This window comes from Natrix helvetica (genome assembly GCF_964273705.1).
Source record: "Natrix helvetica genome assembly, chromosome: 3".
In the NCBI taxonomy this organism is placed as follows: Eukaryota; Metazoa; Chordata; class Lepidosauria; order Squamata; family Natricidae; genus Natrix; species Natrix helvetica.
The window spans coordinates 154,746,167-154,890,345 of NC_138549.1; positions in this window are offsets into that span (position 1 = coordinate 154,746,167).

A 144,179-nucleotide genomic window follows, 5' to 3' on the forward strand; every position below is an offset into this window, starting at 1 on the left:
GAAATAGGTATGTATTTGTGTTACAACCCCTGGTATGACTAAATATGGGAGGAAGGTCACTACTCCCTCTTTCTGTCCTTCGGCTTATCACAGAAGACCATGCAGGCAGAAAACCATATTTTTATTTTTAATGTTGCCTTTTTATATTTGTGTTGTATTTGTACTGATAAATAAATAAAGGGAGACTAGTATAGATCTATTTCGAGCTAATTAGCTCTCATCAGCTAGCCATACCCTTACTGGGATTAGAACCCGGGCTGTATATATCTTAGGCAGGAGTCTTAGCCACTAAGCCACGGGCTCTTTTCCTTATCAGTTGAGCCAGGGAAATAGGTATGTATTTGTGTTACAACCCTTAGTCATACCAGGGGTTCTCTGCTGGGTGGGCGTGGCAATAGTGAGTGTGGCAATGGTGGGCATGGCCTAGTCAGCCTCCTGCAGCATGGTGCGGGGGAGGGGCTTTTTGCCCTCCCTGGACTCTGGAGGGTTTCCACATACCTCCGGAAGGGCAAAAACAACTTCCCCAGGCTCTGGGGGGGCTGAAACGGACCTGTTTCTAGCCTTCCCGAACTTCTGGTAGGTCCATTTTTTGCCCTCCCCACACTGCATCCGAAACAGGTCATGTGGGGATTCCTGGGAGGGGAGGGGAGGATGGGTGGGAACAGCCAGGAGTGGGATTTGGGGGTTCTCTGAACTGCACAGAATCTTAGGTAGAGGTTCTCCCAAACCCCTGTGAACCCCCAGTAGCCCACCTCTGGTTGTCTGTACATATATATGCGCACAAAGTTAAATCTTCAAACAGCCATGCTGATCCTTCCACGCTTCAGAGTTTATACCAATGCTCTTCACAAAGCACCCCTTCAAAGGCTCTCCTTTGAAAACTTTTGAAATGACATCAGAAGATCCCTCCAATCAAAATGAAAGCCACAAATCTAATTTAAAAACAAACATACAGGATAGCGGAGGACAGGAGACCTCATGAATCACCAGATCTCGAGACAGATTCATGCGGAACTTGCTTGCAAAGTCTCCCAAGAGAACGTACAAGATTTTAAACAACAAATTTTCCATTCCTGCGTGACGATTGTGTAAAATCTCAAGGATGAGAGTGCTGAACTCTCAAGAGATGTAATAATAACGTAATTAGATTTACAGGCAAGTTTTGCAGACTTTATTTGGCAGAGTGCCCCCTGTAAGTTATATTTTGCAGTATTATATGCTTTCATGATGCACTGGAAAAGTTCACTGACTTCTGGGTGTAATTAGGTAATACAGTTTAATTATGCTTCAGGTATGAACCCAGAGTTTCTGTTTTGGAAATCATGATTTCTGCATTACAGTTCCATATGAATCAGACCTTGCTAGATTCAATGCTTAGAATAAAATTGCGGCTTTGCACGTGTGGGAAGCTCCCCACCCCACCCCATCCCACCCCAGTAGAATGAAATATTTTGGAAATTATTTTTAAAAAGGCATAATATTATATTTCCCTAAATGAGAAATGGAGAAACATGTTTTTTTAGAGGCAGGAAGCAGCCCCCAAGTCTTTCTTAATAGGCCACAGCAGATGCCAGCACTTAAGAGCTAAAGAGCTTATTGAAAGAGGAAGATGGGTATCTAGATAGCATTATTCATACGCAAAGCAAATACTGCAGGCAGAAATCCATTCAAGACAGGATGTTTCTAAACTCCTTGGCAGAAGGATAGGATTAGAATGCAGACCCTCACCCAAGATCCAACAGAGGACAAAAGCCATTAGGCCCAAGAGGAATTGCCCAGCACCCTTTCAGAACACAAGCCTCTTCATTGCACACACACACACACACACACACACACACACACACACACACACACATCCCTCTGCAGCAGTCCAAACGTCAAAGTCACAGAAACCTCGCAGCTCAGATAAACAATAAGCCAAAGGTTGACAATATTAGCTCAGACAAAAACCTCGGATTTGCATTTCCTCTTTTGCCTATAGAGCCAGCTATGACCCCTACATAACCTCTACATGATGACCCCATAGGAATCTGACAACAGTCAATAGAATATTAAAGGACCTCTTCTTGCACAGGAACAGGAAGCTCAAATACAAAGCCCAAAGAAGATATAAAAACCACCCACTCTGATCTCCATTTTGTCAGCTGACCCAGGACTGCTGTTGGTTCTGTTCATCATTAAACTTTCTTTCCTTTTCTTATGTATTAAACTATATACGTATATATTCAAGAGCGAGATATAAAGGGGGAGGGAAACATAACTAGGGTAGACTAGTGAAGGTAAGGGAATAAGAAATGATACTAAATTATATTTGGGTTGACGGAAATACCATCCCAAGGAAACATAGGAAACCATACCAAGGAAACTGAGACCTGAAAGACACACCTACAATAATAAAAAAAGAAAGAGAGAGAGGAGAAGAGAATGAAAGGGGGAAAGAAGAAAGAGGTATGGAGAGGAGGATGGTAGGGAGAGGAAGGGAAGGAGAGAGGGTAGAAAGAGGAAGAGAAAGAGCAGGAGAGGAGAAAGCTAAGGAAAAAAGGAAGGGGAAGGAGAGGAGGAAGGAAGGAAGGAAGAAGGGAAGGGAGAGAGGGAGAAAGGAAAGGGAAAACAAGGAGGTGTTACAAAAGGAGGAAGGGATGGTAAATAAAACAACCCAAACTGTACATTATAACTTATTAAATGAAATAATAAATGTATAAGAATGATAAATGTAAAGAAGATTAACAATTATGTGAATGGTATGCAAGAGAATAAAAAAATAAAAAATTCTTTGAAAAAAGAAACTTTCTTTCCATTCAGCCTCTATGTTGTTTCCAGTGTTCCCCCCCCCCCCCCCAGCTTGGAACTGAACCAGATGGGTATTTCTTCCAACATCTGATATGTGCAGTACAATCAGTTCTGCTTTAGGGTGCCCATACCTTCTTATGGTAAATGTGGGGTAACTCCATGTTTGTTGCCAAAAATAAATTAGTCTTCATATACTAACTAATATAGTTAGGTGCCTACTTAGAAAATGATTCCTGTAATTTAATTGCAAATGCAATAGAGATCTCCATGATGCTGGTACCCCCTGTGTTCTAGCTACTTGGGAATTGCAGGAGTGCAGAATGGCTCTGAGCCAAATCTTGCTTCAAAATAAAGATAAAGAACCAGTGGGGAGATTTAAAAAAAACAGCAGGATTTGGCTCGCAACCATTCAAACCAAGAGTACTGTTAAATAAAGGACAGGCCTTTTAAAACCTTTTAAGTCAGGATCCGTAGGACTTGTGGCCCCCTTATCAAGGGAAGTCTTTTTCGGATGTTGTGTTCCCTCTGTAGACTTTGGAGTGGTTTGGAGCACTCTTATTCAGGGGTGAGATTGAAAAATGTTAGCAACCAGTTCTCTGCCCGGTTGCTGGCTGGGTGTGGCCATGGTCGCGTTGGTGGATGATCTCTGGAGGGCCAGGGATGGGGGTTGTTTCTCCATCCTGGTCCTATTAGACCTCTCAGCAGCTTTCGATACCATCGACCATGGTATCCTATTGCGCCGGCTGGATGGGCTGGGGGTGAGGGGCACCGTTTTGCGGTGGTTCTGCTCCTATCTCTCCGACCAGACGCAATGCGTGTTGGCAGGGGAGCAGAGGTCGACCCTGAGGCCGCTCACTTGTGGGGTGCCGCAGGGATCGGTCCTCTCGCCTCTCCTGTTCAACACATATATGAAGCCGCTGGGTGAGATCATTCGTGGTTTTGGGGTCGGATACCATCTGTATGCTGATGATACGCAGCTGTACATATCCACCCCGAACCACCCCAACGAGGCCGTCGAAGTGATGTCCCGGTGCTTGGAAGCCGTACGGGTCTGGATGGGAGGCAACAGACTCAAGCTCAACCCCTCCAAGACGGAGTGGCTGTGGCTACCGGCGCCCCGGTTCAACCAGTGGACTCCATCGCTGGCCATTGGGGGCGAGCAACTGGCACCCGTGGAGCGGGCGTGCAATTTGGGCGTCCTCCTAGATGCCCGGCTGTCGATGGATGACCATGTGGCAGCCGTGGCGAGGGGGGCATTCCACCAGGTTTGCCTGGTGCGCCAATTGCGTCCCCTATTGGACCGGGACGCCCTTCGCACAGTCACTCATGCGCTGGTGACGTCCCGTCTGGACTACTGCAATGCTCTCTACATGGGGCTCCCCTTGAGATGCACCCGAAGACTACAGCTGGTCCAGAATGCAGCCGCACGGGCAATCACAGGGAGTACTAGGTACTCCCATATAACACCTCTCCTGCGCGAGCTGCACTGGCTGCCTGTGGTTTTCCGGGCGCGTTTCAAGGTGTTGATTACCATCTTTAAAGCGCTCCATGGCACAGGACCTAGTTACCTGCGGGATCGCATCCTACCTCATACATCCCTGCGACCAATTCGCTCTCACAGAGAGGGACTCCTCCGGGTGCCGTCCACTAAGCAATGCCAGCGGGCGGCGCCCAGGAGTAGGGCCTTCTCTGTAATGGGCCCAACCCTCTGGAATGACCTCCCCGCTGATATTAGAACCACCACTGATCTCCGCTCCTTCCGCAAGAAACTCAAGACCCACCTGTTCCAATTAGCCGGCCTGGCCCAATTATAGTTTATTCTTTAATCCTCCTGGCAGTTATTTTAAATTTCTGGGGTAGCTTTTAATGTCATTTTAATTTCATCATTACTGTACAGTTTTTATGTAATTGGTTTTTATGTGCCTCCTCTATGTATATGTCTATGTCTATGTATATGTATATGGTGTTTTAACTTTTGATTGTACACTGCCCCGAGTCCCTTCGGGGAGAGGGAGCGGTTTATAAATTTAATAAAATCAAATCAAATCAATGGTGGGCGTGGCCTACTCGGCCTGCTGCACCACGAGGGGGGGGGCACGTCTTCACCCTCCCCAGGCTCCGGAGGCTTTCCTCAAGCCTCTGGAAGGGTGAAAATGGGCTCCCCCGGGATCCAGAGGCCCTCTGGAGGTCAGAAACAGGCCCATTTCCGGACTTCCAGAACTTCTAGGACGACTGTTTTTTGCCCTTCCCGAGCCTCCACACAGGCCCTGCACTTACCTTGGCATAATGAACGCGCTGCGTGGAGACTCCTGGGAGGGGGAGGGGCAGCCAATCCTTGCAACTACCGGTTTGGTGAACCAGATGTGAAACTAGCATCCGGCTCGCTTGACCCGGTCCAAACTGGCTGAATCTTACCCCTGCTCTTATTGCGGTTCGCCCTGTGTGATTGTAGCCATTTACTTAACCGTATACTTATAGGTAGACTATAAACGTTTACCTATAGCTGTTTTTATTTCCAAGAAATGGAATTTGAGAAATTATAGGCAGGGTTTGCCCAACAAATTAAAATGAAATGAATACGTTTAATGCACAGTTCAAACCCACCCCACATGTTCATTTAGAGTTGCAGCATTAAGCAAACAATTGCTTAACAGGGATTGTAGAATCAGAGCTTTAGGAACAGTTTTCAAAACATATTAAACCAGGTTTCTCATTAAGCTTGCTTAAAGAAAATACCAGCAAATGCTTCATAAGCTGTGATGCAGGTCACAGCCAGCCAATTTTGACAGTCCCCTGCCTCTTCAGCATTCAGCAATAGCCCAGCAATATTTATGATGGCTGATAATGGGTCCTTAGTTCCTTTCCATCCATGATGACCTAATGGAGTAAAGATTGCTACATATTAGAGGAAGGGGAAAAAAACGAACAGAAGTTTTCTCAACATCTTCATTTAAAGAAAAATACAACCTTCCATACTAGAGTGGGGATGAGAAGTTAAACACACTTTTTTTTTTGCAAAAGCCCTCCTGCTTTCTAATCAGCTGTCTCCATACTGGAAGAGTAGTAATCAGTGGTGGTATTCAGCCAGTTTGGATCAGTTTGGGCAAACCGGTAGTGGCGCCCTGCGGGTAGACCGCCCACACTGTCCACCTGCCCCATCACTATGCTTTCCTATTTAGCCACGTTTTCTAAGCCGCACGTGAGAGCAAAGCTCATACCTGACATGTGCTCACATTTTCGGTGTGTGGCGAACCGGTGGTAAAATTACCGTATTTTTCGGAGTATAAGATGCACCGGAGTATAAGACACACCAAGGTTTTGAAGAGGCAATTTTTTTAAAAAAGTAGGTAGGTAGATAGAGGGATAGAGAAGGAGAGAAAGAGAGAGAAATACAGTAGGTAGGTAGGTAGGGAGAGAGAGAGAGAGAGAGAGAGAGAGAGAGAGAGAGAGAGAGAGAGAGAGAGAGAGAGAGAGAGTAGTTAGGGAGGTAGGTAGCTAAAGGGAGGGAGGGAGAGAGAGAGAGAGAGAGAGAGAGAAATATAGTAGGTAGGTAGGGAGAGAGAGAGTGTGTAGGTAGGTAGGAAGAGGGATAGAGAGAGAGAAATAGAGAGAAAGAGAGAAATACAGTAAATAGGTAGGTGTTTCTGCTGGCACAGCACTTGATCAATGTAATTCTCATCAATCAGTTAAAGAGATTTCCGAAAGGGAAAAAAAAAGTTTTTACACTCTGCAACCTCCCAAAAACTGCCCATTTTTCGCGAAAATGGGCCCATTTTTTTTCAAACAAAAGGCATGAATAGCCTTGGGGAGGGAGGCTTGCAGAATGCTCCTGGGGGGGGGGGGTGGCAAAACCAAGCAAAAAATGGCCCATTTTTTGTGAAAACGGCCCCATTGTTTGTCAAAGAAATTGCATGCATAGCCTTATGGAGGCTTATAGAGTGCTGCTGGGGGTGGGGGGGTGGCTCATTTGTTTGCTCATTTCTGCCCTCCCCAGCCCCCAGCAGATCTCTGAAAGCCTCCATAAGAGTATGCACAGCCATTTTGGTGAAGGGGCTTCGGGAGGCAAAAATGCTGTATTCGGTGTATAAGACGCACCCAGTTTTTCAGCCTCTTTTTTGAGGGAAAAAGGTGTGTCTTATACTCTGAAAAATGCGGTATGTGAAACTCACCTCTGGTAGTAATGGTTTAACCAAGAGTTAGCCCCCAATTTGGCTTGGGTGACATGCTACTCTGTATTCATGTTAAGCCAACCTTAAAGTCTGGATCTCAGTATCACTATATCTCAAAATATTTAGTGTGTTCTATAAATATGCTTTTTAATTTGAAGAAAGACACTATCTCTGGCAAAAAAAAGGTAGAATTCTCATGCAGTGTTCTGCTTCCTTTACAGAAAAAGAAATTAACCCTGGCCTTGAAATTGCCAACATTTTATTGGCCTAACTGCAATCTGGCGTATAAAGATTAAACAAGTGCAGTATTGCCCACATTTCATTTCCCTGCTAGGAAAATCTTTGGGTAACGTCAGGTGCTTTTAATAGGGCCGGAGCCAATAAAAATATACCACCCTTCAGCTCCCAGCCTTCTAAATTTAAAGTCTGAATAAAGTGTCTTTAATTAAGGCTAGCAAAACTGGCGGCAAAGATCTTTGATGACTCGGCGGCAGGACAAGGTTATAGGTTTCTATATCTCATTGCTGACAGGAAGGCTTATCTGATCGAAGGCGAGAAGGAGAAACTGCGGAGGATGAGATGGTTAGATTGTGTCATCGACGCAATGAACATGAATTTGGGCAAACTCTGTGAGACAGTGGAGGACGTGTGTGTGTGTGTGTGTGGGGCATACAATGGTCCAGGACTGGAGGATTCTTGGAGTTGAAGTCCACAAGTCTTAAAGTTGCCACGTTAGAAGACCTCTGGTCCAGGGGATTGCGAAGAGTCGGACATGACTTAGTGATTGAGCAACAACATTTTATTTATTTATTTATTTATTTTAGGAAATTTCAAACATGGCAACTCAAGGCAGCTTGCAAGAATATAAAAACCTCATCTATAAAACTAATAAAAGAGAATAATCATATAATAAATAAATAAAACAATATAATAAAATAACACCCCCCAGCCCCTACCAGAGGTGAGTTCCTATCAGTTCGGATCAGTTGGGCCGAATAGGTAGTAACTTGGCGGCCTGGGTCACTGGAACCAGCAGCGACCCAGGCCTGCCACGCCTCCGAACCAGTTCTCTCGGTGGTGCCATAGGCGCCACCATCTTGTTTCTGGCTTCTGTGCATGCACAGAAGCATTTTTAAAGTACTGTGCATGTCCGCGTAGCATCCCTGAGTGAACCGGCAGTAGCAGCAGCTACCCCACCCCCGCCCCCTTACCCTGGCGACAACCCTTCACACGAGCCATTTAATGGGCTCCATCCCACTCTGAGTTCCCCATGCCTGCTGGCAGAACCAGGTCTTCATTGCCTTCTGGAAGTGTGTTAGAGTGGGGGGTCATTCTAATCTCTGGGGGAAATGATGTTCCAGAGAGAGGGAGCCACCATGGAGAAGGCCCTTCTTCTGGCTCCCACCAGGTGTATCTCCCTCGGGGATGGGACCCGCAACATTCCTTGCCTCCCTGCTCTTGTGGGTCAGGTAGATGTGACCGGCCGACCGACCCTCCGATAACCTGGTCCACAGAGCTTATCTGAATGTTTGCTGCTCAAATCCAGCAACCTGATTTTAACCACTCTTTGAAGGTATATAGCAAACATTTAATTGGAACACTTAGGAATAAAGGCCTAAAGGCAGAATAAATTGATCAGACATAGAACATAAGGCTTAGCAGACACAAGTGTCCTTCTATTCAAAAGGAATCTCCCTTTTTGAACTCCAGAAACAGAGAGCCAGTTTGATAGGTGGACTATAGACCGCAACAGGGGTGAAATCCAGCAAGTTCTGACAGGTTCTGAAGAACCGGTAGCAGAAATTCTCTGAGTAGATCAGAGAACCAGCAAATGCCATCTCTGGCTGGCCCCAGAGTGGGGTGGGAATGGAGATTTTGCAGTATCCTTCCCCTGCCATGCCACCAAGCCACGTCCACCAAGCCACACCATGCCCACCAGCCATGCCCACAGTAGTAAAAAAAATTGCATTGGTACAGACCTTGAGACAATTGGCCAGGGCCACCAACCTGAGATGTTGCCTTTACTGGACAATCAGTTGGTGGATAGAGGAGAGATAAGATGAATGGGTCAGCTTGCAACATTCACAATTTTGACAGGCAGCACAACTTTTGTAGATTGCTCCTTGCCTATGGTACACCTTGTGTTTGTATGCATTGGTAGCAAAGATGGATTGTTTCAGTTGTCCAGTATTGGGGCAGCAGAATAAAGTTACACAGAAGCGTTTTAATCCAGTTAATTTGCCCTCTGGGCCTGATTTGCTGGCATGACATAAGCACCGATGATGCTAAATACACTTTTGCAATGGATAAAAGTCCCTTACCCTCAACCCTCTTCTTACTGCAGCAAAGCAAACAGTTTAATCCCCACAGCTTGTTGAGCAGCAAAAGGCCAATTTGTCTTCTTCAATGCCCCCATTTGTCTCTCAGAGAACTGAATGAAAACGTTCCTGGGCAACAGGTGGGCATGTTTCCACTGCACTTAACCCAGACTTCTGCCTCTGTTGTTTTTAAAAATGAAATTTCATTTTGGCACAGGCAAGCTATTGACTTTGAGACGTGAGCCAACTGCAAATAGGATGGCTTCCTTCTGCAACAAGTTTTCTTTGCAAGGCAATTTGACTGGAGTCCAGCACCCTGCTTTGATGGAAATTGGGTCTCCACTTTTCCCTTTCGCACTGTCCTCTTCATCCTCAGATGACTTGGAAAAGCTCAGAGGATGAAAAAGGAGAAGAAATGATCAAACTTGATGTTGTCTTCCTTGTGCAAACCCGGGCTAGAAATTTGTCCTATGAGATACATTCAAAGTTGACTTCAAATAAACCCTGGCCTTCCTTGGGCTTTGATAGCATCCCAAACTTAACTATATGAAATATTTTAAATATATGAAAGTACGTATAGTTGGGTTTGTATGTCATACTCTTTTCAGAAACTTAGGTATGAGAACTTTTAAGGTTTTCTGGACATGTTACAAGGTTTTTTTTTTTAACAACAGCAAAAACTTTCCCTCAAATCAATGGTGGGATTCATTTTTTTTTACTACCGATTCTGTGGGCGGGGCAGGGCTTGGTGGGTGTGACATGGTGGGCATGGTAGGGGAAGGATACTGTAACATCTTCATTCCCACCCCACTCCAGGGGAAGGATAACTGCAAAATCCCCATTTCCTTCCAATCAGCTGGGACTCGGGAGGCAGAGAATAGATGGGGGCGGGGCCAGTCAGAGGTGGTATTTGCCAGTTCTCCGAACTACTCAAAATTTCTGCTACCGGTTTGCCAGAACCGGTGAGAACTGGCTGAATAGCACCTCTGCCTCAAATGCATTTGAGCACTGAGTGCGATGAAAAACTATGCTGAACCTGGAAACAGAAAAGGGAGGGCCAAAGAAATAGAGTAGGATAGACACATGAATCTGTAAATCTGTGGTGCTTCTAGAAATTCTGAGAGTTCTAGTCCCAACACATCTGGATGTGGCCAGCTTGGGGAGATTGAGCTCTGGCATTTCCTCTTCCCACGTGAAGCTTGGCATGTTAAATCTGATTCTCTATAGGCACGCATATCTAAACTTTCTCATGAAAAATTTCTTTTGAAAGAGACAACTGAACTCCTACAATTCCACGGTTACTTACAGCCATGGGTGAAATCCAGCAGGTTCTGACAGGTCCTCGAGAAATTTCCTGTAGTGGAAATTTTGAGTAGTTTGGAGAACCGGCAAATGCCACTGCTGGCTGGTCCCAGAGTGGGGTGGGAATGGGGATTTTGCAGTATACTTCCCCTGCCACGCTCACCAATCCATACTCACCGAGCCACACCCACAGAACCAGTAGTAAAAAAAATTGAATTTCAACACTGCTTACCCACTGCTTACACCACTGCCCAATAGTTTATTGTTTTATAAGGGCAAATTTAAAAGATGATTGGTCTACAATTAAGCATGTCTTGGTTGTGACAAAGTAAGATGACAACAATATGACTGAAGGTTCACCTCTTTTTAATCATGCACAGATAAAAAGGACAAGGGGGTTGGACTAGAAGACCTCCAAGGTCCCTTCCAACTCTGCTATTGTATTGTATTGTACATGGCAGATGATTATGTAGTGTATGCTAGCAGTGTTCTGGTATTTGTGGGCTGCCGCAAAGTAGAGAGGGTCAAGTTATTCTCCAAAGCTCCTGAAGGCAGGACAAGAAGCAATGGAAAAAGGACAACCTTGTCAACCAAGAACCTCCATAAGATCAAGCAGTCCACCATATATGTAAGAAATACTTTGGAGATTGGCATCAGATTTTGGGGTGCAAACGCATGTCCTAAATGCTTCCCTCAATGCTTCTTTTTTCATTTGCTCTTCAATTGATTTGTTTTCCATTGGCCCAAAAGATGTCAAACAAATTAAAGGCTTTTCTTGACTTTTCAAGTGACCTACAGCCTCACATATTTTGAAGAAGTAAACCAGGGGTGTCCAAACTGGGGAACTTTAAGACTTGTGGACTTCAACTCCCAGAACTTTAAGACTTGTGGACTTCAGCTCCCAGAACTTTAAGACTTGTGGACTTCAACTCCCAGAATTCCCCAGCCAGCCATGCTGGCTGGGGAATTCTGGGAGTTGAAGTCCACAAGTCTTAAAGTTCCCAAGTTTGGACACCCCTGAAGTAAACGAAGCCCCAGAAAACTCCACGTTGCTCTGGAAATATCCACCCAGACCAACATGGATGGCTCTGGAATATCTGCTCACTGAGTAACAATTTTGGCTGTTTCATAACAGGCTAGACTGTTTCCCTTTTTCTGTATATATAATATGAACCAAAAGCCACTGATACTCGCCACAGATGCTGGAAACATATACAGATAAAGTTTCAGGGACCTCTGCTGTCTTAGCAGAAGAAAAGCAAGTGATGTCTAGATAATTTAGCAAAGGGCTCCTTTTCTTTGCATGGCAATTAATCTTCGGAAAAAAGCTACGTTTGGAAATTCAAAGAAATAAGCCAGAGCCTTAACCAGGCTTTCTATGTACTTTCAAAACAGTTCTGAACGAATACACTGTCTTTTCACTCCTTTGCCTGCATCCAATTACATTTAGATTTTTTTAAAGGAAATTCTGAGCATTTACTTTTAACCTTTATGAATGTCATCCCCTTATATAGTTTTTTCTTTATGCCATTTCTTTTCCTCCTGACCAAAAATAGTAAAATAAAATATGGCAGTCCATGACCTAATTATGAGAGGGAATTCAGTAACCATCATTTATATTTGTCATTTTTCATTCTAGTCAATTGTTAAATTTTATCATCTGTTTACGCTGGTCTATGACCTCAATATGGATGTGATTTGATACAATCCGTCATTCTGTATGGTTGCACTAAGATTCAATTGTATTTTGAAGTACAGTACGTATGTTTTAAAAGAAGTGTGGCGTAATAAAAGAATAATTGAGTTAGAAGGGATCTAGTCCAAGCCCCTGCTCTAGTAGGAGACCCTATACCCATGATGGCAAACCCATGGAACGCGTGCCACAGCTGGCACGAGGAGCCCTTTCTGCGGGCATGTGAGTCGTTGACCCAGCTCGGCTCTACCGCGCATATGCACGCTTGATTTTTGGGTCTCTGCCGTGTGCCACCCCGTGCCCCGTTTTTGGTCCCAGGAGGCTTTAGGGAAGCCTGCTAGGCCCAAAATGGGGCGCAGTGGGGTCGCACACAAATACGCAGTTGGAGCGGGGTGCGCAGGGGGGTGTCACACACACATTCCATTACGGGTGGGGCATGTGCGCATGTGCTATCACGCACATGCGCTTTCGGCACGCAAGGACAAAAAGGTTAGCCATCACTGCCCTATACTATTCTAGATAAGTGGCTATCTAGTCTCTTTTTAAAAGCCTCCAATGATGGAGCAATCACAACTTCTGAAGGCAAACTGTTCCATTGGTTAATTATTCTCACTGTTAGGCAATTTCTCCTTGCTTCTCTCCTTCATTAGTTTCCCTCCATTGTTTCTTGTTCTGACTTCTGGTGCTTTGGAAAATAGGTTAACTCCCTCTTCTTTGTGGCAGCCCCTCAAATATTGGAACACTGCTATCATGTCTCCCCTAGTCCTTCTTTTCATTAGACCAGCCATACCCAATTCCTGCAACTATTCTTCATATGCTTTAGCCTCCAGCCCCCTAATCATCTTTGTTGCTCTTTTCTGCACTTTTTCCAGAGTCTCTACATCTTTTTAATAATAGGATAACCAAAACTGGATGCAGCATTCTAAGCGTGGTCTTACTAAGGCTTTCTAAAGCAGTAGTAGAACTTGTTGTGATCTTGATTCTATCCCTCTGTTAATGCAACCTGGGATTGTATTGGCTTTTTTGGCTGCTGCAGCACTCTGCTTATCAGAAGGAACAAATATGTCTATTCTTCTTGTTTACTCTGTAACATGTCTTCCCCCATTTATAGATTGAATCAGCATTTCTACATAAAAACACTGGTGCAAAAATTCAAGCATTTCTGTTGCTCTCTTTCTCATACTTAAGGGGGAAATCATGTTCCATTGTCCAGTGCCACTGACGAACAAAGAGCCAGAATATGTATCAAAAATAAGTGATTAAACCATCTTATCTCCCATGAAATCTGACTCTTTCCTCTTGTGCATAGTAATCTTACCCAATGTTTTATGAATCACTATAAAATATAAAATAATCAATATTAAAACCACTGTGGGATGCAGTGGCTCAGTGGTTAAGGTGCTGAGCTTATCGATCAGAAAGGTGGTTCGAATCCCTAGCACTGCATAACAGTGTGACCTCCCGGTACTTGTCCCAGCTTCTGCCAACCTAGCAGTTCGAAAGCATGTAAAAATGCAAGTAGAAAAATAGGAATCACCTTTGGTGGGAAGGTAACAGCATTCTGTGTGCCTTCGGCATTGAGTCATGCTGACCACATGACCACGTAGATGTCTTCAGACAGCACTGGCTCTTTGGCTTTGAAACAAAGATGAGCACCGCCCCCTAGAGTTGGGAACAACTAGCACATATGTGCAAGGGGAACCTTTACCTTTATAAAATGACCCATATAACTGCCCTATAATTTCCTAAGGAATGAGCAAGGCTAGATTCTCTTACTTCTACCCTGCCTTCATTCCCTGGTTATGTTAGGGGGAAAAACAGCTCACTCACAGATTAAATCAACCATGGAAATCTGTTGTGAACTGCAAGTCGCCCAACTGGTTTTTGTTGTAGAGTATAGTCCTAAAAAGGAATAGCTTCAGGGATCACCTGGATGTTGGCAACCTTCCCCAATTGCAATCACATGGGCTATACTCTACACCTGGAAGCAAAGCATGAAGCAACTAGAAGGACCAGATTAATTCCTGATGTTACCCATGAGGAATCCTTGATGTTATCTAGTTAAGCAGAGCTACACAGTGGAACCTCAATAGATCCCCAGGTTATATTTATGTGATGCACTTAGCCACAATTTATTGAATACACCACCACATCTAATTAGACTCACATAAAACACTAAGCCATAAATTGCTATTCAAACCATAATAGTGTGTTCACACAATATGGTTGACCTATGAAAAGCACACTAAATTTTGATTTAGCATGCACTATGAATATAAACTTACATTGGATGACTGTTGGTACATCAGAACAAGGATCTTGTACCAATTCAAAAGCAGCTCTGAACCTCTGTGATCAGTAGTAATAGAATTCTGTGGTGGAAGATTCATTTTTGCAAGTATACTTGCTGCTTCCACCTGTTGACTCCTGGACTTCAATCCTTAATATACCTGAAAGCAGAAACATTCTATCATCTGCCTGCCTTCCTGCTTGCCTGCCTGCCTCCCTGCCTCCCTATGGAGATTCTCAGTCATCCAGGTCATGGTTGTCCCAAAGGAGCTTTTTCAAGAGGCAACTGGACTTTTTGTTTTTTCTTTGAAGATGTTTCGCTTGTCATCCAAGAAGCTTCTTCAGCTTTGAAAAAGCTTCTTGGATGAGAAGAGCTGAAGAAGCTTCCTGGATGAGAAGCAAAATGTCTTCAAAGAAAAACTAGAAAGTCCAGTTGCCTCTTGAAAAAACACCTTTGAGATATCTTATCTATCTATCTATCTGTCTGTCTGTCTGTCTTATTTCTCCATCCATCCATCATCCAACTATCCATCCATCCATCCATCCATCCATCATCCATCATCCATCATCCATCCATCCATCCATCCATCCATCCATCCATCCATCCATCCATCCATCCATCTATCTATCTATCTATCTATCTATCTATCTATCTCCAGAACAACAACTACAGAACCCAGATTAAAAATACAAAAAAGTCAAATAACACTCCAAACACCCCAAATGAAGCAAAGATTACCACATTGGGACACAAGAAAACCAACAGAGCTTGAGCATCTCCATGTCTTCTCTCAATGCCTCGGTTAAGGTTCTCCTAAAAGAGAGCAAGGTTGGGGCTTTTTTGGATCTCAGGAGAGATGCTGGTCTAGAGAAAGTGCTGAAACTAGAGAAGATTTTCCCCCTGGCTCTTATTAGGTGACATTGCTTGATGGATGGGACCTGAAGCAATGCTGATTCTGTTAGATCTTATAGCATGGACAGACACTACGAGAGAAAGATGATTCCTCAAATAATGAGACTGTGCATCATAAAGGGCTTTATAGTCTTCTATGGGTGACCACCAGTACCTTGAATGGTAATGAGGAGCCTACCTGTAATCCACACATAGCTGCCTTGTCATCATGTGCTGGATAAGATGAAGCTTTAAGAACAGTCTTCTTCAGAATACATTTGCAGTAATCTGAATGAGATTTAACTAAGGCATGAGTCACCTAGTAGAGGCCCAGATCCAGGAACAGATGCAAATGGGGCACAGAAATGGATTTGTGCAAGGCCTTCCTGGGTTCAGCTCAGGGGTGGGCTCCTGCCAGTTCTAACCTCTTCTATAGAAGAGGTTCCACAAATCTACAGTGCCGTTTAGAACCGGTTCCAGCTCCCTTTCCCCCCCCATCTGCACATCATCAAGATGAAGAGCGAGAGGAGGAATTCTGGGAGTTGAAGTCCATAAGTCTAAAAGCTGTCAAGTTTGAACACCCCTGAAGTTTTTCTTCTAAAGGGTTAGGGGTGCAAGGGTCTTGTAACTTGACAGCTTTAAGACTTGCGTGCTTCAAATGCCAGAGTTTCTGAGCCAACATTTTGGTTGCTAAGCAAGAGCATTGTTAAGTGAGTTTCACCACATTTTACAAGTTGGCCACAGCCACCCAGTCACATGACTGCCAAGCCACCCCCACTCAGTCACATGGCTGGCAAGCCACTCCCACCTGGTCACCTGGCTGGCAAGCCATTCCCACCCAGTCACATGGCTGGCAAGCCACTCCTACAAAGCAGGCCACACCTACAGAAGAGGTTCTAAAAAAATTTGAAACCCACTACTGGTTCAGCTGCTCCCCAAGGTGCCTTGATACATTTAGAACTTCACCTGATAGAACCACTTGGAGTTTTCCCCACTCATATATCTGACAAAGACATGCAAAACAAATTAAAAACATGGAACAAGAGTTGCAAGGAATTAAAGAGCTCTGGTGAGGGACATCCACTACAGGTTGTCCACAAGGGGATATGGGGGTCAACATGTTAAGATGGTGCCTCCAATTAAGGATCAGAGTCAGGTTAATGAATTTTGTTCTTGGTTGTCAACTTGAAAAGTTAGCAAGTTTGAAAATGATTACAGATCCTTTACAGCTTACTTGCAGATAATTGATAGATCATTTATGATGATAGTTTGGAAATGTTTTTCGTTTGCAAAAGTCACAAAAGGAGGAAACTTGTTTTAGTCCCCAAACTGCTAGTTTTGCTGGGTATAAGTTACTGAGAGAGCACTACCAATTCACTGTTGAACATGGTACTTTAATGGTCTTAGCATTGCTTTCTTGGCATGGCAATAGGTATAACTTGGCAATAACAGTCATACTGTAGGAAAAAATAAATGATGGCAGGAGCAGCATTAACAGCATGCAAAAAATAACGTGAGTTGATCCTAAGCAGGATCATTTCAAATTCACTGTAATGAATGTTATCATCCTGGCAACTGGGACTCCCTGAATAGCAATTTAAGAGGTCCCTAAACAATCACTATAAACCTCACAGCTGCAAAGCCAAGAGTTTGGTCCAGGCACTTAGCTACCCCAAAAAGAAATTTAGAGTTTTGTGGGAATTTAAAAAAAAAATCACTGCAGAGGAGTTTGATTTAATTTTGCAAACAATTAAATTAATTCCACCCACATAATCATGGTGCAGGAACCACAAACGCCAATCAATAGTTCTGGTTTAACTGGTAGCCTTCCAAGAAAAAGAAGTGGAGGAAAGAAATGAAGGAACGCCAGTTGCCTTTTTGATTTCATTCTGTAATCTTAGCAAGCACTAAATATGCCTCCTAAATGCTTGTGGGCTTCAGGAATGAGCCAAACCATGTGCTTCTGGTTGCTTGAAGTCATTCTTCTTGCAAGCAACCAGTGATAATAATGAAGGGGGGTGGGGGCTTTGCCTCTTGCACCTGTGCTCCATAAATATTCCTCAATGAGCTCATGTTCTTCAAAAGTACATTGACAATACCCTCTAAACCAAAGAATCTAGTTTATGAGCCACAGTGGTGCAGTAGTTAGAGGGCAGTACTGCAGGCTTCTTCTGCTGACTGTCAGCTACCTGCAATTTGGCAGTTCAAATCTCACCAGGCTCAAGGTTGACTCAGCCTTCCATCCTTCCAAGGTGGGTAAAATGAGGACCCAAATTGTTGGGGGCAAATGTTGACTCTGTGAAGTGCTGTGAAGTGGTACATAAGTCTAAGTGCTGTTGCTATTCCAGGTTGGGTAGACCAGACTTCTCATCAATGACCATGCCGGTTGCAGAAATTAAAGTCACTTATCTGAAGATGCTTTCTGAGGTTGGGAAATACTGACCTAACAATGCCAGCTAGGAATCTTTTCAATGTAAATGATAGGCAGGGAACAATGTCTGCTTTCCTTGTTTTCCAAGGCCTTGGCATCCTGGATGCTCAGGTACCCTGAGATTATCTATAGGGGTTCTTCTCATGCTCTCATATTTCTCTCATCTTGAGTTGCTCTATGTCTCATGTAGGTCTGGCTAAGAACGTCTGTCTTTGAAGATGCTTTTCTTCCAGGTCATTCGTTTTCCCTGCAAGGTTGATGGAGATCATTATCCTTCTCGCGGGGCCATATATATCAGGTTCAACAATAAGACCTCAGCAGAAATGATAGGCTGTATAAACTTAGCTCAAGATATTCAGACATCGATTAAGCATGGTTGGTCAGGAAACATTACATGGTAGCAGGAAGTCCTACTTGCTTGCCTAATTAGCACTTAGCAATAGCACTTAGACTTATATACCGCTTTGTAGTGCTTTTACAGCCCTCTCTAAGCAGTTTACGGAGTCAGCATATTGCCCCCAATCTGGTCCTCATTGTACTCACCTTGGAAGGATGGAAGGCTGAGTCAACCTTGAGCCTGTTGAGATTTGAACTGGCAAATTGCAGCTAGCAGTCCGCAATAGTAGCCTGCAGTACTACACTCTAAACACTGTACCACCTTGGCTCTTAAGTCCTAATTAATTGCCCACTATCAGAGTGGAGTTCAAATACTCTCTTATTCCATCTTAAACCTGTTGCCTTTTCTTTCTGCCATGTGCTTTGCTCTTTCACAGCTTTGAAAACAAACAGTTGTGGGTTATTTATGAAATACTTTTGAATGCCTGCCTTGGCATCTTCTAATTTTGAGTGGAACCCTCATAATCTATGGGGAGGACTGACTTGAGAGTGGAAGAATGATGGGAGAAGCCTTTTGGAGGTGCCTCTGAGTTTGCAATCTGTCCTCTAAGACTGCGAGCAAGGGGGGTTTGTACAGGTAGATTGGATGGGGTGGGGGATGCTTTGGGGAGGGGCTTGTTGGGAAAGAGAGGGACAGCAGAGACTGACACTGAAAATGAATGGAATTATAGAATGGAAACTAATCAAGGAGAGAAGGAATCTAGAACTAAGAAGAAATTTCCTAAGAACAAGAACAATCAACAAGTGGAATTGCTTGCCTTCAGAGGTTGTGGGCATTCCATCTTTGGAGGCGTTTAAGAAGAGACTGGACAACCACTGGAATGGAGTAGGGCCATGATGGCAAACCTATGGCATGCATGCCACAGGTGGCATGCAGAGCCCTCTCTGTGGGCAAGCGAGCCATCGCCCCAGCTCAGCTCTACCACGCATGCACGCATACTTCTTGACGGCCAGCGATTTTTGGGTCTCTGTCACACATGTGTGGGGGCCAGGGCAGATGTGTGGTGGTTGTGCATGGATGTGCGGGGGTTGGGGGAGGCATGGGCCCCTGTGACCCATTTTTGCTCGCAGGAGGCTGCAGGGAGACCTACTAGGCCCAAAGTGGGGCATGGGGGGTGTTGCATGTGCATGCATGGGGGGAGGGGAGTCACTGGGGGTCATGTGTGCATGTGCGTGTGGGGCAGGGGGAGTATGAGGGGGTCACGTGCACATGCGCAGGGGAGCGGGGCGCACAGGGGGGTTATGGGTGTGGGCCAGAGTTGGGTTGCTCCTGGTTCAGCCTGGATCGGGCGAACCAGTAGTAGCCTGCATGGACAGAATTGCCGCATGCGCACGGGCAAGCATGCCCGAAAAAGTAGTAAAAAAATTGGCAAGCCAACATTGGTGTGGTGTCATGCATGCATACATATGATTTCGGAATGCAATGACAAAAAGGTTAGACATCATTGGTATAGGTTCTCCTGCTGATGGACTGGAAGACCTCCAAGGTCCCTTCCAACTCTGTTATTCTGCATAAGTTGTACACACTGGTGTCTGGATCCATCATCACCAATATAGTTGTTTCTTCTCCACATTTTTAATTTCTTTCAGGATATCGAAAGATGTCAGAAATCTGCTTTCTTCCTGCAAGGGATCAAGGGATAGTGGGCAGTTTTTGCAGAAAGCTGGCAAGGACTCTTTTGTGCCAGAATTATAATTTTTAAATCATTGGGTCTTCCAGTGCCTGTCAAAATCACTGACGAGGAGAACGGAGGTATGAAGCACATTTTGGGAAAAGGGGTAATGGTTTAAACCAGCTGTTAGGGATGTACTAATTAGCTTTGACCTAACCTGAATTTGAAAGTAGAATTAAAACACTGAATAGAATCAATGCAGAGTTTGAATCAGTTTGAAAACCGATCCAATCCAGTTCGAACCTTGGCTCCATCGGGACGTCTATATTAATTCAGTTCAGACATTTGAATCATATCTGGGGAAAAAAATGGGTTTGCTGGCATTTGCACAGATCTCGGTGTGAAATTTACTTACCGTCGCTACTGGTTTGCAAATGTGAGCGCATGTGTGATTGCTTCGCTCACATGTGCCACCTCTGTGCATGCGCAGGACCTCCCATGCGTGCGCGGAGCGTCAAAAACGAGATGTGATGACATCCGGGCAGGTGGTGGGAGCCCGAACTGGATAGAAGTGACTGAATTGCACCACTGGTGCAAAGTTCTAAAGAACTTTGGGGACCACCTTTTTGTTTGAAGATTCAAATCAGAAATGTGATTGAATCATCGAATTGCTTTTGAATCACATTTCCTAATAAAACTTTTGCACAAGCCCTCAAGTAAAATCATCTCTGGGAACACGTCAATTCCAAGCTGGATCAAAGACTTCTACGTTTTTGGATTTGTGCTGGATCCCATTCTCAGGGTTGAGGATGGGCTCCAGCATGAGTCTGAAAGCTTGGAAGCCTTCTGGTCCCAGTGACTGACTCAGATTGGATCCTTCAACATTATCCTGGGATATGTGTACAGGTAGTCCTCCACTTACAACAGTTAATTTAGTGACCAATGTTACAGTGGCACTGAAAAGAGGGACGTGATTATTTTTCATGCTTATGGTGGCGTGAAAGAGAGCCGAGGTGGCGCAGTGGTTAGAATGCAGTACTGCAGGGCTACTTCTGCTGACTGCTAGCTGCAGTTTGGCAATTCAAATCTCACTGGCTCAAGGTTGACTCAGCCTTCCATCCTTCAGAGGTGGGTAAAATGAGGATCCAGATTGTTGGGGGCAATATATTGACTCTGTAAACCGCTTAGGGAGGGCTGTAAAAGCACTATGAAGCGGTTTATAAGTCTATTGCTATTATGACTGTTGCAGCTTCCCCATAGTCATGTGATCAAAACTCAGATGTTTGGTAATTGATTCATATTTATGACGGCTGCAGTGTCCCATCATGTGATCAGCTTTTGCAACCTTCTGAATGGGGAAGAGCCACATTCACTTAACAACTGTGTTACTAACAACTGCAGTAATTCACTTAACAACCAGAGAGGTCATAAAAATGGGGCAAAACTCACTTAAGAGCAGAAATTTGGGGCTCCATTGTGATCATAAGTCAAGGTGCCTATATTCATTCATGAGACCAATGATTGGGGTATTTTTTTGGAAGCATTCTGCCTCCAGATGAAGACCCACAGGTTTGTTGTAAATGCAAATGCTTACATTTACAGCTAATTGAGGTCATTAGTTTGAATTCAGGACCGATGTTGTAATTGTAATGTGATCCGTGTCTTCCGTGTTTGTAAGATCTTTCAGCTTTGATTGACCTTTAGCAGGCAAGAGCAGCCAAGACAATGGAAAAACAAACACGGGAAGATACACCTCCCTCCTCTTCCATGGAGGTCAGACTCAAGGAGCTTCTGGAAAAGAAATGAGCCCTTTGTTACTGACTGATTATATAAAGTAGGAATCTCCTACCCGAAATACAGCAGAAGGTTTTTTTCTTCTCTGTTTTGATATTTTCATAGTGGTTAGAATGAAAAAGCTGCTGTGCAGTATTTAAATTTACAGCTAATGAAAAGCTCAGTATAAGCTATATGATAAATGTCTACAGAAGCTCACCTCTTGTGTCGTAATTATGAAACTTATTAGACCATCTCAAGGGCATTATGATATATAAAGGTAAAATGTAAAGGTTCCCCTCGCACATATGTGCTAGTCGTTCCTGACTCTAGGGGGCAGTGCTCATCTCCGTTTCTAAGTTGAAGAGCCAGCGCTGTCTGAAGACGTTTCCATAGTCATGAGGCGGGCATAACTAAATGCAGAAGGTCCATGGAACACTGTTATCTTCCCACCAAAGTGATCCCCATTTTTTTACTTGCATTTTTACATGCTTTCGAACTGCTAGGTTGGCAGAAGCTGGGACAAGTAACGGGAGCTCACTCCATTATGCGGCACTAGGGATTTGAACCGCTGAACTGCCAACCTTATACCACACCACAATTCTTGGTGTCAGAGAAATACCCAACTTTATTTTTAAAAAAATCAATGAGATACTTTCCTACATGAAATATTCCAAGGTATCTCTACTTGCATCTTTAGATTTGAGTGTCGTATCTACAAATCTGCATTTTGGGACAGACAGTATTTAGGAAAGTTTTATTAGTTTAACAGAGGTCTTACATTCAACTCCTGGCATCTTTGGTAAAACCTTTATAGATAATCAGAGGTGGGGAAAATCTCTCCCTGATATCAGGACTCTGCTTCTTATGAAGAACAGATTAAACTTAGTCTAAAGTTCTCAGAACAAGAAAACTTCATATTGTCATCAATGTTCCCTCTAAGCTGCGCAGCTGCACGGCTCATTGGCTGCGTGGCTGCGTAGCTGCGCGGCTGCACACGAAACAAAAAAACGCCGTGCAGCAGTTTCTAACTGCCGTGCAGTGTTTTTTAATGTTTTAAAATACGACTTAAAAGATTCCCCCTCCCTCCCTCCTCTCTCTGCACCGAACTCTCTCCTCCAGCGGGTGAAGTCAAGGAAGACTCTGCCCAGAGACCGATGACGCTGCAAAAGGGAGAATTCCCATTGGTCCTCTGGGGCTTCGACGGTTCCTGGGAAAACCGATTTGCTGGTTGTAGCCTGCATTTCTCTGTACATCCCTCATTTCTTAAGCATTGCGTTGTCTGAAGGCCTGTTCTGGGCTCAACAGCCTTTCTGTGGTCCCTTCGCTTTGCGGAGAGAGGGAAGCAGCATGGAGTTGGACTGCCTAAGCCAAAGGGGTCCACGGGATCTTGAGACTTGATTTTTGAGCAGTACCAATCCATTCCACTCTTTCTTTTCCCTTTGTGTCCTTCTCCTATCTTCTCCTTTTCCTTTTCCTTTTCCTTTTCCTTTTCTTTTTCTTTTCCTTTCTCCTTTCCTTTCCTTTCCTTATTTCCTTTTTCCTTCTTTTTCCTTTTCCCTTCCCTTCCCCTCCATTCTTCATCCTTTCCTTTCTTCTTTCCCAGTTTCCTTTCCTTCTTTTCCATTTCTTTCCTTTTTCCTTTCTTTCTCTTTTCCTTTCCTTTCCTTATTTCCTTTTCACTTCTTTTTTTTGTTTTCCCTTCCCTTCCCTTTTCCTCCCTTCTTCATCCTTTCCTTTTCTTCTTTCCCATTTCCTTTCCTTTCCATCCCCCTCCCTTCCCTTCCTTCCTTACTGGGGGTCTGTTGGAGAGGGAGGGGACCCTTTTCCTCCTTGCCCCCCTCCCCAACATCTGCTCTGATGGCAATTATTGCTAAAAAATATTCAGGTGCTCAGGCATGAAAATGTGCTGCTCAAACACTATACTTTTCCGCACACACTGAAAAAAAATTAGAGGGAACATTGATTGTTATCCCAATCCTTAAACTCGGGATATCCTCAACATTCACAACCAGTATGGCTCTTTTCTTTGGGAAACCCTGTTGGAAGAATCCAACAAATGAAGTGATTTTTATAGAATATTTTAATGGAAAGCAAAATGCAGGTAGTTCTCGACTTACAACAGTTCATTTAGTGACCCTTGAAAGTTACAACAGCACTAAAAAAAGTACCGATAACCATTTTTCACACTTGACTGTTGCAGCATCCCATGGTCACAAGATCAAAATGCAGACTCTTAGCAACTGGCTCATATTTATGATGGTTGCAGTGTCCCGGGGTCATGTGATAATCTTTTGCGACCTTCTGATGAGCTAATTGGACAGCCAGATTCACTTAACAACTATGTTGACACGATGTAAAAAAGATGTGGAGACTCCAGAAAGAGTTCAGAGAAGAGCAACAAAGATGATTAGGGGACTGGAGGCTAAAACATATGAAGAACGGTTGCAGGAACTGGGTATGTCTACTTTAATGAAAAGAAGGACTAGGGGAGACATGATAGCAGTGTTCCGATATCTCAGAGGTTGCCACAAAGAAGAGGGAGTCAAGCTATTCTCTAAAGCACCTGAGGGCAGGACAAGAAACAATGGGTGGAAACTGATCAAGGAGAGAAGCAACTTAGAACTGAGGAGAAACTTCCTGACAGTTAGAAAAAATAATCAGTGGAACAACGTGCCTCCAGAGGTTGTGAATGCTCCAACACTGAAAGTCTTTAAGAAGAGATTGGATAACCATTTGTCTGAAGTGGTGTAGGGTTTCCTGCCTAAGCAAGGGGTTGGACTAGAAGACCTCCAAGGTCCCTTCCAGCTCTGTTATTCTATTCTATTCAGTGTCACTAACTTAACAACTGCAGTGATTTTCATCAACTGTAGCAAGAAAGGTTGTAAAATGGGGCAAAATTCACTTAACAAATGTCTCACTTCACAACAGAAATGTTAGGCTCAATTGTGGTCATAAGTTGGAAAGGGCTATATTCAAAAATTAGCAATGAAACATTTTAGCCTCTCATTGTGGGATAGTCCTTTTTGAACAAAGCAACTTCCAAGATGCATTTTTACACAAAACCAGCAGTAAATGAAGAAACATCACGATATGCTTAATGGCTGGAAGTAATTTTTGAATGGTCATAATTCACCCATGGAAGCTTTGCAATATGAGATAGGCAGTCTTCAGAAGGTGTGGTTTTCTCCTAGAAAATTCCATTTTCTTTCCCAACACAGATCAGCCTGCATATTCACAGTTCATTGTGTATTTCCAGAAATGTCTCTTCCAAAACATAAAGTGGTTCTTGATATTCTGGATGTGATTATTCATCCAATTGATCCAGGAAGACAATAGGGTGGTTGGAGTTGATGATAAATTAGGTGGAGGTGACACTTAAGATTGTTGAATGCATATTATAAATCTATCTATAAAATGGCTACTATTGTAGATCTGGCCACTCCCAAAACATTCATTTATGAAAACATATGCTGATATACCGACTTGTCTGGCTCCCTAAAAGATGATCATATCACCCATTCCAACTTATTTTTATATACCATTTTTGTTTTCCCCAGGATATGCAGGAAAACATGGATTTTGCCTTATGGCATTCCAACTTCAACTGTATCAATTACAATAATATTTTTTAAAAATCACGAGGTGAAGAAAGTCAGTCACTCTCTCTCAATCCAATTCACCTCACAGAATTGCTGATGTAGGGGAAATAGGAGGAGAGGGGAGTATGAGATACGTTAGCTGGCTTGAGTTATTTATCAAATAAGAAAGGTGGAGAAAGAAAAGGAAGGAGAGTTCCTTTATGAAGAACGGTTGCAGGAACCGGGTATGTCTAGTTTGATGAAAAGAAGGACTGGGGGTGACCTGATAGCAGTCTTCCAATATCTTAGGGGTTGCCACAATGAAGAGGGAGTCAAACTATTCCCCAAAGCACCTGAGGGTGGGACAAGAAGCAATGGGTGGAAACTAATCAAGGAGAGAAGCAACTTAGAATTAAGGAGAAATTTCCTGACAGAACAATTAATCAGTGGAACAACTTGCCTCCAGAAGTTGTGAATGCTCCAACACTGGAAGTCTTTAAGTAGAGATTGGATAACCATTTGTCTGAAGTGGTGTAGGGTTTCCTGTCTAAGCAGGGGGTTGACTAGAAGACCTCCAAAGTCCCTTCCAACTCTGTTGTTCTATGAGAGGAGAGGATGCTGAATTCCTAGAATTTCTTTCACTAAAACCTCCCTGTTGACATCTCCATCTTTGATTCAAAGCAACAGGTGTCCTAATGCCAGTGGCATGCTGCTGCAAAACCAATCTGGCAGGAAATAAGTCCAGGAGATGAAGTTTTATTTCTGATACATTGCATCAGATGTGTCTGTTTTAATGGTTATGCTGAAGCCATTTGTAAGGTATTCATCTATCACTCCAGCTATTACAATGAAAGGCATGTCTGGGCCCGAGTGATAGATGTGATGCTATCATTAACAGTAAGGTACACTTACTGCAAAGAAGTTGTTGAGAAACAAAGAGATTTGTCAATGTTGCCACTGAAGGGAGACAGTAAACTTTGAAACTTTCTTGTACCACACAGAAAAATAACCAGGAAAGGTCTGATGGTATTGCAGGAGAAAGTGTACTGTGAATGCCATGCCATGTGTCCGCTGTTTTGCACCACGCCCTTTATGGTGGAGATTTACAAAATTAAAATAAAATTTATATCTCTCTGCATTGAATCCTCACTTCTGATTACCCCGAACATTCAGATCAGGGGTGGGTTCCTGCCAGTTCTAACGTCTTCTATAGAAGAGGTTCCACAAATCTACAGTGCCGTTTAGAACCGGTTCCAGCTCTCTCCCCCCGGCCCGTCCGCACATCATCAAAATGAACAGCGAGATGAGGAATTCTGGGAGTTGAAGTCCATAAGTCTTAAAGCTGTCAAGTTTGAACACCCCTGGGTTTTTTTTTCTAAAGGGTTAGGGGTGCAAGGGTTTTGTAACTTGACAGCTTTAAGACTTGCGTGCTTCAAATGCCAGAGTTTCTGAGCCAACATTTTGGTTGCTAAATGCCAAGCCACTCCCATTCGATCACATGGCCGGCAAGCCACTCCCACCTGGTCACATGGCTGGCAAGCCACTCGCACAAAGCAGGCCACACCTACAGAAGAGGTTGTAAAAAAATTTGAAACCCACCACTGGTTCAGATGCTCTAAAACTGAACCAGGATGAACTTCAAAGGACAATCCCGTTTTGGAAAAGCATCAGGCCTTGAAGTTGACACAAAGTGATAGAATGGGAGAGATGGATTTGGAATCTAACTTATCAAGGCAAAAAGGTGAGATCAAGAAGGTATCTCTTCATGTCACCTTTCGTCATTGAAGCAGAAAACTCCAAATGTCACTGCTTTTTTCCTTCTATAAATAGGACCGCATAGAACTTCTACTCATAGTTGCTGCCTATTAGAATAGAATAACAGAGTTGGAAGGAACCTTGGAGATCTTCTAGTCCAACCCTCTGCTTAGGCAGGAAACCCTACACCACTTCAGACAAATGGTTATCTAATCTTTTATATTATACTAGCTGAAAACCTGGCGCTGCCCGGGTATTCATTCATCCCAACCCTCCTTTCATGAATGCTGCAACCATTTCTAATGTTGGATTTTCCCCTTTACCAGAGGGAGCCCCCTGGTGGAGTACTGTGAAACTGTTACCATGGCAACTCCACAGCACTGTACAGTAGAAGCAGGGGTAAAATGCTACCTGTTTGGACCGGTTCGCCCGAACCGGTAGTAAAAAATGGTGAACTGGTATTTCTGACGATCAGCTGTGACACATGATTTATATTAGCTAGAATCATTGGATTTCCTGCTTTCTAGCTAATCTAAATCGTGTGGCACAGCGGATTCCCCCCCCCTCGCTGTTCTACTTACCTTTGCAGACTCGGAAGGCTTCAAAATGTTCCTTTTTTTAGCACTGCATGGGCACGTGCTCGGTAGCAGACTCACCGAACCAGTAGCAGACTTCAGAGGATTTCACTGCTGAGTACAAGCCATTTAAAGGCAGTACGGTAGAAGCCATTTTAAGGCACAACAGGCTCTTAACAGAACATGCACCACAAAGGGATGTTAGGGGTGTCTAACCCCCACAGTATTTGTTTTCAGAGAGTAAGTCATCTGTGTACCAAGTTTGGTTGAAATTGCTCGAGGCATTCCAGAGTTATACTGGAACACATACACAAACACACACACACACACACACAGTGCTATTTTTATATATAGATACTAGCTGTACCTGGCCACGCATTGCTGTGGCCCAGTCTGGTTAAATGGAAAAGAAAGAAAAGAGAAAGCGCAAGTCCCCCGGCAGAGGTGGCCCCCGCATGGAAGTGAGCCACGGTGGCCCCTGCAAAAGCTGCCACGCAGGACGCTCCCACAGGCTCCGGTCTGGCCGAGCTGAGGAGGAGAGGAGGAGGAGGAGGCGGCCGCTGCCCCCAACCCGGCTTTCCTCAGCGGTGGCGGCAAGAGGAGGAGGCTGACGTCCCCTGCGGAGCAGGAGGAGCAGGAGGAGGAAGGAGCCATCCCTGGTGACGCGGACATGAGGCAGCCCCCACTGGCCATGGCCCCATCCAGAAATGCCATTGCCGCTGCAGTCACCACCTCACGGGGCACCCAGTGGCTGCCCCAACCCCGCTGCGCCTCAGGCTGACACCGCCGCCGCCCCGTTGGAGCTGCCTTGGCGAGGCCATAGCTGTCTCCCTGTGAGGGGGGTAGAGAGAGTGCTCAGCCAGCCAGGCTGAGGAGACACTCCGCCTCCACCTCCTCTGGAGCTCTACTGGGCTGGGCGGGGGGAGGCCGGCTTAAGGGTGGGAGGAGGAGGCCGAGGGATGGTGCACGCACCGCCCTGCCGCAGACAGCAAAGGCCTGGCGGGAGGGGAGGAGAGAGAGGGGAGGGGGAGGCTGAAAGGCTTCGGTTCCCCTTGTGGAAATGGCGAAGCTCATCGGAGGAGGGGCGGAAAGGGCAAAGGGTGCAGCCGCAGCCCAGCCACACATATAAAGGGATCGTTGGGATGAAGCTGGAGAGAGGCTGAACTGTTCCGAGTATACTATACACAAGAAATGAACGCTATGGTATAGCATGTGTTGCTTTTACGTCCAGCAGATGGCGCTGGTTTTCAAAAAAGCATGTTTTTACAAAAAAGCATGTTTTTATCTGTCACAGGTGTGACATCCATATAATCTACGTATATAAAAACATGCACGTAGTCGAATGCAACGTTGTGTCCAAATTCCAAAGCAATCGGTGAAGAACGTTCAGAGATTTGAGATTTTGAACAAACAAACATTTTTCTTTATATAGATAAGAGATTAGATTAGATTTTATATTATATATTATAGTATATTATACTGTATTCGCACACATCGCATGCCAAGCATGGAATTTGAAGGAAAGTTCCTGCTGGATTCCACGGAGTTTTGCTTAAAGCACAACAGCCAAAGCTAATTATGGAATCAGGCTGATGTCGTGGTTAAGAGTGCCAGACAAGGATAGAGATCACAATGAGGCGCATGAGGTATTCGTCGGCCTTCCAATATCCTGCCTTTTTTTTAAAGCTAATCTTGATTTTCTTTACAAAATAAATAACCAATGGGAAACGTCATGCTTCAAAGCGTACTGCTAGCCTTTGGCACTATGATTAGTTTTATTCTGAACCCTGTATGAACACGATAGGCATTTTTGCAAAAGAGCTTTGTGTGGGAATGTGCTCATCTGCCCGAGAACAAGTCATGTTGCAAAAATGCCCACAGTCTTTTGAATCTTCCAACCTACCACAAAAGCTTAGACACTTCTAGGATAGGATTGTCGAGACCACTTACCCACGAAACTCACCTGATGTCGGTCACTGCATTGACGTTGATATCCCAGGATGGCTGTGATGATCAAAATGAGGAGGGGGGGGGCTATGTACACTTCAAAGGGATGCTTGGATGGGAGCAGACCAGGTTTGACCACACAGTGCATTGTTTTCTTGAATGAGCACCATGCCCAGGAGCCCATGATACAAAAAAATGCCAAGGACCATAATGTAAATGTAAAAAGTGGAGGGAACATTTTAAACAAAGGAGGAAATAATTACAAATCATAACACTCAACATTCTTTTAAGTGGCAAGATGATCAAAGGCCTGGAGATTAAAACACATGAAGAACGGTTGCAAGATTTGGGTTTGACTAGAGTCTAGGGAAAAGAAGAATTAGGGGGTGATATGATAGCAGTAGTCCACTATTTGAGGGGCTGACACAAAGAAGAGGGGGTCAAATTATTCTCCAGGGCAGGCCAAGAAACAATGGATGCAAACTAATCAAGAAGAGAAACCACCTGGAATTAAGGAGAAACTTCCTAACAATGAGGGCAATTAATCAGTGGAGCAGCTTGCCTTCAAAAATCCTGCTTCATCACTGGAGGTTTTTAAGAAGAGACTGGACAGCCACTTATCTGAAATGGTACAGGGCCTCCTGACAGAGCAGGGGGCTGGACTAGAAGACCTCAAACATCCCTTCCAGCTCTAGTCTATTCTATCTCAGCTTCAGATGTGCACTTACAGTAGGATACAATTGGATGACGTACAGTATGTAAAATTTCAAAGCATTTTGTATAACCCGATTTAATAAACTTGCTCTGGGTTTGTCAAGATTCTGGGAGGAGAGGAATACAGGGGGATCCTTGACTTACAACCAAAACCGAGGCCAAGATTTCTGTTGCTAAGTGGGACAGTTAAGGGACGTTTGCCCCATTTTATGACTTTCCTTGCCACAGTTGTTAAGTGATTCACTGCAGTTGTTAAGTTAGTAACACAGCTGTAAAGTGAATCTGGCTCCCCCATTGACTCTGCTTGTCAGAAGGTAGCAAAAGGGGATCACATCAGTATTGGGTTCCAGGCGGTATGGCCCAGTACGGGCGTACCGGTGGTAGCTGGGAGCAGTGGCTACCATACAGGAACCCGCTCACCTGCGTTCCTTACCACTTTTTGAGACAAATGGGCCAATTGTGCTCGCACGCATAGCGTGCGGGGCCTACACAACTTCTGCCGAGCAGCTGAGTGTCGCTGGGCCGGGCCGTGCGCATGCCTGCGGAGGACATCCGGCCCCGTCACAGCGTACTGGTTGCGACAGGATCCGGAACCCACTACTGGATCACATGACCCCGAGACACTGCAACTGCCATAAGTATGGGTTAGTGGCCAAGAGTCTGAATTTTGATCACGTGACCATGGGGATGTTGCAATGGTCGTAAGTGTGAAAACGGTCATAAATCTCTTTATTCAGGGCCATGCTCACACTTATGACCATTACAGCATCCTCATGGTGCTGTGATCAAAATTCAGGGCCGCTGTGACTTTGAATGGTTTCTAGATGAACTATTGAGGGCTACTGATAGCGACATGTTTATTACCTATTCAGTTGCCTTTTGCTGAATCAATTGCCAGTGCTGTGCTTCCAACTCCTAACATTTTTTCAAGGGCTTTCTTAGGCAAGATCATTGTACCAATCTCTGTCCCGTTATCCATGTGGAAAGCCTCAATGTTGCTCCCAGTAACTCTTAAGCAAGAGGGTTTTGATATAGGAACTTCTCACCCAGTGGTGAAACCTAATTTTTTTTACTACTGGTTCTGTAGACGTGGCTTAATGAGCATGGCTTGGTAGGGTCATGTGACTGGGTGGGTATGGCTATGTAGTCATGTACCTGGGGGATCGAAGGACAGAAACTCACTTTAACAATGTCCTACTGGAACAGGGTTGGACTAGATGACCTCTAGGTCCCTTCCAGCCCTGGATTATCCTCTGAAGCTGCATATAGTGCCAGGTTTGTAGTCCTTCCTTCCTCTCCTTTTTCCCTCCCTCCCCCCCCCCTCTCTCTCTCTTTCTTTCTTTCTTTCTTTCTCAGCACCTCCACCCTCTGTTTTTGGCCTAGCAGGCTTCCCTTTTACTCTCTGGGAGCAAAAACGCCCCCCCCCCACCTAACCCCCACATTTCAGGAGAACCTGTAGTAGAAAAAATGCTTTAAAAGTATTTTTTAAAAAATTTCCTCCCAAAGATCAGCTGTGCGACATGCAATCCTTGGAACTTTTTTTAAAACTTTTTAAAGTATTTTTTTACTATCAGTTCAGGTGAACTGGCCCGAACCAGTAGCACAGTGATGGCGAACCTTTTTTGGCTCGCGTGCCACAAGTGGGGGGAGCGCAGGGGGGTCGAGTGCGGGCGTGCCGCACCCATAATGCAACGCGCGACCACCCCAGTGCGCATGCGTGCAAAACGCGCGACACCCCCCCATTTTTACATGTTTTTTTTGCCCTCTCCAGGCTCCAGGGGCTTTATAGGAGCCTGGGGAGGGCGAAAAGAGCCTCCCCCGACCCCCCGGAGGCCCTCCGGAGGCTTCAGGGACTGTCCAGAGGCTTCCCTGAAGCCTTCGGAGCGCTTAAAACCACCCTCCGAGCAAATCGGAGTGACTTCCGGGTTGCTCGGAGGGTGGTTTTAAGCGTTCCGAAGGCTTCAGGGACGGTCCCTGAAGCCTCCGAGGGGGGCGGGGGAGGCTCTTTTCGCCCTCCCCAGGCTCCTATAAAGCCTCTGGAGCCTGGGGAAGGCGAAAAATAGCTTTTAAAAAGGTGAACTCGCCTCGCGTGCCCTGACAAATGGCTCCGCGTGCCACTTGTGGCACGCGTGCCATAGGTTCGCCATCACGGCAGTAGCATTTCACCCCCTGTTCTCACCCCTTTGTTTTCTTAGGACGACCCTGCTTCAAAGATGCTGTAGAGTCATCAGGATTGAGATGGGGAACTGAGGCCTTTCAAATGTTGTGGAATTATTTGTGCCACCATCATCGTTAGCCCAGATGGCAGAAGCTCCAATAACTCTTGGAGAGCCACAAGATTCTCACCCCTGCATTTGACTGCTGGATTAGAAAAGGGAACACCTTGGTATCTGATCTTTTGGGACAGTGACTGATTGGACCATGTGAGTGTTGGGCAGGAACTTGAACTTTCTGTTGGGTGGGGAAAACCTGGAAACTTTCAGATTCCGGTTTTCCCAGATGTGCCAACATGGCTCTTTTAATAAATTGGAGCTTTGAGGAATCTCTAGCCTTGGACTCTTATTTTATTGAGGATGCTATTTGGAACCCTGACAGATATAATATTGGAGGGAAAGTAGAATTAAACCATCACGAATTAATGTTAAAGGCCATTAGTGGATCTCTTGTTCATGCTTTATTACTGAATCAAGTTTAGCAATCACCAATTGGAGGAATATGACCATCCCTTGTGTTGTTTTCACTGTTGCCACCATTTCTTTCTTCCCCTTAGCAGCAGTTGGATTTTACATGCAATATCTCAAGACCCTTATAATGAAAATACAGTGGTAACTTACCATTCAGAATGTATATTATATAGCTGATAGACTGGACTCTGTGAAAAAGCAACCCCTAAACATCTTTGCTTTCTACTACTCAGTTGAAAAATTGAACTGGAGCAGTTAAATATTTCTATTGATATCCCAAATTAATGTTTTGGAAATAAACTTATATGTATAGGTATTTCACTCTAAAATCTGACATTCTAGTCTGTGAAGCAGGCAATAATAGCTTTTGCAGTCTCTGGGCCGCAGTTTTTTTTTATTGGGGTGTATATGTGTTTAAAAAGCACATGGCCACGTGTGTATCTTTTAAGCATGAAGATACTAGGTGCAGCATATGAAAAAATGGAGTTGGCTCCAACGTTTTTGAGTTTCTGCTGCTTACAATCTTTCTAAAATGAATGAAAACTTGGAGGAAAATCAGTGATAAATTAAAATATTTGTATTTAATACTAAAGGGTCTAGGGGATGACAGAAAGAAGCCTTTGTTCACTGACAGACCTTAGTTTTCCATGGAAATGATCCTGTCTTTAGTTCCCAGTACAGTAAGTTTTATTAAGATGTCTCAATTAAAACCTATTGGAATTGACAGCAACTGTGCAAGTCAGTATTTCCCAACATTTGCCATTTGAAGATGCGTGAACTTCAACTCCCAGAATTTTCCAGCCAACAAGAATTCTGTGCATCTTCAAGTTGCCAAGGCTGACAAACACAGGTTCAAGTGGAAAACTGTTTTGACCTTGTAAAAGGTAAGTTTGAGGAGAGAGAATTTTAATTCTGGTGTGACATGGAGGCATGAAATAAACCATTCACAAGACCAGTCAATGCACTTTCTTTCTCTTGTATATCCAACACTTTCTGGAATGTTTTTTGTCCTCAGTTTTAAACACTGTCTGCTGTGGATTTATAGCATGCAAATATCCCATATAAATGTAATAAATGTAATTCAAATATACAGAATATGCATATACTGTATATTCTACGCATCTTGGAACACATAATATCCTCCAACAACTAGGAAGACAGGATAATGTGGGAAGAAGGCATTCATTCTTCAATCAGACTGTTATTATTAATGCCACATTATTGAACCCAATTCTTTCTATACATTCATGCAAAAAAACACCCTATTTTATTCAAACAACAACCTTGCAAAGTAGTCTAGCCTGAGTATTGCAACAATCTAAGGAAACATTTTTTTTTACCCAGCTCCATCCTCTCATCAACACAGAACATAAACTTCAACTGATTAATTGGTGGTGGAGATCAATTTCAAGAGAGGTAGGGAAGTGGTAATCACCAGGTCAGATTAGAAGTACACAAGTTTTAAGTGGTTTACTAATGTTCTAATGAAAAAAGAGTGAGAGAATGAACAAAAATGTAATATTTAAGATTGCTTCTCCTTTCAAGCAAAAATGGGGAAACTTTTTATTTATGAAAATTGCAAGTTATTTTGCATTCTTTGCAACACCCCAATAGAGACATAATAAAGTTTGGTGATATGCAAATGTAATGAAATTTCATCCGTGCCATGAATTGATTGATGAGTTAGAAAGCAGAGGGTTAAGTGGCTGAAGGCTCCTTGAAAATACATGCATAATGCAGTTCTGGGAGCCTCCAGTATCACAGATAAAACCATTCCAGCAGCAAATGTTGCTTCCTGTTACACAGAAGAGGTCAGAGACAACGATGAACGGATGCTTCTCTGCCTGCTTCTTAAGAAACACCTTACTTGTACCTCGCAAATAAGGTGTCCACTTTAAGAAGGATTTAGAGAAATGGGACCAAGTGCAAAGAAGAGCAACAAGAATGATCAGGAGACTAGAAACAAGATTCTGTGAAATGACATTGAAAAATACTGCAGCTGTTTAGCCTCAAGTAAAAGTTGAGAAGGGATGAAGCAGATCCATTGTTACATCCTCAAACCCCCACAGCTTCAGCCTTAAACTGTCTACCGTGGACCTCACCCCATTCCTAAGTGGTCTTTAAGGGGTGTGCATAACGAAAGCTAGGATTTTTTTGGCACCATATAAGAAAGTATTTGGAAGAGATGCTATATCAAAAGATGGAGTTGAGGCCAGAATTATTTCTACGAGGGATCACAAAAGAAAACCATGGCAAAGGTGGCAAATATTTAATGCTGCATATTTTAACAGCAGCAAGACTGGTTTTTGCACAAAAATGGAAAAATAAGGAGACTCCCTTGGAACAAGAAATAATAAATAAGATACTGATGTGCTCAGAAATGGACAGACTGACTCTAGAGCTCAAAGATAAGGGTGAGACAGAATATCACGAAATCTAGAACAAATAGTACTGATGATTAGAAATGAAAGAAAAAGGCCGGGACAGAAAAACAAAGACAAGTTATGAATTGGAAAATATGATATTAAGAATGTGTGATAGGTAGGAATTGGATATGTATTTGTATGATTAGTAATTATATATAATAAAGGATCAACGCACAGGTAATCTGACTGACTACACACACCTATGTAATGGATATAAAATATAATTGTTGTAAAATCTGATCACTATATGGAAAGGTTTATGCCAGAAATGTCGCATTATGTCCAATGTTTTTAGTGTTTATCTAATAAAAAACTTTAAAAGGGGGGGGGGCATGCATAAGCGCACCAGCGTGCCTACCATCCCTGTCCTAGTATCCCCATTTATTCGTACCCATTTCCTTTGTTCATGTCTTATACCTGTTTGTTTATACATACTTATACCTGTTATCTTGTATGTGTTTGACAAACTAAATAAATAAATAGTTCTCTTCAAACACTGGAAACCTGCAGTGTGCCTCAACCTGGGTAGCTTGAAGATGTGTGGACTTCAAGCCCCAGAATTCCATCAAATTCTCACACTGGCTGGGGAAGTCTGGGGGCTGAAGTCCACACCTCTTCCAGTGACCAAGGTTGAGAAGCACTATTTGAAAGGATGTGGCACAGAGAGCAAAAAGTCAAAGTCTGGTGCTCCCTTGCGAGAATAATGGGTTTGCATTGCAGAAGAGATTTCAAGGGAGCCTTAAGAAAAAGAAGAAGAAAAAGTCAAGTCCTGGCAATAGGAGAACCAATGGCAGCGATGGACTCCTCTTAGGATGTGTTTGTCAGGGGTGTTTTAATTTGGGTTTCTGCACTTAATGGGTCCTTCCAACTCGAAGATCTTGTGTTCCTTCCAGCGGTGGCGTGAGCCACGCTTTAGCTTTAACAGCACTCCTCCACCTGCAGTTCCCCCCCCCAACGTGGCTCAAGCTTGTCTTGGATTGCCTATCCCATCGTCCTCAGCCTAGGTACCCATCGGCCAGTCCTGTCTGGAGGTCCCCGAGAGAGCTGGAGGTAAGATGCACGCGAGAACCCCAGGTTAGTAAAAGCTTCAGCCACCCTGGTCTCCTTATCCAGCCAACGATTTACATACAGACTCACATTTCCCCCCTACGAAGAACGAGAAAAAGCCTAAGGATCTCAAGAATAGATTTCTCCACTAGATTCTTCCAGATGAAGGGAAGACAGCAGCTTTGGCACAGCTTCTTCTTCTTTTTTTTCCCCTTCTGCCGCGTCTTTCCCAAAGATACACCTCCGAAATCATTGCGTCAGAATTGAGCTGAGTGAGCGGCCGCGTTTGCGTCGCTTGGGGAAGAAGCAGAAAACAACACAAGAGTGCAAACACCCACACAGGCACACGCACACACGCGCGCAGAGACAAAACAAACACAAACTCGGCTCTGGTGCTCCCCCAAATACATCTCCGTCCGGGGGGGGAGAGTCCGTGCACACCGGCTTACACACTTCGCCCCCACCCGCCGTTTCGGCGAAGAGAACTCCGCCAGGCGCCGCTCCTTCCGAAGAGGGAGGGACGTGCTTGGTACACCGTCCGCGCTCTCGGCACTTCGGGTTCTTCTTTCATCCTTATCTCCGACTTTCAGATCCTGCGTTCTTAGCCTTTGGGGAAGCGTCCTTTTCTCCGACGCTTCGAGCTCTTAGTAGAGCTACTGTGGCTATTCTCGCGGTTGCTGGGTTCTTGGATTAACTTTCCTCAAGAATTGCGTTCACACGACGCGGTCACTAGGCTACATGAGCGCAAGGTCAGTTGGAGAAGCAGCGTTGCTCTTTGGGTAGGATTTGGGCGGTTGGCCTGCCTTGCGCGAACTCAGCCTGTTGGGTGAGTCCATCTGGAGTTCGGTTTGACTGAGGAAACTCAGAAAATGGACTAACTTGGTAACCAAAGGAAGCGTTTTGGGTGAAGCCTGTCCTTATAAGCTGAGGACTTGAAAACGTGGGCACAAAAACCTGACCATAGAGACAACACACTGTTTAAGTAATTGAATTTTTTATGTTTAATAAAAAAATTAAAACTTGAAAACAACAACCACCTGTCCATAGACTCTGGTGTGCATTTTGGACATGAAGTTCAAATCCAAATGGCATTTTCATTCTCTCTCTCTCTCTCTCTCTCTCTCTCTCTCTCTCTCTCTCTCTCTCTCTCTCTCTCTCTCTCTCTCTCTCTCTCTCTCTTTCTCTCTCTCTCTCTCTCTCACACACACACACACACACTCACTCACTCACTCACTCACCCACCTGCTTTGGGGAGGGGATGTTGTTGGGAGATATGAGGCAACATGCACATCCTTTGGTCTTTTGGAGAAAAAGTGGAGTACAAATGTAATAAATCATGCTACCTCTTCAATTTCTAAATTCCCTAGCTAACCTGGTACAGTGGGGGGCATCCTATTGTTCAACACAAGGACATATGTGGAGGGTAAATGGGAAGGGTAACACAATTATTTCAAGAGTTCTTTTTTATCCATGCACAGACCTGCTATATCTTATTTACAAAGATCCAGATGGCCACTAGATGGTAGCAAAGTGTTGGTGCTATCTGTGTCTCTTTGCTGCCCTCTAGTGATTACTTTAGGTCTTTGCAGACTAGATATAGTAGTCTGCAATATTCACATTCCATTCCTTGAGACAAGAGGCTGTTCCCCATAGATATACCCATTTCTGACTGGTGAACCACATAGGTTCATCTCATGCTGCATAAAATATGCAACCCTCAGTGTGGACATTTCAGCAATTGTAGATTCATCTGCCTTTTGTGGGAGATTATACCTCCCAAGCACCCCACAACTCCTATTTAAGAGACTAGGGCTTTTGTAATAAGCAACCAAGTTTACCATTTCCTGACCTGAGTTGGTCTGTTAATGCAAAGGAAAGGATCCTAAACCAATACACACTTACACATTCCTCTTCTCTGGCTATTTTTTGAAGAAGTTTTGGAAAAACTAGAATTACTCTGAAGGATTTCCCATAGACTTTAGGATGGGAGAAAGTCTGTCCGTGGTTCTTGTTATTGAGGAGAAGAAAGTACATACTTGTTCCGTGTGGTCTCCTCAATTCCCCAGCTTCAAGCCTAATGAAGATATTTGAAGTCCACCACCCCAAGAATTTTATACAATTCTTTCAAGACCAAAAATATTTACAAATCAAAACAAACAATCCAGACACTTATTATATACAGTGTGTATGGCTCTATTAACTGTAAAAAATTCATTTCAGCATTTAGCTTCTGCTTCAAAGATGCTGAGATGTAGATTAAAAGCAGCTGGCATATTAGTCCTGTTGGCTTATGTTACTATCCATGCATACAGCATCCCTGTGAGGTAGGAGAGGTAGAGAGATAGTAAGTATCTCAAGGTCACCCAGTCATCTCCATGGCTGTGCAGGTATTTGAACAGGGCCTTGTGCATCCTCCTCCAATGATTTAACCATTACGCCATCCTGAATTTCATTATGCTGTCTTTTGTATGAGAGGGGAAAGCTAAGGATTTCTAACAGTGGAGCAAATCCAACTAGATGTGTTCAAGACCCCTTGGGCTGTCATTCTCACAATCTACAGGTATCTCTTAGGTTACAAATTCAGAAAACATCAAATTAGGCAAGGCTGCTTAAAGGCCTCGTCCTACCTGATCCAGTCACTTCTACAGTTATATAACTGCAGAGTGTCCCAGCTGATAAAACTGATGTGGCATTAAAGGACTATTTGTTCTCCAGAATTCAATCCTCTTTCTACAAATACACAACATACAACTTATTTTACACCTTTTATTGTTACATGCACATAAAACTCCCAGCTCCTGCAACAATAGCTTTTTCCTCTTGTGGATTGCTAACCTTCTGGTAAGAGTAAATGATTGCGTCTCATGAGCTTTTGGTGAGTGAGGTTATGATGGTGAAATAACTATAGCCAATCTCTGCTCTACAGGGTTTTTTTATTCCCATCCTCTCCCTTTCCCCTTTGCTTAGCAATGTTCTCTCTCCAAACGTCTCCAAAGTTATCATGCGTTGGAAAGCTGGAACGTTATTCAATAGCTTCCTGCCTTGCTTTATCATCTTTCTTAACTTAATGTACCGCAACTCACGCCATCCCAGCTGTGACCTGGAAGGGTAGCAGATTGGGGTAGGCTGTTCTGCATTAATAGTTCCTCATTGATACTTCCATCTGGTTGGCCATGCATGAGGATCGCACCCCTTCTCCTCCTCCTCCTTCTCTTAATATGCACTGCAACCTAGGTAAGAAATCCATTCCGACTGCCTGCTCTCCTCCGGTGGAGTACAGCCAGCAGCCAGCCAGATAAAGTGGGTAAGCAACTCGGGGTAAGCTTTTTGGAGTATTCAGGTGCCTGCCTGGGAGACCCTCGTTTCCCTTGTTTCGACAGGTTTAGAGGTCGCCGCCCCCCTCCAGAGAGAGTTGGTGCGCCTTATTGCTCCTTCTAGACTTTCCCTCCCTTCTCCTCCACCAAACGACTCTCTCCTTCCTCCTTACCTTCTCCGAGCGGAGAGGCCGGGGACTTCTACGCGCTTGCTCCTTCAGCTGGGCTCTGTCCTGTGCACCGGGAAACTTTGGGGTCCGGCAGCGGCACCCATGGCAGCACCTGCCCGGCTCCCCCTCCCTTGCCCGGGACTAGCGGAGTGGCGGGCGCTCCTGAGGGCGGATCAGCACCACGAGGGAACGGACAGCGCTCCTCGGCAGCTGGCGGGCAAGAGTAGCCTTTCCGCAGCCTGGTGCTGTCGCCGCCACTGCGGCGCCGGACTGCGCGCTGCTGAGCGAGGGAACCGAATGGCGTGAGGTCTCCCTCTGCTCGCCACCCACGGAGAGCGGCGGGTGAGTGCCGGGACCACGAGAGGAGGGACGAGGCGCCGAGGGGTGGAGAGAGAGAGAGAAAGAGAGGGAGAGAGAGGAGAGGGGGCGGAGGGGAAGGGGAGGGTCGCGGGGGAGGGGGAGAGAAGCGGAGAAGAGGGGAGGACAGGCGAGAACCGGCGCGTTCTCCCCCTCCCCTCCTTCGCCTTCTGTTTACTCCCCCGCTATCTCTTGATTAAAAGGGTTTCCTCGTGCGCCTTTGGAATAGATGTTGAATCCAGAAAAATCGGTTTGTTTATTGGTGTTTTTTTAAAAAAGGCGAGTTCTGAAGGCGGGAAGAGAGCGACTTTCTTCCCTTTTAGGTAAAGCCCGGGCAACGCAGTCTGCTTGAGAAGGGGGACATGGGAATGCCTCTGCAAAGGGGGGAAACTGGCCAGGCCTGCCTAGATTTTCGGAAGGGGTGCTCTTTGAAATAACGGCTGTGGAAGTCTCCGTCTCAAGAAGAACGAGCTTTTGAGTTTGTGGCAAGGTTTGCATTGGGACTGATGATCGTCTCTCCGTAGAGACACCGCTTCCTTTTTCATGCTTTCTGGGTTCACGAAGTCATCAAGAGTTGAGCTAGTCTTGAAAGAGACTTTAGTCCATCCATGGGTCCATTCTATACTTTGGTCCAGATGAACCCCAGATTAGCCTCTGATCCTAGGATATGTTATTGTAACAGATGGACCAAGTCTTTCATTTCAATGCTGGGTCAGCCTAACACGTAGCATTGCCTGAGAGGAAGGAGAAAATTGGCACACTTTGTCCCCTCTGCCCAAGTTCACAAGCTGACCATAAGGTAGTAATAACTTAATCTTTTTTTAAAAAAAAACAAAGGGAGTCTTTCAGCATACCTCTGAGTGGAGAAAATGAATAGGGTGATTGGCAAGCAGGATAGCCCATGCACTTGTCTCCCAACATCTGGCCTTAACACTTCCCCATCTAATTGAATTACCCCCTTTCTGAGGTTAGGGCTGGCTTACATTAAATCCAAAATTCTTTCTATACCCAAATTGTTATAGAAACAGTATTAAATTTCAACTGCCAGCTATCACACTGGGAACTCTAACTAGGAAAAAAGATGCTGAGACTCTAGAAAAAGTGCAGAAAAGAGCAACAAAGATGATTTGGGGTCTGGAGACTAAAACATATCAAGAATGGTTGCTGGAATTGGGTATATATAGTTTGATAAAAAGAAGGACTAGGGGTGATATGATAGCTCCAGTATCTCAGGGGCTGCCACAAAGAAGAGGGAGTCAAACTATTCTCCAAGGCACCTGAGGGCAGGACAAGAAGCAATAGGTGGAAACTAATCAAGGAGAGAAGCAACTTAGAACTGAGAAGAAATTTCCTGGCAATTAGAAAAATTAATCAGTGGAACAACTTGGCTCCAGAAGTTGTAAATGCTCCAACACTGGAAGTTTTTAAGAAGAGATTGGATAACCATTTGTCTGAAGTGGTGTAGGGTTTCCTGCTTGAGCAGGGAGTTGGACTAGGAGACCTCCAAGGTCCCTTCCAACTCTGTTATTCTTAAACAAGAATAATTGGGGCTGCATTCCAATGTGGGATGTCCAGTTAGAAAAGAAAATGGGAATCCATCAACATACCTTCAGTTCTATTACTGTTTTATGTCAATACAGTTCTCCAGGTTGTGCCATAGTTACTTATTATTGCATGCATCTAGATTGCAGTCATTTTCCAGAATGCTTTTTTAAAACCTTTTTTTTTTTTAAAAAAAAAGCCAAACTAAATTCCACTTCGGAATTCACTATCCCAAGGTATAGTATTACCACCAGCTTTTTAAAAAATGGTTGAACCAATTCATGGAAGTCATGAGACTTGCTGTTTATTCACTAGATGCTTCTGCTGGAAGACTAGTGGGCTTGTTGTGTAGTTGTGTAGCAGCCACTAGACTGCTAGACTAGATGAGCAGGTATCCAAAGCAGCATGGCATTTCTTATGTTCTTAAAAGATTCTATCAGCATTCAGGCATCTGAATAGACCAAAGGCCTGCTAATTGCTCATATTGATAATTAAAAGAAAGTGGCATAAATGTGGAAATAGAACTCCTGACCAAAACAGTCTATCCCTATTTGTATAATGCTTAGATAAGAAGGGGAACACGGTGGCTTGTTGATCAGAAAAGTTGGCAGTTCGAATCCCTAGCTCCCGTTACTTGTCCCAGCTTTTGCCAACCTAGCAGTTCGAAAGCATGTAAAAAAATGCAAGTAGAAAAATAGGGACCACCTTTGGTGGGAAGGTAACAGCGTTCCGTGTGCCTTCGGCATTTAGTCATGCTGGCCACATGACCATGGAGATGCCTTTGGACAGCGCTGGCTCTTTGGCTTTAAAACGGAGATGAGCCCCTTGGAGTCAGGAATGACTAGGGCATATGTGCGAGGGGACCTTTACCTTTACCTATTTAGATTAAGATTGTACTTTTCAGAGAAATGTGCTTTCTGCTTTTTTGGCAAAGTCCTGTGAGCATAAACAGAGTTATCACAGAATAAATACAGCTAAATCCCATAATCTGAAATTGGAAATAGTGGGTTCAGAGCAAAAGATGTGGGAAGCTTTGAGCTCCAAAAACTGCCCAAGTGTGAAAGAAATCTTTCCCAATTCTTTTATTTTGTAATCTGAAGGAACAAAGTAATTTATCTCCCACCACTGCAGTATGTCAAACATTCTTCCAATATCAGTCTAAAATCTGTGCCTTGGAGCTCTACACTTACCTTTACCATGGTAATTTTCTACAGCTGCAAGCCCAATTATTTGATTTTTTTTATTCTGCACCTGCAATAACTTCAGTACAATCATTCCTCTTTCACTTTGATCTACCTCAGTGAACATGTTGTGTTTGTGCAAGTGCTAGTGGATCAGAGCAGCATTTAGGTGAGTTCCAAATGTGAGGAATACCAAAAGAAAGTTAGTGAAGAAGATGAACTTTGGAGTTCATCTTGCTCTCTTCCCTGCAGCTTTTCTGATCCTTCAGAGCAGCATGAAAGAGAAATGAGATTGGCAAACTACACTCTTGCTCCACTTCACTCCACTTGCTGGACCTGCCTCTGGATCTGATTACTTGTATGTACAAAAAGTACACACCCTGGGAAGGTTATAATGGAATGGAATGGAATAGAATAGAATGGAATGGAATAGAATAAGAGTTGGAAGGGACCTTGGAGGTCTTCTAGTCCAACCCCCTGCTTAAGCAGGAAACACTATACCATTTCAGATAAATGGTTATCCAATCTCTTCTTAAAAGCTTCCAGAGTTGGAGCATTCACCACCTCTGGAGGAAAGTTGTTCCACTGATTAATTGTTCTGTCAGGAAATGTCCCCTTAATTCTAGGTTGCTTCTCTCCTTTATTAGTTTTCACCCATTGCTTCTTATCCTACCCTCAGATGCTTTGGAGAATAGCTTGACTCCCTCTTCTTTGTGGCAGTCCCTGTGATATTGGAACACTGCTATCATGTCACCCCTAGTCCTTCTTTTCATCATACTAGACGTACCCAGGTCCAGCAACCATTATAGAAAGTCCACCACAGATTTTTGCAAGACTAAATTGCCAGGACCTGCCAAGTTCAGACTAGCATGAATGAATGAGTCCAGAAGCATCTATCTCTGATCAAAAATGCACAGTAAAAATGTATGGGCTTCGAGAGTTGCTTTGCAACAACGTTGAATCTGAATGTTGCTAATAAGTGTGCATCAAAAGCTGAAATTACACTTTGGAAGAATAATTTATATTGGAGACATTATGCAAAAGGATTTCTATCAGGGAAAGTACCTAGTTAGATCTATCTGAAAATTATTTTCTATGTAAATATCTGCCCCTTTTATATATGAATATAATGCTACAATATATATACAAAAGAGGTAGAACTACTGATTTGTCCTTTGCTCCTCTTCAGCCCCCCCACATTGCTGCGTGTGCGTGCGTGTGTGTGTGTGTGTGTGTGTGTCTTTAACTCAGTCTTGTCTCCCTGTCACTGCCTGGGCAAGTCCCTGCAGTTTTCTTGATAAGACTTCAGAAGTGATTTGTCCTTGCCTCCTTTGGAGAAACATGACCACATCCTGACAGTATTATTAGCCCGCTCTTAACTCTTCCTTAGGTTGATTTGATTTAACATCAATTGGTAATTTTGGTTCCCTGCATTAGGATTAGTAATTTTAGAACTCTAGAATGAAGATTAGTCTGTATTTTTGAAGTCTGGAATCCCAACAGCTTCTGTTATCTGTAGATGACGCAAGGTAGAAATGACCACAGGACAGGAATGAAAAAGAATCCGAAGGGGAAAATGAAAGAGAAGAATTCAGGCTGAGAAGCCAGGAAGAGAAAATTCTAACCGTTCCGAACTCTTTAAGGCTGCAGGAACCTCCTATTTGGGAAGGAGGTAATTTCTCTTGCTTTGTTGATGGGGTTTCTGTAGGAGATAGATAGATAGATGATAGATAGATAGATAGATAGATAGATAGATAGATAGATAGATAGATGATAGATAGATAGATAGATAGATAGATAGATAGATAGATAGATGATAGATAGATACATAGATAGACAGACAGACAGACAGACAGACATGATAGGCAGATAGATAGATGAATGATAAGAGATAGATGGATGGATAGATAGATAGATGATAGATAGATAGATAGATAGATAGATAGATAGATAGATAGATGATAGATAGATAGATAGATAGATAGATAGATAGATATGGTAGACAGACAGACAGACAGACAGACAGACATAGAGGGGAACCAGAAGGCATTTAAATGTGGATGTCAACTTGGTTTCTAAGAATTGCCTTTTAACTCTTAAAATGGTCATTTCAATCAGTTGCTTCAATCAGAAAATAGAGAAGCATATAACTAAACCTGTTTTGGTGTCAGCCACTAACTCAATTGCTCCAGAATGTATTCTAAATCCATATGCTGCAGAGGATTCCATCCATGTATGGAAATGACCAGAGATGAACTATCTTGCAGCAATGCAGAATTTTGCTCCAGATTGCAATTAATCCTCTTAACGAGGGCAGGTGGTCCAGTAGACAAGCAGTACTACATCCCCTCTCCCAACGTCTTCTCCATAAGGGCAGTAATTCTCAGTCTCTGCAACTTTAAAACGTGTGGACCTCAACTCCCAGAATTTCCCAGCCATCATGCCAGCTGGGGAATTCTGGGAGTTGAAGTCCACACATCTTACAGTTGCCCAGTTGAGAAAGAATTGTCACAGAGCATATTCCAGTCAGTTTACAGAGACTTCTTGGCTTTCTATATGGCATGGGCTTGAAATAATAATATTGACTTTTAGGCACGTCACATTCCTTTCCATGATTTTTAAATTTAAAACTTTACAAGTTTTGTAAGGGGGTTTCAAATCACGCCTATACGTGTCTTTCACAATAGCAATGTACAGCCTAACATCTGGGAGGGGAGCCAAACCTGTGAGGGAGGATGGCATAAACCCCAGCATTCATAATCTCAGCCAGCAACTACCTACACAGCAGAGTATTCCACCAACTCCAAGGTCAGGACCAGATAAGCACAGGAGACATAACATTCTTGATTTAATTAAAGGGAAGATGCAGACATCAGTCGACCCGACTGGAGGATGAGGAAGAACTAGCTGAGTTGTTTGGCACTCTTTCTACCGGAGAACAACAAACAATTATAAGCAAACTTGAGGCACTGAAATCAATGTTTCAGTCAGTGGCTGCTGCATCCGAGTTCCTCAACACTTTATTGCCCTCCAGCTGTCCTCTTGTTGAAATGCTGAGAAGTTCATTCTCTGTGTGCCTAACAGAAAACAAAAAGAAGAAGATGCTCCATCTCATTCAGACAAATGAAGGGAACACCAAGTTGATCAACCTAACACAATCCTTCTCTAAACTCCCAGGTGATCATCCCGCAGGTAATAAAATAATCTCTTACAACTGGACTGTAGAAGACCGTCAGACTATAGCCTCATTCCCACTGGCTCCCTCCTGTATGGATCCTGATATATTTATCAAATGGCCATTCCATCTACAACTTGCTGTTCCTTCTTACAAGTGAAATCTCTCCATAGTAGCCCTCAACATGGTCAACCCTCTTCCTGTGACCTCCAGTCTGGCTTTATTTGTTCTACCCATGGAACTCTCCCAGATTCAGGATGCCATACACCCTAATTGGCAACGGATAGCCTGCTCTCTATCTTCTTGACAGACTTGAACATTGGGCACTATCTAACAAAATGAAATGCAATGGTGAAAAAGTAAGGTTCTACATTTAGGCAAGAAAACCAAAATGCACAGGTACTGTATAGGTGGTACCTTGCTCAACAGTAGTAATTGTGAAAGGGATCTTGGAGTCCTAGTAGACAACCATTTAAATATGAGCCAGCCGTGTGCAGCAGCTGCCAAAAAAAGACAACACAGTTCTAGGCAGCATAAACAGAGGGATAGAATCAAGATCAACTTATATGCGGAGAGAAATATCAACAACCTCAGATATGCAGATGATACCACTCTAATGGCAGAAAGTGAAAAGGAACTAAAGAGCCTCTTGATGCAGCTGAAGAAGGAGAGTGCAAAAGGCTTGAAACTCAACATTAAGAAAACTAAGATCATGGCATTAGGCCCTCTCAATTCCTGGCAAAAAGATGGGGAAGAAATGGAGGTAATGACAGATTTTATTTTCTTGGGCTTCAAGATCACTGCTGATGGGGACTGCAGCCAAGAAATTAAAAGATGCTTGCTCCTGGGGAGGAAAGCTGTGGCAAATCAAGGCAGCATACTAAAAAGCAGAGAATCACCCTGCCAACAAAAGTGCATATAGTCAAGGCTATGGTTTTCCCAGTTGCAATGTATGGCTGTATAAGTTGGACCATAAGAAAGGTTGAGCGCCAAAGAATTGAGGCCTTTGAACTATGGTGCTGGAGAAGACTTCTGTGAGTCCCTTGGACTGTGCAAGGCGATCAAACCAGTCAGTCCTAGAGGAGATCAACCCTGACTGCTCTTTAGAAGGCCAGATCCTGAAGATGAAACTCAAATACTTTGCCCCCCTAATGAGAAGGAAGGACTCACTGGAGAAGAGCCTAATGCTGGGAAAGATTGAGGGCAAAAGAAGAAAGGGACGACAGAGAATGAGGTGGCTGGATGGAGTCACTGAAGCAGTCGGCGTGAGCTTAAATGGACTCCAGAAGATGATAGAGGACAGGAAGGCCTGGAGGAAAGTTGTCCATGGGGTCACCATGGGTCGGCCACAACTTCGCAACTAACAACAACAAAACCCTTAAGAAAGCCAAATCATTGACAAAAGAGTTAGGAATATTGATTGCCAAAATGATGTCACCAGTGCTTCTGAATTCTACCACCCAATGTTAGATAGCTGCAAGGCTTTTACTTCAGAGCATCTATATAATCTAATCCTAAAAACATATAGATGGGCCTTTTGGTGCCTTCCCTTCAGCACTGCTGGTGCGATCCTTATTTACAGAGACTTTGCACATGTGCCTCCAGGGAAGTAGAAAGTCTTGCCCATGTCCCCATATGGTATCTTTGTTATGATGCCCCAAGATATTGTTTGATCTCCTAATCATCTCAAAATTTGAGAGACATATTAATACATTCCATGCTGATTACTTTTTAAAGGATGCTACCTCTACTTTCATATACTAAGTGACCAAATATCTTCAGCAAGTCATACAATTGTGCAAAACATTTAACACTTAGATATGTTGTTTTATTGTCTTGTAGTTTTCAGATAATGAACTGCTGGGTCAAAATATTTCTCTTTTCCTACTGTAAAAGCTGGTGAAAGACCATAATAAAGAGTGATGTACTGTACTTTGATGCATCGGATTTTACTAATATTAATAATAATAACAACAATTGTTCAAGTTATTTTATTAAAAAATAGAAATAATGTAGGGCTTATATATTAAAAGTGAAGACAAGAAACATCAGGGAGGAAAGGTGAAAGGGCTATTTCAGCTCACAAATACAGAAGTGTTAAGTTAGAATCTCATCACTATTTGCATAAATAGTCCCTTGAAGGCTGTTTCTCTCCAGAACTATTACCGTATTGATCTGTTTATCAGATCATTTAGACCCTTTCTCTCCTGCCAAGTTTTCAAGCAAGGCAAATATATCTCAATCTTAATTTATCCATTTATCTATAGGTACATCCCATGAACATTTCTAAGACCCTGCAGATGGAAATGCTAAGTACATCTATCATTTCACTTACCATGAGAAAGCAACAGAGAGAAGAGTTGAGAAGGAGCCCTTGAAAAGTAGGTGGTTAGTTAACTCTCTGTCTATTATTTCTTCTATCACATTAATTATGTTCTTCATTTTCTTGCTTTCTGCCTTTTATACAGGCAAGCACCCACACATGGTGGGGTGATGGCTAATGTTTTCTATGATGTGCCACTTTATCCATGAAGTTAAAAACCTTATATATATCCCAAGTACCACTCACTCATCATGAAATCTCCAGAACTATAAAGCCTACAAACTTGAAATTTGGCATGTATGTTCCTCTTGGCTTCTAGGTGCTCGTTAAGAAAGGATTTTCTGAAATGACCATCAGATCATTAGTATTTCTTATACAGTGATTAACATGCTCTGGTGCTAAGGATTTCTACTCCCCCTCCCCACCTAAAATGAACTCTGTTCCAACTGCCAGTTGCCTTATATTAACATGCTCTGATGCTAAGTAGTTAGACATTCTACTCCCCCTCCCCACCTGACAAACTGTTCCAACTGCCAGTTGCCTCACATTCCGTTACCTCAGTTCAAACTGGCAGGCGTTCCACTTTTTCACTTAGGAGCAGTCTGGGATTCCTTACAGTACTTTGGTACCTCACCAAAATGTCTATAGAATGGCTACTGGACTCAAGGTGGCAGGAGCAATATTCCCTTATGTGTTTCAATCACCGAGCAATGGATTGTGAACTGAATTTCGCCTGCAAAGCCTGATCACAAAGTTTCATTGCAAAGCACAGGTATCCAGCTATTAGTATAGTATAGTCTTCCTGTACGTAATCTGGGGTAGCTATGATGCATACTTGGATAGAAAAAAAGGCAGTTCCTATAACAGGTTGTCCTCGACTTACAACAATTCATGTAGTGACTGATCAAAGTTGCAACAGCACTGAAAAAAGTGACATGACCATTTTTCACACTCATGACCAATTGCAGCAGTTACATGATCAACATTCAGCTGCTTGGCCACTGACTCATATTTATGACGGTTGCAGTGTCTTGGGTCATGGAGTCACCTTTTGTGACTGTCTAACAAGCAAAGTCAATGGGGAAGCTAGATTCACTTAACAACCGTTACTAATTTAACAATTGCAGTGATTCACTTAACAACTGTAGCAAGAAAGGTTGTAAAAGGGGGCAGAGCTCACAACAAATGTCTCATTTAGCAACATAAATTTTGGGATCGATTGAGGTCATAAGTTGAGGACTTACATGTTTCTTAGCTTAGAGTGAAGAACAGTGGTTATGGATAATAAAAGAAATAAAACACAATGTGCTTATTCAAAAATAATTCAAGGTATAGCTTAATTTATTACCTCCCATCTATCTCTTCCTGCACCCTTTGTGTTCGTGTTGATCATGAATTTGCTCCAGGCTATTCATTCCTTTGTTCATTTTTTCCCCCCTGAAGAAGCTTATCTGAATAATTAAGTGTGACAATTTTTACATGAAACATCCCTGCATTTTATTTCTTATTACAAAATTGTAGGTTGGAAAATAGTTAAACTCAGATTTTAGCCTTAGCAATATAGGAATATTATGACAGGGTGAATTTTGATCATGAATAAGTTTATAAAGCAAAAAGTAAAGGTTCCCCTCGCACATATGTGCTAATCATTCCCGACTCTAGGGGGCGGTGGGTCATCTCCGTTTCAAAGCCAAAGAGGCAGCACTGTCTGAAAACGTGGCCGGCATGACTAAATGCCAAAGGTGCACAGAACGCTGTTACCTTCCCACCAAAGGTGGTTCCTATTTTTCTACTTGCATTTTTTACATGATTTCAAACTGCTAGGTTGGCAGAAGCTGGGACAAGTAACGAGAGCTCACTCCCTTATGCAGCACTACGGATTCAAACCACCGAACTACTGACTTTTCTGATCGACAAGCTCAGCATCTTAGCCACTGAGCCACCGCGTCTCTGCTTATAAAGCATGATTGCACTTCATTTTTAAAAAGATACATTAGAACAACAACCCCCAACTTTTTGGGTACCAGGGATCTGTTCCTTGGAGAAAAGGTTTTCCGTGGACCACAAGGGGCGTGGATGGGACTTTGCTTGTTTATGTGGCCTGGTTGCTGGCTTGACGTGGCCCAGTGCTGGTCCATTGACCAGGAGTTGGAAAACAAATACCAGCCTCTCCTAGTTTTGCTGATTATCTTCTCCTTGAGTTGGCTTTTTGAAATATATCAAAATGCAAGCAAAAGGTCCGGCAAATAATGATAAACACTCTGATTTGAAGAATTAGGATAGCCAAGAAAGAAAGATCAAAATCATTATTTTTATTTAAAAGATACCCTGAAGTTTCCTTTTTCCATATTTGCCACGATGACTTCAAAACTTATTGCAAAGTGATCTGGAGCAATATTTTTCAAACGCGGCAACTTTAAAATGGGTGGACTTCAACTCCCAGAATATTGGCTGGTGAATTCGGGGAGCTGACGTCCACAAAACTCAAAGATGCCAAGTTTTAAAAATAGTAGCCTAGAGTGCATCTTCCAAATTTGTTTTGTTCTTTCCAGAGCATTCCATTTTTTTCATGGGAATTAAGCACACAAACAGCACATACTGCAGCTCCTAGCATACAGTGCTCTGTCAAATGAATGTTAAATATGAAAATAAAGACAAATAAGTGTTCAAGATAGGGATATAGCTGGTTACCACTGAACTGGCCAATCGGTTCAGTTCCTTTTGTGGAAAGGGATATGTGAGTGGGTTTAGTGATCGGTTGTTCTCAGACAATGCAGAATCATATTGTTTGTTTATACTGAAACTTGGCTTGGCTTGTGTTAATTAAGTCAAATCAGTTGTTGATTCTGTCCAGCTTGGCAAGTCTCTAGTCACGACTGTCACTTATATGTATTGCTCATTCTCTCTCCATGAAAATTTTTTCTCTGGTTGTCAGTTAAATATAGGAAAATTTCCTTCCTTCCTTCCTTCCTTCCTTCCTTCCTTCCTTCCTTCCTTCCTTCCTTCCTTCCTCCCTCCCTCCCTCCCTCCCTCCCTCCCTCCTTCCCTCCCTCCTTTCTTACACACACACACACACACGCAAAGATAAAGGTTTACCTGTCCAGATGAGTGGTGCTCATCTCTGTTTCTTGACCGAAGGAGCCAAAGACATTTTCTCTGGTCGTGTGGCCAGCATGGCTATATGCCAAAGTCGTACAGCATTCTGAGTGGTACCTATTTATCTACTTACATTTGCATGCTTTTGAACTTCTTTGTAGGCAGGAGCTGGAGCACGAACGGATGCTCATCCCACTGCATGGTGCTTGGTTCTCAAACCTAGGCTGAGCATCACGCATGCATGTATATACAAATGTACATTACGTCTCTAATATTTTTCAGTGCACAAACAATTACAGATGCATCCAAATAGGTAACATTTGACAAAAATACAGCAATCTAGTCAAGATTGGCAATGCAATCCTAGGTATGTCTAGAATGGTCCTATTCAGTTTCATAGAAACACTAAAATGTCCACAGTAGATGATCAGGTTCATGTTCATGGCAAAAAAAGGTACTCATTCATTCATTTGTATATTTATAAAAAGGCAATGTTCCCAACTAAAATTTCCAGCACAGTTTACATAAACAAGAAAATGCCGAAAGAAAAGCAAATGCTGAAAATTGAGCAAAAAGCAAAGCAGGAAAAAAAAAATCCAATAAATGTGTATTGCTGCAGGGAAGCTGTTTGTGTTACAAGCATTCATTCTTGCTTAGACAAGAAGACATAGTGAAGCAAGTTAATTCTGAAATTTGTCTTGTGATTTTCTTCGGCAAAAAAGACTTTTAATTTTGTTTTTTCTAACTTAAGAACTACTGAACTTTCCTTGGAAGCTTTGCTAACTATTTTTATAGTTAGAGGAGATATAACTGTTGGTTTTCTTTCTTTCTTTCTTTCTCTCTTTCTCTCTTTCTTTCATTTCTTTCTCTCTCTCTCTCTTTCTTTTTTTCTTTCTTTTTTGCACAAGTCTCCATTTCTCTGAAGCCTCCCTGGCTGCCTATACTTCTGAATCTGAAAGACGCCATAAGAGAAATTCCATCATATCTTCCTTTGGAACTGAGTTGAACTATGGGTATCCAGAAAGGCTGCAGAAAGGCTGCAAAAAAGAAATAAATATTTAATTATTAATTATTATATTGTGGTAATTATTATATGACATAAGATGCTGTTGGGATGTTATAACAATGAAGAAAACTGGCTAAATGACTTTGGGTAAATCACCAGGAGACTGTGAGTTCTAGTCCTGCCTTAGGGATGAAAGCCAGTTCAGTGACTCTGGGTCAATCACCAGGAGACTGTGAGTTCTAGTCCTGCCTTAGGGATGAAAGCCAGTTCAGTGACTCTGGGTCAATCACCAGGAGACTGTGAGTTCTAGTCCTGCCTTAGGGATGAAAGCCAGTTCAGTGACTCTGGGTCAATCACCAGGAGACTGTGAGCTCTAGTCCAGCCTAGGGATGAAAGCCAAGGGGGCAACTTTGGGCCAGTTGCTCTCTCTCAGCCCGACTCATCTCACAGGATTGCTGTGGAGAACATAGGAGGCAGAAGGAATATTAAGTATGTTTGCTTTGCCTGAAGTTATTTATAAAAATAATAAAGATGGGTTAACATTTTTAAATAAAATAAAAAATAAATGGAGGTACAGTGAAAGACAAAGTTCATGTACATTTTGTCCAGTTGCAACTATATAAACCACTGATGAAAATTTCACCAAAGAGCCATTTCCCTCTGAAGGCAATTCCAAGATGAAAATCTCTTTCATCCAATTGACTCCTTCAAGCTGTGTGTTGCCCACCCATGGTTTGAAAAGAAGTTTCCTGTATCCTAAAACAGCTTTTCTGAAAACTCCCAGTACCGATATATTGTATAGGCAATTGCTTCTTCATCATCTCAAGCTAAGCTCGAGGCATCTTATGTTCCAGATTAGTAGTTGTACTGTGACAATGAGTTGCATTAGAGAAAATTCAACACAGTATCCCAAATGTTATAAATAAGTGAGTTTATTTTTGCATGTTCTAAAGCTCTTCAACAGACTGGAGGTTGTTCTGCAAAAGAAGGCAAAGAGAAAAGACGGCATGGAGCACATGATTTATTCAGATCTTAGCGCCATATAATAATATATAAATGTAGCCCTAACTATATAGTTCTTCTAGGTCAGGGGTTGACAATCTGTGGCTCTGGAGCCACATGTGGCTCTTTCATCCCTCTGCTGCAACTCCCTGTTGCCGCAATTTTGAGAGGAGCTTCTGATTGGGGAGCGAAGCACAGCGCGCCAGGAGGAGACTTTATGGCAAGGGACGGGTTTTCTGGTCGGCTCCACAATTGATAGGGCTTTCAGTTAGGACAGGTATAGAAAAAGGATGCCGCGTTCGAAGGAGACTCTAGGGTGGGGGAACCGGACTTCTGGTTGGGTCCAGAATTGAATGTGGGGCTTCTGGTTAGGACCTTTGTGGCTCGTTGAGTGTTTAAGGTTGCCAACCCCTGTTCTAGGTGCTTGGCAGACTTCAGATTTTGAGGCTGAAGAAGCAAATCAGGGTAGTCCAATCCACTGTTCAGTGCAAAAATCCAAATTAGAAAATCCATGGCAGATGGCTATAAGACCACTGCTTGATTGTAATCATTACGAGTAAAGACGGGGAAAGAAAAAGACTGAACATTCATAATTCCTGCTTGCTTAAAACACTGGAACTAACCCACTTCTAAGGACACATCTAAAGTACCTTGTTCACTTCTGATTCTATTTTGTATAGCAAAATGCACAAACCCGGGATGCAGGGATCAACCTTATTCATTTGCCTATATTTAAGAGCTTCTTCAGATTCTTCAAAACACGATCTAGCATTTCAGTTATAAATTCAAGGATGACTAATACTTACTCCCATTACAACTACAGTCAACTGAAAATGTTATGAACATAACCATTGACAGGGTTATGCGGCAGGTTAAGTTGCTCTTCCATGCTATATATCTTCCTAATATAAACTTTCCCAGCTATGACCAAAATGAGATAATGTCTAAACCAGACACCTGCAACTTTCAGATCTTTCCTCTAAGGAAAAAACGAACTAATTTAAACCCTCAATAAATATTATTCCTGAAATCTTATGTTTGGGAATAAATACAGTCAGAATGGCACAAAAGCTGGAAGTGAGCCAAACGTTTATAGTTGCAATCAATTTTTAACTATGATCTGGTCTCATTGCTTTAAGCAGTCTGTGGCTGTAATCCAAAGAACTGACCCTTTTAATTCTGTTAGCCTGCCACTTCTAATATTGCTGGTCCTTCAGTTTCTATGCTTTCCCCAAACAGGATTCCCAAGCACATATATTAGTTTACACTGGTACATAAAAAGCAAATGTAGCTATCTTGGACCAATGGGGGTGGGGTGGGGAAATCCAACCTTATTGCCAAGCAATAATTTTAATAGAATCAACCAAAGCAGCACAAGAATGGACATATTTTTCAGTTCAAGATGTTAGAAAAAAATAAAGGTGTTAGATACTTGTTCTAACTACAGTGGTTTCCACCAAGGTTCTCTGTTCCGGCGGGAACAGAGGTTTAATCCTATTGGTCGAAGGGTCTGACAGCTCCCTATAAAAGGGCTGCTGTCAGGCTTAACCTTCGCTGAATTGTTCTTACTTGTACTTAATAAAGAGCTGTTGTTACCGTTAAGCCTGTGTGTGCCTATCCATTACCCAATCTAACACTGGTGACCAGGGTGGGATTGGAAGGCAACTAGGCAAAGCAAAAAGAGTGTAGCAATCCAGCAAGTACATCCAGCCCGGAGGTCAGCGTGGCTTCAAGCAGCACTTTTTGAGCAGCAAACTCAAAACGCCCTCAGAACACAAAATGGCCATGCACGCCCCACCGACTCCGTATGACCCAGTCACCGAGCACTGGGACTCGTACATGCTACGATTTGACTGCTTCCTCGAGGCAAACGACCTCATGGGCCTTTCTGAAGGCCGCAAGAAGAACAGGTTCCTCAGATATTGTGGCCGGGAAGTGTTTGAGATGGCGAAAGACTTTTCTGAGCCGACACCGCTACAATCAGTCGCCTGGTCCGTGCTCCAGCAGACGCTGAGGACCCACTATGCCCCCAAGCCGTCCAAGCACGTTCGCTGGCATGAGTTTAACATCAGGAACCAGAAAGAGGGTGAGTCAATTAATGAGTACGTTGCGGTGCTTCGCAAGGCCGCCACATACTGTGAATTCCGAGACCTGGACGAGCTGATTCTGGACTGCATAATTTGTGGCATGCGGGACATTAACTTACAGAGGAGGCTACTTGCTAAATCTAACCTCATTCTGCAGATCGCCTTGGATGAGGCCAGGGCATCCAAATCAGCCGTCAAATCTACTGAGACTCTGTAGTGCCAAAGCGCTCCACAAGATGCACGAAAGAGTACACCCATACATCGTGAGGCTGAAGAGCCCAAGAGCTCAGAGGATGAGGAAGATGACAGCTGCCGCATGCGCAGTAGCTGCGCTCAGCCGGCGTGCAAATTCAAACCGCATCTCCCACCTTGTGCTAACTTCAGAGGAGACCATACCAGATCGGCTTGCCGTTTCCGCGACGCAACCTGCCAGCGTTGCGAGCGAAAGGGGCACATTGCCAAGGTGTGCCGGAGTGAATCCCCTGCCACTAATTGGCAGACTAGAAACACACCAAACCGCCAACAGAGGCCCAACCAAGGGGCCTGGCAGAAGCCACCAGGGCACTCAGAGGGCGACAATAGAGTCACCTACCACACATCAATCAGCCAAGTCTGCCCCAGGCGGCCAAAAAAGCTGAAGGTCACAGTCCTCATTGAGGACTCTCCATGTGAGATGGAGATCGACACCGGGTCATCACTGACCATCATGCCATGGTCTACCCTAAAGCAGGCTATCCCTAGCCTAAAGAAGCAGCATCTTTGCACTCCTGACATCCACTTACGTGATTACCAGGGAAACCGGATCCCCATCATGGGCCAAGGCACCTTCCAGGTGAAGTTCAAGCAGTTCAGCAGGAAACTCCCAGTGACAGTGGTCAGCGGCAACCTGCAGAGCCTCCTAGGGTTAGATTGGTTCTAAGCCATAGGCCAGGAAATCCTAGAGCTGGTCGATCATGCACGCTGGGAAACCTCTATAGCAGGGGTGGCGAACACGCGGCTCGCGAGCCGCATGCGGCTCCCGGCCAAAATAAATGAGGCTCTTTGCCTCTTATCATTATTTAGTATACTGTGGCTCGGATCGCGCACTCCCTTTCGGAAGCTGGGGAGGTCCTTTGCAGGCAGCTAGAACGGGCCGCCTGCAAAGGACTTCCCCAGACTTGCTTTGAGGAGCACGGGGCGACTGAGGCTAGTTGTGAAGCCCCAAAGCCCCCACCGCCACCGGAAGAACGGCTGACACCTGCTCCTCATCCTCCTCTAACAGGCAGCACTGCCGGATTTGCCGCCCGGCGCTGCGGCTGAGATGAAGCCGCCAAAGCTCCAGCCGGCATCTCCGCGTGTGGCAGCGGCGCCTCCCCTCCGATCGGAGCAGCTGAGCTCAGTCAGCGCTGGGTTACCCCTGCCCCCTCCTCCTCCTCCGCCGTGCTTTTGAGGAGCCATGAGGCTGCAGGAGCCAGTAGGAAGGCGGAGGGGGGGGGAGCAGGGGAAAAAAAGCCTCATGGCTCCTCAAAAGCACGGAGGAGGGGGAGGGGGCAGAGGTAACCCAGCGCTGAGCTCAGGAGCAATCTGGTGATTCTGTTGGAGGAGGAGGAGGAGGAGGTAGCAGCAGTTATTCTGGTGGCAACTCGTACTCGTCGGCATCTTCAGCAGAAGCCCTGCCCACAATGAAGAAAGCAAAGATGGAGCAGATCCACGCAGATGACGTCGCTGCAACATGACTGGAGGAGGAATTCTGGGAGTTGAAGTCCACAAGTGTTAAAGCTGTCAGGTTTGAAGACCCCTGGGGGTTTTTTTCCCTAAAGGGTTAGGGGTGCAAGGGTCTTGTAACTTGACAGCTTTAAGAGTTGCGTGCTTCAAATGCCAGAGTTTCTGAGCCAACATTTTGGTTGCTAAGCAGGAGCGTTGTTAAGTGATACTGATATTATATAACACTTTGAATTAAGCGGGTACCTTGAAGAAACATAACTTTGAGTTTCAAATAATACTGATTTCGTTGTTGTCTTAGGTGACATCTGTGAAAAAAATTCGGGTGCTCAGGCATGAAAATGTGCTGCTCAAACACTATACTTTTCTGCTCACATCGAAAAAAAATTAGAGGGAACATTGCTTCCGGGTCTGTTTTGGCAGGTCACTGCGTGGTGTGGCTCTCTGACTATCACAGTTTAAAATTTTGGCTCTTTTTGTCGAACTTGTTCACCACCCCTGCTCTATAGTGACACCTGTCAAATCTGACGGGTTTGTCCGCATCTGCGCAGACTACAAGTGCACAATAAATAAAGTGCTACAACAAAGCGCCTACCCTGTACCCATTGTACAACACCTACTTCATTCACTAGACCCGTGATGGCGAACCTATGGCACGCGTGCCACAAGTGGCACGCGGAGCCATTGGCCAGCTGAGTTCACCATTTTTAAAAGCTATTTTTCGCTTTCCCCAGGCTCCAGAGGCTTTATAGGAGCCTGGGGAGGGCGAAAAGAGCTTCCCCTGCCCCCCCCCCCGGAGGCTTCAGGGACCGTCCCTGAAGCCTTCGGAGCGCTTAAAACCACCCTCCGAGCAACCCGGAAGTCACTTCCGGTTTGCTTGGAGGGTGGTTTTAAGCGCTCAGAGGGAGAGAGAGAGAGAGAGAGAAGAAAACAAGAAAGAAAAAGCACCGCAAAGAAAGACAAAAAGATGAGGGGGTGGAAATGCCCAGGCCGCTACGAATCCCAGAGCGCCCCGTTTCTTCAAAGGATCCCACCGGCGGAGGGGGCAAGGGCTCGGCTCGGCTCGGCTCGGCTCAGCCAGTTGCCGTGGCGGTGAGAGATGAAGCTGAGCCGCAGTGGGGAGGGACAGGATGGCAGCTGCCGCCACTACCGAGCTTGTCCTGGGGGCTTCGATCGGACACTGGTGCCACAGTCGGCTGCTGAGAGGCGGCTGGGTTGTCTGTGACTCGGTTCCCCTGCTTTTTCGCGCACACATAGACGCACACACACACGCGCGCACCTGCTCACGGACCTACACACATACACACACACAGACCCACACACCCAGGATGGAAAGCACAAGGCACCCCCTCTACCGGATCCCGCTGGATCACGGGATCGGCTTGGCTGGGAACTGACGAGGGGCGCGAGGAGAATTCACAATCATCCCCAGTTTAGCAGCACCCAGCCCGGCTCACTACAGCTGGCCGTGATGTCAGAGGCACCACTCTTAAAGGGACCGACAGCCCGGCTGGCGGCCGCAGGTTTGCCCGCTCAGCCTGTGTCTGACTTGGTGTGTGCGTGTGCGCTGGTTCACATTCGTGCCCGCGCGTGAAATTGGTGCGCGCGTTGAAACGCGAGTGGCATTGGGAAGGGATGTAAAACGAGAGGGAAACGCAGACGACAGAGCGGCATGGGGAGGGGAAAGAGATGAGAGCGGAGATCCCAAACTGAGAGAATCTCACCAGGTTTTGCCCAGCGACTTTCACGCTCGTTTTATGTATGCGTGTCTGCTCAGCTGGGTGGTTCAAGAACTACTGTCGTGGAAATGTAAACGTCCGGGGATTCTGAATTATGCATATTATAGACTTCGTGCCTGTGTGTATTTGTGTCCTAGCTTGTCAGCCATCCTGAAGTTTTGAACTTAGGTCAGCTATGGCTTCCCAGAACCCACATCACAAGCTCAGGTGCGCGCGCGCGTACGCGCCCTTGGATGGATAGACAGACAATTGTAGCAAGAGAACGATTTCGGTCTGATCTCTTTTGGGGAAAATACTGGTATTTAAAGGAGCTGGGTGGCTTTTAAGATCCCCCTTTCTTCTTCCTATTTCATGTAAGAGAAACAATGGAGAGTGCCCTCGAATTTCGCTTTAATTGTGTCTTTACTCTGTTGTTTTATTCACACAATTTTGAGGAAGCCCCAGATAAGTCACTTCCGGGTTGCTCGGAGGGTGGTTTAAGCACTCAGAAGGCTTCAGGGAAGCCTCCGGATGGTCCCTGAAGCTTCCGGAGGGCCTCCGGGGGGGTCGGGAAGGCTCTTTTCGCCCTCCCCAGGCTCCTATAAAGCCCCTGGAGTCTGGGAAGGGCAAAAAAAACATGTAAAAATGGGGGGGTCGCGCGTTGTGTGCGCATGCGCACTGGGGGGGGGTCGCGCGTTGCATTATGGGTGTGGCACGCCCGCACTCAACCCCCCTGCGCTCCCCCCACTTATGGCACGGGAGGAAAAAAAGGTTCGCCATCACTGCACTAGGCCCTGGAAAATTTTTTGCTAAATTGGACATGGCGCAGGCATACCAACAATTGCCTGTAGATGGCGCTATGGCGGAGGTCCAAACTATTGTGACGCACAGGGGTGCATTCAAATGTCACCGCCTGCAATTAGTATCACCCCTGGACTGTTCCAAAGCGTGGAATGGAACGGCTTTTGCCGGGGATTCCAGGAGTCATCCCCTATTTTGACAACATCTTGGTATTGGCTGCAAATGAGGCTCAACTTTTGAAACGTGTACGAACAGTTTTGGCTTGAATTAGAGACAAAGGCCTCCGTCTCAAAAAAGAGAAATGCTAAATTAATGTGCCAAGGGTTGAATTTCTAGGGTACCTAATCGATGGTTCAGGGATTGACCCAACCACACAAAAAATTAAAGCTATTCAGGACGTCCCCACACTTCGCGGCTCCATTTGTCAGCTCCACTTGTCAGCGGCTTTTGATACCATCGACCATGGTATACTATTGTGCTGGCTGGAGGGGATGGGAGTCGGAGGCACCGTTCTGTGGTGGTTCAGCTCCTACCTCTCCGACCGGACACAATGTGTGTTGGCAGGGGGGCAGAGGTCGACCCTGAGGCCACTCACTTGTGGGGTGCCACAGGGGTCGGTCCTCTCGACCCTTCTGTTCAACGCATATGTGAAGCCACTGGGGGAGATCATCCGTGGTTTTGGGGTTGAGTATCATCTGTATGCTGATGATACTCAGCTGTACATTTCAACCCCAAACCACCCCAACGAGGCTGTCGAAGTGCTGTCCCGGTGTTTGGAAGCCGTCGGGGTCTGGATGGGGGACAACAGACTCAAGCTCAACCCCTCCAAGACTGAGTGGCTGTGGTTACCGGCACCTCGGTTCAGCCAGTTGACTCCATCACTGGCCATAGGGGGCGAGCAATTACCTCCTGTGGAACGGGCGCGCAATTTGGGCGTCCTCCTAGATGCCCGGCTGTCGATGGACGACCATGTGGCAGCCGTGGCAAGGGGGGTGTTCCACCAGGTTCGCCTGGTGCGCCAATTGCGCCCCCTACTGGACCGGGATGCCCTACGCACGGTCACTCATGCGCTGGTGACGTCTCATCTGGACTACTGCAATGCTCTCTACATGGGGCTTCCCTTGGGACGCGCCCGAAGACTACAGCTAGTCCAGAACGCAGCCGCGCGGGCCATCATGGGGAGTACTAGGTACTCCCACGTAACACCTCTCCTGCGCGAGCTGCACTGGCTACCTGTGGTTTTTCGGGTGCGTTTCAAGGTGTTGATTACCATCTTCAAAGCGCTCCATGGCACAGGACCTAGCTATCTGCGGGATCGCATCCTGCCACACACATCCCTGCGACCAATCCGCTCTCACAGGGAGGGACTTCTCCTGGTGCCGTCCACCAGGCAATGCCAACGGGCGACGCCTAGGAGTAGGGCCTTCTCTGTGATGGGCCCAACCCTCTGGAATGACCTCCCCCCCGACATTAGAACCACCACCAACTTCCGCTCCTTCCGTCAAAAACTAAAGACTCACCTGTTTCGATTAGCTGGCCTGGCACACTCATAGCTTTTACCTCCTGGCAGATATATTTTAATTGGTATTTTCTTGGGAACCATTTTAAATTTAACTCTTTGGGGTATTTTAGGGGTTTTTTAAAGATTGTATTTTAAATACTTTACTTTAATGTACAGTTCTTTTAACCTCCTCCATCTAAGTATCTAATTATTTAACTATTTATGTCTATGTATCTTTTATGTATTGACTGTACACCGCCCCGAGTCCCTTTTGGGAGAGGGGGCGGTCTATAAATGTGAATAAAGTAAAGTAAAGTTTGCAATCAAACCGAGCTGCAGGCGTTCCTCGGGCTCGTTAATTTCTACAGTGTCTTTCTCAAACAGAAAGCCACTGTTGCTGAGCCCTACACCATCTCCTGGCTAAGAATGTGAAGTGGTCCTGGGGCAGAGCCGAGGCTGCCGCATTTGCCGCAGCAAAATGACTCCTGTCGGCAGACTCCTTTTTAGTAAAATACAGCCAGACACTGCCGTTGGTGCTGACCTGCGACGCTTCCCCATTCTGTGTCAGCGCCGTCCTCGGCCACTGCATGCCCAATGGAACTGAAGCCCCTATTGCATTTTACTCCAGGACCTTGTCTGCCACAGAGCAGAACTACAGCTAGCTGGACCGTGAGGCTTTGCCTGCAGTGGCCGGAATAAAGAGGTTGCATAACTATCTATATGGCCAGGACTTCAAACTGGTTATGGACCACAAGCCATTGGACTTACTGGCTGGGGACCAACTTACCCCAGTGTCATTATCACCTTGCATGACTAGGTGGACCAACTTCTTAGCTGATTATTCCATCCACCGACCAGGGTCCACTTTGGGGCACGCTGACGTGTTAAGCCGCTGCCCACTGCCAGAACTTGTCACTGACCCTACCCCTGAAATTCCAGTCCTCCTCATTGACTGCCTTGAGACTGAGCCTGTCTCGTCCAGTGACGTTGCCCATCACTCTGCAAAGGACTCCAACATCAAGCAAATTTTGAACTGGGTGTGGAGGGGGTGGCCCAAGGGGCCTGTTGGGGTTGATTTCAAAATGTATTTTACCAAACGTGATGAGTTATTGGTTGTTAATGGCTGTTTACTGTGGGGGGACTGGGTCGTTGTTCCACCCAAACTGTGCATTGCAGTATTAGACGCTTTACACGTAGGGCATTCTGGAATTGTCTGGATGATGTCTTTGGCTAGGAGTTACGTGTGGTGGCCTAACATGGACAGGGAGATCAAAGAATGGGTAGCTACCTGCACACCGTGCCAGGAGTCCAGGCCAGTTCCCCCAGAGGCACCCGCTAAGTTGTGGGAGCAATCTCAAGCACTGTGGTCTAGGGTGCACATTGACTTTGCTGGCCCAGTTCATGGCCAGACATTTCTTGTAGTTTTGGACGCCTACTCAAAATGGTTAGAGGTAGTCCTGATGACCTCCACTATGGCAGAAGCGGTCATCAAGGTGCTACTGAGACTTTTCTCCACGCACGGCCTGCCTGACATCTTGGACCCCAATTCACGCCCATGCAATTTGAGACCTTCCTAGCATCTCAGGGAATCAGGCATGCCCTGGTTGCACCATTCCATCCAGCCTCCAATGGTCAGGCAGAGAGAATGGTGAGATCTGCAAAAGAGGCCCTCTCTAGGATGGGCCCGGGAGATTGGCAAACACGGGTTGACCACTATTTGCTAATTCAGCACATCACACCCAGTGCCACTACAGGGAGAAGCCCCTCTGAGCTTCTCATGGGTCACTGGCTAAGGTCCCACTTAGAAAGGTTACACCCCAATTATTCTGCCTCATCGCCCCCAGACTCCATAAACAACTACGCTGGGAGTAACTCTGTGGATTTCTGCCACAGTGATAGGCATCACCGGCCCTCGCTCTTACCTCCTAGAGCTCGAGGACGGTAGGAATTGAAGAAGGCATATTGACCAACTCCGTGGCAGCCTCTCCAATTCTTAGACAACCAGAGGTAACTCCTGCATGAGTTAGCCAATGCCCTACACAAATGGAGCAAGAACTCACTCCATCCACAGGCAGCTCAAGCCCGAGGGTACCTGGGAACTTATCTGGTTGTGTTGCAGGCCCGCAAAGAGCTCCTAGTGAACCGGCTCTAGAAGTTCCAGCCGCGGCTTGTGAAAGGTTTCAGGAGCTTCCACCAAGCAGAGCTGTGAAGCAAACAGTTCCATCTGACCTGTCCAAGGAAACCCCTCCTACTGAACTGTGCAAGTAGGATTGTTCCATCCAAGAGGGGAGGGGTGTTAGATACTTGTTCTAACTACAGTGGTCTCCACCAAGGTCCTCTGTTCCGGCGGGAACAGAGGTTTGATCCTATTGGCCGAAGGGTCTGACAGCTCCCTATAAAAGGGCTGCTGTCAGAGTCAACCTTCGCTGGATTGTTCTCACTTGTTGTACTTAATAAAGAGCTGTTGTTACCGTTAAGCCTGTGTGTGCCTATCCATTACCCAATCTAACAAAAGGGTTGAAGAGGAAATAAGAAAATGCAAATATTTTATCAGCTTGGACTCTCCTTGGTGTTCTGATAACATTTGCTGCTCTGCAGTTACATGTTAGTAAAGGGCAAAAAAACCTTCCATACGTTTACTTTCGTATTCCGTCAAAACAGATTCCACGGTGATTCTTTTGTTCGCCAAATTGTTGAATCCTGGAGGTGATCATGTCCAGCCCCTGCTGAGTACAGGATCTAATAAGACATCTCTGGCTGATGACCATCTCACCTCTCTTTGAAGATTCTTAGCAAAGGAAAACTTGCCATGTGATGAGGCAGCCTCTTCTACAGACTGAAAATTTCTACAGTTTGGAGATTTTTTATTAGTCCAATATAAAGAAGAGGGAGTCAAGCTAGTCTCCAAAGCACCTGAGGACAGGACAAGAAGCAATGGGTGGAAACTAATCAAGGAGAGAAGCAACCTAGAACTAAGGAGAAATTTCATGACAGTTAGAACAATTAATCAGTGGAACAACTTGCCTCCAGAAGTTGTGAATGCCCCAACACTGGAAGTCTTTAAGAAGAGATTGCATAACCATTTGTTTGAAACGCTATAGTATTTCCTGCATAAGCGGGGGGTTGGACTAGAAGACCTCCAACCCTGTGGTGAAATTCAATTTTTTTTACTGGTTCTGTGGGCATCGCTTAGTGGGCGTAGTGTTGCTTGGTAGGTGTGGCTTGGTAGGCGTGGCAGGGGAAGGATACTGCAAAATCCCCATTCCCACCCTACTCTGGGGCCAGCCAAAGGTAGCATTTGCTGGTTCTCTGAACTACTCGGAATTTCCACTATCAGTTCTCCAAACTACTGAAAAAATCTGGTACTGGTTCTCCAGAACCTGTCAGAACCTGCTGGATTTCACCCCTGCTCCAACCCTGTTATTCTATTGTCTGTCTGAAATTATTAGTCAAATTTATTGTCTGAACCTGCTTCCATTAATTTAGATCCTGCCCTTTGAGAATAACTCCCTTTTTTGTGCAAAACTATTTAGATGCTTGAGGACAGCTATCACCTCTTCCATAGAGTAAACCTATGCAAGATTGATTAATTATTCCTTATAGGACTTGGTTTCAGTTCTCTCACCATCTTGGTATGTTCCTTTGAACTTGTTCCCTCTTATTCCACCTTTGAACTGGGCATTGGACTCTAAATGGAACTCTCGTACATTACATACATGATACTGTCATCAACTTTTTCAGCACAGCAATATGTGGGCTCACCATCATAATCAATTTGTTTAACCAAGATTGCAGCTTTAGCACATGATCACATTCGCACACCTGGCAACCGATTCATATTTATGATGGTTGCAGTGTCCAGGGGTCACATTTTGCGACCTTCTGACAAGGAAAGCCTGAAATGGTCTAGGGTCTCCTACTTGAGCAGGAGGTTGGACCAGAACACCTCCAAGGTCCCTTCCAGCTCTACTCTGATTGATTGGTAGCAGATCTGGCATCAAGATCAAGGGAACATGATCTGGGATGGCGCAGTGGTTAGAGTGCAGCACGGCGGGCAAATTCAGCTGACTGCTAGCTTCAGTTTGGCAGTTCAAATCTCACTGGCTCAAGGTTGACTCACCCTTCCATCCTTCCAAGGTCAGTAAATGAGGACGCAGATTGTTGGGGGCAATATGCTGACTCTGTAAACCACTTAGAGAGGGCTGTAAAAGCACCATAAAGTGGTACATACGTCTAAGTGCTATTGCTAACATTGATGGTTGCAGGAGAACTAGAGGGTTGTCCCTTTTAGTGACAGTGAAAATATTTAATGGAGGCCATGGATGTGCCATGGCCTCCATTAAATATTTCAGAAGTAGGTGGCTTCTGTGGTTTATGATGACCTACTAATAGTAAAGGAACCAGCAGTCTAGAAATATGCCACAGACAAGTTTTTGGTAAAGTACCAACTAAGGCTTTGAAAAAGATGTTCAGATGTCATGCTGTGTGTCTATACCTACAAAGATCAAAATTGTGCAGGCAATGGTTTCCCCTGTGACACTATGGAAGTGAAAGTTGAAGCTGGAAATGAAAGAAGAGGAAGAAGAATAGAAGCAGTATTGACACTTCTGAACTTTGCTGTTAGAGAAGACTCCCGAGAATACTATGAATAATCAAGGAAATGGATCATGGAACAAATCAATCCAGAGTTTTCACTTGAGACACAAATAACCCAGGCTCAAATTATTCCATTTCAGACACATTACGCCAAGACTTAGATCTCCTGAGAAGGGTCTAATGCTGGAAAAGGCAGAAGGAAAGAGGAAAAAAAGGACAACCAACAGAACACACACACACACACACACACACACACACACACACACACCCTTCTTACACTATGTATATACATAAATACATGAGAGCCTATTGGGTGTAGTGGTTAAAGCCAACTAGAAACAAGGAAATCATTAGTTTTTAAATAAATTGAATTGAATTAAATTTTCCCCTCTCACTTCATGGGTGGCACGTGTCTTCCTCAATCTCATGTCTTCTGCTAAAGAGCATATATCCTTAGTATATTATTTCTTCTAATCAAGTATATACAGTATCTCAGTACACCCCCCCTCACATTTTGTAAATATTTAAGCATATCTTTTAATGTGACAACACTGAAGAAATGACACTTGATTGCAATGTAAAGTAGTATACAGCTTGTATAGCAGCGTAAATGTGCTGTCCCCTCAAAATGACGCAACACACAGCCATTAATGTCTAAACCTCTGGCAACAAAAGTGAGTACACCCCTAAGTGATAATGTCCAAATGGGGACCAAGTAGCCATTTTCCCTCCCTGGTGTCCTGTGACTCGTTAGTGTTACAAGGTCTCAGGTGTGAAGGGGGAGCAGGTGTGTTAAATTTGGTGTTATCGCTCTCATTCTCTTCTACTAGTCACTGGAAGTTCAACATGGCACCTCATGGCAATGAACTCTCTAAGGAGCTGAAAAAATGAATTGTTGCTCTACATAAAGATTTATACTTAGATATTTACAAAATGTGAGGGAGTTTGCTCACTTCTTTGAGATTCTGTATGTATAGTCTGCATTAATGTTTGTGTATGGCAGGGGCGTCCAAACTTGGGAACTTTAAGACTTGTGGACTTCAACTCCCAGAATTCCCCAGCCAGCTATGCTGGCTGGGGAATTCTGGGAGTTGAAGTCCACAAGTCTTAAAGTTCCCAAGTTTGGACGCCCCTGGTGTATGGTTATACCATGCTGTTCTACAATGGAGGTCGTATGGGAAAGGTTACTAAATCTATATTTAAATGGACTATTACAGCAACACCTTTATTATTAATTGGTGTTTTAATATGTTCTATTTTTTGTTTAAAATTACTGCGCAAATATATTAGTAATTAGAAATGATTTTTAAAATTATATTATTATGGTTGGTTGCGCAGTCAGCCACATGTTTAGACTAAAATTGGCTTTTTTTATCCATCTATTATTGCTTTTTAAATTATTATTCAGAAACAGGAGCAAATGACTAACCAGAGAAAAGAAGTCTAAAATATATTATTTTAACAAGAGGTTTTTTTGACTTGGTATACTCCAGATATTTTGTGAGCTCCACTCTTGCTCTCTAAGCAAGAATATATTTGTAATGCAAAAGGCCAGAGGGCTCCATGACCAAATGGTTTTGTTTGTAGCTGAAGTAAAATTGGGTGTATGATTAACCAGAATTTAGTTTTACTACTATCTATAGAATTTACATCATTACAATAATCAATATAGTAGATTATAAATACAATAGCAGAGTTGGAAGGGACCTTGGAGGTCTTCTAGTCCAACCCCCTGCCTAGGCAGGAAACCCTATACCGTTTCAGACAAATGACCATTTAACGTCTTTTTAAAGACTTCCAGTGCTGGGGCATTCACAACTTCTGGAGGCAAGCTGTTCCACTGATAAATTGTTCTAACTGTCAGGAAGTTTTTCCTTAGTTCTAAGTTGCTTCTCTCCTTGATTAGTTTCCATCCATTGCTTCCTCTCCTGCCCTCAGCTGCTTTGGAGAATAGCTTGACTCCTTCTTCTTTGTGGCAACCCCTGAGGTATTGGAACACTGCTATCATGTCTCCCCTAGTCCTTCTTTCTCTTAAGCTAGACATACCCAGTTCCTGCAACCGTTCTTTATATGTTTTAGTCTCCAGTCCCCTAATCATCTTTGTTGCTCTTCTCTGCACTCTTTCTAGAGTCTCCACATCTTTTCTACATCATGGTGACCAAAACTGAATGCAGTATTCCAAGTGTGGCCTTAGCAAGATTAGCACTTAGGAGTGCTCATATGTAACAATAATCCACTAAATCAAGCCATTGTGTCATGCATCGGTGGACTCTGTGATAGAAACTATATGCTAGATGAGATGGACCTTCTTATGATCCCATGACTGATGCCCCATCCACTTGTAACACTCAATAAATCTGATGCATTATCAATAAAACTGTCCCATACTGACAGCTAGGATATCCCAGCTATCTATCTAAACTGATTGCTTATTTCATGTAAGCTGCTAGACCCTCACAAATCCAGAAAACTGTTTCAGCCATGTAATCTGCCTGACAAACTCTTTAATTATTGAACGGATTAAAAACATCATAAATCATTTCAAATAAGTGTCACCATTGAACAATGATCATTCTAAACATTAATCAAATATTTAAGCACTACCTCCTAGTTGTCAAATACGCATAGGGGCCACTTGGTACTATAGATTAGTTGAAAGAGGCCCTCTGCATGTTTTCAAAGAATGAGTATTGGTTTGGAGCACAGATTATTTCCAGCAGAACTTAGTTTCGGATGGATAGACATGGCATATTGCAGAGAAATCTTTGCTACTTGGAGGAGGAGAAAAAGCTTCCCACGCAATCTTTGGTGCAACCAAAGTTCTGCTGATTCATTGACTGTGGTCACATAATACCCTGAACCAGGTTAACGATGCCACATGACCACTATGGTTATGGCCCATGCTGGGAGGGAAACATAATCTTTTTAATTTTGTTTCCTGCTACATTTTTTATCCCCAGTTCTCCTAGTAGGAATAGAATGGGGTTGATTCCAATAAGAGAGAATTAACCTATAGATGTGGTAGAGCTTTAGTGCATTATGGGAAGTGCATTAGAGCAACAAGAAGACATACAATAGATCTTCAAGATGAGTTATATTTGGTGATTACATGGGTATAATAAAAAGTGTAAAGAAGAGTAACTAAGATGATTAAAGGCCTGGAGACTAAAACATATGAAGAACCGTTGCAGGAATTGAGTATGGCTAGCTGGAGAAAAGAAGGACTAGGGGTGTCATGAAAGCAGTATTCCAGCATTTGAGGAGTTGCCACAAAGAGCAGGAGGTCATCTTATTTTCCAAAGTACCAGAAGGCAAAACAAGAAACAATGGATAGAAACTAATCAAGGAGAAAAGCAACCTGGAATTAAGGAGAAATTTCCTAACAGAGAGAACAATTAACCAATGGAACAGCTTGCCATCAGAAATTGTAGGTGCTTCATTGGTGGAAGTTTTTAAGAAAAGAACTGAATAGCCATCTGTCTGAAAAGTTATAGGGACTCCTGCTTAAGCATGGAGTTGGTTTAGAAGACCACCAAGGTCCCTTCCAGCTCTATTCTGATTAACTGATTGACAGAAATGTGTTTTTCTTTGAAACAGTGTGGAAATAGTTTGACACTGCCAGCTTCACAGACCCTTCTCTGACTTCCTAGTCAAGCCTACAGTTCGAGTTTCTTGATAGTCATCTATTCAAGTACTAACCAGTTGCAATTCTTTTCAACTTTGCAGGATCAGCCAAAGTTATCCACATTTTGTCATCTGCTGAGATTAACTCTTGGCGATTTCATGGGCATGTGTATGTAGTCTTCTTGATATTAATGCAGAATAGGTTCCCACTTCTTTTCTCCTATTTTTAAATTCCTAGTTAAACTACAGGCATGGCATTTCCTAATTGACTCCATCCAATAATTAACCAGATCAGATCCTGCTTAGATTATTTTTCAGAATCAGCCAAAGTTAGCTACATGCTTTATTTATTTATTTTATTTATTATTCACACTTATAGACCGCCCCCTCTCCCGGAGAGGACTCGGGGCGGTGTACAGTCACTAAAATACATTGTAAAATACATACATAAACAATTAAATTAATACTGGTGAAGGAGGTTATGAGACTGTAATCGAATAATAAATATAATACGTTAAAAAGCCTATAAAACCCTTAAAACCCAATTAAAATAAATACATCCCGGGAGGTAAAACTAAGAAAGTGCCAGGCCAGCTGATTGAAATAGGTGAGTCTTTAACTTTTGCCGGAAGGAGCGGAGGTCGGTGGTAGTTCGAATGTCTGGGGGGAGGTCATTCCAGAGGGTTGGGCCCATCACAGAGAAGGATCTACTCCTGGGTGTCGCCCGCTGGCATTGCCTAGCAGACGGCACCAGGAGGAGCCCCTCCCTGTGTGAGCGGATAGGTCGCAGGGACGTGTGTGGTAGGATGCGATCCTGCAGATAACTAGGTCCTCTGCCATGGAGCGCTTTAAAGATGGTGATCAATACCTTGAAACGCACCCGAAAGGCTACAGGTAGCCAGTGCAGCTCGCGCAGGAGAGGTGTTACGTGGGAGTAGCGAGTACTTCCCATAATAACCCGCGCGGCTGCGTTCTGAACTAGCTGCAGTCTCCGGATGCGTCCCAAGGGAAGCCCCATGTAGAGGGCATTGCAGTAGTCCAGGCGAGACGTCACCAGCGCATGAGTGACCGTGCGCAGGGCACTCCGGTCCAGTAGGGGGCGCAATTGGCGCACCAGGCGAACCTGGTGGAATGCCCCCCTTGCCACGGCTGCCACATGGTCCTCCATTGACAGCCGGGCATCAAGGAGGACACCCAAATTGCGCGCCCGCTCCACAGGGGACAACTGTTCGCCCCCTATGGCCAGCGATGGAGTCAGCTGGCTGAACCGAGGTGCCGGCAACCACAGCCACTCGGTCTTGGAGGGGTTGAGTTTGAGTCTGTTGTCCCCCATCCAGACCCCGACGGCCTCCAAACACCGGGACATCACTTCGACAGCCTCGTTGGGGTGGTTTGGGGTTGAAATATACAGCTGAGTATCATCAGCGTAGAGGTGGTATTCAACCCCAAAACCACGGATGATCTCACCCAGCGGCTTCACATATGCGTTGAACAGGAGAGGCGAGAGGACCGACCCCTGTGGCACCCCACAAGTGAGTGGCCTCAGGGACGACCTCTGTCCCCCTGTCAACACACATTGCTTCCGGTCAGAGAGGTAGGAGCCGAACCACCGCAAAACGGTGCCTCCGACTCCCATCCCCTCCAACCGGCGCAATAGGATACCATGGTCGATGGTATCAAAAGCCGCCGAGAGGTCTAATAGGACCAGGATAGAGGAGCAACCCCTATCTCTGGCCCTCCAGAGATCATCGACCAACGCGACCAAGGCTGTCTCGGTGCTGTGCCCGGGTCGGAAGCCGGACTGGCGTGGGTCTAGATAATCGGATTCGTCTAGGTGTCGTGGGAGCTGCTGTGCCACCACATTCTCAACAACCTTCGCCACGAAGGGAAGGTTGGAGACTGGACGATAGTTAGCTAGCTCCATTGGGTCGAGTGAAGGCCTCTTGAGCAAGGGTCTCACCACCGCCTCTTTCAAGGCGGCTGGTAAGTATCCCTCACCCAATGATGCGCTCACCAGGCCCAGGAGCCAGCCTCGTGTCACCTCCCAGGCTGCCAGTACCAGCCAGGAGGGGCACGGGTCCGTTAAACAAGTGGTGGGTCGCAGCCGTCCACGCAACCTGTCCAAATCCTCGGGGGCAACAGAGTCAAACTCCTCCCAGAGTGGTCTCTCAAGACTCGCTGTTGGCGGCTCGTCTGGTCCACTGACGGAGGTCCACCCGCTCCGGATCTGATCGATTTTGTCCTGAAGATATTCCCCAAACTCCTCTGCTCTACCCTGTAAGGGTGTCTCCCGCACCCTCTGCGATAGAAGGGAGCGGGTCACCCTAAACAGGGCGGCAGGGCGGTTATCCGCGGAGGCAATAAGAGCAGCACAATGTCTACGTTTGGCCGCTCTTATTGCCACAAGGTAAGTCCGCAAATAGGCTCTTACCTGTGTTCGGTCAGATTCGGAGCGTGAGGACCTCCACCTGCTCTCTAGACGTCTCCTGTGGCGCTTCATCACCCTAAGCTCCTCAGTAAACCAAGGAGCCCGGGTGGGTCGATGCCGCAGGAGAGGTCGCAAAGGCGCAACCCGGTCCAAGGCCCCAGTCGTCGCCCTATTCCAGGCGGTCACTAGGTCCTCGGAGCGGGAGCGGGACAAGGCTACAGGAATTGGCCCAAGCTCCGTCTGGAATCTATCAGATTCCATCAGGTGCCTGGGGCGGTACCAGTTTATAGGGTCTGGTTCCGCCTCCTCGCGGTGGGGGATAGCGCCAGGGAAGTCCAGCCGGAGGGATGAGTGGTCTGACCATGACAGGGGCGTGATGACTAAATCCCCTATTCCCAGATCACTCGTCCACTGTTCAGATACAAAAATGAGGTCCAGTGTGTGGCCCCCTTCGTGCGTGGGGCCCTGCACTAATTGGGTCAGGTCCATGGCCGTCATGGAAGCCATGAACTCCCGGGCCGCCTTGGAAGCCGCTCCCATTGACGGCAAGTTGAAGTCCCCCATGACCAAGAGTCTGGGAGTCTCAACTGCCGTCGCAGAGATTAGCTCGAGGAGCTCGGGCAGGGCTGCTGATGCATAGCGAGGAGCCAAGTATACAATCAGCAAGCCCCACTGCCTCCCTGGGCCCCAGTTCACACCAAGGGACTCACACCCGGGTATCTGAGGAACAGTGAACTCCCTCGGCTCTAAACATTCCCGCATAACCACCGCCACCCCTCCACCCTTACCCAGGGCCCGAGGCTGATGGAATGCACGGAAACCCGGTGGGCACATTTCCACGAGGGGTAAACCACCCTCGTGGCCCAACCAGGTCTCCGTTATCCCTGCAAGGTCTAGCTCCCCCTCTGAAATCAACTCATTAATGAGGGGGGCCTTGTTGGTAACAGACCTTGCGTTACAAAGCATCAGCCGCAGGCCCTGGCTCTGTATGACCTGTCCACCTAGACTGCAGGGGTTGGTACGAGCGACCGGGCGTAACCAACAGCCCCGGTCTCCCAACCGACCTTGAGATCTTATCCTGTCCTCGCATCCCCTCCTCCCCGCGACCGTTGCAACCTGCTGTATACAATCCTGCTATTTTATGGGCTCTGCTAACACACTGTGCTGTGACTTACCATACGCAACATGTAACTGATGGAAAAAGGAGAATGATGGAGATTTTCTGCAGATCATGAAGGACACTCCTGGCAACAGGCAACCACTCCTTTTGGACTGAAAAATGGCAGGTTTTAAACATACTTTCAAAATATATTTAAAACTATACTTTAATGTAAGAAATTGGGCAGGACAAAAACAAATATTGTTAACACTGGCATTTTTGATCCCAATATATGTATGCATTTCATTTGCTATTTGATAAAATAAATTTGTTCTTTCAATATGTTTTAAAATATGATTTAAAAATTAAAAATATTAAGATCAGAAGTGGACAGCCCATCGTTTCAGGGACACGCAAAAGTCCCAACTTTCCCTGTTACACCCTCAAAAATCTGTGGTTCTGATTGCTGGCAAATGAAAAACACAGTTTGATTGCCTTTCTGAAACACAGAATAGATGGAAATTGTAATGTACCCATTAACATAGGTATAAGATAAAAGTGAAGACTTTCTAGTGGCTTAATGAACAGGTTCATGTTATGAGTGTCACAACAATATAGAAGTGGCTTTTCTTTTGAATTGTTTGTCCTAGTTTTAGCCTACAGCCCTGGGATTTCCTGGTCTCCCATCCAAGTACTAATTATATCTGACCCTGCTTGGCTTTTTTCAAGCTATGTCAGGCTCAGCAATATGCTGCCATCATTGCAGACATCCAGTCCACACTGCATAAGCAAGGTGCCACCCTAAACACACTCCCCAATTATTTACGGCATTTGTTCTCACGTTCCCCAACAGTTGCCTAGTCCCATTGTTGGTCTTTATTAAATGACACACTTGGCTGTTTTTTTTTTCTGATAGCAACCTGTGAAAGAGTTCCACATAATAGAACTTGCAGGAGGAGAATCGTGGTACGGGTGTTATGTGGCAAAAAGGACCAGGAGTCTGGCAGCACCTTTTTCAACAACATCAACAAAAATTATCAGCAGGCAATACGTTTTCATCTTATATTGCAGCTTGCTTCATCAGATGCACACAGTTGCTAGACTGATGCAGGAATTAAAGCGGGGTGAGATGAGGTGGGAGAAAACATTGGTGGTGTCAGTCTGCCATAAACCATGGGGCGGGGGGAAGCTGGAAGGGAGGGCGAAGGCCTGGGGGAAAGTGAAATTGACCTGTGAAACTGACCTGTGCGATGGTTTCTCTGTGAGAACTGACAAAGTCCTCAAGGTCGTTGCCCTGGGACACGAATGCCAACCCGTAGAGTGACTGTTTCCAAAACATCTCGTTTAAGCATGATTGGACAATGAGAGATGAACACAAGGAAGGGAACAAGGGAGGAAAGTTAACTGGCAAAAATCTGGTGCAAACTCTCAGTTCTGGCTTTACAATACTGCAATTCATTTGACTTCTAGTAAACTACACCTTTCTCAACAAATGGAGTTAAGGATCATTTTTACTTAGAAGCCCAAGCTGAGGCAGGTCTAATATGTGGGGAAAGAAAGAAAAGGAATTGCTTATACAGATGCAGGTTATATATATAGGACAGAGTACACTTCCCTATCAACAAAGAATTGTAATTTGTTAAAAACCTATGGCATTTGTTGAGACCTTCTGAGATTGCCTAAAACCATTTGATGCATGTGAGTTCAACAACTTTTCACTCAGTGGTGCTGTTTTACTTTGCTATGAAGGTTGAAATGTTTGGATATTACTTTGTCCTTGCTTTGAAGTCTGATGTCGAATTTGTGTCCATTAATTCTTTAGTTTGTCCCATTTGTCCTATGGAGAATCCAGAAGGGCATTGCTGGTAGATGATGGCATATATCACATTGGAAGAACTGCATGTGAAAGTGCCTCTAATTTTGTTTGTGTACTTGTTGAAGCCTGTATTTATTTTTTTATTTTTATTTCTTGGATTTCTAAACCGCCCCCTCTCCCAGAAAGGGACTCGGGGCGGTGTACAGTCAAATGCAGATAAAAATACAATAGTAATATAAAACAGTTAAATACATTTGGATGGAGGAGATAAGGCTGTACAAGAAATAAATAGATTATAAAAAACCCTAAAAACACCCCAATTAAAACCCAAACCCAATTAAGATATATCCCGGGAGGTAAACTAAGAGAGTGCCAGGCCAGCTGATTGAAATAGGTGAGTCTTTAATTTCTGACGGAAGGAACGGAGGTCGGTGGTAGTTCGAATGTCGGGGGGAGGTCATTCCAGAGGGTTGGGCCCATCACAGAGAAGGACCTACTCCTAGGTGTCGCCCGTTGGCATTGCCTAGCGGACGGCACCAGGAGGAGTCCCTCTCTGTGTGAGCGGATAGGTCGCAGGGACGTGTGTGGAAGGATGCGATCCTGCAGATAACTAGGTCCTATGCCATGGAGCGCTTTAAAGATGGTGATCAGTACCTTGAAACGCACCCGAAAGGCCACAGGTAGCCAGTGCAGCTCGCGCAGGAGAGGTGTTACGTCGGAGTAACGTGTACTCCCCATGATAACCCACGCGGCTGCGTTCTGAACTAGCTGCAGTCTCCGGATGCGTCCCAAGGGAAGCCCCATGTAGAGGGCATTGCAGTAGTCCAGGCGAGACGTCACCAGCGCATGAGTGACCGTGCGCAGGGCACTCCGGTCCAGTAGGGGGCGCAATTGGCGCACCAGGCGAACCTGGTGGAACGCCCCCCTTGCCATGGCTGCCACATGGTCCTCCATTGACAGCCGGGCATCAAGGAGGACGCCCAAATTGCGCTCCCGCTCCACAGGGGACAGTTGTTCGCCCCCTATGGCCAGCGATGGCGTCAGCTGGCTGAACCGAGGTGCCGGTATCCACAGCCACTCAGTCTTGGAGGGGTTGAGTTTGAGTCTGTTGTCCCCCATCCAGACCCCGACGGCTTCCAAACAACGGGACATCACTTCAACAGCCTCGTTGGGGTGGTTTGGGGTTGAAATGTACAGCTAAGTGTCATCAGCGTACAGGTGGTACTCAACCCCAAAACCACGGATGATCTCACCCAGCAGCTTCACATATGCGTTGAACAGGAGAGGCGAGAGGCCTGTGATGATATTGCTGGCATAGATTGGGGGTGGAGTGGGGGACAAATAGACATCTTGGTTTGTGGCTGGCTCTGGTTTCCATTTTGGCATCTGGAGTTTGGCTCTGTTGTCCCCGAGGATTTGGACAGGTTACGTGGGCGACTGCGAGCCACTACATGTTTATTGGACCTGTGTCCCTCCTGGCTTGTACTGGCATCCTGGGAGGTTACACGAGGCTGGCTCCTGGGCCTAGTGAATGCTTCATTGGGTGAGGGGTCCCTACCAGCCGCCTTGAAAGAGGCGGTGGTGAGGCCCTTACTCAAGAAGCCTTCTCTGGACCCGGTGGAGCTAGCTAATTATCGTCCCGTCTCCAACCTTCCCTTCCTAACGAAGGTTGTAGAGAGTGTGGTGGCACAACAGTTCCCGCGTCACCTGGAGGAAACCAATTATCTAGACCAGCGCCAGTCCGGTTTCCGGCCTGGGCACAGCATGGAGACGGCCTTGGTCGCGTTGGTGGATGATCTCTGGAGGGCCAGAGATAGGGGGTGTTCCTCTATCCTGGTCCTATTAGATCTATCAGTGGCTTTTGATACCATCGACCATGGTATCCTATTGCGCCGGCTGGAGGGGTTGGGAGTGGGGGGCACCGTTTTGCGGTGGTTCTGCTCCTACCTCTCCGACCGGACACAATCCGTGTTGGCAGGGGAGCAGAGGTCGACCCTGAGGTCACTCACTTGTGGGGTGCCGCAGGGGTCGGTCCTCTTGCCCCTCCTGTTCAACACATATATGAAGCCGCTGGGTGAGATCATCCGTGGTTTTGGGGTCGGATACCACCTGTACGCTGATGATACGCAGCTGTACATCTCCACCCCAAACCACCCCAACGAGGCCGTCGAAATGATGTCCCAGTGCTTGGAAGCCGTTCGGGTCTGGATGGGGGACAACAGACTCAGGCTCAACCCCTCCAAGACGGAGTGGCTGTGGCTACCGGCGCCCCGGTTCAACCAGTGGACTCCATCGCTGGCCATTGGGGGTGAGCAATTGCCCCCCGTGGAGCAGGCGCGCAATTTGGGCGTCCTCCTAGATGCCCGGCTGTCGATGGATATACCATGTGGCAGCCGTGGCGAGGGGGGCGTTCCACCAGGTCCGCCTGGTGCGCCAATTGCGCCCCCTATTGGACCGGGACGTCCTTCGCACAGTCACTCATGCACTGGTGACGCCCCGCCTGGACTACTGCAACACTCTCTACATGGGGCTCCCCTTGAGATGTACCCAAAGACTACAGCTGGTTCAGAATGCGGCCGCGCGGGCTATCGCGGGAAGTACGAGATACTCCCACATAACACCTCTCCTGCGCGAGCTGCACTGGCTACCTGTGGTTTTTCGGGTGCGTTTCAAGGTGTTGATCACCATCTTTAAAGCGCTCCATGGCACAGGACCTAGTTATCTGCGGGATCGCCATCCTACCTCATACATCCCTGCGACCAATTCGCTCTCACAGAGAGGGACTCCTCCGGGTACCGTCCACCAAGCAATGCCAACGGGCGGCGCCCAGGAGTAGAGCCTTCTCTGTGATGGGCCCAACCCTCTGGAATGACCTCCCCCCCGATATCAGAACCACTACTGACCTCCGCTCCTTCCGTAAGAAACTCAAGACCCACCTGTTCCAATTGGCTGGCCTAGCCCATTTATAGTACCATCTTTATCCTCCTGGCAATTATTTTATTTTGGGGTAGTTTTCTAGAGGTAGTTTTTAATGTATTTCTAATTTTTAATCTTAATTGTTATTGTACAGTTTGTATGCCGCCGCCTCCATCTATATCTATATGTATCTATATTGTGTTTTTAAAAATGACTGTACACCGCCCCGAGTCTCTTTGGAGAGAGGGTGCGGTTTATAAATTAAATAAAAGTAAAAGTAAAAGTTTCCATCCATCATCATGGATGGATGGAAACTAAATGAAGAGAGAGACAACCTTAATTAAGGAGAAACTTCCTAACAGTAAGGACAATGAATCAGTGGAACCGCTTGCCTTCATAAGTTGTGAGTGCTTCATCACTGGAGGTTTTTAAGTAGAGACTGAACAGCTGCTTGTCTGAAATGGTTCAGGGCCTCCTGCTTGAACAGGAGGTTGGGCTAGAAGACTTCCAAGGTCCCTTCCAACTCTATTCCAATTCTATTCTATTCTATTTTCTATTCTATTCTATTCTATTCTATTCTATTCTATTCTATTCTATTCTATTCTATTCTATTCTATTCTATTCTATTCTATTCTATTCTATTCTATTCTAACATAATCCTTTTGTTTCTTGATGCTTTGTAAGAATCTGTTTCAGGTTGTATGTATGCAGGTATGACTTTGAGAAAGTGCAGTCCCATTGTCTAATATAGGCTATAGCAGGGGGTCTCCAATCTTGGCAACTTTAAGACTTGTGGACTTCAACTCCCACAATTCCTCAGCCAGCAAAACTTGAGTGGCTTGAGCTATGAGCTGTAGGTGACAACCACAGTGTCCTGTTGCTCTGCTTCTGTGGTCTGTCTTTTAATAAGTGCTCACTGGGATTTGAGCTGGCTGTATTGATTTGTCTATTGATCCTGTTGGGTGGATAGTTCTCTCCCTTGTGTGTCTATAAGAAAGATACAGTTTTCCAGTTTTCTTTCTTATATATCCATATAAGACTGTACTCTGTAGACATGGGTTCATCAACAGGACCTTCCCTATTAACCTCTAGCATAAAATGTTCCCAATAGAGATTTAACTGATCCTCATTAAAAATAATCCTTCGTCTCTCCCTCCTTTCTTCCCCCCTTCCCCCTTCCTTGTTTTTTTAAAATTCCTTGTTGTAAAACCACTATATATGTCTTCTACTCTGTTCTCATGATAAAGGAAGGTCCTTGAGACTCTGGAAAGATAATTATAATATTGATTTTAGGTGGATTACAGGTCTGCTGGCACATAACCCAACTTCTTCTAGAAGAAATCTCATAACAGAGTCCTCCTGTAAATCTGTTAATACTGTACCTCAATGAACATGCTTGAGGGTCAAATCATATTTGATTTCAGTTGAGGTATCAGATTACCCTTGGGCTATTTATGAGCAGCGCTTTAACAGCAAATGAAGAGGGTGAGATTTCCACTCTCAGTGAGCCTTGCTTCAAAACTTTAATATAGGTGAGCAAGCATTTGGATCCTTTTTTTTTTTTGGTTAAGATTTCACCAACATTTGAATCTGTCAGATTAACAGAATTGGAAGGAACCTTGTATGTCATTTAATTCAACCCCCTGCCCAAGCAGGAGATCCTACATCATTTCTGACAAATGGCAGTCCAGTCTCTTCTTGAAAGTTTGCAGTGATGAAGCTTTTGAAGGCAAGCTGTTCCCTTGGTTGATTATTCTCACTGTCAGAAAATGTATCCTTATTTCTAGGTTGAATCTCTCCTTGTTCAGTTTCCTTCCATTATACCTTGTCTGGATTTCAGGTGCTTTGAAAAATAGCTTGACCCCCTCCTTTCTGCCACAACAGCCCCTCAAATCTCAGTCTCAATCTCCCTCTCTGTGTTTGCGTGTCTGTCTGTCCGTCTGTCCGTCTGTCTGTCTGTCTGTCTATCTATCTATCTATCTATCTATCTATCTATCTATCTATCTATCTATCTATCTATCCACATAGAGACACATAATTTGAATATATATGTAAAATTTGGATGCACACATATCCATATACACATATACATCCATCCATACACAAAGGAGGAAAGAGCCTGCATTTTAAAAAATACACACAAAAAATAGAAAGTTAAATAACATTTGCATCTATCCTTATTAACCGAGGCATGAGTCATGGCAGAAAGTTTCTAATGCAATAGAGGAAAGAGAAAAGACTAGAAAAAGAAAACTACAAGAAAAGACATACATCAGTGACTCAGTAGAACTTTAAAATGGATATGGATTTGTCTCTTAGGCCCCATAGAGTAATTGTTACAGGCATATGAAGGGAAGATGTCAAAATTATCAAAAGGTATCTGACTATGGCAAAAAGACTGGAGAAAATTAAACGCTGTTACATGTTTGAATGGAAGGAAAAAATAAGAGTAATGCAAAGAGGAAAGTATAGTATTTGTTTAGCTCCAAGGGTATTCTTGAAGTCAAATTTCTTTTTACTCCTGATCCATTCTTGGACAGGTTCATGTAGGGGTGGGCACTTTTTTGTAGCAGCGGTAGAGATGTTGTTTGCCATTGCTTTGTTCCAGGATGTTCATTTGACTTCCTCATCTAGCAAAATTGATTAATTGATTATGTATCATCAAGTCATTTGCAAGTCTTAGTGGCCTCATAGATAGATTAGATAGATTTTATCTATGATGATCTGTTCCTAACCTAGTCTTTCAGGTCTTCCACGTGATGGTGGATTCATCACTTTGGTAATTGTACTCCATCTACCTTAATGCTGGTCATGCTTTTTTTTTCTTTCCACCTTTTTAAGCATTAGTATTTTCTCCAGGTCTTCACACAACTTGTCTGAAGTAGGATAATTTTAGCCTGTTCATTTGTGCCTGTTGTATTCCCTGGTTGTGTACATTCCAAGTACTAGCCGTCTGCTAAACTTTTCAGGATAAATCTAAATTTGGTTAAGTGCTGCTACTTAGTTATAAACATTTGTTTCTGAAATCAGCGGGACTTACCGTATTTTTCGGAGTACAAGATGCACTTCCCCCCCCTAAAAGAGGATGAAAATTTGGGTGCGTCTTATACACTGAATGTAGCCCTACCCACCCATCAGCCCCACCCCTTGCCTCCCAGCAATTTACCTCTTTGCAGAAAACAGGGGCTTGTGGAGGCTTCAATAAGCTATAGCAATCCCTGCAGCCTGAAACAGCTGATGATCGGGAGAAATTGAAAGTGAAACTTGCTGTTTGTTCCAGGAGGCAAATTGCTGGGAGGCAGATGCAGATTTTTTTTCCTTCTGCTAATCAGTTATTGCTATTGTCAACAACAATAAATGCCTATAGAATGTTCAAATTATTAGACTTATTTTTTAAAGACTGCTTTATTACTATTCTAGACAACTTAACAAAATGAAGAATAAATTTTAAAATAAATGCTTGATCTGAAGAGGCCCAGTGCTATTGTTTTAAAAAGTGCTATTCTTTTAAATAGCAGAGAATAACTATACTTCCAGAAAGCTCATCAATTTTAACAGCATCAGTACAAGTATAGTCTGAAATATAACACTACAAACAGTGTATATTGTCTGTACTGTTTGTGGCAAGGAGGCAAATTGCTAGGAAGCAGAGGCAGATATTTTCCCCTTGTTTTCCTCCCCAAAAATCTAGGTGCATCTTATACTTCGGAGTGTCTTATACTCCGAAAAATATGGTAAGTTGGTCATGATTAAAAATATTGTTTCAGTGGATGTAATTTCAGCAAATGACCAGATCCTACCAGGTTTATTGGAAGAGCCAATTGTGGAGTTGGCTTGATGCATCTCACCTCTTTGCAAACCTAAAGAGTTACACTATTAGATAACAATACTGTGACATTAATTTTTAAACTGAGTGATAGTCAATGCTCCATTCACATGGGCAAGTTATCATTTGAGTCTTCACAACCACAAATTAGATAATTCAAGTTAAACCTAGTGGGATAAAAAATGGAGCTCATTTCCACTGCCAGCACCTTTGAGACTGCAACAAACAATAATCTCACCACAGTTCTAACATCAAATGCTTAAGGTTCTGGTATCCTTTACTGGTTCATAGTCACTGAATTCTACCAGATCAAGAGAGAAAGGAAATGGTATGTTTTCTTGGTTTTCCATCCAAGATCATGTGGGAATTTTAAAGCACTTCACATTTCATAGCCCTTGGTGCGAAAGTGCATTGATTTTAGCACTTAGCAATAGCACTTAGACTTATATACAACTTAATACAATGTATTTGTACAAGGACAATAAAGACAATACTATACTAATAGTGCTTTACAGCCTTCTCTAAGCAGTTTACATAGCCAGCATATTGTCCAGAGATGGTATTCAGCAGGTTCTGACCAGCTTTGGAGAACCGAAAGCGGAAATTTTGAGTAGTTCGGAGAACCAGTTAGTACTACCTTTGACTAGCCTTGCTCCCATCTATTCTCTGCCTCCCGAGTCCCAGCTGATCAGGACGAAATGAGGATATTGCAGTAACCTTCCCCTGGAGTGGGGAGGGAATTGAGATTTTGCAGTATCCTTCCCTTGCCATGCCCACCAGGCCATGCCCACAGAAGCGATAGTAAAAAAAAATTGAATTCCACCACTGATATTGCCCCCAGCAATCTTGGTCCTCAGTTTACCAACCTCAGAATGATGGAAGGCTGAGTTAACCTTGAGCAGATAAAACTCCTGGAAGTGAGCAGAATAGCCTGCATTCTAACCACTGAGCCACCATGGCTCCTATTAATTTTCTTTGCTCAGAATCATATTCCCTTTAAACTTTAATAGAAACTGAATCAGTGCAACAGATATGACAGTTCATGGACAGATGTCACTAAGCCATTTATTCCACATAAAAAGATTCATTCCTAACATTTGAGGCCTGTCAGTTTATATATCTTTCCAGTTTTCTTGCTGGGAAAATGAGGTGTGGTCTCTGGATACTGACCCATATCTCTTATGCTAAAAAATCAGACAGAAATTTGGGGTTTATATTCCTGATGGAAAATAGTTAAATCCCAATGGAATAAAAGATAATGCGAAATCAACTCCAAAAGACGGTGTATAAATGGATTTTACGCCATGTTAAGATGGTGACTATGACTGATTTCAGTTTATCGAAATACTTCATTATTGTAGATTCTATACTATACTGTAATTTCTTAGGGATATGAATGACCCAACTGAAGATTTTGCTACTGAAATAATCGCTAATATTACTGCCAAGCACAGAACTATATGATTTAGCCTTGGTGTGCATTAGAAAGATGACAACAAGTTTTAATGCTTTTACCCAAACCCTGAATGAAATGCTGTCACCATGCTATTATAATATACATGTTTTGCCTCAAAAATATGTAAGTAGTCACAAATAAAGTTGAAAAAAGGATAAATACATTTATCCTTTTAAGAGAAATTTTAAGATAAATTTTTAAGCAATTCTCTTTGGTTCTATTTTACCAATAAAATCTTTCAAAAAATATGCCCCAGCGTTAAACTTAATTCCAGAGAAGTTTATTGGAAATTTAGAGATTGGTTAAAAGAGCCTCCAAGCATAGACCTAAAATAGACTTGAGGAAAGCTGTTCTACCACTGACCACTCCAGTTGCACCACAAAGTACAGTCTTCATTGATTTCAAGATGGCATTTGATTCTATCTTCCATATTACATTGTGGCAAAACCTAGCAGTCTCCTCGCTTGATCGACATTTGTTATTTCTAAATGGAACCTTTCAGAAGATATATTTCTGAATGTCAGATACAACTCACAAAGTGATTTATCATGAACCGCTTCAAAAGAGAGACCAACAAGGCTGCATTGTAGCTCCCCTATTGTTCCACTTCTATTTAAATGACATGGCAGATTGCAGTACTTAAAAAACATAGACTCCTGTCCTCATAGCTGATGAAGAAATCTGTAACTATTTTATTTTATCCATATGTCGTTATAATACTATCTAGGATTCCAATAGGACTATAGGAGGTGACCAGGCTGACCTTGAGGGAAAGATCAAGTGCATCATCAATTTTGAGTCCATTCGCACCCACGGAGATCTAAGTCCAGCCCACCTTGAATGCTGTTGATTCAAATCAACCACCAATTTGCTTTGACCGTTAGTAGTTCAGATTTTTGTAGAGAGTGTTAGCATGCAATAAGCCTGTATTCATTTGAACTTCCTTGACTCCTGATTTCCTGCGCTTGACATCGACTTGTAAACTACCAAAACACCAAAAGAAACTACTCAAACACCAGCATAGGTAGGCACTCAATCAAGCAGGTCTTATGTTTCAAATAGTCGAGACTGGTCTTTCACACCTCCTGCCCCAGGATGGTTCACTCCTATTTTTCAAATGTTATCAGTCTTGCAGGGTAAGCCAGATAGGAATTACAACTAGTTCAGCTAATTCTACATCATTGCAAAACAACATTGACAGAACCTCCCGCACACACACATATTCCATCTCATTTACCTCATAACAAACTAGGGAGGGTCTCTTCTGAGCCTCTTGCTCCATCCACTATCCAATATGGGTTATGCCATATATTATCTGACTATTCCCTTGGCAATATCTCTTCTGCCCAATCTTTTCCACATTCCATTCCACATGCCCATTCACCATGCTGGTCGAGATAGAAATAGACAGATATGATAGATAGATAGATATAGTAGATAGATGGATGGATGGATGGATGGATACAGTAGATGATAGATAGATAGATAGATAGATAGATAGATAGATAGATAGATAGATAGATAGATGATAGATAGATAGATAGATAGATAGATAGATAGATAGATAGATAGATAGATAGATACATAAACATGGACATAAATATAGATATAGATAGATACAGTAGATAGATAGATGATAGATAGATAGATAGATAGATAGATAGATAGATAGATAGATGATAGATAGATAGATAGATAGATAGATGATAGATAGATAGATAGATAGATAGATAGATAGATGATAGATAGATAGATAGATAGATAGATAGATGATAGATAGATAGATAGATAGATAGATAGATAGATAGATAGATAGATAGATGATGGATGGATACAGTAGATAGATACAGACATAAACAGACATAAATATAGATATAGATAGATAGATAGATAGATAGATAGATAGATGATAGATAGATAGATGATAGATAGATAGATAGATAGATAGATAGATAGATAGATAGATAGATAGATGATGGATGGATGGATGGATGGATGGATGGATGGATGGATACAGTAGTTAGATATAGACATAGACATAAATATAGATATAGATAGATACAGTAGATAGATGATAGGTAGATAGATGGATAGATAGATAGATAGATAGATAGATAGATAGATAGATAGATAGATAGATAGATAGATGATAGATAGATAGATGATAGATAGATAGATAGATAGATAGATAGATGATGATAGATAGATAGATAGATAGATAGATAGATAGATAGATAGATGATAGATAGATAGATAGATAGATAGATAGATAGATAGATAGATAGATAGATATAGGGATGGATGGATGCATGGATGCATGGATACAGTAGATATATAGATATTGATATAGATAGATGCAATAGATAGATACAGTGAGTCGGTTGGTCGGTTGGTCGATAGATAGATAGATGAGAGATATGTGATAAAATATAGAGGGATATAGAGATACATGTGAAGCATAGACATTGGTACAGCTTTTTTAATGGTGCTTGACTTGATCTTTTTCCTAACTTCGCGCCTTTGGATCTTGTCCAGTCCAATTTCTATTAAGACAGCTTTCAAGGTTCCCTCTTGGGTTAAAAATCCTGGTCTGCAACTCAAAGCAGAAGTGAAGAAAGTGGAGGCTAGACTGTGGATTTCTATATTTAGCTATCGATTGAGCTAATCTGTCTTCCCAATGGGGCTCGTTCCTCTAATGTGGAAGATGGATTTCAATCTATATGGAACTGATAGCTGATAGCAAAATTAACATTGCTGTGCTTCTCTCTTATTTACACTCCCTGGGACTACACAGAGGGTAGAACTTCTTCTAAACAGTGAGTGATGAACCTACACACCATGCTGATTTACACAGGACTTCTAATCTTCCCACCGCTGACAATTGCAGGCATATGGTAGTGACTGTGGCATGCAGCTACAAGTCTCAAAATATAGCAAGGCCTTTAATTTGGCAGATTCTAACACTGTTCTGGGAGGTTGGTAGAAAGATTCCATGCTCGGAATGTTGATGCTCCTGTGATTCTGGACAAGTCAAGTCTCTTGAACGTCTTCATTCTACTAAAATATTGGAACCGCTTTTTCCCTCCACCCCCATTGCTTACAAGACTGCTGGGTTTGTATTTTTCTTTTGACATTTGGACTGTTAAATCTCATAACACATAAGATTGCCTTGCTTTCCCAGGAGTGTGCAAAACTCACTGGAAATTGAGCACCAGTAACATCTATTCAATCAGAGAAAGCATACGCTTGCTTTAAATGAAAAGAAAGATTAAACCCATGTATTTTATTATCATTGATTATCTCCAGTTATATAAGCTTCTAATTATCTTCAGTTATCTAGACTTTCAGGTTTAATGCTTCTACATCAATTCTCAGCCTTCTGGCTAAGGTTAAACACAGCATAATGTTCATTGGTTCTCCTTTTTCTATATTAACATTTAAAGAATAGTATTTTACATTTACAGAGTTTTATTATTAATTACATTTTTACAAACAGATGTAGGGATTCAGTGTAAAGATATTATAACTTTATAAGAGTAATTCTAAATTTTAGTTCTTTGTTTCATCACTTTTTATATATTAGTGTTTACACTCCTTTTATAGTGCACTTTATTATAGCTTACATCTTCTCAGTATTACTATTAAAACTTATATGTGCTTTTAGCAATATAAACAATTTTATAGCTTTGTGTTAATAATGTTCAGGTTTAGTTATTTTTCCATAGTTTATATACTGTATAGCATAGTTTGCGAGGACTGTAAATTTTTCTAATTCCAATTTTATTTCATGATAGTTTGTAGTAAAAATAAAATTTTGATTTGACAACTCATTTCTTTCTATTTTCCATGCAAAGAAGGTGTTCCATTACAGGTAGTCCTCGACTTACAACAGTTCATTTAGTGACCGACTCAAATTTATGACGGTTGTAATGTCCTGTAGCCATATAATCACCTTTTGTGACCTTCTGGCAAGCAAAGTCAATGGGGAAGCCAGATTCACTTAACAGCCATTTACTAACTTAACAACTGCAATGATTCACTTAACAACCGTGGCAAGAAAGGTTGCAAGATGGGGTTCACTTAACTAATGTCTCACCTAGCAACAAAGATTCTGGGCTCACTTGGGGTTTGTAAGTCAAGGATTGCATGTATGGGGTAAAATTAATTAGAGGCCATCCCATCTAGTAATAGCAAACAGCAGGACTGAAAATGCAACCAGTTATTTTGGACTTGCTCAAGTGACTAGTGGAATAGACCATAGGAGCTGTAGACCAATATCTTTGGAAAGCATCAATTGCTATTTCCTGGTTTAAACTTAGTTGCATTTGCAATATTAGGGAAGTGGACTTAAAGACCAGGCAATATGTTAATTTTCAGTTCCTTATCACCTGTGATTTGTTTGCCAGAAAATTTTGACCCGTCAAGAAATCTCTTGAAAATTGATCCCAGCAGCATTCTTGGGTTTTTAAAATGCAGGTTGGCTTTATCATGGAGAATTACAGAAACAAGGTCATTAGAGTTGTATTGGACAAATCTGGCCCTAGGTTCTGCCTCAGTTTATCTTTTCCAATAAGCAAGCGAGTGGGAAGATCATTTAAAAAGAATTTATTAGAGTACTCTGATAAAGTGGGGGTCTCCCTATGAATGGGGGAACCTGGAACAATGAATTGCATTTACTTTTATAGTTAGCGCAACAAAGAACTTCAACACAAAAGCTGATTGGTTTAGAAATAGTCATCTCTTCAGTACATCCCAAGAATTAAAGAATACGATATGTGGAGCTTCCGGTGGCACCGTCGGCGTTGGAAGATGCTCCCTAGGGAACGCCAGCCCTGTGACTGAGTAAGCTGCTAGAACAGCGTAAATCAGCTGTCTAGTGGCTTGAAAACTCCCCCCTTGAGAAAAGAGGGGGGTCGAGCAGACGGGAGAGGGTAGAGCTCCCTGGGATCCCCAGGAGAAATTCTGGGGTATGAAGGGTGAGAGCTCCCCAGAAGCCCGACATAGCTCCTCTCCCAGGATGCTTCTGCTTTGGCAGAAATGAAACGTCACGACCACCCCTGCTGTCAATGTTTAAATCTATATTTGATTGATACGCAGGCAGAGCAAAACAGTAGTGAATATAATTATAAGTACAACTCTTAATTCCGATGTAATATACTTCCCTCTGTGAAGACAAAGGGACTTAAGATGGTGATTGAATAACAAAGGGTGTGTCGAAAGTGAAACCTAAAAGGGACAGCACTTGTTAACTGCCTGCCAACAATGTTAAAAGACTCAAGAGTTTAAGATCAAAGAAAACAGTATTAGTTCACAAATCTGGGGGAATAGGTGGACTTTTTGGACTCAATAAACTGGCTGTTGAAAAGTTTGTTTGAATATCTGGAAATGGCTTCAAAACAAACAAAACTAAGCATTTCCAAGAGCACTGGAAGTTCCCCAGCCCAGACACAGAAATTACAATCTTTATTACCCCCAGTAGAAACACAAACTCTGACACTTGAGGCTCTCCAAAATGCATTAAAAGACCAAGCCGTTGTTTTGGAGGAAAAGATTTCAAATGCTTTTAAAGACATATCTGAGGAAATGTCTGGAATTAAGGATTCAATCCAAACCCGTAATCGACAGATTAGGGAGGACATTGTAGATGCATTTAAAGGTCTACTTGGTTACGTAACATCTCTGGATGAGAAGGTGGAAGAAATTAATCAGTCTAATATCAAGTTGGAGAATAAAGTTGAGGAGGCACAAAGCAAAATTGATAAATCAGAGGCAGAAGTTACAATGATACAATACAGAACAATGGAATTTGCCTAAGAGGTCTGAAAGAACATAACCAAGAAGATCTGAGAGATATTTTTACTGAAGCTTTCATTTAATTAACTGGTGAACCAAAGGTAGAGTGTGCCTGGCAGATCGATAAAATTTACCGTGTCAATTCATGGATTGCCAGACAGAGACAACTACCAAGAGATATTGTAATTTATTTTGTCACCAGAAAAACTAGGAATGAAATACTGCAAGCAACTTACAAAAATAAGTTACAAGTGGCAGGACAAGATGTGGTAGTATTGAAGGAAATCCCTCCAAAAATGTTGAGATCCAGAAAGGATTACACATTTTTAGTGGACGAACTTAGAAATCACCAGATACAATATAGATGGGAGGCCCCAGCCGGATTGGTGGTGAATTATCAAGGTGAAAGATATCGTCTTAACTCAGTTTGGAAAGCAAGAGATTTCTATAGCAATGTATTAAAGGCTAGATATCCTTTATCCCCAGGATCTAGAGGAAGAAAAGAAACAGGCGAGACCAGACAGCAAGATATTCAGGTACAAGTGGGAGCTGCTCAAACTCTGGACTTACCTGAGGAGACAGAAGAAATTATGGAACAAAGACAAACTCGAGCGGCCACTAAACGCAAAGAGCAAGAATTAAAGATGCAGCAAGCCTAGACAATAATCCAAGAAATTACAAATATGAACACAGAAGCTGTGGGGCGAGCAAGACTGAAGGTGAAATCCCAGCAAGATTTCCAGGCAGTTCTTAGAAAGCTTCAGGGAGCTGAAGATGACAATTAAAGTTCTAACCTGAAACGTTAATGGTTTAAATTCACCACAAAAAAGGGAAAAAATATTTCACTATCTGAAACAATTTTAAAATGATGTAATTTGTTTGCAAGAAACACATATTAGAACACAGGATCAGAAATACTTGATGAACGCAAGATTGGGACCATACTTTGTGGCATCTGCTCCAGAGAAGAAAAATGGTATAGTTATATACTTAAGAAAAGATTTAAGGCTGAATTAATCGAAGCAGATCCTCAAGGAAGATATATTGCAATCGAACTACTAATAGAAGGAAAGAAAACACTCTTAACAGGAGTATATGCTCCCAATCAACAACAAGAAAAATTTTACAAGTTGCTTCATACTAAATTAACACAATGGGATTATAGAGCGTGTATACTATTGGTTGCCTGGAATGGAGTACTGGACACCATCAAAGACAAGAAGAGACTACTGCAAAATAGTCAAACATGAACAAGACTCCCTAAATCCTTTTTTGAGTTGATGGATGATATGGAACTGAGAGACATTTGAAGAGAACGGAATGTTAAAGAACGGGACTTTACATTTTTTTCCGATAGGCATCAATCCTTTTCCAGAATTGACTTCATACTAATTACAAATGATTTACTTTCTAGGGTGAAGAAGACAAAGATATGCCCGAGAACTCTAACAGATCATAATCCGGTGTGGATGGAATTGGAATATAGAGAGGGATCTAGGAGGTCTTGGGGGTTAAATGAAAATTTATTTAGATATGAGAGAAATGTTATAGAATGTAAATAACTATTGAAAGAATATTTTGCTTTTAACATGCATAAGGGGACATCAATGGAAATGATTTGGGATGTAAGCAAAGCTTACATGAGAGGTGTCTTAATAAATTTGAACAATCTATATAGGTGCAGGCAGGGGGGAAAACAAAGGGAATTAGAAGAAGAGATGAAAAAGAAAGAGCAGGCGTTAATATCTAACCCAGATGATAAGAAGACAAGAGAAGCAATTACTTTATTGCGAGGGCAGTTCAATATGCTGATGTCAGATCAAGCAGCCACTAACCTGATATATGCTAAACATAATACTTTTTGTAATGCAAATAAACCAAAAGTCTCGTACTATAGAGAAAGTAGAATACAAAGGCAAAGAAGTTTATCAACCACGGAGGAAATTCTCCTGGCAATTAAGCAATTAAAAATTGGGAAGGTCCCAGGTACAGATGGATTGACAGCGGTTTATTATAAAAAGTTACAATTAGAAATGGTAGATCCTCTTAAGGAATTATTTAATAAAATTCAAATGGAAGGAAGGGTACCGCCATCTTGGAGAACAGCCTTTATTTCCCTGATTCCAAAAGAAGATCAGGACCACACTCAGCCAAAAAACTATAGACCTAATTCATAATGATCAATCCGGTATTATACAGGGGAGACAAATGAAAAGTAATGTAAGACAAATTGTTAAAATATTGGAATATTTGGGGAGAACAACCAAGTCCCCGCAGCGTTTTTATTCTTAGATGCGGAGAAAGCATTTGACCGAGTAAATTGGCAATTTCTAATAAAAATAATACAAAAGATGCATTTTGGAGAGTGTTTCACACAATCTATCAAGGCAGTAAACCAGAAACAGACAGCACAAATTATAGTTAATGGTAGTTTAACAGAATCCTTCAAAATTGAAAAAGGAACAAGACAGGGGTGTCCCCTGTCTCCATTATTGTTTATCTTAACCTTGGAGTTATTGTTGAATAGAATACGTGGGTCAGATGACCTACAGGGAATTAAGATTAGGGATTCTGAATATAGAGTACGAGCATTTGCGGATGACTTGGTTGTAACTTTAACCCAACCGGGAAAATCAGCTATAGGTTTAATGAACAGAATTAATCAATATGGGTTCAAAGTAAAGAATCTGGGTTCAAGTATCTGGGTTCAAAATAAAGAAAATAAGGAAAATAAGGAATAAGGAAAAACAAAGATGATAGTTAAAAATATGACCACAAATCAAAAAGAAGAACTAGAAAGAGTAACAGGATGCGAGATAGTAGAAAAGGTTAAATATTTAGGAGTTTACATTACAACCTCAAATGGGAAATTATATAAGTATAATTATGAACCATTAAGGCATAAAATACAGTTAGAGATGAATAAATGGAAAAAACTACAATTGTCATTGTTGGGAAGGATAGCAGCAGTTAAAATGAATGTATTGCCTAAGTTTCTATTTCTCTTTCAAATGATACCAATACTTAAAAAAGATGCAAATTTGGAAGAATGGCAGAAAAGTATTAATAACTTTGTCTGGGCGGGGAAGAAACCAAGAATAAAACTTAAAATAATGCAAGACATACGGGAAAGAGGAGGTTTGAAAATGCCTAATTTAAAATTATACTATGAAGCAGTAGTTTTATCAAAAATTAGTGATTGGATTAATCTAAAGGAGGATAGAATACTGAATATTGAGGGATATGATTTGGTATATGGTTGGCATGCTTATTTAATATATGATAAGAAGGTGGATAAGATTTTTAAAAGCCATATATTAAGGAATGCCCTATTGCGTGTCTGGGAAAAATACCAATATAGGTTAAATGATAAGATACCTATGTGGGTAGTACCCAGACATGCGATAGAGAATATAAGTATAGAACAAAAACAGGATGTAATTACATATAGAGAACTTCTTAATATAGAGAGAGGTGTACTACAGTTAAAGCCTTTGAACGTATTAAGAGAGGAAAGGGTAATTCAAACCTGGTTCCAGTATGGACAGTTACAAGCTAGATGGAAAAAAGATCAGACAATTGGTATCATGCAAAATGAGGATAGTTTGGTAAAACAAATTAGGGACCAGAGTCAAATTCATATAAAAAGGTTGTATAATATACTGATAGAAATAGATTCTGAAACAGAGTTAGTTAAATACTGTATGACAAAATGGGCACAAAATTTCGAAGAGCCAATAATGATGGAAACATGGGAAAAGATTTGGGTAAGAAATGTAAAATTTACGCAAGCTCAGAATTTGAGAGAGAATTTTTATAAGATGTTGTATAGATGGCATTTAGATCCCAAAAAGTTATCTTGTATGTATCCAAATTTACAACCTAAATGTTGGAGGTGTGATTGTGCTGATGCTACGTATTATCATATATGGTGGACTTGCAAAAAAGTCAAAGCATTTTGGATAAAAGTATGGTGGGTTATTTAAAATATACTTAAAGAGAGGAAAAAGTTCACTCTCCAGTTCTTTTTGTTAGGTATAATTACAGACTGTACAGTTATAGAGACTAATTTGATTTTGAACTTAACGACGGCAGCAAGATTGTTGGTGGCGCAGTACTGGAAGAGGGAAGAATTGCCTACTATTCAAGAATGGACGCTAAAAGTAGTAAATCTAACAGAGATGGACAAAATTACAGCATATTTGAAGGACCATTCGGATGACAAATATAAGTTTGAATGGAGAAGATGGATTGACTATATTCAAAATAAATATTGGACTAAAAAATTTCAATTAGCTTATGAGTGAAGGCACAAAGAATGTTACAATTTACCTAAAGTTAGCTTAACAAAAGGGGAATTAAAGCACAAGAGGAGGTAGGATGTCAAAATCAGTTAGCTTATGTTAACGTATGATTGTTAAATGTTTATAACCTGTATTTTGCTCTGGGAGGTTGGGGGGAGGGAGGGTCAGAGGGTGGGAAGGGGAAGGGGTAATATTTGTAAAATTTGTTAAAACCTTTAATAATAATTTTTTAAAAAGAATACGATATGTGAGCATAGCCATAGAAAAGAGCATTGTACTCTCAGTGGGGTCTATATCAAGATAGTTTTTCTTAAATGTCAGTTTTAAAAAGTGAGATTACCTTTTCCAGTTTAGCTGAAATCAATACACAGTAATTCAGATCCTCATTTGTGTGTGTGTGTTTATAATTAGTATAAATGCCATTTGTTTTGTGATAGGATATTTATTTTCAATTAGTAATCTTGGCAGCCTCCTACATATTGTATATCTAAAGACAGATGATTATATTGTAATAACACTATGTTCCATAATAATCATAGAAACTGTTCAGGCTTATTGTTCATTCAGAACATATCCAGGCTTGTTTATTTAAGCTGTTCCTGAGCTTCGCTCATGTTGCCTTACTCTAAACTGATTTTTTAGAGAAGAAATCCTGTCCAGGCTAAAGCACAGTGGCAGTACTTTGCAAGATATTCAGTCCAGACTTCAGACTACCATGGACAGTGGACAGTGTCCCTGCTGCTGGGCCCTCCCACATTTCAATTACAGGAAAGCAATGGCCAATAGCATTGACTCCTCTGGGCAGGACCACATAGAACCAGTGGTGGGATACAACAAAAATTACTGCCGGTTCTGTGGGCGTGACTTTGTGGGTGTGGTATGGCTATGTAGGCATGGCTTTGTAGGTGTGGCAGCGGAAGGATACTGCAAAATCCCCATTCCCTCCCCACTCCAGGTGGAAGGATACTGCAAAATCCCCATTCCCTCCCCACCCCACTATCCTGCTTTGCAGCTCTGTTCTCCTGTTCATGGCAACAAAAGAAGATCAGCTGGGAGGCTGGGAGGCAGCGGGGCGGGGCCAGCCTATTTGCCGATTCTCCAAACTACTCAAAATTTCCTCTACCAGTTCTCCAGAACCTGCCAGAACTGGCTGAATACAACCTCTGCATAGAACCAAATACACATTCACAAAATTAATTTGAAATCATATATACTAACTATCAGGATGCAAATACCCGCAGGAACAAAAAGTCCTTAAATTATTTTTGTTATTAAAATAATAAAAGATGCATAGGCATTCCAGTACATCCAAAATAATCTTTCTGGTAAATTGCTATTAAACATTAATTAATATTAAATTGATAAAAAAACGTAAAAGTACTGAAATAGCCTTTCATTGATATTCATATCGTGAACATTCCAGTTCCTTTCTCCAAATGTAAACACGTAATTTGGTGTTTACAAGTCACTATTATAGCTTATTACAGGGAGTATTTTCTACACCAAATCAAATCAATGTAACTTCTGGCTAACAGCTGGACAACAGAATCATTCCATGAGCTATACGATTCAGCCATAATAATAACTTTTTATCTAGTTTTCTGTGCAATATATTGAACAAGATTTTTTTCCTCTGGCATTCTTTTTGCAGACAAATCTCATCAATGCTGTATTTATCTGTATCCCAAGAACTTAATATAGATATTGGGCCAGTGGTGGGTTGCAGGCGGTCCGCCCCGGTATGGGCATACCAGTGCCTGCCCGGAGCACCGGGTGCCGTTCCAGTACGGTGCTCTGGAGAGCCCACCCACCTGCCCACGCTCCTTACCTGTATTTGAGCTCTTCGGCGCTTCCACGCATGCGCATGGAGAGCACAGCACCTGTGCAACGCTCCGACGAGTCGCGGAGGCTCGTGGAGGCGTCACAAGAGGTAAGGAGGCATGCGCGCTCTCCACACGTTCATGTGGTGGACGCCGGGCCCTGTTGCACCGTACCAGTTGCAACAGGATCCGGAACCCACCACTGTATTGGGCTGATGTCCCTGCATGAACAGGAGTAATCCTGTCCAGTGGTGGGATTCAAGAAAACATTATTCTCGGTTCTGTGGGTGTGGCTTTGTGGGCATGGTGTGGTTTTGTGGGTGTGTTAGAGGAAGGATACTACAAAATCCCCATTCCCTCCCCACCCCACTAACCTGCTTTCCAGCTCCATTCTCCTGTTCAATGCAAGAAAAGAAGATCTGGGAGGCAGCGGGGGCGGGGCCAGCCTATTTGCCGGTTTTCCAAACTACTCAAAATTTCCACTACTGGTTCTCCAGAATCTGTCAGAACTGGCTAAATGCCACCTCTGGTACTATCTCAGTGGGACTAGGAATAGCAGAGTGATGGTTCCTGCTTCCCCTCTCATTTCCTTCTTCTCATCAGCTTCTTCTCCAACTCCTCCAATTTCTCCAAACTTCCACAGAAACTTTGCAAGGATCTATTGCAGGAAGGAGGCTATAATGCACATGATTTACCCCCTTTTTTTCTCTTAATCAAGAGTTTCCACTGGAACCTAACTGATAGTGTTATTCGGGGATCAGGAAAATAGATCTCACTGAATGATCTTGAGGTAGTCCCTTTCTTTTAGCCCAATCTATCTTACAGTGTAAATTTTATTGAAACAAAATGAGGGATGGTACAACATACATTTCTTTGAACTCTCAGAAGCCTGGGATTATTATTTTTTCATTCTTGCAACTTTTTCCATGGAAGCAGTTTAAGTTTTGACCCGTGTCTCAAAGTCTTCTCTGTTTTCTTCAACAAAATTCAGCTCTTTTGTCAATTTTTTTTTCTCAAATAATGTAAGGTGAAGCAATTCCTAGATGTTTTAGATTTCAGTAGTGGTGTCAGATATACTGAACTCCATGATTTTGCCCTATTCTATTTGTAGCTAGGTACTCTGTTAGAGTTTGATGGGATGACTACAGCTGCACTGAATGATATACCCTGGCCAGTCCCTTTCTAGGTTTAAAATAACAGTACACAGTTAGAAGGGATCTTGGAGGTCATCTAGTTCAACCCCCTGCTCACACAGGAGACTTGTAACTAGGGATCCGAACCACCAAACTGTCGACCTTTCTGATCGACAAACTCAGTATCTTAGCCACTGAGCCACCTTATAGGACCTATAAGGGGGTTGGACTAGATGACCTCCAAGATCCCTTCTAACTCTGTACTGTTATTATAATATAGGTCATAATTTTATTATGATCCATTATGTTGTGAAGAACAAAAGCAATTTCAGTTGAAACATGCACAAGCAGATACAATAATTATGCATACAAGCAAACACACATTGTATGCACCGTTTTATTTATTTAAGGAATTTGTGAACTGTATTTGATGGTTACCCCAGAAAAGGGGTACCAAATGTTCTAAATAGTAGCATGTAAGTAAAACGTTTCTCGCATGCAAGAAGTATAAAAGAAGGTGCTCACTCCTAATACTTGGGTGACTTTAAAAATAGAACAAAGTACAGCTGTTTTTAGCTGTGTGTGACCCACTATTCCCTTACATCAACAGAGGGCAAGAGCAAAGATGTTGGAAGTTAGTTTTCTTATTTTAATTTGAAGCTGTCTTCATTTCCCAGTTAACTCAGAGCTCATAGCAATTGTTTGTTGTTTAATTGTACAGATGACACAACAAAAGAACAAGACAAATAAAAAAAATTGGTCCAAGGTTCTCTCCACCATTTTCCTGCATCTGGATTAGGACTGTGATGGGGGTTCCTTCATAATTTCCAAATTTATCCTTTACTGCAAATCATTGCATGGTCATGGAAGGACTTTCAAGACAACTATGGATAAATCTGACACTCATACAATCCATGTGACTTTCCCAGATGGTGTCCAGAGGATCTAAGACAGGGGTGTCCAAACTTGGGAACTTTAAGACTTGTGGACTTCAACTCCCAGAATTCCCCAGTCAGCCATGCACAAGTCTTAAAGTTCCCAAGTTTGGACACCCCTGATCTAAGAATTTAACAAAAATTATTATTCATAAGAACAGGGATAAAAATTTATGGGGGATGGGCAAATTTCACAAAATTACAGTGTTTCCCCCTAAAACCGCACGAGATTTTGCCAAAAAGTGATCACTTTGGGCATGTTTCCAAGTTTGAGATCACTTCCACACTGATCATCTGTAATATTTTCATGGTAATTAGTGGAAACCAAAAAGGTAACAAACGTAATTTATAAAATTTTGTGTGAAGATTAGAAAGGTAAATATTTTTCTGTCAGTCATGTCAGACTCTAAGAGCTGAAGAAGCTTCTTGGATGAGAAGCGAAATGTCTTCAGAGAAAAACCAGAAAGTTCAGTTTCCTCTTGAAAAAAGCACCTTTGAGTCAGACTTGGCCAAGGGACCAGCATTGTCCAAAGACAAATTTTGTGGTTGTGTAGCCAACGTGGCCAAAGGCACATGGGATGATGTTACTGTCTCACCAAAGTGGTACCTATTTATCTGCTCGCATTTGTATGCTTTCAAATGGCTAGCTGGACAGGAGCTGGGCAAGTAACAAGAGCTCACCCCATTTGGGACTTGACCATGAACGGTTAGCTCTCCAGCTGACAACCTCAGCGTCTTGAACTGTCTTTAACCACTAAGCCATTGGGCCTCTTCTTTTGAAGACTAGGAGAGTTGAAATATGACTATGGTGACCTTCCACTATAACAGGGGTGTCAAACTCGATTTCATTGAGGGCCTCATCAAGGTTGTATTTGACCTTGGGCGATTGGGGGTGGGAGTGGCCACGATGGGCATGGCCAGTTGACATCACTCATGTTGGGGGTACCTGTGGTGATCTGAGTGGTCTGCAAGGAAAAAATGGGCTCCCGAGTTCTGTTTTTGGCCGTGATGGCCTCCTGCAACCCTCTGCCAGTGAAAACAGAGTTTGGGAAGGCCGCCCATAGCCCTCCCAGGCTCCATTTGTACTGGCAGAGGCGGTCCTAACAGAGGCACCACCGACCAGATCTAAAACACCCCATGGGCCTGATCCAGCCCCGGGGCTTGAGTTTGACACCCTTGCCCTAAAAGGATATCCATCAACAAACTTGTATAAAGTCAGAGTAAGATTGCTATGAATTAAAAGGTACACACTATATTTCACGATAAAAAGGAGACCTAGGTCCAGGCGATCCCCATCTGCCTGCTCAATCTAGGGCTTAAGCTGATCTTCCTTTTTAGGATTTCTTATCTTCAATCCAAATGTAAACATGACAGCTCTTCCGATAAAACCTGCCTTTAAAAGGAGGCCTCTGAAAAGCAAGTTGCATAAACATCCTAATCTCACATCTTTTTTTCAATGTCCAGCAATGGGGACAGCCTTGCTTGGCTGGAGTTTCCGATAAGAGAATTGTAAAATTGATAAGGAGGTGTGGTGTACCTTTGGAAGTTTACCGAGATCGGTTTTATAATCAGTTTGCGACGACGGGAGACTATGTGAGCAAATGCATAAAGATTTCAATATGGTAGCCATATGGAAATAGACGTTTCTTCAATCTGTATGAAAATGAGTATACAGTCAATCATACATTCAAAGATGCTCTAAATGAAAAGAAACAAATGTATTGTGCATCCTTGTTTTGAAATAAAATAAATGTGATATTATTTCCATAAAACAAAAAGTAATGCAATGCATATGTATATAATTACATAAAAGTAATGCAATAGTATACTGTATAATTACTATATATAATAAGCTTTACCTCATTAGCATAATTAGACAGCCAGTTTGGTCCAGTGGTTAATATATCAGGCTACAAATTAGGACAGTGGGAGCCCCCCCCCCCCCCCGCAAGTCCCTTGGACTGCAAGGCAATCAAATCGGTCAGTCCTAGAGGAGATCAATCTTGACTGCTCTTTAGAAGGCCAAATCCTGAAGATGAAAGTCAGATACTTTGGCCACCTAATGAGAAGGAAGAACTCACTGGAGAAGAGCCTAATTCTGGGAAAGATTGAAGATTTAGGACAAAAGAAGAGGGACGACAGAGAACGAGATGGCTGGATGGAGTCACCGAAGCAGTAGGCATGAGCTTAAATGGACTCCAGAGGATGGCAGACGACAGAAAGGCCTGGAGGAGTGTTGTCCATGGGATTGCGAAGGCTCGGAAATGACTTTGCAACTAACAATGAATCTCACCTTAGGTACAAAGAATGAGGCAATCCCACTCTCTCAATTCAGCAAGCAGAAAATGGCAAGTTACTTCAAACATGCCAAGAAAACTTTAGAGAGTTGTCCTGGCATGTGCCAGGAATCAAAAACTGATTTGATGGCACACATACACACACAAAACAAAACAAGGATAAAAAAAGAAACACAACAGCCTAAAACATTTTTAGAATAAAAATTTTAATGGGATAACCACTGTAGAAGTACACACAAATACCAACATTCTGCATTGCAGTGGTTAGATCCTGCAACACATAAAACAAAAATTCATTAATGCTACTTTATCATGCTATTGCTTATGGTTAGTCTGCACAATCTTCTTACAGCAGCTATGTGACCCACTGTTTCTTCTGCTTCTTTGCAGAGGCGGCATTTTGCTGTCTATTGCTATCTTCCCAATTCTGGCTTTGTATGCATTTGTTCATAAGGCTTGGTCTTCTCCAAGCAAAATTAGCCTGCCTTTTTTCTTCCAGTTTTCCTACTATGTTCTGTTCTTCGTTGGGTCTTTCTTGTAGGACAGTTTGGTTTCTCTAATATGCAGTATGCCTTATTGGTATATTATTTTCACTGCATCTTCTTCTCTGTCCTTCAGATATTCTTCCAATGCTCTTTTTTCTTCTTCAACTGTCAGGTGTACTTGCAAAAGGCCACGTGTTTCTATTTTGCTTGGTAAGTAGAGTCTGTCAACATCGCTGTGTGGATGAAGGGCATGATTCATTGTCATTATTTTTCTGGTCTTCCTACCTAGGGCTTTTAGTTCTGCTTGAATTCAGTCAACTATTCCAGCTGTGTATCTAATGACTGGAACTGCCCAGGTGCTAATTGCCTTGATAGAATTTCCCCCACTGAGTTTGGACTTTGAGAACTTCTTCACTTTCATGATGTATTCGTTTTCTAACCTTTGTCTTGACTTTGGTATGCTTGAGGTTGTCAGCTTGAAGGATGCCCAGGTATTTGTAGTGATCACCTTCATCCAGACTCTTGATGCTTCCATATGACATGTTTCCATCCTTCAGTTTCCACTGTTTTTCTCTGCTGATGGCACATTTCACTAGCCCAAATTCCGTTGCAATATCTTGGCTGTGTATACAGACAGTGTTGAGCAGCAATTCTATTCCAGGTAGGATTTTTTCATGCAGTTCTCCTCACTTTAGGCATCTGATGTGCCTTTTGAGTTGAGGGAAGTGAATTTAGACCTTGAGCAGGCCATGGCCAGTGGTGAAGAACTGTTGGGAATTGGGTGTCAACCCCATTTGCTAATAAATGTTGAGTTTCAGTTATCCAGATATTTTTTTTTCTTTTTAATCCCAGATCTTTTAAAATTACAGATGGTGATGGGCTGTTGATTTTATGACATACAGTATGTCCTTTTACTCTTCTTTTTCTTCTTTCATGCATGTCTTCAATTAAATAATTATAGAACAGCACAGATAAAACAGATGTGGAATTTATGCACAGCGATATTGTCAGGGTTCAAGGAACTGATCATGCTTATGAAGAGGCTGATGTTCATCTCTTTTAAATTAAAAATAAAATAAAATACAAGCCTTATAAAAATTGCTAACACATTTACTTCAAATATTGCTAACACATTTACTGGTAGTTAACAAAGTACCTCTGATTTCCCCTTGAATTTCAAAATATGCTAGGAACCAGCAAACACGGTTAATAAATAATGTACTATTTCTTGAAATACATAAAATCCATTATTTTTTTAAAAAAAATACACTTGGTCTAACAGTGCAATTACAGCTTTGAATGATTATTATGTTGTCACTTTATTTTTACCTGCCATCTTATTAGTCCAAGAAGTGACCTTGAGCACATTTGTAGGATACTATTATTAATAATAATTTATCAAACTGGTGTGTTACCGAATTCTTACACCTTATGTCTAGTATAAGTATAATCTTTATTGTCATTGTACTTAAATACAACAAAATTGGTGCAAAATTATAACAGAAACGAAAAAAGAAAGAAAAAGAAAAAAAACTCACGTGCGCATGGAGTGAATTTTTAGTGGATCTTCCTTTCTAGCAAATAAGTACTTCTCGGTCATTTCTTGATAGGGACATGAAAAAAGTGTAGGGTTTGTAGAGATGAACAGATTGGTCAATTTCTCCAGGGAGCCAATCTGATGTCCCAAAGGTGCTTTTTTTCAAATGGCAACTGGGCTTTCTTTGTTTTTCCTTGAAGACGTTTTGCTTATCCAAGAAACATCTTCAGTTCTGACTGAAGAAAAAGAAAGCACCTTTGAGACAACCTGGATGACTGAGAAACTCCATGGAAAGCCAATCTGATGATGAGATGCCAGTAGTTTACCATAATGGGGCCCAAAATTTCTATTGGTAAGTGAGACAGACATTTGTTAAGTGGGTTTTGACTTATTTTATGGCCTTTCTTGCCACTAAGTGAAGCATTGAAGTTGTTAAATTAATAACACAGTTGTTGAGTGAACCCGGCTTCCCCGTTGGCTTTGCATGTCAGAAGGCTGCAAAAGGTGATCACCTGACCCCAGGACACTGCAACTGTCATAAGTATGAGTCGGTTGCCAAGCATCTGAATTTTGATCACATAACTATGGGGATGCTGCAATGGGCATAGGTGTGAAAAGTGGTCATAAGTCACATTTTTCAGTACTATTGTAATTTTGAACAGTCATTAAATGAACTGTTGTAAGTTGAAGACTATTGAGTAACAGGTGAGACTAGGGATCATCATTGCTGGGCATCTGCAGAGAAACACAACCCACAGGGAATAGGATGCTAATGCAGAGACTTTGGAGCATGGGAATAAATGGAATTCATAGGTCTTTCCCCAAGACTCTATGACTAATTAAAGATATTTAAAAAAAAGAATTCAGAAGAATGAGGAGTTGGAACCCCCTTTCCATATACTATAAATGACCCAGATTTCTACCAATAGATCAAAACTTAAAAGGGCATTGTACAATTCCTCTTATTTCATCACAATGTTCTATATCAGGGGTGTCAAACTGAAGACCCGGGGGCCAGACCTGGCCTGCAGGGTGCTTAGATCTGGCCCATGGGACTGCCCTGGAAACAGTGAAGGACCAGCCCCCGGTGCCTCTGCCAGCGAAACTGGAGCTTAAGAGGTTCATGTGCGACCCTCTCAAACTGTGTTTTCAGCCGCAACAGCCTCCTACAGCCCTCTGCCAGTGAAATCAGAGCTCAGAGGGGATGCACACTCCCCCCCCCTCCCCAAGCAGCATTTTCACTGGCAGAGAGCTGCAGGAGGCTGTCAGAGCCGAAAATGGATCTTGGGAGCCTGTTTTTGCTTGCAAAGCACTCAGGCCACCACAGGCGCCCCCTGACAACAAGTGATGTCAAGCTGACCATGTCCACACTGGCCCCCCGAGGTCAAACACAACCCTGATGCGGCCCTCAATGAAATCGAGTTTGACACCCCTGTTGTGTATAACAGTGACATGCGGTGAGGTTTATGGCTGGCGATGTCATCAGCGCGAGCCGCAGTCCATTTCATGTTGACTCAGGAAGGTGGGGAATGGGACCATGTGTGCAGGAGACTGAGGCAGCTTCAGCCTCCTGCACACGTGGACCCATTCCCCGCCTTCCTGACTCCAGAGTCAACATGAAGGGGACAACGGAGCGCGCTTCATGGGACCGCGGCTCATGCTCCGTGGTCCCCTTCATGTTGACTCAGGAAGGTGGGGAATGGGACCACGTGTGCAGGAGGGAGGCTGAGGCTAGAGGAGCCTCCTGCACATATGGTCCCATTCCCGGACCACGTGTGCAGAAGGCTCCTCAGCGCCTTTTCCCTTTTTTTAATTTTCATGATGAGAGAGGTTAGGCTCTGCCTCCCCTGCCTCCCCTGACCGCACGTCCCTGGTGTATAATACATCAGGGTTTCCTATTCACTAACTTGTTGTCTAGTTCATCTTTCTACTGTATTCAAAAACTAGTCTTCAAAAAGTGAAATGTGGTTCAAGAAAGTGAAGTACAATTTCAACCTTTGTGATCTGGCAACCATCCATCAGGTTAATAATCCTCTTCCATATTAACGAAGTATGTGACTGATGTTCTATGCACAAGGGCTGGTCAGATTAATCTTCGAGAAGCGTCATCAAACATTTTCCATGAATTTTTAAAATTCCTTTTCTCAAATATATATATGTAAAGCTGACATATTTGGAGGCTGGCATATTTTTCATAGAATCAGAGTTGAAACAGGATGTTAGGCCATCAAGGCCAACCATTGGTAGGAAGTTAGAACGCAATATGGCTTTGTTTCGATTTGTAAAGCTACCTAATTATTATGTGACTTACACATACAAAAAATGATAATAGTATAGGAACAATTAACCTCTACCACTTCAAAACCCATAACATACTCAAGAATTCATAAACCCCATTCCCCTGGCCCGATAGTTCAATGTGACCTTCAAAGTACTCCCATACAAAGTACCAAACATTGCAATATTCCAAATGAGAGACAATTAAGGCATGGTTAATTGTGAAAAGAGCCTCCTCATCTATGAAAGGACACATTTGATGCACAGGATGAATTGGTGCAACTTGTGCATCTCTCTTAGCTGCAAATCTAGAAGGACCTGCAACTTGGGCACCACTTCTGTTTGAGGAAGTACAACCCTATCCTGCACTGAAGCTGGACAATCTCACAGAAACTCCAGACCTTCAAGGCCACTCAGCCTTCCCAGTCCTGAGTCTATTTTTCCCCCTCCCTCACCCCATTCAGATCATCAGCCTACAGGCCCTGGGACAGCAACCCATCACCAGGTGGGTAAGGGATCAATATCAAGACATATACTGGTAACTTGGTATCATTAGAGTCGCTCTGTGAGGGAGGTGGGTAGTTTCAAAAACTAGATGATTGATGGATGGATGGATGGATGATAGATAAATAGATAGATAGATGATAGATAGATAGATAGATAGATAGATAGATAATAAACAGACAGACTTATTGATATTACCTTATCCCATGGTGTTAGATTATAATCCCATTCAAGACCTCATCAAAAGGGGAACCTGCAAACCTCTGTCAATACTGATAGAACTGACCACAGAGAAAGAAAGGTCACTGCAACAGTGTTCCCCACTTCCAAGCTCTGGAGCTGTTCTGAAAAAAAGAGCAGTTTTACTTTTCTTGTGGAGTTGGCTTTCTGGTCTGGTCTACCTAACGGAGCTGAGAGCTCTGGGGATAAGATGTTGGAAGAAAGAGTTGAGAAGGTTGATGTACTTTGGCTGTGTAAGGGTATGTTGGAATTGAGAGTTTTAGGAATATAAGACTAGGAATTATTTCTTCTGTACGGGAAGTGAAAGCTTTGTTATAGAGTATTTGGCACATACAGGCCAGTGGTGGGTTTCAATTTTTTTTGGAACCTACTCTGTGGGTGTGGCCTCCTTTGTGGGAGTGGCTTGCCGGCCATGTGACCTGGGGGGAGTGGCTTGCCGGCCATGTGACCTGGTGGGAGTGGCTTGGCAGTCATGTGACCAGGTGGGCATGGCTAACTTGGAAAATGTGGTGAAACTCACTTAACGAAGCTCTTGCATAGCAACCAAAATTTTGGGCTCAATTGTGGTCATAAGTTCTTTTTCTTTCTTTCTTTCATCTCTCTCTCCCACTTTCTTTTTTTCTTTTTCTTTCTCTCTCTCTCTCTGGCTCTTTGTCTCTCTCTCCCTCCCTCCCTCCCTCCCTCTGTCTCCCTCTGTCATTTTCTCTGGGTGTCTATCTGTCTGTCTCTCTCTCTGTATCTCTGTCTCTCTCTACTCCTTCACCCATCTCTGTCACTCTGTGTGTGTGTGTGTCTGTCTGTCTCTAACTCACTCTGTGTGTGTGTGTGTGTCTGTCAGTCTCTCTCTGATTCCCTCCCTCACTCCCTCTCTCTGTTCCTCTCTCTGTCTGTCTGTCTGCCTCACTCTCTCTCACACACACACTGTGGTCACCTTGTTGAGTGTTCCAATCACATTTGAAACACTCAACAACTGGCCTGCATTTATGGTATTTTGCAGCATTCTGCACTGCAGAATGCTGCAAAATACCATAAATGCAGGCCAGTTGTTGAGTGTTTCAAATGTGATTGGAACACTCAACAAGGTGACCACAGTGTGTGTGTGAGAGAGTGAGGCAGACAGACAGACAGAGAGAGGAACAGAGAGAGGGAGTGAGGGAGGGAATCAGAGAGAGACTGACAGAGTCTGACAGAATCAGAGAGGTACTTTTAACTACCTGGCAGCGGCGTTTTTCCTTGGGGGGCTCCTCAGAACATCCCAAGACTTCGGAGGGAAGCTTACAGCCCGGAGCAGGAGCAAAGCCCCTTTTCCAACTGGCCTTTCCTTTCTTGGAGGGCTTTGGAGGGAAGCTTCTGCAGAAGCCCGAGTGAGTGACAACAAGTTCCCACCCTTACGAAGTCTCGGAGGCTGTAATTTTCTGAGCTGTGCGCGCGCGCCTGTTTTCCAAGGCATGGAGCAGCAGCGAGGTTCTGCGTGGCCGGCAATGACTCCAGATGCCATCCGGGAAGACGAGGAACGCGAGGGGGGACCGTTGACGGCCTCCGGAATCATCGCTCGCCGTGCAGAGCCTCGCTGCTGCTCCACGCCGTGGAAAACAGGCGCGCGCGCACAGCTCAGAAAATTACAGCCTCCGAGGCTTCGTAATGGCGGGAACTTGTTGTCACTTGCTTGGGCTTCTGCAGAAGCTTCCCTCCGAAGCCTTCCGAGGGAGGAAGGGCCAGTTGGGAAAGGGGCTTTGCTCCTGCTCCGGGCTGTAATTGCGCCTATGTTTTCCATGGCGTGGAGCAGCGGCGAGGCTCTGCGCGGCCAGCGATGATTCCGGAGGCCATCAGTGGGAGGCAGGGTCCCCCCTCGCGTTCCTCATCTTCCCGGATGGCCCCCGGAATCATCACTGGCCGCGCAGAGCCTCGCCGCTGCTCCACGCCGTTGAAAACATAGGCGCAATTACAGCCCGGAGCAGGAGCAAAGCCCCTTTCCCAACTGGCCTTTCCTTGCTTGGAGGGCTTCGGAGGGAAGCTTCTGCAGAAGCCCGAGTGAGTGACAACAAGTTCCCACCGTTACAAAGTCTCGGAGGTTGTAATTTTCTGAGCTGTGCGCGCGTGCCTGTTTTCCAAGGCGTGGAGCAGCAGCGAGGCTCTGCGTGGTGAGCGATGATTCCGGAGGCCATCAACGGTCCCCCCTCGCGTTCCTCGTCTTCCTGGATGGCATCTGGAGTCATTGCCGGCCACGCAGAACCTCGCTGCTGCTCCACGCCTTGGAAAACAGGCGCGCGCGCACAGCTCAGAAAATTACAACCTCCGAGACTTCGTAACGGTGGGAACTTGTTGTCACTCGCCCGGGCTTCTGCAGAAGCTTCCCTCCGAAGCCTTCCGAGGGAGGAAGGGCCAGTTGGGAAAGGGGCTTTGCTCCTGCTCCGGGCTGTAACTGCGCCTATGTTTTCCACGGAGTGGGGCCGCGGCCAGAAGACAAGGAACATGAGGTAGCGCAGCGGTGGCGGCGGGAAGTCAGCCCCGATGCAAAAAACGCCAAGGGGGCGGGGCAGGAAATTACTTCCGGGTTCATTCTCCAACCGGATAGCGCGATCCGGTGCGATCCGGTAGAAACCCACCACTGATACAGGCATTCCCAATCAGATGTTGAATCCTTTATACTTCCATGTTTTGGTATTTTAAATCAGAAAGAGAAAAAACTGCATTTTTAAGTTCTCAAAGTTTGGATCAGATTCCCGATTCTGTAATAATCCTGCATGGCTGAAGCCTAATAACTCAATTCTTGCAACTCATGTCTAACATTAATTCCCTGTATTATGAAAAATGAACCATTACATCCTGAGCTGTAATCAGGACATATGTCGAAGAGTCAGAACAGTGACTCCGTGTGCAGAAATTCTCATTTTTCAAAAAAAAGAAAGAAAGAAAAGAAATCAATGAATGATGAATCAACCCTCCACAGGAGATTTCAACCTTTCAGATAAATTAGCAGCACAGATGCCACTTTCATGCTTTTTAATGCCCTTCTAGATTCAATCATAACGAAGACTATCTTTGTTTCTGGTTCTTCTGCCTGGGAATGAGAAACCTAGTTTGCCTTTGATACATATATCAAGTCACACTGAGCCAATAGTTCTGTCAGGGTTCCAAGTAATAGACCCATAGCAAGCAAAACTCCGAAGCAGGGAGATTCCTCAAATAATAGCTTTATTGGATATATCATATTGGCACAGAACTGGTGAAAACCAACTCTGAGGGTTCAACTAATCAAAAACAAAAGTTTTTCACTTTCTGAAAGCAATCAGTCACATGTCCAATCATGGCTCTGTCTGGTTGCCTGGTAATGTCATTCCTCCTTCCTCTGACCAGGTGTGAGAATGTCCTTGGTTCCCAAGAGAAAGTATTTTGTTTTGGCTACAAAGTCCCAACTATCACAATTCCCACTTCCCCATTCCACAGCTCCAGTATGGCAGCACTGAAGCTCCAAAAGGGCTTCGGTCAGGTCAGCTTTAGGGTTGACAAGTTCAGGCAACCAGAAGTATCTGTCTTTCAATGGGGTATTTAATCTATGGATTGTCCCCTTATGGAGCCAATTGCAAGAATAAGTAGAAGCCCTTATATGGAGAAGTCCTCCATATAGGTTTTGTCATTGAGAGAGAAAATTAAGTGGCCATTGCAATACACTTGGGCTATTTCAAATAGAACTCCTGACAGCTGTTTCTGGAACAATAATTTAAAAACCCTGAAAAACCCATCACACACACACAAGTATATCACAGAAGTGAGTACACCCCCTCACATTTTGTAAATATTTAAGTATATCTTTTCATGTGACAACACTGAAGAAATGACACTTGGCTACAATTTAAAGTAGTGAGCATTCAGCTTGTATAACAGTGTAAATGTGCTGTCCCCTCAAAATAACACAACACAAAGCCATTAATGTCTAAACTGCTGGCAAGATATACTTAAATATTTACAAAATGTGAGGAGGTGTACTCACTTCTCTGATAAACTGTACATGCTTCTTTTCTGCAAAAAAAAATGTTTTATTGTGGATTTTGTTTATAAGAACAAAATCAAATTTGAATTGGTCACCAGAACCAGATATTTAGCCTTCTGAGGTAAATTTGGACATGCTAGAGCCCATCATCAAAGAACTTCTCTCTAGCAGAGTTTAGAAGAACACATTTAAACTTTAAAGTGTTCTTAACCCTGATAGCCAAGGATGATTTCATTACACCCATCTCCCAAGTTTCACATTGCCCCTTTTTGGGGGGAGAAAGAAAGAAGGTGAAGGAGATCAGAGTTGCATTAAGGTGCTTTATAACACCACCGCTGGGAAATAATTTGGGAATGTATTGGATTTCAGTGGTTCAGTTGTATGCATGTTTTATTTTTAAATTAGATTATTCTAGGACTCCTTGGAGCATACTTTAGTCATGGTTAAAAGCATTGATTCACCGCAAGTCAGAAACAGGCTCCCAGTTTGCACTTGATCTGATTGGCTTGAAACCGATGGATTTCCCATTTCTCAGGGGAGTTTTCTTAATGGCTGGTTAATGTCTAATGATATTCCATCAATCATTCGTGATCTCTTTACTATTCCTCACTAGTCCCTGTTCTGTTTCTCACTTGCCATGGGTTTGTTAGGCCAGCTCGTCACAAATTATATATAATTCTCCCCTCCCTCCCTTTCTGATAGGTTTGAATTCAAAAACTCTTCCTTGGGGCTTTGCAAATGTGTTGGTCGTCAGTGCTGACTGAGTTTTCTTAACCTGATAGATCTGAGGGAACCTAAGATGGAGTCAGAGGCTCCAGAATCTCCCCCCCCCCTCTAAAGACCAGTTAAGGTCTGATTTATAACCTAACTTAATCCTAAATAGTAATACTTCAAAGATGTGGTGACCCAGGGCAAGGCACGGAGGCAACACAGTCAGCTGAGAGTTCAAACTCCCCTTTAATGCTCCAAATTTCCCCAAATGCTCCCATGTTCTCGGCAAGTCCCAGTGCAAACACACCACAGTCTCTGGCTGTGGGCAGTCCAGTAAAGCTAAGGAATAGGGAAATGAGTCCACGAAGCAAGGAACAAACAATGCGTCCACGAAGCAAGGAACGAACAATGCATCCACGAAGCAAGGAAGGAGCAATGAGTCCACAAAGCAAGGAAGAAGCAAGCAGTCCTGCAAACTTCAAATGTCTTCAATGGCACATAAAACCCTACAAATTCAGTGTTTGTTTCCGACAAACGCTCCTCTCCACAGCGTCTCCTTAAATCTCAGTCCCCAGATGTGTCTTGTGAAGAGGTGGGGTGCTTTCCTCCCGAGTCCTCAGGTTGGCCTGCACTGTTCCTGCTTTCTCTTCACTCTCTGTGCTCAGGGATCAGGAGGGAGCGATCCTTGTTCCTTGTCTGAGCGCCATCACTCATTTCCACTGCTTGCCTCTGTCGGTCGTCCTGCCTCCGTTCCTCCCTGCTAACAAGCCATCCCATTCCTCAGGGGCCCTGGGCTGCCTCGTCCTGCTCCTCCCCACATTCCTTCAAAGCCAACAAAGCCGCCCCCTCTATCTGTGTCGGCTCCAGCTCCTGATCGTCCTCCTCCACAGACTCAGGCTCCAATGGGAGCATGACAAAAGCTATGTAATAATAAGAATCCTATAGTGTCTATCTGATTGCAGAGCTACTCTCTTGTCAAGGTGCTTAAGACAAATTAAGACAAGGTAGATAATCCACTACCACCTATAGGTACAACAATGCCCACAATTTCAGTAAATGGGTCTCTCTCTCTCTCTCTCTCCCTCCCTCCCTCCCTCTCTCTCTCTCTCTCCCTCCCCCCCTCTCCCTCTGTGTGTGTGTGTGTGTGTGTGTGTTTGTGTGTGTGTGTGTGTGTAACTTGGTGAGATCTCTGGGTTCTTACATGGGATGTATCATGTTTATGTTTTATAATTTTCAAAACATTCAAAACCACCTATAGGTACCACAATGCCCACAATTTCAGTAAATGGGTCTCTCTCTCTCTCTCTCTCTCTCTCTCTCTCTCTCTCTCTCTCTCTCTCTCTCTCTCTCTCTCTCTCTCTCTCTCTCTCTCTCTCTCTCTCCTCTCTCCTCCCTCCCTCCCTCTCTCTCCCTCTCTCTCCCTCTCCCTCCCCCCTCTCTCTCTGTGTAACTTAGTGAGATCTCTGGGTTCTTACATGGGATGTATCATGTTTATGTTTTATAATTTTCAAAACATATATTAATTACAATTTGGGGGCTGCCTGCAATCTATGATTGGGCAATTGGGTGACTGGGACTGCCATCTGAAAAGCTTGTTGAGTCCTGAATTGACCAATCTAGTGTGGAAAATCGTCGAATTGAGACGTTCCATCACCACCAGTGAAGGTATCAGCCAGTGTTAGATTCACTTGGGCCTTTCTCCACTCATTTCGAAAGCGATCTACTCATCCTGGAGTTAGCAGAAAATAAAACTGGAATGAAATTGGCTGTTCCCATTGCCAATTCCTATCATACTTCTCTTGCTTCTGGGCTGACTCACTTCTGGGTGATACTGTCCTAATTACGCTTGTGCAGTACACTGCAGACAAAGCAACTGGTTGAATCCTACCTTCCTGCCCTCCCTTTTCCGTAAAGCCAGCTGGTGAGAAAAATAACAGCTGCTGGAGCAGGTATGGAGAGCTAAGTTCTGACCGCAGGACTCAGTCTGTCACCTCTAAGTTTCTTCTGGTGCTACTTCTCCTATAAGCCATTTTGCTGTAAGCCGTGCTAAATAATTAAGACAGAGCAGAGCCACAAAGGGAGCTGAGTCACACACACTTATTTAGGATTTCTTCCCCTTTCTTTCTTTAAACAGGGAACAAATACTGAGTTTCAAACCCTTCGATGCTCCCGCAATCCACTCTTTTGCTATTTTGACCTTGTGTTCAATTGGTAAAGGCTACAGAATTAAAGCATTTACAGCAGTGCAAGCAGAGCAGACTAACACTGCTATGCACTGTTGATGCTGTATCCAGCTCTTTAGGAGACAAAAGCAGAACTGGGGGGGGGGGAGACTTCATTCTTTCCTCCCTCCCTTCCTCCTTCTGAGAATTCCACCTACATACATAGAACATAGAACAACAGAGTTAGAAGGGATCTTGGAGGACATCTAGTCCAACCCTCTGCTCTAGCAAGAGAGTCTACATCATTTCAGACAAATGGATATCCAGTCTCTTCTTGAATGCCTTCAGTGATGGGACACCCACAACTTCTGAAGGAAAGCCATTCCACTAGTTTATTGTTCTCACTGTTAGGAAATTTCTCCTTAGTTCTAGGTTGCTTCTCTCCTTGATTAGTTTCCATCCTTTGTTTCTTGTCTTGTCTTCTAGCGCTTTGGAAAATAGGTTGACCCCTTCTTCTTTGTGGCAGCTCCTCGAATACTGGAACACTGCTACCATGTTACCTCTAATCCTTCTTTTTACTAGACTAGATGTACTCAATTCCTGCAACCATTCATCATATGTTTTAGCCTCTAGTTCCCTAATTATTTTTGTTGCTGTTTTCTGCACTCTTTCCAGAATCTCAGCATCTTTTTTATATTGTGGTGACCAAAACTGGATGCAGTATTCCAAGTATGGCCATACTAAGGCTTTGTAAAGCAGTACTAACACATGAGAGGGTGTCCTCTTATTTTACATGAATAGATTGGATTGAAATGTGATTGGTCCCAAGCCACCAAAAGAGGCTCTCTGTAACTGTGGACTTGTCTTGAATTTCCCCAGTCCCGTTCAACATCTTACCCATTCTTCTACATTGACTCTCCACTACTTCTCTCATTTTCATACTAAGCATGTTACTGAGAAGCTATTTTCACTCATGGGGCAGATGTATCAATCGGCCATAGGATTTTCTACATTTATTGTAGTAAATGCCTCTATATACATGGATGGGAACAGTGGTGGGTTTCAAATTTTTTTAGAACCTCTTCTGTAGGTGTTGCCTGCTTTGTGGGAGTGGCTTGCTGGCCATGTGACCAGGTGGGAGTGGCTTGCCAGCCATGTGACTGGGTGGGCGTGGCCAACTTATAAAATGTGGTGAAACTCACTTAACAACGCTCTTGCTTAGCAACCAAAATGTTGGCTCAGAAACTCTGGCATTGAAGTGTGCAAGTCTTAAAGCTGTCAAGTTACAAGACCCTTGCATCCCTAACCCTTTAGAAAAAAACCCCAGGGGTGTTCAAACTTGACAGCTTTAAGACTTGTGGACTTCAACTCCCAGAATTCCTCCTCTCGCTCTTCATCTTGATGATGTGTGGACGGGCGGGGGAGGGAGCTAGAACCGGTTCTAGATTTGTGGAACCTCTTCTATAGAAGAGGTTAGCACTGGCAGGAACCCACCCCTGGATGGGAACAAATGATCCACACACACTCTAATCAACCCAAAATGAGTCTAGGACCATGATGGAGAACCTATGGCATGCGTGCCACAGGTGGCACGTGGAGCCATATTTGCTGGCATGCCAGCCATCAGCTCCGGCGCACGCAGATGATTTTTTTTCCCTTCTGGAGGGCTGGAGTAGGCCATTTTTGCCCTTCCCAGGCTTCAGGAAAACCACCAGAGTCTGGGGAGGGCGAAAAACAGCCCTAACGGACCAACCGGAAGTTCAAAAATGATCCATTACCAGCTTCTGGAGGGCTGGGGTAGGCCATTTTCGCCCTCCCCAGGCTTCAGAAAAGCCAGCAGAGGCTGGGGAGGGGTCGCACGCACATGCACACACATGGGGAGGTATCACAGGTGCAGGTGGGTGAGGAGGATTGAATGGGCACCTGCGTGCCCGTGATAGTGTGCGCCCGTGCAATTTTGGCATGCCGTAAGAAAAAGGTTTGCCATCACTTGGTCTAGGACAACTGGCTGCTCACCAATGGGCAGGAGTTATATAAATATAGAAGAAATGGTGGAATACATTCATTAAAGAAAGGATGCAAAGGAAAAGTGAAACACGAATGACCAAAAAAATAATAATTTTGAAATGTTGCATTGTTCCACAGTGAGTTGTCCCTTGGCAAGTTGACCATGCTGAATTGCCCTGGGGTGGGTTGGCCATGGTGAGTTGACTGTGGCAAGTTGGCTGCGTTGAGTTGTCCCACTCCAAATTCCGATCGCCAGTTTATCCTGAAAGTCTGTTCATTTGATGATCTTATGTAAATATTAGGAATGAGGCAGCTATGCAGGTACTGTATGTTGGGCTGATGGGTTTATGCTATCTCCCAGAGCTGTACTCAATGTCTTTCTGGAGGATTTTATTTGAACATCAGTCTTTTCCCTGAAATATTCCAAAAAAAAACCAAACAGCGATTCTCCACCTTTGCTCCTTGGAGTCCTGAAATCTGTCAGGGTGTTTCATCTTAAAATGAGAAATACTTATGGTAGGCAAACATGGCAAATTTGGATCAAAACAGACACCTGCATACATGACCAAGCCTTCCTTTTCTATGACATGATTGCACATTTTCAGTTATTTGCAATTCACCATTGCAAGTTTGCAAGTCATTGGATTTCCATCTGAGAAAGTGACTGCCACCCTCCAGAGAGACTGAACAGACTAAGCAGCACATACAATATCTACATGCAGGAGTGGGATTCAGCTGGTTCGGACCGGTTTGGGTGTAAGAGATGTTAATTTTACATCTGGTTCGCCAAACCAATAGTTGCAAGAACACCGGCCTCCGGAGCCCAAGAGAGGCCATTTTTGTCCTCCCAGAGGCTTGAGGAAAGCCTCTGGAGCCTGGGGTGGATGAAAAATGGGCCTCCCGGAAGATCCAGAAGTCCAGAAACTGACCTGTTTCTGGCCTCCGGAGCCTGGGAAGGGCAAACCCCCCCCCCCCCCGTGGTGCTTGAGGTTGAGTAGGCCATGCCAACCCAACAACTGGGCAGAGAACCAGGTGTGTGTGTGTGTGTGTGTGTGTGTGTGTGTGTGTGTGTGTAGGTTGTAAAAGTCTTGATGAAACTTTAATTCAGCTGTTGTCTTTAATTTAAGCACTTCAACTCACCAGTGGTTACAGAAACACTCATCTGTCACATCCAGTGAAGCTCTCGGGACTCCTTCCCAGTGAAAAGAGGATACAAAAGAAATGCCAGCCTGCTGATGTGGAGGATAGGGAGGGTCAAATCACATTAAATGAGTAATAATATAGCCAAACCACTCCACTATGGTTCATCTTGTTCCAAAGCACAATGTGATCTAAATATCAGCAACTGGGGGACAACAACCGAAAAGGTTATAATGACCACTGTGACCAGCAGAGCAATCCGGTTTGGTTATTGTTCAAGACTGGATACTATTCTAAGCGGTCTGTTGGTCTGAATGGTCTTTAACCATTCGCTCTTAGGCATGATAGAAAGAACACGCTGTGCTTTTCCCCCTCTTACAGTTAGGTAACAGAATTGGATTCCCTGTAGCTTTCAAAGATGCTTTTTTTTAAAATCCAATATATGAGGGATGGATTTGAGTCCACATAGTTCAAAACTCTACATGACGACAGTCTCATGTGATCAGATGTTTGGGATTTAAAAAAGGAAAGTCATTTATTTCTATTAGAGATCTGCCAAGAGAACAAGCCATTCTTCACGAGCAAAACAAGAAACAGAAACCAACAAAAATCTGCAAATTAACTCTTAGACTTCCAGTGAAAAACCAGAACTATACAGGAGTGTCTGTTTATTGGAAGTATTCCTTACGCCATTCCAATTCCTAAAGAATAAAAGGGGGGGGGGAAATAAGCAAACATTTCTGCTCTTGTAACAAAGACACAAATGGAGCAGAAGTCTTGAAGCCAAAAATGAACAGTTAAATCTACCTGTGGCTGAATAAAAAAAAAGGTGTTCCTTCCTACAACTACTCAGTGCTATACAACACTAAACAGCATCTTTCCAAAGTGTGCATTTAAAATATATATCCTGGGAACTTTTACCTTGATCTCATGCACATTCCCAGTTCAAAATGCCCACTTTGTTCTGACCTAGGCTTCCCTAGGTCAGAACAAAATACTGTGAATTCTGCTCATTCACATCCAGCAAAGTCTGTAAGGGAGGATTTACAGTCACAGACCTTATCTGGCTTGGAGAGCTGCCAGGCCAATATCTGCAAAACTTGGCAAGGAGTCTCGGAGAGTCATAACCAATTAAGTGAACTAATTGTCTCCTGCAAACTCCACTCCCCTTTCGCTCCTCTTTTATTTCCTCTGGGAGGGGCCATTCATCGTCCACCTGTGGCCTTACAAGTCGATCCCTGTTCTTTAGCTGTTCTCTTCGTCTCTCAACTCTGCACATGCACACACTGGGAACAGGCTCCAGATGTTCGTCTGCCTCACTGATGTCTGACTCTGAAGGCAGCTGATAACAGGCACACGGCCTCTCTGCCTCCAACACAGAGCCCTCATCAAAGCCTTCCCCGGACTCCAGGACTGGCCCGTGTTCCTCCCCAACCTCCTTGCTGCCAGCTCTGCTGTAATGTGTCAGGGCATAATTTTGCTGCAATTAAGTGCAAGGCAAGAAAGAACTAGAGAGAGCTATCTGTAGTAGGCTTGAGCTAGCCCAGAGTTTCCAAACCTCAGCAACTAAAAGATGTGCAGACTCCAATTCCAAGTTGGCTGAAGAATCCTGAAGTTGAACCCACCACATCTTAAAGTTGCAGAGGTTGGGAAATATTGATGTAGCCCAGTTGTCTGGGAGGTTATCATGCAGAACAAGGCAGATTCAGCAATCCTAAAAGTCTGCAGTGGTGATGTTGCGATATATTGATGTATATTGGAAAAAAAATACTGTAATTTCCAGTTTAGTTTGCACCCAATACAGTCAATTGCTGTATCCAGATCAGAGCAAGACAACATTTGGGACAGTTAGCAAAAAAATGTAAGTCGAAAACAGCTAACAGGCAAAATGGGATAAAAAGCAAACAAAAAGCAGTGTGAATTTACATTATCTATTAATCTTCTGGGCTTTCCAGAGCCACTAGAAATAATACCATGGATCAGTGTTTGTCAACCTGGGCAACTTTTAAGATCTGTGGACTTCACTCCCAGAATTCCCCAGCCGGCCCTGTGATCCCGCTTCTATTTTACATTCTGAGGGAAGCAACGTTATGATGGGGACAATGGTTTCCAACACTATACATATTCAGCATGGAATAAACTCTACAATAGTGAAGCAAATATAATTTCTTTGTAAATAGGCAAGCAGAAGATTTCATTACAATAAACAGATAACTACGGACCATTCAGTTAACCCGTCCAGCTCACTTGTCCTGTGAGGAAAAAAAGTGAAAATAGTGGGGACACCATCAGACACCAGAATAATATATTTAACTATAACAATTATAGAGAATAGATGAAATTAGCTACAGGGTTGCTCCTGTTCTGACTTAGGCTTCCCCAAAAAGCACAAAGCAGATTCTTGGTCCTGACAAAACCCCTTTTATCAAATGGATGTGAATTCCTCTCATTCACATTCCGCAAAGGCCTGGTAAACAGTCTTTCAAAGGTGAAGTTACAGCCACAGACCTTATCTAGCTTGGAAAGCTGCCATGTAAATATTTTCCAAACGCAGTGCTGTGCAAGGAAAGACTGGGCACAGAGTCTCTTGAGATTCATGGACAGATCTTCACACTCCTGAAACAAACTAACGAACGAACGACTGGTTTCCTGCAAAAGCCCACTCCCCTTTTGCTCCTCTTTTATTTCTTATGGGACGGGCCTTTCACAATCCACCTGTGGCTTTACTCCCAAGTTGACGTGATTTCTTAGCTGTTCTTTTCTTCTGGCAGCTCTGTGCATGCTCACACTGGGAACTCCGAAGGCAGCTGAGAGCTGCCAGATGGCCTTGGCCCCATCTCTGCCTCTGACGCAGAGCCTTCATCCGAGCCTTCCCCAGCCTCCAGGACTGGACCATGCTCCTCCCCAACCTCCTCACTGTCCGACTCTGCTGGCCACTGGTGGGCCACAACAGCTCCAAATAGTTTATTTGCCTTTGTGTGTATGTTAACTCTTGATCACTGTTTGTTGATCAAATATTCATCCTGAATTGATCTTTTCAAGGATTTTCTGTTGGTGTGGGATATGCTAATGAAGAATGACCACATTTATATCAAGTTTAGGAACATAAGAATGTTTTATTAGCATCTTGACTTTAAAAAGGTTGGCTGCAATTCCCCGACCAGAGCCCCAGGTTTTCATCAAACTCTGGTGACCACCATCTTGATTTTTTAAAAAAATTATCCTTTGCAGATGCTGCTGATATTGGAGCTGAGGAAGCTGACTTGTCCAAAAAAAGGCTTCCAGATAGAAGGGAGAAGGCACTCTGAACTTCTTGAATCCTAGCTCAGCGGTTTCCAGAAGAGGCAAATTTATTGCTAAAAGGTATCAGAAATAACACTTGAAAGTCTAATGCTGTTACAAGTAGTCCTTGAGTTATGACCTCAACCGAGCCAAAAGTTTGTGAGATATTTGTAAAGTGAATTTTTCTCCATTTGGGGACCTTTCTTGCCCCAGTTGTTAAGTGAATCACTGCAGTTGTTAAGTTAGTAATATAGTTGTTAAGTGAATCTGATTTTCCATTCACTTTGCTTATCAGAGGGTCGCAAAAGGTGATGACATGACCCTGGGACACTGCAACCGCCATAAATATGAGTCAGTTGCCAAGCATTTGAATTTTGATCAGATGACCTTGGGGATGCTACAATGGTGTGAAAAGTGGCCGTAAGTCACATTTTTCAGTGTCATTGTAATTTTGAACGGTTACTAAATGAACTGGACTACCTGTATAATGATCTAACAAAATAACTCACAAGATCCATAGATTGCTAATTTTCAGATATTTCAAGATACCATCAAGCAATTATTTCACAGATTTGTTTGAGATTTTTTTTTTTAAACATACTGATTCAGGAGCTGGACCATTGTTCCAATTGCCCAGCGAGCATGCCCAGGTGAATTTATATCCTGGCCTAAATAGATGGTCAATTTCTCTCCATGCCACTTTCCCCACAGCAACTGGTAGGCTGGCGAACTGAAGAAGTTGTTATCTTCCGTGGCACTTCTTTCCCACCTGCCTTCTTCTGTAGATCTAGTTAATGTGAAAGCTAAATGCCATTCCCGTTAAATGATCACGCAGCAACCCAATGTGAACTTCTGGCAGCGATGTTTATTTTGCCGTAGGAAGAAATCAAAAGAACAGCAGCCTTTTTCTTCTAGTACCACTTGCCCCCCACGATGACACACGTATGCATACAACATTAACACTGACTCTTGCAACATCCCCCTGGGGCACTTCATTAGAATCCCTACTTAGCAAAATACAGAAGAGTGACGGAAGTGCAACTTTAAATGAAATTTAAAAAAATGCCACTCCTGTTATTCAATTTGTTTGCTCTGTTGCGTGACTTAAAAGACCCACACTGATCCCATTATGTGCCAAGGAAACATACATCGTAACAATCCCAGTAAATTCTTGGGGTTAGAGCAGAAACGTGGTAAAGGCCAAAGGAGCTTCAGGGGCAAAAGGAGCAACTTATGGGGCTGTGATTCCTAAACTGGGAGAGTGGCTCCAACAGATCCTAGGATCATCACAGCTCTCTGCCCAAAAGTGCTCGGTGTTCTGACCTAGTACTTCTAGAGCAGGGGTGGCGAACAAGTTTGACAAAAAGAGCCAAAATTTTAAACTGTGAGAGTCAGAGAGCCACACCACGCAGTGACTTGCCAAAACAGACCCGGAAGCAATGTTCCCTCTAATTTTTTTTCGATGTGAACAGAAAAGTATAGTGTTTGAGCGGCACATTTTCATGCCTGAGCACCCGAATTTTTTTCACAGATGTCACCTAAGACAACAACGAAATCAATATGATTTGAAACTCAAAGTTATGTTTCTTCAAGGTACCCGCTTAATTCAAAGTGTTATATAATATCAGTATCACTTAACAACGCTCCTGCTTAGCAACCAAAATGTTGGCTCAGAAACTCTGGCATTTGAAGCACGCAACTCTTAAAGCTGTCAAGTTGCAAGACCCTTGCACCCCTAACCCTTTAGGGAAAAAAACCCCCAGGGGTCTTCAAACCTGACAGCTTTAACACTTGTGGACTTCAACTCCCAGAATTCCTCCTCCAGTCATGTTGCAGCGACGTCATCTGCGTGGATCTGCTCCATCTTTGCTTTCTTCATTGTGGGCAGGGCTTCTGCTGAAGATGCCGACGAGTACGAGTTGCCACCAGAATAACTGCTGCTACCTCCTCCTCCTCCTCCTCCAACAGAATCAACAGATTTGCTCCTGAGCTCAGCGCTGGGTTACTTCTGCCCCCTCCCCCTCCTCCGTGCTTTTGAGGAGCCATGAGGCTTTTTTTCCCCTGCTCCCCTCCCCCCCGCCTTCCTACTGGCTCCTGCAGCCTCATGGCTCCTCAAAAGCACGGCGGAGGAGGAGGAGGGGGCAGGGGTAACCCAGCGCTGACTGAGCTCAGCTGCTCCGAGCGGAGGGGAGGCGCCGCTGCCACGTGCGGAGATGCCGGCTGGAGCTTTGGCGGCTTCATCTCAGCCGCAGCACCAGGCGGCAAATCCAGCAGTGCTGCCTGTTAGAGGAGGATGAGGAGGAGGTGGCAGCAGTTCTTCCGGTGGCGGTGGGGGCTTTGGGGCTTCACAACTAGCCTCAGTCGCCCCGTGCTCCTCAAAGCAAGTCTGGGGAAGTCCTTTGCAGGCGGCCCGTTCTAGCTGCCTGCAAAGGACCTCCCCAGCTTCCGAAAGGGAGCGCGCGATCCGAGCCACAGTATACTAAATAATGATAAGAGGCAAAGAGCCTCATTTATTTTGGCCGGGAGCCGCATGCGGCTCGCGAGCCGCGTGTTCGCCACCCCTGTTCTAGAGAATATGAAGCAAACTCCTTGTCCCGACAAAAAACCCATTTATTAATTTATTGTGAATTCTGCTCATTCACTTCCAGCAAAGTCTTTCAAGGGAGGATTTACCGTCACAGACCTTATCTGACTTTGAAAGCTGCCAGGTTGATATCTGCAAAACTTGGCAAGGAGTCTCAGAGAATCACAAACCAATTAAGTGAACTAATTGCCTCCTGCAAACTCCACTCCCCTTTCACTCCTCTTTTATTTCTTCTGGGAGGGGCCATTCATCGTCCACCTCTAGCCTTACACCCAAGTCGAGCCCTGTTCCTTGTCTGGCAACTCTGCACATGTGCCCACTGGGAACAGGCTCCAGCTGTTTGTCTGCCTCACTGATGTCTGACTCTGAAGGCAGCTGATAACTGGCATACAGCTCTGGCCCCCTCTCTGCCTCCGACACAGAGTGCTCGTCAGAGCCTTCCCCAGACTCCAGGACTGGCCCATGTTCCTTCCCAACCTCTTCACTGTCCGCTGGCGGGCCACAACACTAGGATCTAAGATCCTCTACAGCAGAGATCCCCAATCTTTCTGGCTTTGCAGACTGCCAGGGGTGGGGGTGGGAGAGGGGAAGGTTCTGGGTGTGCCCGCCACTCATGCAACCGGAACTGCACGTGTGCTTGCCCACCGCATGTGCAACCTGGTTTTAAATGAGCTGCAGCCCAGAGGGTTGGGGACCGCTGCTCTACAGAACCCTCAAACTCTGTGAACACTCCAAATTAAACTGGCAAATGTCAGACATTTTGAAGAGGGAATTCAGTTTGGGTATGAGTAGTGCAAACAGTATTGGCTTAGATATTCCAGGACCCGCAAGTCACTTATTGTGGCCCATGGATTCCCTCTCTCAAGATAAACTGTCAAAAACTGATATAGTTTTTACAGCGTTTGTAGCTAGAAACATCTCACTTCATAGTTTTATCTAGATCTAGTTCTGGTTTCATGCAGTCCCATCTTCTATGAGTCTATCAGACATTCCAAAATGTGAAATGTAATTTTTGGCCATCAATGAATTGTTCAGTCCTCAGATTGAACCTAACTTAAGTTGAAGGAACTTCTTGCTCTTTTCTGCCATAGAAACTATTAAGGGCTGTCTGGCTGCTGGATTGAAACTCCACTCACTATTAGGTATAGAATAACAGCGTTGGAAGGGACCTTGGAGGTCTTCTAGTCCAACCTCATGCTCAGGCAGGAAACCCTACACCACTTCAGACAAATGGTTATCCAATCCCTTCTTTAAAACTTCCAGTGTTGGAGCATTCATAACTTCTGGAGGCAAGCTGTTCCACTGATTAATTGTTCTAACTGTCAGGAAATTTCTCCTTAGTTCTAAGTTGCTTCTCTCCTTGATTAGTTTCCACCCATTGCTTCTTGTCCTACCCTCAGGTGCTTTGGGGAATAGCCTGACTCCCCCTTCTTTATGGCAAGCTTCTTGATGCCTTCCCTATTTTTTGGACCATCTCTTTCCTTGTCCCTGGCAATGCTGGCTGGGATTGGTGGGAATTGATGTCATTCAGAAAATCCCTCAAACCGAAGTTGTGACCTTCCGTGAAACCTGCAGAATGCAGGTTTACTCCAGAATTGTACAATGTTAAGGCAGCACGTCCTCCCTCTGCTAACAGCCTTGGCTGATGCCTCCAGAGCACCTCTCAACAGTTGCTATCAATTTGTCACTCTGTAAGTTTGCCAAGATCCATAATGATTAAACAGATAAGGACTCATCATAGTGAAATTATTTATTACTGTAATTTAATCTGAACTCACCGTACTAGTAAATGGTTACATTTATTGTTCTCCCGGGCCCCGTATTTATTACACAAGGTTTACACTGCCGAGGTGGCTATTTGGGTCACAGTCCCACCATGATTCGGCACCCAAGGGCTCACTTGCCATTCAAATGTGGATCAGGAAGACCCCCACACTTAATTAAGAATCTCTGGGGAGATTCTCAATCATCGTGGTTCTTCCCAGAGGTGCTTTTCAAAAGGCAAGTGGACTTTGTTTTGTTTTGCTTTCTTTGAAAACGTTTTCCCTTCTCATCCGAGAATCTTCTTCAAGTTCTGACTGAATGGTAGGAAATAGAAGGATTTCTACTCTTGCATCATTAGCACTCTGAAGGTCCATTCCCCACCCTTCACTCTAACCATCGCAAGAATATACAGCCTTCCATTCCCGACCATTCAGACAGAACTGAAGAAGCTTCTTGAATAAGAAGCGAAACGTTTTCAAAGAAAAAACAACAACAAAGCCCAGTTTGCCTTTTCACAAGCACCTTTGGGGTGGGGGAAATCCAGGGTTTGCCAAATCTTCGAGTCTGCTCTTCAATCCGATTTAGGGCTGTGTCAGCTCAGCTAATCTTGCCGTCTGCACCAAGCAGAGTTAAGCCATCGTTGGCGCGGGGTGTTGCACGAACTAGACCACGAGAAGTCCGCACGTGTTGGACGTCGTGCACCCCGAGGAATTAAAGAAAAAAAAGAAGGAGCGACCCGGCTGCTCCGAGCAGGCACGCGCTCCGGCGAGAAGACGCGTCTGCCTGGTCTGCTGTCGCCAAGACTGGGAGGGAATTTCCCAAGGAGAGGAGGGAGGGGAAATGCTGACGCTCCCCGCTCTTGTCCTCCCCTCCCCTCCCTTCCTCGTAACTCTCGTTTGTACCCGCTGAATAAAGCATCACGTACTGCAAATTGTTCTCATCAATAATCAAGACAGGGGAGGCAAAACAATGGAACTAAAGGAATAATAAAAAAAATAAAAGAAAATAAAAAAAATCGTGCTAAGGCCCAGAAGCTCCGTCGGTAAAACTGCTCCGGAGACCAGGCTTAGGGTGGGGGTGGGAGTAGGTGGGATGGGATTGGTGTGGAGGGGGGGGCGAGCGACAGGTAAGAAAAGGAGGTAAAGGGGGGTCCTTTTATATCAGTGTTTCTCAACCTTGTCAACTTGAAGATGTCTGGTCTTCAACTCCCAGAATTCTGGCTGGGGAATTCTGGGGGTTGAAGTCCAGACATCTTCAAGTTGACAAGGTTGAGAAACACTGTTTTATATGCAGGCGCCTGGCTTTAAAGGCAGATCCGTTTAATCGCCGGGAAAGGATTAAAAACGAGGGGGACGGGAGAGGTAGTCATGCTCTGCAGGACAGGACTTCTTGTCTGGAGAGAGTGAGCACCACCAAGACAAGCAAAGAAAGATATTGCACTCTCCTGTGGCTGAAGTCTGTAGCCCCCAAGAAGAACTCAACGAGAATGGACTTTCTGTAGCTAGAGAAAAGCATTGCTCCAGCATTGGCTTGGGGCAACCAGCTCGGACATAGGGACAAGTTCTCCCTCAATGTCCTGAGCCCAAAGAAAGAAATTACGCAGCACGAATGTGGATCAGTTGATGCGGTTCAGGAGCTACTGAATGATTCTTTGGATAAAGCTTATGGAAAGCAAGTTTTAACAGGGAATAGTGAGGCAGGAGAGCCCTCCTCCGTGTCCCGTCCACACACACACACACACACACACACGCCTCCCCCGCCCCCGGTTTCAGGCAGGTGGCAAAACCGTAGATACAGATAAGAGGCGGGGGGGGGGGACCCCACAAAAACAACGGGCGAGGGAGACGTTAAAAGCTATACTAAGCCATACAGTCACTCACCTGCCAAGCAAGAGGAGAAGGGGAGGACGGACGTGAGTGAAAACACCCAACGCCACCCTATTTAAAAAAAATAGGAAGAAAAAAAGAACGGATGAGTTGCAGCCAAGCAGAAGTGAAGAAGTGGACGCTAAAAGCAAAGGGGGGGGGGAGAGAAACGCGTTTGGGAGACTGGAAAAGGGTCACGGAGCAGCAGCAAATGGGCTGCCAACGTGAGGCGGGTTAGGAGGACTGACTGAACCATCGCCTGCTCGCCCGGCTGAATGAACGAACGAACGAAAGAATGAATGGAAAGTGTTAGATATTAGCATATATCGGGATAAGTCTTCCCTCAGGTCCGCTCCTACAGCGGGAAACAGGTATTCCTCTGATTGGTCAATGGGCGTGCCTCATCCCTATAAAAGGGGAACCCTCCGACCACAGAGTAAGCTGGATCACTACTATCACTAATAAAGAGCTATTAAGTCACTTCGTGTCCGCAGTCTGTCTCTCGTTACCCAGATCTAACATTGGCGACGAAGGTGGGATTGAGAGTCAGATAGGACGAAGAACGCTACTCCAGAATCTCCGGATTTGATCCAGCCCAGGAATTCGGCAGCAATTCCGACAGCCATCTCAGATCACCGCAGCGCGGCAAATTCAAACTGAGAAGATGGCGATGCATGCTCCCCCCGCTCCTTTCGACCCAGAAAACGACGAATGGGAAGCTTTCATGATTCGTTTCGAGTGTTTCCTCGAAGCAAACGAATACACGGGGATCACCGATGCGAGGAAGAAAAACATCTTCCTCGGCTACTGCGGAAAGGAAGTCTTCAATACGGCCAGAGACCTCACTGCGCCTACTCCAATACAGGCAGTATCGTGGACGACGTTGCAACAAACTCTGCAAACTCATTACGCGCCAAAACCTTCCCGCCATGTCTGCCGCAAGGAATTCAACATGAGGACTCAGAAGGCGGGAGAATCAATCAATCAATATGTTGCAGCCCTACGAAAAGCAGCAGCTCACTGCGAATACAGAGATTTGGAAGAGCACATCTTAGAGCGGCTCATCTGTGGGGTAAGAGACATTTCGTTGCAAAAGAAGATGTTGGCAAACCCGAATTTAACCCTACAGGCAGCGTTAAACGAAGCAAGAGCGTCAGAATCAGCGGAGAAATCAGCGGTGACCATACAACGAGGGGCCAGCGCATACCAGCCAGCACCGAGACAAACCAGAGTTCACTATGAGGACACAAGCCCCGACTACGAGGATCCCGAGTTCGAGGACAGTCACCTAATGCAGAGCAGTCACTTGAGGCCTGGGGGGAGACCCGGATCCCGTTTGCCGCCCTGCGCAAGCTGCGGAGGGAATCACCCCAGGTCTACTTGCAGGTTCAGGAACGTTGTTTGTTCGCACTGCAACAAACTTGGGCACATCGCACGAGTGTGCCGGAGCGGAGTCCCTGCCTCACGGCAGCCACCCATGTACCGCCAACAGAAGCCCAACCCAGGGGCTTGGCGGAACCAAAAAGGGCGCCCAGAGAGAAATCCACAAGTGTTTACCCAGAGAGAAAATTTCCAAAGAGCTGAACGAGCGTATTCCCAGAGAGATTACTCACAAGAAAGTGAGCGAGCGTATCCCCAGAGAGAACACACACAAAGAGCTGAAAGAGCGTTCTATCAAGACGCTCAACGAGAGTATTTTCAGGATGTTGACGGTGAGATAGAGTTGACCCAGAGAGAGGAGTTGCGAACGTATCTCACCACAATACATCAGGTCCGCCCTAAGCGGCCAAAAAGGCTGAGAGTCACAGTCCTCTTGGAGGGCTCACCCTGCGAGCTAGAAGTTGACACAGGATCAACCCTGACGATCATTTCATGGGCATCCATGAAGCAGGCTATCCCTAGCCTCAGAAAGAGCCAACTACACGCCCCAGACGTCCTGCTACGAGACTACCAGGGGAACCAAGTCCCCATCGTGGGCCAAGGCACATTCCACATCCGTTTCAAGGACATCGAAGCCCAGCTGCCCGTGACCATCGCCAGCGCGCCATTGCAGAACCTTCTGGGGCTTGATTGGTTTGAAGCCCTGGGGTTAGAAGTCACCGGGATCAACGCCGTAAGAAACAGCAGCGCTGAACAGATTTTTAAGGAATTCGAGGATGTGTTCAGCCCCGGTCTTGGTAAGTATGTGGGTAAACCAATATCATTCAATTTAGACCCTAAAGTGGCGCCAATCCGACTTAAACCAAGACGAGTGCCTTTTGCACTCCGCCCTAAAATAGACAAAGAGATAGATAAGTTAGTGGAGCAAGGAATCCTTGAGCCGGTAGATCACGCGCGCTGGGAAACGCCCATCGTGACCCCAGTCAAGCCAGACGGATCAGTCCGTTTGTGCGCAGACTATAAATGCACAATTAATGTCGCGCTACAACAGAGCGCATATCCGGTGCCCGTAGTACAGCACCTATTGCACTCATTGGGGCCAGGAAAAGTTTTCGCTAAATTAGATATGGCACAAGCTTACCAGCAACTGCCAGTAGATAGCGCCACAGCGGAGGCCCAGACTATAGTGACGCACAGAGGAGCGTTTAAATGCAACCGGCTACAATTCGGTGTAAGTATTGCTCCAGGATTGTTCCAGAGCGTCATGGAACGACTGTTGCAAGGGATACCGGGAGTCGTCCCATATTTTGACGATATCTTGGTGTCCGCTGCAAACGAGGAGCAACTAAACAAAAGAGTCAGATCGGTTTTGGCCAGAATCAGAGAGAAGGGTCTCCGCCTGAAAAAAGAAAAATGCCAAATTAACGTGCCTAGCGTAGAATTCCTGGGTTATAGAATTGATGGTCAGGGAATTCACCCCACTGAAAAGAAAATTAAGGCGATCCAGGACGCCCCCACACCACGAAATCAAACCGAGTTGCAGGCCTTCCTCGGATTACTTAATTTCTACAGCGTTTTTCTGAGACAGAAGGCGACCGTTGCTGAGCCACTACACCGTCTACTCCAGAGGAACGCACCATGGAGATGGGGACGAGCAGAAGCTGCAGCATTCGCCGGGGTAAAGCGCCTGCTCACCACTGACTCACTACTTGTACAATACAGTCAGACCCTCCCGCTGGTATTGACCTGCGACGCATCGCCGTTCGGGGTTGGAGCAGTCCTCAGCCACAGGATGCCCGACGGGATAGAAGCACCCATTGCTTTCTACTCCAGAACTCTTTCATCGGCCGAAAGGAACTACAGCCAAATGGACAGAGAAGCATTGGCTGCCGTTGCAGGTGTGAAACGTTTCCATGAATACCTCTACGGCCGCGATTTTGAACTCATTACTGATCACAAACCGCTGTTAGGACTTTTGGCGGGGAATCGCCCCACTCCGGTCTCCCTTTCTCCACGTATGACCAGGTGGACTGTTTTCCTGGCTGCGTACTCTTACAAGTTAATTCATCGACCGGGCTCCACTCTAGGGCACGCAGATGCGCTCAGCCGTTGCCCATTACCAGACATTTTGCCAGACCCCACTCCAGAAGTACCGGTATTGCTCATTGACTGTTTGGATTCGGGACCGGTTTCTTCTTACGACGTTGCAAGGTTCTCCTCGAAGGACAATTTAATAAAACAAGTGCAAACTTGGGTATGGAGGGGGTGGCCAAAGGGAAATGTGGGCCCGGAATTCAAAATGTTTTGGTCTAAACGGGACGAACTCTCCGTGTTACAGGGATGCTTGTTGTGGGGGGATCGAGTTGTTATTCCTTTTGCGCTACGAAAAAAGGTATTGAATGCTTTACATATGGGGCATCCGGGGATCGTGAGAATGAAAGCGTTAGCGAGAAGTTATGTGTGGTGGCCCAATATGGACAAAGAAATAGAGGAGTGGGTGGCCACTTGCGATCCATGCCAGGAGTCGAGACCAGCACCCCCGGAAGCGCCCGCCACAGAATGGGAGAAACCCAAGGCACCCTGGTCACGCATTCATATTGATTTTGCAGGGCCATTCCAGGGTCAAACCTTCCTCATAGTTGTAGATGCTTATTCTAAATGGTTGGATGTAGTCCTAATGACATCAACCACGGCAGAGGCAGTTATAAAGGTTCTTAGGCGGCTTTTCGCCACCCATGGTCTACCAGATCTGTTAGTATCGGACAACGGGCCCCAATTCACGGCCATGCAGTTCGAAACATTTTTAGCAGGGTTGGGAATCAGACACGCCCTCATCGCGCCATTCCATCCAGCGTCCAATGGTCAGGCAGAAAGAATGGTGCGGTTCGCGAAAGAGGCCCTCGCCAGGATGGGCCCGGGGGATTGGCAAACACGCATTGACCATTACCTCCTCATTCAACACATTACCCCGAGCGCAACGACGGGTAGAAGCCCCGCTGAACTACTAATGGGTCGCCGCCTACGATCTCACCTGGACAGGCTCCACCCGAATTATTCTACCTCGGCTCCCCCAGACTCTACAAGTAAGGTCAGATCTTTTAGAGAAGGAGACACTGTTTATGCTCAAAATTACACAGGGGGGACATTGTGGATACCGGCAAGGGTCATTGGCATCATGGGCCCTCGATCGTATTTGTTAGAGCTTGAAGATGGGCGGAATTGGAGAAGGCACATCGATCAGCTTCGAGGTCGCCTAGCACACTCCAACTTAAGGGATGAGGGCGAAAGTTTCCTGTCCACAGAAAGACAACCGCAGGGAAATTTCATCCCAGGAAACGACGACACCGGCGAGCTAAGCGGGGGACAGGACATCACGCACGCAGCGGAGCAACCCCCCGTCATCACAGCCGCTGAGCAAACCCCCGTCATCGCAGCCGAACAAGATACCAGGGAAAAGAGCATCGAAAACGCAAGACCTCCAGAAACAGAAAAAGCACCCGATCCTGCAACTACTTCAAACCAACAGGAAACCAATCCTGCAAGTACTTCAACACAACCTGAACTCCGACGTTCCTCCCGAGCAAGACAAACACCCACCTACCTAAAGGACTATGTCACCTACCGCAACGTCCCATCTAGGAGGGGAGGGGTGTTAGATATTAGCATATATCGGGATAAGTCTTCCCTCAGGTCCGCTCCTACAGCGGGAAACAGGTATTCCTCTGATTGGTCAATGGGCGTGCCTCATCCCTATAAAAGGGGAACCCTCCGACCACAGAGTAAGCTGGATCACTACTATCACTAATAAAGAGCTATTAAGTCACTTCGTGTCCGCAGTCTGTCTCTCGTTACCCAGATCTAACAGAAAGGGAAAGCGAATCGCCTTTCTGCGCAGCGGGTGTCCGTGCGCCTCCCCCCCCCCCCCGCTGCGTTCCGAACGTGCGAGATTAAAGGCGAAGCGGAGGCGGGGAAGGCAGGAAGGCAGGCAGGGGTGAGGGGAGAGCAGCTGCGTCTTAAACGGGAGAAAAAAAAGAAAGAGAGGAAAAGTGAATGGGTTGTATTCATTGCTCAAAAGGAGCCAGGAGACAATTGAAAAAGAAACGGTCCAGGTAGGATTAATGAGTCGGGGGGGGAGCTCTCTAAACAGCTCTTCTGATATTAGGGATATCTTAGAGGTGGGATAAAGGCGTCCTGCACGCAGCCGGCTCAAAAGCCCCTATCTCTTTCTTGCAGGCCCGGGGAAGAAAAAGGGCAAACCGGCTTAAATTCAGCAGGGGAATAAAATATATACAGATCCAGCGCCTGATGCCAAGTACAGTATCTCCCCCCCCCCCCCCGCCCTCCACCAGTCTGCTCAAAAACAGCTTTTTGATGGATGGTCCAGTCCTCCGCCACCAAGCCAGCCTGGCTCAAAATAGCAACACTTAGCACATGTATAATGCCTTTGGATCATCAAAGCATTTCTATTTTTATTTATTTATCCCCCCCCCCCCCCCCGTGAATGCATTGAGATCTCTGTGCTTGGAAAGGAGGAGAAGGAAGAAAAGGAACATGGTGAAATGAGGGAGATAACATTTTTTTTCCCCAAATTATATCTGTTGTCAGTTGTTTGTTTGCGTTTTGCAACTATAGCTGAATGGCCCTGCTAAGAATGGAGCTGAATGGATCACTAGTGTAAATCTACTAATCAATAGTGCTTGCCCAAAATGCTTAAAGCATAGCTTGTAAGTTATTCTCGTCACAATAATCACAAAAGCCAGGCCAGACACTTTTAAAAACTTAAGAGGCAGATGGTAAATGCCATTTCCACTTACGGCTGCCCTCTCCCTTACAGAAACACTAATGCCACCTATTCAGAAAGCTGCTGTGATTGTATCGGTGGAGCTTTATTAAACTCATGTCTCTCATCTCATCCTTAGTTAATACAAGCAAGGCTGACTCTAAAGGTAAAGGTTCCCCTCGCACATATGTGCTAGTCGTTCCTGACTCTAGGGGGCGGTGCTCATCTCCATTTCAAAGAGGAAGACATCTCTGTAGTCATGTGGCCGGCATGACTAAATGCCAAAGGCGCACGGAACACTGTTACCTTCCCACCAAAGTGGTTCCTATTTTTCTACTTGCATTTTTAATGTGCTTTCGAATTGCTAGGTTTGCAGAAGCTGGGAGAAGCAATGGGAGCTCACCCCGTTATGCGGCACTAGGGATTCAAACTGTTGAACTGCTGATCTTCTGATTAACAAGCTCGGTGTCTTAGCGACTGAGCCACTGCGTCCCTCTAGACTAAGGGTCAGCAACCTTAAACACTCAAAGAGCCACAAAAGTCCTGACCGGAAGCCCCCTGTTCAATTCTGGAGCCGACCATAAGTCCGTAGAGTCACCATAGAGTCTCCTCCTAGCACAGCGTCCTTTTTTCCTCTACCTGTCCTAACTGAAAGCCCTATCAATTGTGGAGCCAACCAGGAACAGGGAGCCACAGCAGAGGGATGAAAGAGCCACATGTGGCTCCAGAGCCACAGGTTGCTGACCCCTGCTCTGGACTAAGTTTCTCTAGACTCTAACTCTAGACCAGTGATGGCTAACCTTTTTCCCATCGCGTGCCAAAAGCGGGGGGAGCGCAGGGGGTTGTGCATGGGCATGCCTACACCCATAATTATATGTGCATGACCCCCTCCTGCTTTTGTGACTTCCGGTTTGCCCGTAGGTCCATTTTCTTCCTCCGGAGGCTTCAGGGAACAAACTTCCAGTTTGCCCGTAAGGCTGGTTTTTGCCCTCGGGAGGGAGAAGAAAAGCCCAATGCGCAAACCAGAAGTCCATTCCCGAACTTTCGGTTTGCGGGTTGGGTTGTTTTTCACCCTCCGGAGGCTTACCTGAAAAATGGCCGAAAATAAAGGCTGAAGTCAACATGCATGCTGGAGCTGACAGGGCAACACCTTGCGTGCCGTAACACATGGCTCAGTGTCCCACAGGTTCACCATCACAATTCTAGACTAAGACTAATTAGGCACTGGCTTAAGGGACCAAAGCTTATGGGAAGCCAATACCACCACTCCTTCCAAATGATTGTAAAAATACAATATTTGCATTGGTGAGTGGTAGTCCCATCAGTCCATGTGGTCTAGGTGCACTCTATACAGGTAGTCCTCGACTTCCCACAGTTCGTTTAGTGGCCAAAGTTACATGGGCAATAAAAAAGAGACGTATGACTATTTTTCACACTTAAGACTGTTGTAGCATCCCCAGGGTCATGTGACTTTACAATCCTACTTGAGCCTGCAATTTTGGTCACAAGTTGTGATGGCCATAAATCGAGTAACCCCATGACCACAATTTTGCAACTATTTTTTTGTGGCAGTCATTAAATAAGTGTGGTCATACAGTGAATGCTGGAATAGTGAATACTAAATGCTATGGTCATTAAGTGAACCCATTGTTTGCTAAGGGACTTTTTTTTTGCCAGAAACTGGAAGTAAACATCAGTAAATAAATAGTGGTCATGTGACCATGGGATGTTGCAAATGATTATAAATGTGACTGTTTTGCTGAATGCTCAAAATGTAGTCATGTAGTTGCAAGAGAGAAGAAGTAGATATTGATAGAGATAGTCCACTTACAACCACAATTGGGTCCAACATTTCTGTTGTTAAATGAGACAATTTTAAGTGAGTTTTGCCCCATTTATGACAGTCGCTAAGTGAATCACTGCAGCTGATAAGTTAGTAACCTGGTTGTTAAGTGAATCTGGCTTTCCCATTGACTTTGCTTGTCAGAAAGTTGCAAAAAGTAATCACATGACCTTGGGATGCTGCAACGGTCATAAGTATGAACCAGTTGCCAAGCATCTGCATTTTGATCACACATCACTATGAGGATACTGCAAAGGTTGTAACTGTGAAAAACGGGCATAGCTCACTTTTTTCAGTGCTGCTGTAACAGTCACTCAATGAATTGCTGCAAGTCGAGGATTACCTGTATTCTGAATGCAAGTAACATTTCAGGATCCATGAAATGGATAGTCGCTAAGCAACTGGTTGTAAACCAAGGACTTCCTGTATAGCCTTTATGTTACAAACCCATATTTAGGAAAGTTTGGAGAATAAAAGAATATGTTTAGCTATAAGTTACTTTTCAGTATTAGATAGGAAGGAAGTTTAGAACATAGGCGGACATTTCCATATTCCTCTTGATAAAACTTCCACAATAGACATGCACGATCTGATTTAAAATAATGGTGGGGATATGCCAGTAAAATGCTTCTACAAGTTGTTGATTTGGAATTATTCTGTAGCAATTTTTCACTGATGTGTTTGCAGTTGAGAAAGTCTCCACTGAACAGATAGCAGATGCTCAGTTTTAAATATATGACTGACCCATTACGAAAGAGCTAAAGGGAATCCCATATATAGGTCTAGACTCTAGAGCAGCAATGGTGAACCTTTTTTGGCTCGCGTGCCATAAGGGGGGACCGCAGGGGGGTCATGTGTGGGCGTGCCACACCCATAATGCAATGCATGACCCCCCCCAGTGCGCATGCGCACACTACAGGCACCACCCCCCATTTTTTGCATGCTTTTTTCACCCTCCCCAGGCTCCAGAGGCTTTATAGGAGCCTGGGGAGGGCAAAAGCAGCCTCCCCCGACCCCCCGGAAGCCCTCCAGAGGCTTCAGGGACCTTCAGGACGCTTCTCTGAAGCCTCCAGAGCAGTCAAAATTAACCTCTGAGCAAACCGGAAGTCCGTTCTCAAAATTCCGGTTTGCCCGTAGGGGTGGTTTTTTGCGCTCTGGATGCTTCAGGGAAGCTCATGAAGCCTCCGGAGGGCCTCCGAGGGGGGCGAGGGAGGCTCTTTTCGCCCTCCCCAGGCTCCTATAAAGCCTCTGGAGCCTGGGGAGGGTGAAAATGGCTTTTAAAAAGGGTGAACTTAGCTGGACAGCGCAGCGCCTCGCGTGCCCTGACAAATAGCTCCGTGTGCCACCTGTGGCACGCGTGCCATAGGTTCGCCTTCACTGCTCTAGAGTATTCAGGGATTCCCCGCTGCTCTTTTTAAAATTTCTGCATTTGGTTTATGGAGAGACAGAGAGAGAGAATGAAAGGGCTGGGTAGAAATATCTATCACATTGTCCCAAAGATGCTTTTTCCAAAGGCAACTGGACTTTGTTTTTCCTTGAAGATGTTTCGCTTCTCATCTAAGAAACGTCTTTGGTTCTTCAGAAGCTTCTTGGATAAAAAGCCAAACATCTTCAAGACAAAGCAAAGTCCAGCTGCCTTTTGAAAAGTATCTTTGGGACAACCATGACCTGGATGACTGAGAATCTCTATAGATGTCCATAACATTGTACCCTCGAGATAGGCAATAAAGAATTGTTTAGGACCACAACTTCCTGTAGCATTGCCATTGACCACATTGGCTGAATTTCATAGCAGTCATCTATCTGCTATCTGCAGTATCTAAACAGTAGCCAGTGAACGATTCTATTGTACCATGACTAATATGGCTGCCATATAAATCTCGTTGCCCCAGAAGAATTAGAATATTTCCAGGGGAGATCTACATTTCTAATGTGGATTAAATTAAGACAAATAAAGAGTATTGTACATGTAATAAATATATGCATTGTGGATGGCCATTATGCTAGGCAAAGAAACAAAAGTTTTCCTACAGTTGCTCTTTGCCTCTCACTTTTTATAGGGCTTCTATAAAAATAACAAAGTTTCTTTGGTCAAGCACAAATACCTGCAGAGACTAGAGTCCAGATGGGTGTGTTTTTCCTCCAACTCTGCTGCCCATTTCCCAAATTATGTAAATTTAAAAGCATTATCTTGAAATTGCTTTCCCCTTTTCTAGGTTTTCACTTAGGAGTTCTGCTCCATTAGGTTCCCCCTAATGTTTATTGCCTCTGCAGAATTCCTTAATAAATCCTTTATTTCATGTGCATTGCAGCCCATGCTGCTAATTTAATTTCTCTACCCTTAGAAATTTCTCCCTCCCTTTCAGAAGCAGGCCTTTTGCTTAATACACAAACTACAGATGCCCTTGAATTACAAGTAAGGGGGGAAAACAGGATGAAGAGAAAGACTACTAGGATTCAGCATTCAACAGTACACTTGTAATCATTTCGGCATAATGGTGGTTATGCAGAAATGCCTATTATTGCAGGTAACACGAATTTAGGAAACTGAATATCAAGGTTTGGGTAATCTACTTGTATTTTAGCCATGTAAAAAGCAACTGCAGCTTCCTCCACAAATACCATCTTCATTTTCTGGAGCTGATTCAGTAGGGATTACTGACATTGATAGAGGAAGGTTAATACAATTCTGGAATCTAAATAGCCCATGCGGTACTCTGGCTGACCCCAGACAGTAGAAGTCTGGAGGTCTCATACTCCATTACCCTGAAGTCTTCTGGACTTTCGCAGTCTAGCTGTGCCTCCTGGTTTGGAGTAGTGCGGGTGGGAAATCCACTTACCTTTGCTACCGGTTTGGTAGCAATGTGAACGCGGTCATGCGCAGAGTGTCAAAATGACATCCAGGCGGGTGGGTGGAGCCTGCTACAGAGCGCGCCTGCAAAGGTAAGCGAACAGCGAGGGGGGGAATCCACTCTGCCATGTCATTTAGATTATATAATATATAATCTAATATATAAATGTAATATAAATAGCGCGGCACAGCTGATTGTTTGAAATATGGTTCGCTCGAACCTGTAGCATTTTTTTTTTACTACCGGTTCGGGTGAACAGCTGGCATCTTTGCTACTGGTTCGGGCAAACCGGTCTGAACCAGTAGCATTTCACCCCTGGAGTAATGGCTTGGTAGTCCCTGTTCCACCACCTAACTTCACCTGATATCTTTCCACTAATTTTGGGGTGAAAAACAAGTAAGACCATCAAACCTGCACTGCCTTTCTGACAAAATGTTTAAAAACAAGAAAGGAATCAATGTTAACAATAAACGTATTTTTTGGAGTAAAAGATGCATCTTTTTCCCTCAAAAGAGGGTGAAAATCTGGGTGCGTCTTCTACACTGAATACAGAAATTTTGGCCTCCTGAAACCCTGTCCCCTTTGCAAAACTGGCCGTGCATAGCCTTTAGGAAGCTTCCAGAGTGCTTCTGGGGGCTAGGGAGGGCAAATATGAATGGAAAAGGGCCATTTTTGCTCATTTTTGCCCCCCCCCTGCCTCCGGAGCACTATTCATGCCCTTTTGTGGAGAAAAAATGGGCCCGTTTTTGGGAGGTCTGCAGAATGCAAAAACTTTTTTTAAAAATTTGCCTCTTCAAAGTCTTGGTGCATCTTATACTCTGGTTTGTCTTATACTCCCATAAATCAGGGTATAAAGCTATCAGTACTACATGGTAGATCTGGTTATGAAACCAATGCCATATTGCTCAGGATTACTTTTACTGTACCAGAACCTGGCGAGTCTGAATGTGCTTCCTCCATCACTCATTTTCTTTTTGTGTGAACTAGAGAAGTGGCCCATCTGAGACATTTTCTCAAATTATTTTCTTGGTCCTAGGCTCAAGCCTCACTTACCTGACTCTTGTTTTGGAAGCCAGTCTTGGTTGTGTTTCTGAAGGCTGTTCTGTGTGCCCTTTACACATACATAGGCATGTAAGTAGAAGTTTTGGTCTTCCTTTCCCCTGGATGATAGACCAATTTCACCTGAAATTCAAGGTGTGCTGGACTTAGATCTTTTCTGGGCACAAAGTGACTCAAGACTGATGACGCACTTGACCTCTCCCTCAGGCTCAGCCAGGTCATCTCCTACCATCATGACTTTTTTGACCGACCGACCTCCACAAATACCATTGTCATTGTCTTCTCTTTGGAGGTAATTTCAAAGTAAATATTCTTTCATCAAGTCAAATGAGAATTTGTAGGGAAAAAACAGAAATTGAAGAATTTCTCTGTCTTTCATTGCCAGATACAAATGCACCACAAATTAGAATCCTCGCTTTCTCTTCTTGGCTGTGCATACATGATCATTAGCTTATTTTTAAAAGGTTGTTTTGCTGTTATCTTATTTAGGGAAATTTATTTGGAATCGATGGAGCCTATTCTCATTTGGGCCTCCGACTATATTGCAGATTCACACCGAGTGAAAAACAGAACTTGTTCTCTTTCCTTGACTTTTCTGTTATGTCACCTCTGTAATATTCCAAGGGGGACTTCCACAAGCAAGCTGGAAATATTAGAGAATGTACCTTGGCTGTCTTCCAAATGAAATTCATTCAGGTTATTCAATGAAAAGAGGTCCAGAAGCTGCAACGATCCCATTGGGGTTGATAGATCAGAATAAGGTTTAACATTTGCAGTTTTTTTTTTTAAGCCACCTTTTTACAGAGGAGAATCTATAGATGTAAACAATGGTTGGGTTAAAAAGGATAATGAGTGGAGGAAAAAGAGGCCTCAGATGCCAAAGCTGGGGGAATACACTGGCTAAAATAAAGAGATCTGCAAAATATAAACACAGGGACAAATAGAGAATCGATTGGTTACATAAAAATAGCAAAGAGATCAAAGGCAGGGAAATGGAGCTCTGTCATTCACTGGGCTTATTTATAAAATTAATGCATCCCAAGAACTCTGTCAAGGGCATAGGTAACAAAACCTTTATTTATGTATGTTGCAACAAATATGTCTAGCAGGTGAGAATGGGATGCAATGTTGAACACACGTTCTGTGGAAGTTACCTATCATCTGTTGCGTGGAGTTTGAATGGAACAATGGCTCAATGGGGTTAGGATGGTTTATTTTTAATTGTGAAAAGGATGCCCTAGGTTCATGTGAAAGAAGGGAGAGTTGCAGTCTGTTCAAAGCAATTCCCTGTTTTAAGGAGAATACTAAAAACCATCTTCATCCCCTGAATCCACATAATGCTTTGTATCTCCTAGTTTAATCCTGAAGGTATTCTCTGTAGGCAGCATGACTATTCGGTCCCGAAGATCCTTGTTTGTTTCAGTTGCAGGGAATAATTAAAAAAAAAATCCCATTTACCATATTTTTCGGAATATAAGACGCTCTGGAGTATAAGGTGCACCTTAGTTTTTGCGGAGGAAAATAAGGAAATAAACTTCTGCCTCCGCCTACCAGCATCCATGGTATTCATCTGGCTAGCATCCTGTCAGTGTGTGAAAGAGTTGAGGGCTGTTTGGAAACAAACAATATTTGCTGTGTGAGCAACAAGGAAGGAGACAGCAAGGAGCCTGGGCGTGGCTTGTTCTGTACTAAAGCTGCATGCTGTGCTTATATCTGAAAATGAAAATGAAACTTCTCTGCTGAACTGCCACGTTGGAAAACCTGCTTTTGGTATTGTATATTTACTTAATGTGTTATATTATATATAAAGAGAAGTTATTGAGTCCTGCTGAATCAGTTACTTGTGTGTGCTTTCTGAATGTGATTACTGCTGCAAACTCTGATATGTCCTTGCAGCAAAGAGCAAACAGCCAGGTCAGTTTCAGCACATTATTGCAGCCTAATTCAGCATGAGCAGCTGATTGCCGGGTGGCACCCGGAATACCCCCAATCAGCTGTCCCAGGGTGCAGGGATTGCCACAGACCATCGCCTCCTCTGTGCCTCATGGTTTTGGCTACATTTGGTGTATAAGACACACTCAAATTTTCACCCTTTTTTAGGAGGGGAGAAATGTGTCTTATACTCCAAAAAATATAGTACATGTCTTTTGAAAGATACAGTCAAAAGCCTAGGAAGCAAATGAGAAGTTTAGAATACCTCCCTTCCAGCAGCTAATGTCCAGATAAGCAGGAAACAACCATTGATAACTTGAGGGACCATCTCACCCCACTGGGATTGGCCCATATCACTCGTGCTGGCAGAAGAGGTGTGATGTGGGTCCTGTCAGCCCAATTATTTCGGCAGGTGGAGTCCAGAAGGAGGGCCTTCTCTGCTGTTGCTCTTTTCCTCTGGAATGCTTGCCCTTTGATGTGAAGTTGGATCCAACCCTTCTATCTAAGGGCCTAAAGACGTGGCTTTGCCAGTCGTTTCAGGGCCCCAGTGAAGGAACAGTACGATGGAGGTGATTGAGTTCTTAAAGAGTTCACTGCCAAAATGTAGATCCTCACCAGCTCAAGGTTGACTCAGCTTTCCATCCTCCCGAAGTCAGTAAAAGGAGGACCCAGATTGTTGGGTGCAATATTCTGACTGTAAACTGCATGAAGAGGGGTGTAAAAGCACTATTAAGCAGTATATTAGCCTAAGTGATATTGCCATATCTATTAAGATTATTGTCAAAGAATTCTAATACATTATCATTATGTTTTTTGCATTCTTTCTTTTACAAAGACTTCTTTCATTTATGATCACAATTGGGACTAAAAGCTCAGTTATTGAGTGAAGTGGTCAATAAGTGAGATATCCACACTGTGAACTTTAAGTGGATGGAGCAAAATAGCTGCCTTCCATGCAAGAGAGGAGGGGAACCTCTGTGTTGGACTGGAGAAACGAAGCTTGGATCCTGAAGATTCTCTGCAAAGTAAGTCATGATATTGCATCCTCTTTGATTGTTAGGGTCTCATTAAAATAGCCCATCTTGGAAGACTTCTAAGATCCAGTGGAATTTTGAACGTTCAGCTTAAAAACTGAAATTGTTGATCCTCTGATGCTCTTGTTTATGGAATAGTGAACCACAATGCACCATTAACGTGATCACTCTAAAGCTGTGATTCTCAATATGTGCTTTTTTTATCAAGCTCACTCAACAGTGTCTCTCAAAAGCTTGAAGATGTGTGGTCTTCAACTCCTAGAACACCCGCTGGCTGGGAAATACTGGAAGTTGTCCACACATCTTCCAGTTTCCAAGGTTGAGAAACATGGTTCTAAAGTGTCCTCTCTGGCTTTGTAAAGCTTAAGTATCTTCCTAGTTTGAAAGCAACCTCCCAGCAATGAAATAGACCTAGCAACTGGAAACCTATCATCCAGAAAAAAACAGTTTAAAGGAAATCAAAATACACTTATTAGCATGATTGACTCACTTTTAATCCAGTCCATGGTGTCTCAACCTTGGTGACTTGAAGAGGTGTGGACTTCAGTTCCCAGAAGTCCAGCCATACTGGTCTGGGGAGTTCTGGGAGTTGAAGTCCACACTTCTTTAAGTTGCCAAAATTGAGAAATGATGCAGTAAACAACTATTTAATCAAGCTTCATGCTTTGAAAACTTCAATTTCTGCTAATTAGTAATATTAGTAATAAGGAATGTGGGAATGAGGTTTGAGGCAAACAGTCTTCCTGTGTACAAAGAAGGAATAAAAACAAGGGATAAGACTGGCATTTTATTGTTAGTAGGTAGATATATTTTGCAACTTCTACAACTGGGCTTGCAGTGTGTTCCATAACTACAGAAGCACAATCTGGTATCACCTGTGGGGCAAAAAAATAATTTATCCCGAATTTGTATTTTAGAAAAGCTTTGACAGCACCTTATTTCAACTGGAATTACCCTGCATTACTTATCATGTCTCTGGCAATTTGGTTTTCATTTATTTTTCCTTTAAAATCTGGGCTTGAATATGTGGGGATATGGTTTATGTTTATATTAATCTTTTTCATTTATTTTTCACAATTTTCAACCCCCCATCTCCCTCAGAGGGAGTCTCTTATTATACTCTACTATACCTTAGCTGATTGGGACTGTGGGTTGTGTGTATTGTATATTATACCTTATCTGGCTTAGAACATTGTTCCAGGCAAGACTTACCATTTTATTATTTTACTGTCCTATTTTAATCAGTTTCTTGTGCTTCTCTAAGCAAAAATGCTCAGCACTAATCTTTTATTTGTAACATACCTTTGTCCCAGAGACAAAAATTTAAATTCACACAATTATAAAAGCTTCCCATAAGCTTTTATAAAGAAAAAAAAGATAAAGATACAGGCTTAAAGAAGAAAAATAATGAGCACTGTATTTTATTATTGTTATGATATATATATATATATATATATATATATATATATATATATATATATATATATATATATATATATATATATATATATATATATATATATATATATATATATATATATATATATATGGTTATTGTTATTGTTATTGTTATTGTTATTGTTATTATTATTACATATTTGGGCATACCAGGGGTTGTAACACAAATACATACCTATTTCCCTGGCTCAGCTGATAAGGAGGAGAGCCTGTGGCTTAGTGGCTAATACAACTGCCTAATATGTAATACAGCCCTGGTTCGAATTCCAGTAAGGGTATGGCTAGCTGATGAGAGCTAAATAGCTTGAAATAGATCTATACTAGTCTCCCTTTATTTATTCATCAGCACAAATACAACACAAATATAAAAAGGCAACATTAAAAATAAAAATATGGTTTTCTGCCTGGATGGTCTTCTGTAATGAGCCGAAGGACATAAAGGGGGAGTAGTGAGCTTCCTCCCATATTTGGGCATACCAGGGGTTGTAACATAAATACATACCTATTTCCCTGGCTCAGCTGATAAGGAGGAGAGCCTGTGGCTTAGTGGCTAATACAACTGCCTAATATGTAATACAGCCCTGGTTTGAATCCCAGTAAGGGTATGGCTCGCTGATGAGAGCTAAATAGCTTGAAATAGATCTATACTAGTCTCCCTTTATTTATTTATCAGCACAAATACAACATATATATGTTGTATTTGTTGTATTAGGCATACCAGGGGTTGTAACACATATACATATGCATATGCATATGCATATGCATATACATATACATATACATATACATATACATATACATATACATATACATATACATATACATATACATCATATACATATACATATACATATACATATACATACATACATACATACATACATACATACATATATATATATATGCTGGTTTTGTTGCATTCGGGTCTTTTCCCGTGTAAGGTTGAGATTGTCTTTGCAACATTTCGGCAGGATCACACCTGCCATCTTCAAGCTGTGGGCTTAAAATGGGAACGGAGCTGCCGTCTTTCTGTAAGTCTTGGTGGGAGGGGATGGGGTGGTGGCTTTGTTTCAGTAAGTGGAATGATTGGTTATGTGGTTGTATCATGATTGGTAGATGATGGGCACAATCCCATCACCACCCTGCACAGATCAACTCTGTAGCCAAGACCCTCATCTCCAGAACCAAATGCCTAGCCGACAAAGACCACCTGAAAACTGAATTACACAAACTCACAAATGTATTAATCTCCAATGGATTCCAAAGAAAAACAATCACCAACCTAATCCAAAAGGAGACTCCCCCAAAAAACCAAGATACAGAACAGGAAAATGGCATCACCCTCCTCCCTTACATCAAAGGCACCACAGATAAAATCAGCAAAATTCTCCACAAGCACAATATCAGGACAGCCTTCACCACTGACCAAAAAATAGCCAACATCTTAAGAAACCCCAAAGACAAAATCCAGCTAGAAAACCAAGGAGTCTACGAAATACCATGCAAAATCTGCCCAGCAATATACATAGGGCAAACAAACAGGAGAATAAATGCACGCATCACAGAACACAAAAATGCAGTAAGAAAAAAAGAAAAAACTTCTTCCCTTTTCCAGCACCTTAAAGCTACAGGACACGAAATCAACTTTGAAGGAGCCAGGTTAATCTCCAAAACAGAACACCTCCACAAGAGAATAATCATGGAAGCCATCGAAATAGAGAAACACCCCTACAGCATGAACAAACGTGATGATATCTCCCGCCTACCAAACATCTGGAAACCAGCCCTAGCCAACAAACGAACACCACCCACCACCCAAGCCGTTAAAATACAAAACAACAATGCACACACAACCTGCACCAATCAGCACCAATCTACCAATCATGATACAACCACACAACCAATCATTCCACTTACTGAAACAAAGCCACAATATATATATATTGTTTTAAATAAAGGTTGTTTAGAGGATATATGCCATGGAATACTCATTACTGATGAACATTAGCACCCACTAGCAGTGAAATTTGATTTTATCACTTAGAAGAATAAGTCAGTATAGATGGTAAATCCCCAGAGATGGAGAAAGGAACTTAAAACAAGGCAGCAGTCTTATTCTTACATGACTATTCCTTTTTTTAAAAAAAATAATGCAGTGGTTTACAAAGTAGTAAGAACAGAATGTTGAATAAAAAAAATGAAAAGCAAGATTATAACCCCCCACATTTAAGGCTAGCAATTGTCTTGTTACAAAAGTCCTTATTTTAAGAGGTTGTGAGAATACAGATTATGATATTTTGGCTCTGTAGTAGTTACTATACCATTTACCTCCTACACTTGGTAGAACTTTCAGTAATAAGCAGGATCATTATAGGAGAAGATGCCGCCGATCTGTAGCGCCTGTGACATGTTCCAAGCCCCTGAGCTCACTCCCAGCCCGTGGACAGCATACCCTTGAGGCCCTGGGTTACGACTGTAGATGGTGAATGTGAGTTCAATAATAAAGCTCCCCTAATCCATGACCTTATCAACAAGAAGTGAGTTGTCCTGGGATGCATCACTGAGTCCTGAATGACTTCGGAAGGGGGGGAGTTCCCCTCTCAGAGATGTGACCAGCTGTCAGCCTCTGCTTCTCTACTTACTATCGGCTGCCATAGAAACAAGGAGCGTGGGGGCATGGTATTTGGGATGGAAATAAATACAGGAGTGATATGAAAACGGGAGTTTTCTTCTCACCATCTTCTGTGCATACTGGTGGCCGGTGTTTGGACTTGGTCAAGGCCAACCATCCTGCATACCAACATGATGATGCCTTTTGCAGATGCACCCCACATGATACCTAAGGGAGTTGCAGATTGGACACTGGGGTGGGGTCGTTGGAGGGAGGGGGCTGGGTTATCATTTGATATGCATTTGTTCGCGCCTTTCTGGCTCAGATCTTGCTTTACTTTTGCTGCTATCTTTTCATAACCAGTAAAAGTATTTTAATTCCACGAACAATGGAGTTAGGAGTTTGACACCAGCCAGGTTTAGGGTTTGGCACCAGCCCCAAGGCAGGGAAGAGAGGTGGGGTTGCAGTGATCATATGAGAATCTCTTTTGGCTTTCATAGGTTTTACTCCCAAAGCTTCTGGTTCTGTGACCTTGTTTCTAAGCAACATTGGAAAAAACCCCACTTTGCTTGAGTATTTATTCAGTGGTCTGGTTGAATATGATTAATGAAACACAGTAAACATCATATACAAGAACAGGAATACTAATTGTTTTTTCTCAATTAAAGACACCTATGATGAATTCGTGCAACTAATGTTGCAACCAAAGTCAAAATAGCTAAATATTCCTTCTATTCTGGGGTACCATAGTATTTATAGCACTGTAGCCCCAATAATCACACAAATATTTAAAGCTTTGGAAGGAAGGGAGGGAGGGAGGGAGGGAGGGAGGGAGGGAGGAAGGAAGGAAGGAAGGAAGGAAGGAAGGAAGGAAATAAAGAAAATAAAGATTTCCTGTGATGAAATAGAGTCAAGTTCCAAATGATAGTTTCTTTTTCATATAAACCTGGTAATTCTTTTCAAACTAGAATCAAATAAATGCATAAATTCCCTATTTGGGTTTTTTTACCCAAGGGAACAAAAATAATAATCCTTTTGCTAAAGTAGTAGAAGGCAGGATTCAAGCAGGAAGCCAACTGGTTTTTTTTTTCAGGCCATTTGATATAAATAATAGTCCCTTTAGACTTCTAAAAGAAGTGGTTTTGGAATTTAGTCTCAAATTCTTAATTATTTCACTGACTTGAATTGCTGAAGCACAGCCCCCATGCTACAAAATGGCCTTGATAACCTCAGAGAGTTACCACCGTATTACTGTGTGAAACAAAACTA